At 37.6% G+C, this 131,233-nt stretch overlaps 3 protein-coding genes across 8 annotated transcripts in view; 2 read left to right on the top strand and 1 right to left on the bottom strand.

The window, feature by feature from the left end:
• Window positions 1-18,175, top strand: part of LOC125240203 (dynein regulatory complex protein 11-like) — a 39,013-nt gene extending 20,838 nt beyond the window's left edge. The window contains exons 12-18 of the mRNA XM_048148027.1: window positions 1,641-1,804; window positions 5,888-6,042; window positions 8,033-8,132; window positions 9,048-9,171; window positions 15,063-15,182; window positions 17,057-17,129; window positions 18,041-18,175. Coding sequence (XP_048003984.1) covers window positions 1,641-1,804; window positions 5,888-6,042; window positions 8,033-8,132; window positions 9,048-9,171; window positions 15,063-15,182; window positions 17,057-17,129; window positions 18,041-18,175 — 871 coding nt within the window. The remainder of the gene's footprint in view (window positions 1-1,640; window positions 1,805-5,887; window positions 6,043-8,032; window positions 8,133-9,047; window positions 9,172-15,062; window positions 15,183-17,056; window positions 17,130-18,040) is intronic.
• A 26,129-nt stretch (window positions 18,176-44,304) lies between these two features.
• On the top strand, window positions 44,305-127,700 carry LOC125240309 (P protein-like). Of its 6 annotated transcripts, XM_048148185.1 has the most exons (21): window positions 44,434-44,539; window positions 44,626-44,738; window positions 94,268-94,602; window positions 110,039-110,213; window positions 110,421-110,457; window positions 113,628-113,763; window positions 114,402-114,598; window positions 115,177-115,304; window positions 117,566-117,695; window positions 118,073-118,162; window positions 118,933-119,046; window positions 120,168-120,283; window positions 120,839-120,977; window positions 121,445-121,580; window positions 122,073-122,152; window positions 122,549-122,671; window positions 123,245-123,338; window positions 124,832-124,974; window positions 125,416-125,526; window positions 125,789-125,936; window positions 126,973-127,700. In XM_048148185.1, exons 3-21 carry the CDS (start codon window positions 94,413-94,415, stop codon window positions 127,149-127,151), a joined length of 2,466 nt encoding a protein of 821 aa, XP_048004142.1. In that variant the 5' UTR covers window positions 44,434-44,539; window positions 44,626-44,738; window positions 94,268-94,412; the 3' UTR covers window positions 127,152-127,700. The 6 variants fall into 6 exon arrangements, with proteins under 6 accessions (XP_048004144.1, XP_048004146.1, XP_048004143.1 ...); XM_048148187.1 differs by lacking the exons at window positions 44,434-44,539; window positions 44,626-44,738 and adding an exon at window positions 44,305-44,401 and having other exon boundaries at window positions 94,304-94,602; XM_048148189.1 differs by lacking the exons at window positions 44,434-44,539; window positions 44,626-44,738 and adding an exon at window positions 44,308-44,401 and having other exon boundaries at window positions 94,353-94,602.
• On the bottom strand, window positions 71,410-74,807 carry LOC125240202 (classical arabinogalactan protein 9-like). Its single transcript, XM_048148026.1, has 2 exons — window positions 74,456-74,807; window positions 71,410-71,429 (listed from the first exon to the last, which is right to left on the bottom strand). Exons 1-2 carry the CDS (start codon window positions 74,805-74,807, stop codon window positions 71,410-71,412), a joined length of 372 nt encoding a protein of 123 aa, XP_048003983.1.
• Window positions 127,701-131,233: the final 3,533 nt, after the last annotated feature.

Here is a 131,233-nt window from a genome sequence, read left to right as displayed (position 1 = left end):
TTTTAGTGGTTCCTATTGATATTATATGTATCAGTCCGAATATATGCACACTAGTGAAAGAATTATCCTTTAACTCCTAACCATTGAGGAGTTGACCTTCCATCATCATCTCAGCCACATAAAATTATTACCATCAGGCGTAAATACTGGTGTACCTTTGAAAAATACACTAAAAACATTACATGTGCCTATAACATTTGAAGAGTTCCCTCGATTTCTCCAGGATCCCATCATCAGACCCCGACTTGGTGCCAATGGGACCATCTCGGGGTTATACCCGTACGATCAAAAAAAATTTTGAAAATCGGTCCACAATTCTCGGAGATATCGAGTAACATACATACAAAAAAATAAAAAAAAAAACATTCAGTCGAATTGAGAACCTCCTCCTTTTTTGAAGTCGGTTAAAAACAGCATGCACTTACCTCTAGAACATCTTGAACGTAAAAAATGTAGGTAAGTACTTAACATACAATTCGGTACTTGAATTCCAAAACACAAGAAATATGACAAAAGAAAGAGCCCCCTATAAAAAGAAAGAAATAAAAACCTTAAATTATAAATTTAAAAAACCCCCGACACAAAAAAAAGGTGAATTAAATTAAAAATTAAATAAAAAAAGGGTGAAAAAAACTAAAAGTGCGAGCTTTTAAAAAGTAATAAAATAACTAAATAAGTAGCTCTAGGAATACCTACCTTCCTTCTTACGAAATACCTACCTTCTTCTTCTTAGGAATATCTACCTACCTTCTACCTTCTTACGAAATACGTAAGATGAAAACCTAACTACGAAATTCTTGAACGTAAAAATTTTGGTACTTAAACATAAAATTACTTGAATTCTTAAACACAAGAAATATGACAAAATAAATTATTAATTATTATTCTCTTTATTGATTTCCATTATTAATTAATGGTAAAGTGTTGTCGCGTCGGGGGACCGCTCTTTGCCTGTCTAACTTGAAACTTAAAAACTAAATATTTACACAGCTAAACTAACTTAATAAATGTTTAACAAAAAATTCACTAGGTACATATACATACATTAAACTAACTACCTGAACATGAACAATGTAACTATACAACCAAAATGTCAAAGGAAGTATTAGAATTACAAGTAACGTATATGTTTACAACCAAACAAACTAGATAAGTGCTGAGCAAAAATTTCAACACCCAATCTTAAAATAAGACTAAAGACTGCATCGGAAACACAACCGTCAACGACGTCTGCCCTCGCGCTAATATTGAGAGCGGTCCCCCGACGCGACAACACTTTACCATTAATTAATAATGGAAATCAATAAAGAGAATAATAATTAATAATTTATTTTGTCATATTTCTTGTGTTTAAGAATTCAAGTAATTTTATGTTTAAGTACCAAAATTTTTACGTTCAAGAATTTCGTAGTTAGGTTTTCATCTTACGTATTTCGTAAGAAGGTAGAAGGTAGGTAGATATTCCTAAGAAGAAGAAGGTAGGTATTTCGTAAGAAGGAAGGTAGGTATTCCTAGAGCTACTTATTTAGTTATTTTATTACTTTTTAAAAGCTCGCACTTTTAGTTTTTTTCACCCGTTTTTTATTTAATTTTTAATTTAATTCACCTTTTTAAATTTTGTGCTTATGATTTGTTAACAGTTTTCCGCCTCCCGGCTACGGGGACGTGCGCCAGCGACTCGTGCTGTCGTGCGTGCTCGCGAGCGGACTCGAACCCGGGACCCCGCGCAACCGCGCCGTCATGCTACTCGGGCAGCCTCGCAACGGCAAGAGCTTTCTTGTGGACTGTGTCGCGGGAGAAATGAGTTAGTTACAATACCCGGCGATAATGATTCCACATCGGTTTTTCGTCTAATTCGTCTTCGTAGAGCGCTGTCTCTTTCTTGCTTATGTGACGTTAATTTATCTCTTTCCAAAGATTGATGTGCGTTCTTTATCGCCGTTTACTGTACTAGACTAGTACTCTAAGTGACGTAGGGGGCTACCAGGATGTACTAACCAACACAGTTTAGGTGGAGAAAAAGGCACCGATATATACTTATACATACGAGTATGCAACGGCTATAGCTCTGTCCTTTTTACTCAACCTCAACTGAATGGCTTTAGTGTGTCATGGTCGCTCACTGTTAGCTTTAACCTGTATGAAAATTAGTTCTTCCTGTCGTTATCTCAGTCAAGTCGCGATGGTCGTAAGCACACGCTATAGGGGCTCAAGACATTAATGGCAATTTTCGTATTTCACAAAATAACCTAAAACTGAATCGACAAACTATAATCTGGTGAAAAATTTACGGGAATCGGTTGAGAATTGCGACTTGTAGAGGAGTCATCCGGGCCTATTCAAAGCATAGTCGGTTAAATCGTGGACCTACGCTATGTTTAGGGGAAACATATTTGTATTGTTTTTTTTTCGTTAGCCTTCTCTTTTGCTTCAAATATATTTATTGTTTAACTTTAAGTACATAATACAATGGAAGCTTAGTAATAAAAATTAACCTAAAACTATAACGAAGTACAAAACTAAAACTAATAGTTACCTAAAAAATTTAAAATTTTATGAAAATAAATTTAAAGTACCTATTAACTAGGCAAGGTCACCGAGGTCTGAACCCGCCGGTAAGGTTCCCATAAGGCTAGCTGCGTTCCCCCTTTGGATCGCAACGCCAATTGTATTGTATTTATTTATTGCAATTCACATGTACATTACAGATTTTACAAGTACTTAAAAGTATAGGTAGGTACACAAATGACACATGAAGCCCTGATGGGCGCAGCAATTAATGTACGTAGGAGGCATTTTGTAGGTATTCTACAATTTGGTAGGTACCATGTATTAAACGAATTCTTATAGGTAAATGTCGCTATATGCTACCATAAGGCATTTGGGCGTTGAGGGAAGGAATGAAAAATACTTGATTATTTAGTACAGCCATTCTCAAAGTATGCTCCGCGGACCCATAGGGCTTCGCAAAGCCTCTCTGGGGGCTCCGTGTGAATTTTGGGTACCTGATATGCAACTTCAACTCTCTTCCATAAAACCAAATATTCACCAATTGATAAAAAATAAAAAAACAGTTTCATGTAATACCTCACATTAGAATCTAGTGTAATGATTTTACTATCATGATTGCTTATTAAAATAAAGATTGCAATAAAAAAAATTAAGGGTTCCGTCAGATGTTTTACTTTCTAAAAGGGTTCCATGGGAAAATAAGTTTGAGAACCGCTGATTTAGTAGGGCTCCGTGGCTAACTTTTTTTTTTTAGTATGAATAGGTAGACGTTTGACCACGATCACACCTGATGGTAAGTGATGATGCGGTCTACGGTGGAGCACGCTTACCTATGAGATACCTATTTACTCTTGGTTCTATCGACAGCTCCAGCAAAGATCCTTAGGTCGCAGGGTCTAGTCCTGCCAGAGTTGTGCATTTTTCCATTTTTCCTTGAATTTAAAAACATGTTAAAAATGTTACATAAACAAAACTATAATTACATAATTTTTAAGAAAAAAACCGGCCAAGAGCGTGTCGGGCCACGCTCAGTGTAGGGTTCCGTAGTTTTCCGTATTTTTCTCAAAAACTACTGAACCTATCAAGTTCAAAACAATTTTCCTAGAAAGTCTTTATAAAGTTCTCCTTTTGTGATTTTTTTCATATTTTTTAAACATATGGTTCGAAAGTTAGAGGGGGGGGGGGGGGGGACGCACTTTTTTTCCCTTTAGGAGCGATTATTTCCGAAAATATTAATATTATCAAAAAAACATCTTAGTAAACCCTTATTCATTTTTAAATACCTATCCAACAATATATCACACGTTGGGGTTGGAATGAAAAAAAATATCAGCCCCCACTTTACATGTAGGGGGGGTACCCTAATAAAACATTTTTTTCCATTTTTTATTTTTGCACTTTGTTGGCGTGATTGATATACATATTGGTACCAAATTTCAGCTTTCTAGTGCTTACGGTTACTGAGATTATCCGCGGACGGACGGACGGACGGACGGACGGACGGACGGACAGACAGACATGGCGAAACTATAAGGGTTCCTAGTTGACTACGGAACCCTAAAAAACCGCCTTCCTTTGGGGTTCTGGTGATAAATACTTTCAAATGTTGGATTATGTTATCAATTCGTCTGTATATTTTTTAATGTTTGTTATTCGATATCTCCGTCATTTCTGAACCAATTTTGAAGTTTGGATGATTCTGAAGTACTCACAGATGAGAATGATTATCAGAACGGAACTCTAACCAGGGGCGGCTCACTCGTCATCAGCAGTTCCACTGCACCAAATGTCACTGTTCTGGACGTAAGTGCATGCTGTTCTTATAAAAATACCAAAGTCACTATAAGTGTGCCATTCAGATTTGAGGAGTTCCGTTCTGACCATCATCAGCAGTTCCACTGCACCAAATGTCACTGTTCTGGACGTAAGTGCATGCTGTTCTTATAAAAATACCAAAGTCACTATAAGTGTGCCGTTCAGATTTGAGGAGTTCCATTCTGACCATCATCAGGAGTTCCACTGCACCAAATGTCACTGTTCCGTACGTAAATGCATGCTGTTCCTTTAAAAACACAAAAATCACCATATGTATGCCTTTCAGATTTGAGGAGTTCCCTCGATTTCTCCAGGATCTCACCATCAGAACTGGGTTCTGAGAAAAATGGGACCAATCTGTACGCATATACATTCAATCAAAAAAAAATTTTCAAAATCGGTCTAGTAACGACGGAGATATCGAGGAACAAACATTAAAAAAAAACAGACAAATTGAGAACCCCTTCCCTTGAGATTTGGAAGGCGTCTCCGTCGTTACTGGACCAATTTTGAATTTTTTTTTTTTATTGAATGTATATATATATATATATATATATATATATATATATATATATATATATATATATATATATATATATATATATATATATATATATATATATATATATATATATACAGATTGGTCCCATTTTTCTCAGAACCCAGTTCTGATGATGGGATCCTGGAGAAATCGAGGGAACTCCTCAAATCTGAAAGGCATACATATGGTGATTTTTGTGTTTTTAAAGGAACAGCATGCATTTACGTACGGAACAGTGACATTTGGTGCAGTGGAACTCCTGATGATGGTCAGAATGGAACTCCTCAAATCTGAACGGCACACTTATAGTGACTTTGGTATTTTTATAAGAACAGCATGCACTTACGTCCAGAACAGTGACATTTGGTGCAGTGGTACTGCTGATGACGGTCAGAACGGAACTCCTCAAATCTGAACGGCACACTTATAGTGACTTTGGTATTTTTATTAGAACAGCATGCACTTACGTCCAGAACAGTGACATTTGGTGCAGTGGAACTGCTGATGAAGAGTGAGCTGCCCCTGGTTAGAGTTTCGTTCTAATAATCATTATTATTTGTAAGTACTTCAGAATCATCCAAATTTCAAAATTTGTTCAGAAATGACGGAGATATCTAATAACAAACATTAAAAAATATACAGACGAATTGATAACATAATCCAACATTTGAAAGTATTTATCACCAGAACCCCAAAGGAAGGCGGTTTTTTTTTCTTAAAAATTATTTTTAACCCCCGACGCAAAAACGACGGGGTGTTATAAGTTTGACGTGTCTGTCTGTCTGTCTGTCTGTCTGTCTGTCTGTCTGTCTGTCTGTTTGTCTGTCTGTGTGTGTGTCTGTCTGTGGCACCGTAGCTTCCGAACGGGTGAACCGATTTCGATTTAGTTTTTTTTGTTTGAAAGCTGAGTTAGTCGGGAGTGTTCTTAACCATGTTTCATGAAAATCGGTCCACTATGTCGCGGTCGGGGGTTTTTTCAAAATTTTAATTTTGTGGTTAGGTTATAGAAACTTATTCTAGATGCGGTGAAGATAGACATATCACCAGAAATGGTGAGCGCGGTGGTGGACCGGCCCGGGAAGACGGTGGAAGACGTGTTCCTCGCAGCCAGGGTGTTCCAGCCCTGCGTCGTCTACATGAGAGATGTGGAGAGGGTATTCCTCCCCCCTGCCAAGGTCTTTGTTTTACCATAGATTAAATATAAGATCATACCATCCCATACATTGAAATGCGACCGCCTAAGAACGCGCATACACTACACCACACATAGATGGCGCCACAAAAATATGTCTTGTAGCTTTCGATTTTCTTGTAGATGGCGTTAAGTGTCACTTTTGACGTAGATTTATGACTCGAAATTGACACTTAACGCCAATCTAAAATAATCGATGACAACAAGGCATTTTTTGTGCCGCCATCTATGTGTGTATTTTAACCCCCGACGCAAAAACGACGGGGTGTTATACGCTTGACGTGTCTGTTTGTCTGTCTGTCTGTCTGTGTGTGTGTCTGTCTGTGGCATCGTAGCTCCCGAACGGATGAACCGATCTAGATTTAGTTTTTTTGTCTGAAAGCTGAGTTATATGAGAGTGTTCTTAGCCATGTTTCATGAAAATCGGTGTACTATGTCGCGGTCGGGGGTTTTTTCAAAATTTTAATTTTGTGGTTAGGTTATACATAAACTCATCGACCCCCTCGACAGGGCGCTCATCCACACACCTTGCAACCTAAATGGTCGCGTACCGTGCGGTTTCAGAGGAATTTCCTCCCGCGGACGCTCCGGCTGTAGAATGAGCTCCCTGCCGAGGTGTTTCCGATGAACTACAGTATGGGGTTCTTCAAAAAAGGAGTGTACAAGTATCTTAAGGGTCGGCAACGCGATTGTGACACCCTTTGAGTCGCAGGCGTCCATAGGTTACGGTGACCGCTTTCCGTCAGGCGGACCGTACACCTGTTTGCCACTGACGTGGTATAAAAAAAAACTCACGCCCGCCGGCGTATCATGCTTCCAATTTTATCACTTATCCACGTGGATAAGACATCCGTCACGCTTTAGCAAGTATGTCAGTGTGAGAGTGACAGATATCTTATCCACGTGGATAAGTGATAAAATTGGCAGCATGATACGCCGGCTGCACGGAGGCACAGCACATGAAATTGCTCAAGTTTCAGTGCCGTATCCTAGTAATTCACGGATTAGAAGAAAACTAAATTGTGATATTAAAGTGACAAGTGGCTGAGTCAATCGCCCGTACCACAATTGAACCCATATACCACAGTCGACTTCTACTGCATCAGCGAGAGAATACGTGGTGGTTAAATGTTTAATCATCATCACCACACTAGGCTGGTAACTTTTAATCGAGAGGTCGTGGGTTAAATTGATAACTTTTTACAACTTTTATTGCCTCGTTAGTATGTTAGTTTGGGTCAAAACGTAGAAAAGCTAAATTTGACCCACTCCCGGTTTCTGATTGATCTGATATTTTGCACACATATGTAAATCACGTGACAATGCAATATTATGGTATCATGGAGCTGATCTGATGATGGAGCAGAAAGGTGATCATACGAACTCTATTGTGAAATGTCGTATCCCCATCGAGTAAGGGGTTTTTAGAAACGTCTCGGAAAGCAGCAGATGACTGTTGAAAGAAAGGTACAGTCGGCAATAAAAGCTTGTCCCCTAAATGAATTTCTTGAAAAAAAAAACTTATTCGAAAAAAAAATTATGTACCTACTAAATTACATTTGATATTGCCAGTCGCTTTTCCGAGAAGAAAAGCGTCGTGAAGGAGCCAGACTAATTTATATACGTCTTACGCTGTGGCTTGCGTGGGCGACGGTCGCGCGAAGGCGATGCGACGCATACGAAATCAAACCTTATCGATATGGAAGTAGACGATGCGATGAGACGCGACTGCGACGGTCGCGCGACCGTCGCCCACGCATGACACGGCATTAGTTTACTATATGGGATCGAGCGAGGTTCAGAAGACAGATGCTTTCGTAACCACACTCAGACAACACACACAGAAGACATGTTTTTACGTCAATTTCTGAGATTAGTTGTGAAGCGGACCTCAGACTGCCATGAGCCATCCATGGCAAATACGCGAAATAATATGATGACGGTGCATGATGATGATTATTATTTCCTTTTAGGTTCCACCAGAGCAGAGACATTTGAGAGCGAATGCTGTCAAGGCCGCACTAACCAAGTGTGTGAAAGGGATAGCTGCTGATGATAAAATCATTTTTATAGGTAAGTCATACGTCGTGTCATATAAATACATAAAATAACATACATACAACATACATACAATCACGCCTGTATCCCATAAAGGGGTAGGCAGAGCACATAAACTACTCAAGTTTCAGTGCCACTCTTGGCAAAAAGGGGTTGAAAGAAAACGAAAATTGTGACATTGCAGTGACAGGTTGCCAGCCTCTCGCCTACGCCACAATTTAACCCGTATCCCACAGTCGACTTCTACGACACCCACGGGAAGAAAGGGGGTGATGAAATTCTTAACCCGTCACCACACGGGCGAAAATAACATAAAATAAATAAATAATAAATTAATATTGGGGACACCTTACACCATAAAGGAATAAGCAAGGGAAGTGTAGTAACTCCATACATCAGTAAATGCGGTTATTTGTATAGACATAGTTAAGTGACATCTAGTGACAATCACGCGTCAATCATGCGTCAACTAGCAACTCTTCCACATAAAGCGTTTTTATAGCGTAGCGTTCGTCCGGCGCACCGCTATTACTTATTCGCTCTCCGCCTATGCTATCAAAACGTGCATGTGTGGCCGACACATATCAACTTAGCCCGAAACTAAGCAAAGCTTGTACTGTGGGTGCTAAGCGACGATATACATACTTAAATAGATAAATACATACTTATATACATAGAAAACATCCATGACTCAGGAACAAATATCTGTGCTTATCACACAAATAAATGCCCTTACCGGGATTCGAACCCAGGACCGCGGCATAGCAGCCATGGTCACTATCCGCTAGGGCAGACCGGTCGTCAAAACGTAAACGGTCGTAAATGGAGTCGAAGTATTGGAAAAATTGAGCAGTAGCTTGCCCTGTCAATTCCTAAAATAGTCTGAAATTCTCCTGAATAAGAACTCTGAAATCCAAAATAAAATTTCAGCAACCTGCACAACTCCATTCGGCTTTCCAGCCTCTCCTATGGTTGCCATATTCGATGAGATGATCCTGGTGCCGCGAACAGACTATAATACTCTACAGCTATTCTTCTACCACAAGCTGCAAAGGTATTTAAACTTTGTACTTATTATAAGTTTTACATTTAGCTAACACCCCTTAATCTAAGTCTTAAACTTAGAACATATCGCCAGAAACCAGACCAGGTCAACAGTACACCTATGTCACCTATAGTTACTCTTACTATCTTGCAAAGGAGTTGGTCATTACTTAGTCAGTTCTAAAGTTCTGTCACAAAGGTTTTAAGTGATAAAAACTTTATTGACAGATATTTCTTACTATGCATATGCATGGTTTGAAAGCTCGTTTCATACTGAATAAATTGCAATATTACTTAAAGTACTTTGCTGTCGCAGTTTCGCGTGGTTCCTTGTAACATCTGAAAATTTGGTAAAAAAACAAGTCAAGAAACACGCGACCTCTTCCGGACGTTTTTATTTTTTATTTATTTTTGGTTGTCTTAATATGCTTTAATGATACTTATTATAAACGCTGGGTCTTTTATCTTTAAGTTTGTATATGATTTTTGTGAATTAAATGGACAATATTGCTACTGTACAACGTTTTGTTGCACATTCCCGTTGATGATTGTGAAATCTAAGCGTTTTACTGAAAAGTACCCAAGTTCTAAAGGTTACTAGCAGACTTAAAGATTTCTAGGAAAATGAAATACCAGTAATTCAATATGCCCAAATTCAGAGAACTCATACTAAAAAAATAATTATTTTATTTGGCTAATGTAACAATGTTTTTTTCTTCCTTTTTAACCGACTTCAAAAAAGGAGGAGGTTCTCAATTAGACTGAATGTTTTTTTTTTATTTTATTTTTATTTTTTTTTTGTATGTATGTTACTCGATATCTCCGAGAATCGTGGACCGATTTTCAAATTTTTTTTTTGATCGAACGGGTATAACCCCGAGATGGTCCCATTGGCACCAAGTCGGGGTCTGATGATGGGATCTTGGAGAAATCGAGGGAACTCTTCAAATGTTATAGGCACATGTAATGTTCTTAGTGTATTTTTCAAAGGTACACCAGTATTTACGCCTGATGGTAATAATTTTATGTGGCTGAGCTGATGATGGAAGGTCAACTCCTCAACGGTTAGGAGTTAAAGGATAATTCTTTTACTACTGTACATATATTCGGACTGATACATATAATATCACTAGGAACCACTAAAAATCAACAAATAAATTAACTTTTTAACAAAAAATAAAACCGCCTTCAAAAAAAGCGTGTTACAAAACACGGAGAAACTAAAAAGCCAAAAATAATAAACCTTAAATCGAATTCAGATTTCTTATCGGATTGCAATAATCTAAACATCCAAATTATAAACAAATCAATTATTTTTGGAGTCGGGGCCAGCCTGCGTATGGTTGGGTGGGGCAAACAGGAAATAGCAAGGCGACGAACAGGTCTGGTACCGACTACAAAAATAATTGATTTGTTTATAATTTGGATGTTTAGATTATTGCAATCCGATAAGAAATCTGAATTCGAGGGTTTATTATTTTTGGCTTTTTAGTTTCTCCGTGTTTTGTAACACGCTTTTTTTGTGCGAAGTCTATTTTTCCGCGTGCTGACGTCTATCGACAAACTCAAAGTAATCAAGGATTCCTAAAAATCACGATCTACATTTTCGATCGTTTATATCACATTTTAATAAGTATAAAACAGGTTTTGATATCATGTATTTTTTATTGAATAAAAACCTTTATATCTTATACTTTTAAACGAGCAATTCTTGTATATTTATTTATTTATTTATACATACCGACGATCTCGGAAACCGCTCTAACGATTTCGCTGAAATTTGTTATGTGGGGGTTTTCGGAGGTGAAAAATCGATCTAACTTATCCTTAGGTCTCGGAAAACGCGAATTTTCGAGTTCGCGTTTTTCTTCGCGCGCCATCTCGTGTGCAGTAGATGTATTGTTAAGACAGAATTATTTCGGTCGATGTAAGTACTATTTATTATAAAGACTAGATGGCGACACAGATCAAGGCGTCGCATACGAAACAACAAACATTAGGTAACTTATAATTCGCGGGCGAGGTGTTATAATATTTTCAAGTCTTTTTATATTAATGAAAATAATACTTAACACGAATAGAAAAATTCACTATTTGAGCTTTTGTGGTGTAACGCGCTCCATCTCGTGTAGAGTAGTTGTATTGTTAAGACAGAATTCTTTCGGTCGATGTAAGTACTATTTATGAGAAAACTAGATGGCGACACAGGTCAAGGATACAAAATAACAAACATTGACTAACTTATGAATTTTATGATTCGCGGGTGAAAACACTTACGCATTCATTAAGTGTTTTAATTATTATTACGAATTTTAAGCTTCTTGTATTATCTCAGTACTATTTTAAAACTCAATACTTCAAACAGATGTGCTATTACATTCTAGAATTATCCGGAAATAATAGGCACATACCGCCATCTCTATTTGAGCTTTCGTGGCAAAACGCGCGCCATCTCGTGTGGAGTAGTTGAGTTGTTAAGACAGAATTCTTTCGCTCGATGTAAGTACTATTTATGATAAAACTAGATGGCGACACAGGTCAAGGATACGAAACAACAAACATTGACTAACTTATGAATCTTATGACACGGTGTTTTCAGTCAAAGGAAATAGTAAATCCGATGTACTTTGTATATGTTTAGGAAAATTAACGATAGAGGGCGTGAAAAACAATTTTATGCCGTAGTGCAAGTTGTTCGCTAGATGTCACTGTTACCCCCGCAAACTGGGTAATGATTGTTATCGTAAAATGTATAAGTATTTTTGATGTCCAAAATTTTCGCTAGATGTCGCTGTACCACCCGCAAACTAATGAACGGCATTCTATGGCCAATTACATGTATTAAATTGTAAATTTTGTTAATGTCCTGTTTTATTGGCAAATAAGTTAGCGTTCAAATATTTATTAATTAATGTGACTGGTAGATGAAGGACCCATTTAGAAATCTTGCCATAAATATGTGGCGTTCCACGTTTAAGAGGGTCCACATCAAAGAATATAATACTCACTAGGAGGTCCACATGCTTTATACTTTATGTTCTTAAATCCTTTAGGCATGGAAAGTCACATGAAAAGTTGTCGTAACTTAATAATAGATGGCGCTTCATTCGAAAATCTTGACTGATAACTCTATACCATACTATCACAGAATATATAATAGGACAAGTACAGAAGGCTCACTCCTTTGAAGTTCACAAAACGCCGCCATTCTAAATTATTACCTACATTAACAAACGGACCGCACGCGTGCAGACGACATTGAATTCTATTGCGCCGCGCGAAAGTCGTCGCCACTGAATGGGCCGCGAACTTGCGGCCGCCGGCATGTACTTGTAGCGCGGTGAAAGGATCGCGAAATGAGCCGCCCCTGATACTATTCAATATACTCTATGTCTTATGATTCTCGGGTGATAAAACTTACGTATTCATTAAGTGTTTTAATTTTTATTACGAATTTTAAGCTTCTTCCGTTATCTCAGTATTATTTATTTTAAAACTCAATACTTCAAACAGAAGTGCTATTATGCGTTATGTTGATTGTGTAAACTGTCAGATAATTATGTTTAAAGTAAAATAAAGTACCTATATAACTATAGTGTATCAATTATTTGTTTATTTAAGGCTGCTTTCAAAAAAAACGTCAAAATAATGTAAAATTGATAGTTTTAGTCGGTGAAATACTACACTTTCCGTTATCCAATAGATTTATTTAATTCAAGTTCCAGTTAGAGCATCTTATTATCTTGATTTTTATAAGACTGGATTTTTGGAAACTAACTCACTAAATTAATTATGATTTTTTCTCTAATGCACGTTTAGAAAAACGCACGTATAGAGCTGAATCAGTCGATCTTATTTGTAAAATTTGGACAATTTTGAATATTAAAACGGGTAAATTTATAATTCGTATATCCTGTACCACAATCATTTCAGACTAGATTTTTATTTTAAGTTTTTGAAAAAGAGTAAACTAGCCTAAGGCGAATTCAATTTTTTTCAGAAATTACCTAAAATTAAGTGACAATTTCTTTAAAAATCTACATCACAGCGAAGTAAGTTTTATACTAAATTAATCTGCAACGTTTACTTAAATTGCTGTTATGCCTTAGTGATTATAAATTGCTATTATTGATTTTTGCCAATTTTTTGAAAACGAGCCTTCACCGGTACAATTATTACCACTTTTGGACATTTTCTCATATTTTGTTAGACCAAGTAGAAAAAGTCCTATAATGTGATATATATTTATAAACTACTCGCAAAGCCCTTTAATTCGATACCACACACGGTATGATCGAGCGCTCGGTTGCGATTTCACTATTTTTAACACGAAAGCCCTCTTAAGTGATTTACTGTTGATTTTTTCATACAAATTTGTTTGGAAGTGGTAAGTCTGTCATGTAAAAAACACAAGAAGTATAATAAAATAGAACACCGAGCGAAGCTCGGTCGCCCAGGTACTAAAATTTTATCAGTTAAAACATTTGTGACAGAACTTTAGGACCGACTAAGTAGAATGACTTGTTAGTCCTCACAAGTAGAGTTTTGGTTATCATTCATCCATAACTCCTTAATCAATCCGGACTAAAGATGGGATATCTTCAAAAACATAAATGTGAAATGACAGCCAAGTTCAACAATATGATATACGCCTTGGTTGTTCGCTTCAACGAAGAAAGAAGTGATGTCAAACGGGTGCCAAGTTCAATGGTCAATAAAATACTTTTTCCCCTCACTAGCTCGGAAACACGTGTTTTGTCCTTTAATACCAGCGGGTAAAAACGCATTTTATCCACTAGTGGGTAAAGTAATTTGACCTTAAATAAAGTCAAATTAACTGCTTTAAAATTGATAAAAGTAGGTGAATCTAGTAATTGAAATGATTTACCACATGTGGAACTACTGAAAGCAGTGATAAACGCATTTTTTTGCGTTGTAGTTTCCTCGCTATAGTGAGGGAAAAGTTTTGTGTTACACTCGGGTGCAAATGTATTTTTCCCCTCACTAGCTCGGAAACACGTGTTTTGTCCTTTAATACCAGCGGGTAAAAACGCATTTTATCCACTAGTGGGTAAAGTAATTTGACCTTGAATAAAGTCAAATTAACTGCTTCAAAATTGATAAAAGTAGGTGAATCTAGTAATAAAGATGATTTACCACCTGTGGAACTACTGGAAGCAGTGATAAATGCATTTTTTGCGTTGTAGTTTCCTCGCTATAGTGAGGGGAAAAGTTTTGTGTTATACTCGGGTGCAAATGTATTTTACTTCTCGTGTGTTAAAAAACTCGCAAGTTCAGGATTCTATTCTCAAACCACTCGCTTCGCTCGTGGTTCAACTATAGAATCCTTTCACTTGCTCGTTTTTCAATTCCACACTCGGCGTTAAAATACAACTTTGCCCCCTTGTATAACAAATAACTATTGTTATGGGACCAATGCCGAAATCGCGAAAAAAATTTGGCTGTTCCATAGAAAGGAGCGGTATCATGACAGTCGAAATGTATGTAAACAGCCAAATTTTCTTTTGCTGCTCGCCAGTTCTTTTACTTGAACTTGGTTAACTTGGCTTGACACGCTACCGCGTGTCTAGATTCAAGGTAAATATAATGACCTTGACAAAACGCTTACCCAATATCATTGTTACAAGGTCTCCCAGAGTTCAGGTAAAAACCTCGAAATGCTTCCGGCATTCCTGTCCAGCTATGTGAAGTTGTATTGTATGTAATAACTTCGCTTCGTTCATATTTAAAGTCACTAAGTAAGTACCACGTCGAACGCGATTGAATAACATTATTTTACCTTTTTTCCGACGTTTCGTCCAGCACTGGCCATAGTGACGGAAGACTCTTTCAATTAAGAATAATTGCTTTAAATTCGACTTTCGTTTTGGAATGTTGCAGTATAAAAAGCGTGGAGCGAGACTTCTGCGTGCAGAGCCTGGCCAAGATGCTGCAGGGCTACGGTTTCGGCGTCATCGTGGAGGTGTTCCATCAAGTCATGTGTGCAGAGAGAATCGTCAGGTCGACGTTATTTCCTTTAAAAAAAACCGGCCAAGAGCGTGTCGGGCCACGCTCAGTGTAGGGTTCCGTAGTTTTCCGTATTTTTCTCAAAAACTACTGAACCTATCAAGTTCAAAACAATTTTCCTAGAAAGTATTCATAAAGTTCTACTTTTGTGATTTTTTTCATATTTTTTAAACATATGGTTCAAAAGTTAGAGGGGGGGACGCACTTTTTTTCCTTTAGGAGCGATTATTTCCGAAACTATTAATATTATCAAAAAACGATATTAGTAAACCCTTATTCATTTTTTAATACCTATCCAACGATATATCACACATTGGGGTTGGAATGAAAAAAAATATCAGCCCCCACTTTACATGTAGGGGGGTGTTATTTTTGCACTTTGTTGGCGTGATTGATATACATATTGGTACCAAATTTCAGCTTTCTAGTGCTAACGGTTACTGAGATTATCCGCGGACGGACGGACGGACGGACGGACGGACAGACAGACATGGCGAAACTATAAGGGTTCCTAGTTGACTACGGAACCCTAAAAACGGGCCTCGTCTAGGAGTCGCGCGCGTTTGACCGTTGAGAGGGGGGGGGGGGAATGGGATATGGATTAAATTGAGGTATATGTGTAGGTTTGTGATACTTCATTATGTAAGGTCAATACGGGTAAGTGCGTCATAAGGAGAAGTGTGTCTTCACATTTGGCCTATTTAGACAATGACCATTGCTTATTGAGAGTTAAGTACGTTTATCATAAATTGTGAGTAGCAAGTAGCAATAGTTGTTTGTTTTACAAGGGGGCAAAGTTGTTGTTTAACCGCACGTGCTAATATTGATACCCGAGCAAGCGAAAGATTCCAGTATTGAACCGCGAGCCTAGCGAGTGGTTCAAAAAGTGGAATCTTGAGCGTTGCGAGGGTTTCAAGGCACGAAGGTTAAACAAACTTTGCCGCCAAGTGAAACACAAAATTTTTCACCACACCAACACGAACAAAATATTGACTATAAAACATGAAACTAAATCAAATCTATCAATCTAATCAATATTTATGATTCAAAATCATCATCTACACGTAAATTATACCAGCCGGCTCAAGACATCAAGTTAAAATTTGTATGAAATTACTTTGCACTCTTGTGGATAAAATGCAGTTTTGCTATCTGTTTTCGAATAGCAAAGTAAGCCTTTACCAGTTGGTGTGGTGAAAAAGTATGAACTCGCAAAACCACATGTGTCAATGAGTAAAATGGCAAAACATTATTCTCCTTCAAACTTAAATTCAAGCAATATCTTTTTAACTTGCAACTGCCGTGTTCTTCGCGTTCCGTACATCACATTTAGATAATTTAATGCAAGTAGCCTTTAGCCGTAACACTGTGCGTACCTACCTAATACCTACATAAATGATTTTCTATATGTCAGAACGGCGTTACAACGATAATTATGAGTATTTAGTTGTTTAAAATATGATGTCTATTTATCAACTACGTAATATTTATATATTTCACTTTATATTATATTTAATACATTCACAGACCTGTTTATATATTATTCAAATAATTGCTATCCACTTCCTTATTTTAATCAAATTACTTTTTTTGTTCCTTATATTGACACTGCCTTTAGTTTTCTGAGCTATCTCCATACAACATTCCCCCCCCCCCCCATTTTAGGGAAGTGGGGTGTTAGAAAGAGACAATAAGTAGCCTATGTCATTCTCCATCCCTTAAACTATCTCTAATTAAAAAATCACGTCAATTCGTCGCTCTGTTTTGCCGTGAAAGACGGACAAACAAACAGACACACACACTTTCCCATTTATAATATTAGTATGGATTATGTAGGTACTTTTAGGTAAATTTTGGTATATTTTCAGATTGCACGTCACTCCGCTCACACCGATGGAGTTTATCGACGCCTTCGACAGCTACGAATCTCTCAGTTTAGAGGTATAGCAGCCGTTTGACCGCTTGTATTATTCTTAATCGACCTAGCATTTTCCTGAATTATTTATCCGGTGGTCATGTTTAACTAAGCTTACTGGGGCTGTTATAACTTAGTAACTTTAATTCTAATTTTTATTAAATTAGGACACTTTGTTCGGTTGTCGTTTGTTTCCTTTCTTTTAGTGAATATTTTAAATATATGATTTTGACTCTTGGAGACCATATACATCTCTAAGGAGAATTAGATTAAGTATATATTTTATCTTTAGTTGTGACATTTAGAGTCATTTGCACCTCTAAAGTAATTTTAGACTTTTTTTTGTATTTGTAATTTTTATATTTAGTGTAGTTCTTGGTTGTAATTCGACATTTAGAGACCTTCTACATCTCTAATTAATTGTATAGAGTTAACTTTAGTTAGAACTTAGAATTAGTATATAATAGTATCAATTGTAATTTCAATTCAATTTTAAATATTTTCTAAATATGTACATGTGACGTGTAAAAGTGCCCCTGTGGCATATTTGCTGAATAAATTATTTTGATTTGATTTTGATTTTGAACTTGGCAAACATACATATTTCAGTCACACCGTGCACTGGCCGATAAGAATAGAAATATCGCGCACCTATTTTTTAACCCCCGACGCAAAAACGACGGGGTTTTATAAGTTTGACGTATCTGTCTGTCTGTGTGTGTGTCTGTCTTTGGCATACTAGATCCGGCACGGATGAACCTATTTAGATTTTTTTTTGTTTGAAAGCTGATAGTCATGTCTGGTGGAAATCGGTCCACTATGTCGGGTTTTTTTCAAAATTTAAATTTTGTAGTCAGGTTATTTTCTCGTTGGCCAGTGCGCGCAGTGATTGCAACATGCAGATTTGCCATGTTACAATATGTCGGTGGTTTGACAGGATTACCAGCTGTACGAAGACTTCTATATCAACAACTCTCCTCTGAAGAAGCCGAGAGCCGACCTAATGGACATAAACATAAGGAGGGCAGACGCCTATGAGAAACTGAAAAAGAAGGCTGAGAAGGAGAAATAAGAAGATAATGTGTAGTAAGTTCAACGATATTTAATTTTTCTACTCCCGAACTGTTATTCGTCATTTACAGGGTCGTGCACAGATCTTTAAAACCCTACATAAAGGTCTATTCCCCAAAGCCAGCGTCCGCCGGCTTTCCGCGCATGCGCGCAGTATCGAAAAAACTGAAAACGCATTGTTTGGCTCTGTAACCATGGCAACGCCTTATAACGACACTGCGGGCGTGCGCGGAAAGGCTTTGCGCAGCCGAGCTGACAGTACAAACCTTTGAGTCAAAATACAGGAAACAGTGTGAATTTCACGAAATTTATTCAAGAAAACTATTAAAAACTAAGTGCATGGTCGTAGAAAAAGTATTGTATGCAACGGTGTTTAACTGAGTCAAAAAATACTCGTGGCGTCTCAATAACAATTTTCGGCTTCGCCTCAAATTGTTACTCACGCCACTCGTCTTTTTTGACCTCCTTTAAACGCCTGTTGCATAAAATACTATATTTACATTTCATGAAACATATTATCAAACCCATTTTACACTTGCGGCACACCTCGGACACTGGCGATCGAATATATGAAAGAGGACCGTTCCTAGCACACAGTCTAAGCTCGTGTAGGAGAACGCGTACTATGCTTATATGAGTCAAATATGACAGGTCGACTGTTCGCGATTTTGAAAAGCGGTAACTGTGAGGTAACCGAGAGGGGGTGGGCGGCACTTACAGCGGGGAGCGGGAGTGGCCATACTGTACGATAGTACTCTTTATTGTACTGTGCTTGCGGGTTCTTACAAAACGCAAAAGGAAAAAAAACTGAGTTCTTGAAACCACCATAACAGTTAAGATTAATCTTAGATCGCGGTAGCGTAGATATGGCGCTTTGCCTTTTTAACCCCCGACGCAAAAACGACGAGGTGTTATAAGTTTGACGTGTCTGTCTGTCTGTCTGTCTGTCTGTCTGTCTGTCTGTCTGTCTGTTTGTCTGTCTGTGTGTGTGTCTGTCTGTGGCATCGTAGCTCCCGAACGGATGAACCGATTTCGATTTAGTTTTTTTTATTTGAAAGCTGTGTTAGTCGGGAGTGTTCTTAGCCATGTTTCATGAAAATCGGTCCACTAGGTCGCGGTCGGGGGTTTTTTCAAAATTTAAATTTTTAATCTTTTTATCAATTTTAGCATTTAAAAAAAAATCTAAAAACTGGCGTCTTGAAATGTGACCAGGATCTACGCTGTTACAATTATGAATATGTAACGTGTAAAAATAAGCGCGTTACAAAACACGGCTAAACTAAAAACCCCAAAAATAATAAACCTTTCAATTCAGATTTCTTATCGTATTGCAATAAGCTAAACATCCAAATTATAAACAAATCAATTATTTTTGTAGTTGGTACCAGACCTGTTCGTCGCCTTGCTATTGCCTGTTTGCCCCACCCAACCATACACAGGCTGGTACCGACTCCAAAAATAATTGATTTGTTTATAATTTGGATGTTTAGCTTATTGCAATACGATAAGAAATCTGAATTGAAAGGTTTATTATTTTTGGCTTTTTAGTTTCTCCGTGTTTTGTAACGCGCTTATTTTTGAAGGCGGTTTTATTTTTTGTTAAAAAGTTTATTTATTTGTTGATTTTTAGTGGTTCCTAGTGATATTATATGTATCAGTCCAAATACATGTACAGTAGTGAAAGAATTATCCTTTAACTCCTAACCATTGAGGAGTTGACCTTCCATCATCAGCTCAGTTGATTTTTAGTGGTTCCTAGTGATATTATATGTATCAGTCCGAATACATGTACAGTAGTGAAAGAATTATCCTTTAACTCCTAACCATTGAGGAGTTGACCTTCCATCATCAGCTCAGCCACATAAAATTATTACCATCAGACGTAAATACTGGTGTACCTTTGAAAAATAGATTAAAAACATTACATGTGCCTATAACATTTGAAGAGTTCCCTCGATTTCTCCAGGATCCCATCATCAGACCCTGACTTGGTGCCAATGGGACCATCTCGGGGTTATACCGGTTCGATCAAAAAAAAAATTTTGAAAATCCGTCCACGATTCTCGGAGATATCGAGTAACATACATACAAAAAAAAAATAAAAATAAAAAAAAAAACATTCAATCGAATTGAGAACCTCCTCCTTTTTTGAAGTCGGTTAATAAAAATGATGTTTTGTAGCATATAAAATATGGTGGGTATGTATGGGACAGTAGCACAACGACCCTATAATATCGGCACTGCCACTGCAGCTGCACATAGTAGGCCAGCCTTTCTAGCACAACTTGCCTCGCGCGCGAGTCCATACTTGAAGTCGCGCTTGATGTATGGACTCTCGCGACAAGGCAAGTTGTGCAGGTACACTATTAGTTAGATTTTTAACCGCCTTCCAAATCTCAAAGGAAGGGGTTATCAAGTCGTCTGTATGTTTTTTTTTTTTTTTTTTTAATTTTTGTTCCTCGATATCTCCGTCGTTACTAGACCGATTTTGAAATATTTTTTTTGATTGAATGTATATGCATACAGTTTGGTCCCATTTTTCTCAGAACCCAGTTCTGATGATGGGATCCTGGAGAAATCGAGGGAACTCCTCAAATCTGAAAGGCATACATATGGTGATTTTCGTGTTTTTAAAGGAACAGCATGCATTTACGTACGGAACAGTGACATTTGGTGCAGTGGAACTCCTGATGATGGTCAGAATGGAACTCCTCAAATCTGAACGGCACACTTATAGTGACTTTGGTATTTTTATAAGAACAGCATGCACTTACGTCCAGAACAGTGATATTTGGTGCAGTGGAATTGCTGATGATGGTCAGAACAGAACTCCTCAAATCTGAACGGCACACTTATAGTGACTTTGGTATTTTTATAAGAACAGCATGCACTTACGTCCAGAACAGTGACATTTGGTGCAGTGGAACTGCTGATGAAGAGTGAGCCGCCCCTGGTTAGAGTTCCGTTCTGATAATCATTCTCATATGTAAGTACTTCAGAATCATCCAGATTTCAAAATTGGTTCAGAAATGACGGAGATATCGAATAACAAACATTAAAAAATATACAGTATATATTTGAAAGTATTTATCACCAGAACCCCAAAGGAAGGCGGTTCTTTTTTAACCGTCGCCTCATATCTCAAGAAGGACGGTTATCAAGTCGTCTGTAAGTATGTTTTTTTTTTTTATTTTTTATGTTTGTTCCTCGATATCTCCGTCGTTCCTGGACCGATTTTGAAAAATTTTTTTTTGATTGAATGTATATACATACAGATTGGTCCCATTTTTCTCAGAACCCAGTTCTGATGATGGGATCCTGGAGAAATCGAGGGAACTCCTCAAATCTGAAAGGCATACATATGGTGATTTTTGTGTTAATAAAGGAACAGCATGCATTTAGGTACGGAACAGTGACATTTGGTGCAGTGGAACTGCTGATGATGGCCAGAACGGAACTCTTCAAATCTGAACGGCACGCTTATAGTGACTTGGGTATTTTTATACGAACAGCATGCACTTTCGTACAGAACAGTGACATTTGGTGCAGTGGAATTTCTGATGATGGTCAGAACCGAACTCCTCAAATCTGAACGGCACGCTTATAGTGACTTTGGTATTTTTATAAGAACAGCATGCACTTTCGTCCAGAACAGTGACATTTGGTGCAGTGGAACTGCTGATGATGGCCAGAACCAAACTCCTCAAATCTGAACGGCACGCTTATAGTGACTTTGCCATTTTTATAAGAACAGCATGCACTTTCGTCCAGAACAGTGACATTTGGTGCAGTGGAATTTCTGATGATGGTCAGAACCGAACTCCTCAAATCTGAACGGCACGCTTATAGTGACTTTGGTATTTTTATAAGAACGATTTTTATCTCAAAAAAGCCGATGCGTTACCAATTATGGTTATCATTCGAAGGTTTACACTTGCAATGGTCGTGACCATTAACGACAATTTGAATAATGTTTTAATAACAAAATTCTCTGCCGCATTGTTTCCTCGAGTTGAGCACGTAGGTATATTTTATTACGTTCATACGTTTCAATGGTTGCACTACGGTCCCACGCTTCGCGAATTTGTAAAAAAAACAGTGCTATTTATAGTTTGTGACATTGTCAAAAAGTGCTTAAAAATTGTGTCTCAAATATCACACGTTTTGCAATATTGCATTTTATTCGAAGATTTTGACTAAACATTAATTAGGACGAGAGGTTGGTTTATTTTTCGGTTTATATTTTTACAGTAAGTTATATACTAAAATCGTAGCCATTCAAACTACGGTCGCCGATATCGATCGAAAGAGCAAAATGTCCATTTTAAGAAGGGTATAAGGTGATTAAAACTTCTGCGATCAACTGTAAACATAGAACATGTATTGTGAAAACATCCCATCCATCCTTGAAATGGTGGGGGTTAGATAGAAAACTCTTAACCGAATATTTCAATTAGAAAAACATTACAATGAAAATATTAAATAGAGTAAGGTCAACCGGGTAAGTGTGTCATAAGGTAAAGTGCGTCTGGCTATCACATTTGATCGTTTTACTCATGTACTGTTTTTGCGAGTTCATACTTTTGTTCCTTGCTACCCACTATTAGTTGTAAACATATGAATATATATGATGCTAATTACGGGCTGTTACCTTCACGTAAGAAACGATGCGAGCTACTATCCTGGGTAGTCTCTGTCGTAATTTAAGAAAGCTAACATTTGCGAAACCGGTGAAGACCAGTTCGATTTGGCGGCAATGGACCACGTGCTTGACGTCGAGCCTCATCGGGAAGATCGCAGCTGCCTGCTTCACCAGCGCCGGGGACACCGCACCAGGAGCTATCGACTCGATCCAGCCAAGAACGATCACGATCAGGCCAGTCGTCCGCAACAGATCATATGTAACCGCGGACCCTACTCAGGCCGCGCAGCGCAGCCCGCTGAGCTCACCCGGTCCACGGAACCCGTGGAGCCGTAACGTCCTAGCAGGGGGACATATTATTAGACGAGGATATCCTCGATTTATCTACTGGGCCAAGCCTAAAAATCGGACACGCCTTTAAAAGGACGTTCCTTGTTGAAGGATTATAAAACATTTTAGCAGAAGAATACCTAATAAACAAATCGCTTCAACTTTGTCAGCACTCTCAGAGGCTACGGATTCAGCAAAGGACATTCAAAAACCTATCAATGACACATTTCGCATTATATAAGCATGTGGTTATCATTTCGCAGAAAGAAAAAGGAGACAAATCGTTTGAGACTTTAACGTTTACTGATTTTAAGGATACTTTAAAATACAGAATCAGACAAATAATTATTGGCAGGAGGAAAATCAGGACAAATACTACGTTAAATGTTCACAAAACTCATTTAATCCAGTATCTCAAGAGAATCGCAACAGCAGGTCGGATACGGGGCAGCTTCGTGCAGCAGCGTGGCGCGGCGCGGCGGCGCCCTGCGGCGCCCGCCGCCAGGCGCGGGAGCGCTCGCGCACGCCTCCTCGGAGACACCAGCGGAGACGATACACCACGAGGAAGATACGCCGGTCGCTTGCAGCACTTCACTTCACTAAAAAATCCTGGTCAGATATCACCAATGATCCTGTTATTGTACCCACACGGGGTTGTAATATGCTATTTTTTAACTCATTGGCCACGATCCTCCTTCATCAGTGTATTTGAGATACAGAACAAGAAAAGCTTTTATTACAATATACCTATGTAATTATTTAATAACAAGCGTATACACAAACAAAAGCGCATTTTTAGGGTTCCGTACCTCAAAGAGGAAAAACGGAACCCTTATAGGATCACTCGCGTGTCTGTCTGTCCCTCTGTCACAGCCGATTTCTCCGAAACTACTGGACCGATTTACTTGAAATTTGGCACACGTATGTAAACCTGTGGCCCAAAGACGGACATGTAATTTAATTAAATGAAATTTAATCACAGGGGTCACTTTTGGGGGGTAAAATTGAAAATTAAAAATCAAAGTTATTAAAACTATATTGTGTTACATATCAAATGAAAAAGAATTTTATCAGCATTTGAAATATATTTTTTTTATATTTTTTGTTTTGGTAATTTAGAAGTAATTTAAGAAAATAAGCAAAAAATGACCATTCCCCCCCCCTTATCTCCGAAACTACTTAGCGTAAAATTTTCAAAAAAATACACGAGATAGCCCTCTCCCTGTAGATTACAGGAAAACCTATTAGAAATCTACAGTCAAGCGTAAGTCGGACTTAAGAGAAAAAAACTCAGATTACGAATTTCACTCACTGCCGCTGCAAGTAGTTACTAAACGTCTTAAAATTGTGTAAGCGAGTTGGACAGGTATAAAGAAATTCATTTCTGTCTTTTTCCTTTTAGAACTTGTTCAAATTTTTTTTCATTTGTACAAAATGACTTAAGTTCCTACTAAAAAGGAGGCGCTTAAGACCGTTTATAAATTGACTGAGCAAAATTTTATTCAAATCGGTCCAAAAAAGGTGTCTGTTGACGAAAACATAGAATTTGTGCCACCGAAAGCCCAAATCTGAAGTCCATTTTGCTCTATCTCTTATCGTTTCCGAGATATATACGTAAAGTCTTGAAAGTGCGAAACGTTAACTTTGCCATCATAGTCGTTCAGGCGCTCATGAGTTCTTTGTATGGAAAAGTCGAAAACCGACTCGCACTTGACCAATGTTCATAGAACGTTGTGGTTTTTTTTTATTAGCAAAAATGACTTAAGCGCCTTCAGAAATGCAGGTGCTTAAGACCGTTTGTAAGTTAAAGTTAGCTGTGATGGCTCAACGAAGAAAGAAGATTTCAATATCCTACTTATACATATTTCATTAATTTAACTATACAGTTTTTATTACTCAAGCCAAGCGTTACGTTAGCTATTGCTATTGAAAGGAAAACTTGTGTATAAAGCTTGAAACAAATTATGGAACGCGTCTGACGGACGCGGCTGACGACCGCGACTGATAAGCCGATGGCTTGCGTGGGCGACGGTCGCGCGATGGTCGCGCGACGGCGATGCGACGCATACGAAATCAAACCTTATCGATATGGAAGTAGACGATGCGATGAGACGTGAAGGCGACGGTCGCGCGACCGTCGCCCACGCAAGACACGGCGTAAGTGTGCACAGTCATTATGTTGGTTGCAATAAGACGTAGATTTGTTTAAAAATATGCACACTTGCCACCTGCGGTAATAAAATTTTATCGAGTAAATACTCAGTATTTACTCAAAATACCCGTATTTACTCGTTTTTACTCAAATTGGTGGGTATAAACTATTTAGCGTGCTGAAATGGAAATACAAATTAGAAATATTGGTGTATTTTGTTATCATCTTCTAAGTTAAGTAATCAAATTTATATTAATTTTATTTTAAAGACGTGCTCTCCATACATTTAACTATTTTTCTCAAAAATAAAATTAAAAAATTACCAGTATGTTATACATCATCTGATAGGTCTTTAAAAATTAATTGAATGTTTCTAAAAAAGTTTTTTAATAATATGAATAGTTTTGGAATAAAACGATAATTAAGGCCGAAATAATGTTTATACCTTTATACCTTTCGAATTCGTTATTGGAAAAATATCCAGAAAACGTCAAATTATTGCCCATAGAATACAAAACACAAAACTAGTACTTTGAACGTCATCAGCTGAGCCATTTTTGAGATTTCTTTAGAAAACCCTTAATAAAAGGTCGTAAGTGCCACATTAACAATCACTTCCGAACGTCATGCCATAGATAATGTATTTACTAAATAATATTTTTAAATTTAAAAGTGGAAAATGTCTGCCTTGGGTGAGACTTGAACTCACGGCCTCTGAATCGATACTCCAGCGCAGACGTTTCTGCTAATCAGAAGTTAAAATTTAAATAATATTTATTTAGTAATTTCCCGCCAGAAACTTGCGTTATACTATTCTGTATACTTTTTCAGCTATTACCATAACCAAATTTGGATTAGATTAAAAAAACCTTTAAGTAAAACTTAGAACCTTTCAGATTGTTTTACTCACCCTTTCTGATGTTTACCATACTTACTTACCCCGTTATTCATAAACGTACACTAAAGTTATCAAGCCGATAAATTTTGTTTGTCCCTTTCCGACGTATTGGTGTGATAGAAAGGGACAAACGAACTTTATCGGCTGGATACTTTAGTGTATGAATAAGGGTGTTAAAATTTATAGCTACGAAATTTTACATAAAACACCTACTTTAAAATAAAATAAAAAATGTTGAAATTGGTTAACATTAGAAAAGCCCTCACGCAAGCTGTGCTAATTAGTTCGCGAATTCGTCGAGAGGTGGCGCTAAACACAATTATGCTCATTAGAGAACCTATACTTCTAGCCTAGCCCAGTCTTTAGAATTATGTGAGTAACGTAAAAGTTTTGTAGGTACGGAACCCTCGGTGGGCGAGTCCGACTCGCACTTGGCCGGTTTTTTTATTTCACTATGCCTATATAGCATATTTTTAATACTCAAATCCGATGATAGTAGGATATTTATCCTGGATTGAAAATCTTCACTTTATATGTGAAAACAACCTGTTTTAAAAAAACCGGTCAAGAGCGTGTCGGGCCACGCTCAGTGTAGGGTTCCGTAGTTTTCCGTATTTTTCTCAAAAACGACTTAACCTATCAAGTTCAAAACAATTTTCCTAGAAAGTCTTTATAAAGTTCTACTTTTGTGATTTTTTTCATATTTTTTAAACATATGGTTCAAAAGTTAGAGGGGGGGGGACGCACTTTTTTTTCCTTTAGGAGCGATTATTTCCGAAAATATTAATATTATCAAAAAACCGGCCAAGAGCGTGTCGGGCCACGCTCAGTGTAGGGTTCCGTAGTTATCCGTATTTTTCTCAAAAACTACTGAACCTATCAAGTTCAAAACAATTTTCCTAGAAATTTTTTATAAAGTTCTACTTTTGTGATTTTTTTCATATTTTTTAAACATATGGTTCAAAAGTTAGAGGGGGGGGGACGCACTTTTTTTTCCTTTAGGAGCGATTATTTCCGAAAGTATTAATATTATCAAAAAATGATCTTAGTAAACCCTTATTCATTTTTAAATACCTATCTAACAATATATTACACGTTGGGGTTGGAATGAAAAAAAATATCAGCCCCTACTTTACATGTAGGGGGGGTACCCTAATAAAACATTTTTTTCCATTTTTTATTTTTGCACTTTGTTGGCGTGATTGATATACATATTGGTACCAAATTTCAGCTTTCTAGTGCTTACGGTTACTGAGATTATCCGCGGACGGACGGACGGACGGACGGACGGACGGACGGACAGACAGACATGGCGAAACTATAAGGGTTCCTAGTTGACTACGGAACCCTAAAAACGATATTAGTAAAACCTTATTCATTTTTAAATACCTATCCAACAATATATCACACGTTGGGGTTGGAATAAAAAAAAATATCAGCCCCCACTTTACATGTAGGGGGGGTACCCTAATAAAACATTTTTTTCCATTTTTTATTTTTGCACTTTGTTGGCGTGATTAATATACATGTTGGTACCAAATTTCAGCTTTCTAGTGCTTACGGCTACTGAGATTATCCGCGGACGGACGGACGGACGGACGGACGGACGGACGGACGGACAGACAGACATGGCGAAACTATAAGGGTTCCTAGTTGACTACGGAACCCTAAAAACGATGTTTATCGCACAATGTCCACAGTCTATATCTACGGTAATCTGAATGATGCAAAATTATTATCGGATTCCCATTTACAAAGTACCTACATAGAAAGTAAATTTGACTCATGATAGTGTGGTTCTCTTCAAGTGTGTCGACCCGACGACGACTTCAATTAAATTAGAATTATTAAATTAAAGTTAAAATTCGAACTACTAAAATTACGTATGCCACTTAATTGTTAATTGTTCTGGGTTGTTGTATTCCAATGATTCCGAAGTTCCAAACATAGCATACTAATCTCTCTTACTTACCTTTTAATACGAAAAGTGTGTCTTATTTTTATTTAAATAATACCCTCCGTTTAGAAAAAACATCGATAAAAGTTGACAACACGTCAACGAGAAATTTAAATGTATCTAAATTGGTAGTTTTAGTTAACTATTAAAGAGGGAACATATTCACCAGCATAGATTGCAAATTTCTAGAATTTGTATTTGATTCTATATGCATTTTTTTTTATAACTACCCTTACAAAGAATAAACAAAATTAGAGATAATATCAATCCTTTTTAAACGATGATAATGGCAAATAACGTAACCTTGAAAAATGTTAAATGGTTATCTTGCATTTTTTTTGTGGTTGCACGTACACTAAATTACTTCTTTTTTTTTAACACGCTTTTATTTTACTTGATCAATCTCAAATTACAATGCAGCTATGTATATTAATAATGTCTTAAGAGTATTATACCTCTTGACAATAGATCTATACTTTGTCTGGTTGTAGCGAAATTATCTGTTTCTTAATTTAAACCTTTTTTGAGTACTACAGGATAGAGGGCTTACAACACTGGTATGCCCAAGAGTATGAGAAGCAGTCAGAAATGCTATGCCATAGTAATGTATTGAAATTGAAAAGAGCATTTTTGGCTCAGAATATTAATCTGATAGTTTTTAAATAAATAAACTATAGTGGGTACACTCTCTACACCACTCCAGACATATATTTGCATGTAAAAGACCAAGTAGCATTTAAACTTGCACACTACCAGATAATTATCACAGTAGTACATGATTCATACAAAAGAAATATATATATAAATATAATTATCCCATAATAATAAAAATTTATCATTGAATGTAAATTTCCATACCGGAAAAATATCCTGACATTTAGAAAATAGATAAGATGCGCTTATTTTATTTCCTTCCACTCGGTTTACTTAATATTAAAAATGCAAGGTACTTAGTTGGTCTAAATTAACCAACACGACCTTGTTTCTCATTATTTCAACAATAAATAGGCATTAGAATCCAGAAACTTTGACATGAAGTCGACAAATATTTAACTTGTTGCAATCTGATTCAGAGCAATCCACGGTTTTCACAAGACTAGGTATCTAGATTCTACATAGTTGCTTCTAGATTATCAGGAAAGCACTATTGGAGAGGTTATTAACCTCGGGGACTGAAGAAGTAAAACGCATTTAACCTTAATAATTAGCAATATGTATTTTTTTTTCTACAAAAGCAAGGGATATGCTTACGAAAAGAAAAACAATAATACATACTTAGATCTGTCTTCGGTATGAGAAATTTGAATTAAGAACCAAGTATGGCATTATATAATAAATGTACACATTTGTGTATAAATACGCCATATAATGTTATCATGACTACAAGTAAGAGCCCTTCATGGCGGATAATATAAGCATTTTAAGAACATGTTTTAATTTGCGACTTAAGGTACATAAGTATAATTTGACCTGAGGCCTCAGCATTGTGTTTAACTATCTGGCTCATAATGAAATCTGAATCTAAAAACACTTCCCAAAAAGATACTTATCCTGTTAGCTTCGTGTACAGATTCTTACGTTGCATAAAACTAATATTGATTAGAATTGTGCTTTGGAAATATTTGCAAAAGCACAAATCGAAGACCTCTATCAAATATAGGTAAATAACAACTTCTTTTTAAAACAGAAATCCTGAAATGTATTTAGCTTGACGTATACAAACCATGTACTTATGTAAATAAAACTTCCTCGTTTAGAAAAAAATACTAATTTATTAATCAGCTATTAAGTATAATCATAAAGTTATCAATTTATCATCCTCCTTGCGTTATTCCGGCATTTGCCACGGTTCATGGGAGCCTGGGATTCGATTTGACAACAAATCCCAAGATCATCACAAACTGTCATTTGTTTAATGTGTCATAAACTTCATAATTATAGTCATCCTTGCCATGTGCAAGACTGGTGCTAGCCCTCATTTTGTGGGCTTTTCCATATCGTCGTTGTATGGTATCAAATTATCTCCAACGTCCGCCGACTCCGCCGATGTCATTAATATTATATATAAAAATCAGCACCACTAAGTCCTGGTCACACACACAACACACGTTGCCAAAATAGTAACATACAAAAATATTCACTGCCACTAGCACTATACTTCCGGCCACTTCGAAATACAACAAATAGGCTGTTAGCCTAGATGATAAACGAAAAATAGCAAGTGGGAGTGTATCTTCTTCTGTTTTTGCTGCTTTACAATAAAGAATTGTAATTGCTTAAATCAGTTTGCCCGAATGAAGAATCAAGAGAGAACTCTTATAATATTGTAAATAACCTGTAAAAATAAAATAAAAAAGTACATTACTTCATTATAAAAACATGGTGAAAAATAACTGAAAATGTGAAAATAATATCTGGATTGTTACATAACCATCACCTACCTTTTGAAAGGGGTAGGTCTATGGCTCCAATTTCAGTTATTTTATCTCCTTTGTGGGTTTGAGAATTATTTCACATTTTGTGCTCTGAACATCCTACAATATGTAAACAATAAATCGCAAAGAATGAAGTTGCGAAATATAATTGATGATCAAACGAACTTACCAAGTGAAGTTCGATCACAATTATGTGAGCAACTTCATTCGACGCGATTTATAACAACCCACCCTCAATATTAAAAAGATTGTTGACTGACGTCACCCTACCCTACTTTCTACTTCAAAATGGTGAAATAATTCCTCAATATTTATGCTGTAAACAAAATGATTGGAAAATGGCGGTTAGTGGACCTGCCATGACACCGAGGGAGTGGGAGCAAGTTTTTTTTTTTTTAGTGTTGCCAGTATAAAAGAAAAATAAACCTTTAAAAAACCGTGCAAGGCTGATGCGTGGGGGCGTAACTACAATATGTAAACAATAAATCGCGTCGAATGAAGTTGCTCACATAATTGTGATCGAACTTCACTTGGTAAGTTCGTTTGATCATCAATAATTAGTTTAAACAGGCCAAATGGGAAGGCCAGACAGACTTCCCCTTATGACACACTTAACCGTATTGACCTTACTAATTTTGATGTCTGTTATAGGTACATTCTAGTCAATAACCTGATACATGACAGTCAGAGCTTAAAACATTTTGGTCATTTATGATTCGGTTTATTGAGATTTATTGACTTATTTTAAGTTACAGCGGGGCAAATCTCGACTGGGGGCAATTGTAACCAATCCATTTTTTCCATTATTACACTACGATGTTGAGTTCTACATGTATCCACTGAACACGCCTACTATATATAAACGGTGGACACTCTATTTAATCATCATCATCCTCCTTGCGTTATCCTGGCGTTTGCCACGGCTCATGGGAGCCTGGGGTCCACTTTATGGACACTCTATTTAATACTGCAAACATTGTAAAACATGGAAAAAATGGACCGTATACATTTGCCCCCCAGTCGAGATTTGCCCAACTGTACCTTAATGTTTTTAACAGGTATCAAGGATGTCAAGCAAGAAGAATCGAACAGTAAATGAAGCATTTGATATCCAGCAAGAAAACAACATGAATAATAACAACACAAGCGATTGTCTGAATGAAAATAATACTGCAAAAGAGAATTCCAGAGACAATAGCAAATTAGATAATACTCTTGACGATAATAGAAAACTAAGAGTTGAAGTAAACATCATTGAAAAAGGAATTACTAGTAATAATAATCATAACGAAGAAAGTAGTCAAAATAATAGTATAAAAAGTGTTAATGACGGTGAAAGTGATAAGAATCATCAAGTAGATGGTTGTAACGTAAAAGGCCGATATAGGTTTTCTGGTGTCTTTATAAGTTTACGTAAGAAAACTAAGAAAAAAGTGTGGTACAGGCGTTCATTTCGTGAATACAAGCTGGAAAATAAAAGCATGTGAGTGTTTTGTTTTTAAATTTAAACATGACTATGTATTTAATTTGAACTGAAAAGTTATGACAAGATATTAAATAATACTGATTTCATTTTTATTTCAATATACATATTTGTGTAAGGTACATCGGTACAAATCTCGACTGGGGGGCAATTATAACTGATCCATTTTTTCCATTATTACACTGTGATGTTGAGTTCTACTATGTATCCACTGAACACGTCCACCATATATAACCGGTGGACACTCTATTTAATAATGCAAACATTGTAAAACATGGAAAAAATGGACCAGTTACATTTGTCCCCCAGTCGAGATTTGCCCCGCTGTACCTTATGCAAAGTAGAGGATGCATCATGCACGGTTACCTAATAGTTACCTGATTAATAGTACAATATCTGGGCAACCGAGCTTCGCTCGGTTCTGTTTCGTATCCTTGACATGTGTCGCCATCTAGTTCAAAAATGAATAGTACCTACATCGAGCGAAAGAATTCTCAGCCTTAACAACACAACTACTCCACACGAGATGGCGCGCATTTCGCCACAAAAACTCAAATAGTGTATTTTTCTATTCGTTTTAGCCTTGACCTGTGTCGCCATCTAGTGTTTGCAATAAATAGTACTTACATCGACCGAAAGAATTCTGTCTTAACAGTACAACTACTGCACACGAGATGGCGCGCGAAGAAAAACGCATGAAAACTCGAAAATTCGCGTTTTCCGGGACCTAAGGATAAGTTAGACCGAAGGCCGGGAAAAAGTTCAAACATTGTACCGCACGTGCCAATATTGATAGTCCCTAGCAAACGAAAGATTCGTAAAGACCATATTGAGAAATAGATCGCGAGTAGCGTGAGTACCCTAGCCGAAAGTGGATGCGAATGTCCCGTTGCCCGTCGTCCACGCAAGTCACAGCGTTACGAAGCATAGCAATTGAATTGTGACGTTGGCTAGGTACAGTCAAGCAATTGGAACCCTAGGCCACTGTAGAACTATGTCATATTGACGTTATAAATCAGATTGTAAGAAATCTCTTACTGCTTGTCATTTTGACATGGTTGTAGTGACGTAGGATTCCAATTGGTAGACTGTACGGCTTTGTTTGCTAAAATTTGCGCTTATCTCGCATATGTGTACGCAATTAAACCGTTTATGGCCTATAAACGATTTTATCCTAAGCAGCTACTTACGTCAGTGTTTAATAGAAACTACTATTGGTTTTACGACTGTTTACGGTACGACCTCGATAATATGTACTCCAAAATACGATACACATTACGATACAGGTGCGGAAAAAAGGAAGTTTGAAACTAGCGGCGATAAATTAAAGCACGACCGAAGGGAGTGTTTTATTTCGGACACTGCACCAATACTTAGTCTTTCTGGTTTAGCCCATTGGTTGACTCGTAGAGAATGCCTTTAGGCATTAAGTCCGCCATTTGTACCTTATGTTGTTGTGCAATAAAGATTAAATAAATAAAATAGCACATTACGATACACGTGCGGAAAAAAGGAAGTTTGAAACTAGTAGCGGTAAGTCCGCGGATAATCTCAGTAACCGTTAGCACTAGAAAGCTGAAATTTGGTACCAATATGTATATCAATCACGCCAACAAAGTGCAAAAATAAAAAATGGAAAAAAATGTTTTATTAGGGTACCCCCCTACATGTAAAGTGGGGGCTGATATTTTTTTTCATTCCAACCCCAACGTGTGATATATTGTTGGATAGGTATTAAAAAATGAATAAGGGTTTACTAAGATCGCTTTTTGATAATATTAATATTTTCGTAAATAACCGCTCCTAAAGGAAAAAAATGTGCGTCCCCCCCCCTTTAACTTTTGAACCATATGTTTAAAAAATATGAAAAAAATGACAAAAGTAGAACTTTATAAATACTTTCTAGGAAAATTGTTTTGAACTTGGTAGGTTCAGTAGTTTTTGAGAAAAATACAGAAAACTACGGAACCCTACACTGAGCGTGGCCCGACACGCTCTTGGCCGGTTTTTTAAGTAGTAACACTACTATATATAAATTATAAACTGAAATAGATACCATACACTAAAGAAAAAGCGATCAAACCCACTGGTGGCGAAGCCGGGAATCGAACCCGGGTCTCCAGCTAACGCGGCTGACGTGTTCGACCGCTACACCACCCCGACCGCCCACGCGGCGCTTGATCGCTTTTTCTTTAGTGTATGGTATCTATTTCAGTCTAGTAGCAGTAAATTAAAGCGCGACTCCCTTCGTTCGTGTTTTAGATCGACATGAGTTACAAATTTCCTTTTCGCACGTGTATCGTACGACGTTATTCAGTACAGATGGCCCTTTGAAGTTTCGCCCTGACAAGAAATGAAGCACTTTGCGCACTAGTGCGGGCAAAGAGCACCATGATGTGTATTGAAAACTAACACTTTGACCAGTAAAAACGTCTTCGATTGATGCCACTAGTGTCACCGTCACCTACGGATGCCTGGAACTCAAGGAGTGCGCATTGCCAACCCATTAGAAAGTTCCAAGGTGGGTTTGGGTTACCGACGACTCAAAGGAAGGCTTAGAATATAGTTATTTGTTATACAAGGGGGCAAAGTTGTATTTTAACGCCGAGTGTGAAATTGAAAAACGAGCAAGTGAATGGATTCTATAGTTGAACCACGAGCGAAGCGAGTGGTTCGAGAATAGAATCCTGAACTTGCGAGTATTTTAACACACGAGAAGTAAAATACATTTGCACCCGAGTGTAACACAAAACTTTTCCCCTCACTATAGCGAGGAAACTACAACGCAAAAAATGCGTTTATCACTGCTTCCAGTAGTTCCACAGGTGGTAAATCATCTTTATTACTAGATTCACCTACTTTTATCAATTTTAAAGCAGTTAATTTGACTTTATTCAAGGTCAAATTACTTTACCCACTAGTGGATAAAATGCGTTTTTACCCGCTGGTATTAAAGGACAAAACACGTGTTTCCGAGCTAGTGAGGGGAAAAATATTAAAGTGACCTTTTAGGGTTCCTCCTTTTAGGTAGGTAGGGCATCTCCTTTTAGGTTTCTTGAAAAAGCGGTTATTTAGGGTTCTCAGATGTCGGCCACGTCTAAATGGCTCCATAATATTGCTTAGCGTTAAATTATGGACAGATAAAAAAAAATACGTTTATTACCATAACACAAAAACCGGCCAAGAGCGTGTCGGGCCACGCTCAGTGTAGGGTTCCGTAGTTTTCCGTATTTTTCTCAAAAACTACTGAACCTATCAAGTTCAAAACAATTTTCCTAGAAAGTATTTATAAAGTTCTACTTTTGTGATGTTTTTCATATGTTTTAAACATGTGGTTCAAAAGTTAGAGGGGGGGGGACGCACTTTTTTTTTCCTTTAGGAACGATTATTTCCGAAAATATTAATATTATCAAAAAAAACCGGCCAAGAGCGTGTCGGGCCACGCTCAGTGTAGGGTTCCGTAGTTTTCCGTATTTTTCTCAAAAACTACTGAACCTATCAAGTTCAAAACAATTTTCCTAGAAAGTCTTTATAAAGTTCTACTTTTGTGATTTTTTTCATATTTTTTAAACATATGGTTCAAAAGTTAGAGGGGGGGGACGCACTTTTTTTCCTTTAGGAGCGATTATTTCCGAAAATATAAATATTATCTAAAAACGATCTTAGCAAACCCTTATTCATTTTTAAATACCTATCCAACAATATATAACACGTTAGGGTTGGAATGAAAAAAAAAAATCTGCCCCCACTTTACATGTAGGGGGGGTACCCTAATAAAACATTTTTTTCCATTTTTAGGGTTCCGTAGTCAACTAGGAACCCTTATAGTTTCGCCATGTCTGTCTGTCCGTCCGTCCGTCCGTCCGTCCGTCCGTCCGTCCGTCCGCGGATAATCTCAGTAACCGTAAGCACTAGAAAGCTGAAATTTGGTACAAGCATGCATATCAATCACGCCAACAAAGTGCAAGAATAAAAAATTGAAAAAAATGTTTTATTAGGGTACCCCCCTACATGTAAAGTGGGGAGCTGATTTTTTTTTCATTCCACCCCCAATGTGTGATATATTGTTGGACAGGTATTTAAAAATGAATAAGGGTTTACTGAGATTGTTTTTTGATAATATTAATATTTTCGGAAATAATCGCTCCTAAAGGAAAAAAAAGTGCGTCCCCCCCCCCTCTAACTTTTGAACCATATGTTTAAAAAATATGAAAAAAATCACAAAAGTAGAAGTTTATAAACACTTTCTAGGAAAATTGTTTTGAACTTGATAGGTTTAGTAGTTTTTGAGAAAAATACGGAAAACTACGGAACCCTACACTGAGCGTGGCCCGACACGCTCTTGGCCGGTTTTTTTTATTTTTGCACTTTGTCGGCGTGATTCATATACATATTGGTACCAAATTTCAGGTTTCTAGTGCTAACGGTTACTGAGATTATCCGCGGATGGACGGACGGACGGACGGACGGACGGACGGACGGACGGACGGACGGACAGACAGACATGGTGAAACTATAAGGGTTCCTAGTTGACTACGGAACCCTAAAAACGATCTTAGTATACCCTTATTCATTTTTAAATACCTATCCAACTATATATCACATGTTGGGGTTGGAATGAAAAAAAATATCAGCCCCCACTTAACATGTAGGGGGGGTACCCTAATAAAACATTTTTTTCCATTTTTTATTTTTGCACTTTGTTGGCGTGATTAATACGAGGGACGTTAAAAAAGTAATGATATGTTCCTGTATCTTGATTTAATTTTTCATAACTTGTCCATGTAGCAGTACTCATTAAAGTGAAATTGCATAATTCAAATGTTTACTACTTTCATTTGTTTTTCTTTGATATGTAAATAATTGACACAAGGTGGGGGATGAAAATTTTCAGTAAAATAAGAACATGTTTTCATGAATATTTGACATGTCGTGAGTTCATTTCTGACATGAATATCAAAATAGTATATTATATAACGGTAACGTTATGAAGGTTATAAAAGTTGAGTACCGCGGTTAGGTCACGAGGCTTGCCGAGTGGCCTAAGTAAGGTACGAGACTTTTATAGCCTTCATAATGTTACGATTGTATACTATACTTTTTCTACGACAGCCAAATACATACGTATTCGAGAATAATAAAATGGGTCACTTACGTACTTCATATCATGAATGGGAATTGTGCGGATCTTAGGTATTCTGTCCGCAATGTTGATGGCGAGAACTTGTTGCACAATTCTTCAAAATATGCCAACAACGCGGTTTCAGAGAAAGTTGAAACATTTTTTTGCAATTTCCATGTCAAAACAATCATAACATTTTTGGTGACTTTTCAGGTAACAAATTGTCAGTCACTTTGAGCGCCATAGCCTTGATTTCTTCGGAAGTACATTGTTCACCAGAATCACTCATAATCACTTAAGTTTTTGCACAATAACGTCGAATTAAAACAAACTACACAACACCGAAATATGTAGTTCAAATAGTTTCGTCAAAAGTTTACAAATGTCAAACATACCATAGACAAGAGAAATAGAAAATAAGCCGGTTTTCAATTACGAAAAATATGGTTGCGTTCAAGAATATTTAAATATCGAATGTAAAATTATTGGATAAACTTATGATTTTTACCTTTGTTTTGCAATATCTCATATTAAAAACGCATTTCAGTTTATTTTTTCATCTTGATTTAAATTATGAACCTAAATATTATATTATTTATTAAAGGTTACTTATTGCTGCAAATGAAAACATACCTGATAAATGGAAGTTGTGCTTTTAAAAAAAATAACAGAACTCCTATATTCATATGATTACTGCTAGCAGTCATCATATGAACCTATAGACAAATAGACTTTCTCATCGTTACTCAAATGAACTTAATTTGGATACCGCTGACAATAATCTAATTGACAGATTTAAGTGCTGGAGTAGAAAAATAATCATACTTTAAATTAAAGCTGGGTTTATCCTTTGTTAGTAACAGCAATAAAAAAAGTTCGTATAGATACATTTTCAAACGGTATGGTATCCAAAAAAATATAGGTGCTGTTTTGGGTCATGTTCACGATTTTTACAGATTATCACGAAAATTGAGAATATAGATTGGAAAAAAAATTACGTTAGTATTAAAGAAGAACATACAATCATTTTAATATTTAAAAAAAATATTAGTTACAATAAGAACATTTTAAACAAAAAAAAAATGTTTTTGGCCTTCAAAATGACAGTCGACAGGGCCGAACCCTCAAATTGCCGAGGGTGCTGCTCAAGTTAGTGTATTTAAAGCTACAAGTGACATACCTAATATTAAAGGCAATATAAGGATCATTAATATTTAAATAAAATTGTAATATAATCGCTACTCTGAAGTATAATGAAGTGAAGTGCTTACTGACATGGTATTTAGACTATCGTTAAGATTTTAATTTTTAAAGGGGGCAAAAAAATAATAATTGAAAAAATTCAATATGTAAATAAATCACAAAAGAGTTACTCGCATAAATCACAATAGTATATTATATAACGGTAACGTTATGAAGGCTATAAAAGTTGAGTACCGCGGTTAGGCCACGATGGCTTGCCGAGTGGCCTAAGTAAGGTACGAGACTTTTATAGCCTTCATAATGTTACGATTGTATACTATACTTTTTCTACGACAGCCAAATACATACCTATTTGAGAATAATAAAATGGGTTGCTTACCTACTTCATATAATGAATGGGAATATTTGTGTGGATCTTAACTATTATATTCTGTCCACAATGTTGATGGCGAGAACTTGTTGCACAATTCTTCAAAATATGCCAACAACAGAGAAAGTTGAAACATATTTTTGCAATTTCCATTGCAAAACAATCATAATTCATAACATTTTTGGTACGCTTTATCGACTTTTCAGGTAACAAATTGTCAGTCTCTTTGAGCGCCATAGCCTTGATTTCTTCGGAAGTATATTGTTCACCAGAATCACTCATAATTACTTAAGTTTTTGCACAATAACGTCGAATTAAAACAAACTACACAACACCGAAATAGTTAAAATACTTCCGTCAAAAGTTTACAAATGTCAAACATACCATAGACAAGAGAAATAGAAAATAAGCCGGTTTTCAATTACGAAAAATGTGGTTGCGTTCAAGAATATTTAAATGTGGAATGGAACATTATTGGATAAACTTATGATTTTAACCTTTGTTTTGCAATATCTAATATATAAAACGCATTTCAGTTTATTTTTTCATCTTGATTTAAATTATGAACCTAAATATTTTATTATTTATTAAAAGTTACTTATTACTGCAAATGAAAACATACCTGATAAATGGAAGTTGTGCTTTTAAAAAAAAATTAACAGAACTCCTATATTAATATGAATACTGCTCAGCAGTTATCATATGAACCTATAGACAAATAGACTTTCTTATCGTTACTCAAATGAACTTAATTTGGATACCGCTGACAATAATCTAATTGACAGATTTAAGTGCTGGAGTAGAAAAAGGAGGTAGGGCATAGCGAATGATATTCCGCTTTCTGTGGTAGGGCACAGCACAGCGGATATCGTCTCGCTCGAATCTAGAGCAGAGCCCAACTGGGGTAGTACCTCCGCCTTACAGAAGACCGCAGCCAAATAGCACTAGACCCTACTCATAGTGTTGTGTTCCTGTCGGTGAGTAAGGCTGCCAGAGCTCAACGAGGGTGCGGTGTGCTGATGACGGGAGGACTTACGGAACTAACTTGTTCCGTCTATTGTCCTTTGGAGTCGTCGGCAACCCCAACCCTCCTTGGAACTTGTACACTCCTTTTTGCTGTGTACTTAACACAGCAAAAGGGAATGTACAAGTTTCTAAAGGGGTGGCAACGCGCATGTGACACTGTTTGAGTTGCACGCGTCCGTAGGTTACGGTGACCGCTTTACATCAGGCGGGCCGTATGCTTGTTTGTCACCGACGTAGTATAAAAAAAAAAACTTACATTCTTATGTTTTAATAGAATAGAATAGAATACAATAAACATTTATTCGTGAACACAGACAAGACAAAGAACACATAATAACAATAATTTTTAAGAAAAAAAAACCGTCGCCTTTCGGGTTCTGGTGAAAGTTACTTGCGAATGTTGGATTATGTAGAAATGTGTAGGTATTTTTTAAAACTGCTTTTAATGCTTTAATTATTAGATGGCAACATAAATGAATATACGTATAACGTTAAGGTTTGAGGAGTTTCCTCAATTCCTCATGAATCCGATATTATATTATAAGAAATCGAAGCTTGACAAACTTTGACTTGAAAACTCAATATGCTTAACAAACATAACTAAATAAATAAATGTCACTGTTCTGAACTTAAATGCATGCTTTTCTTGCAAAAATACCAAAGTCACTTATGAAAGTGCCGTTCAGATTTGAGGAGTACGGTTCTGACTATCATCAGCAGTTCCACTGCACCAAATGTCACTGTTCTGGACGCAAGTGCATGCTGTTCTTATAAAAATACCAAAGTCACTATAAGCGTGCCGTTCAGATTTGAGGAGTTCGGTTCTGACCATCAGCAGTTCCACTGTACCAAATGTCACTGTTCTAGACGTAAGCGCATGCTGTTCTTATAAAAATGGCAAAGTCACTATAAGCGTGCCGTTCAGATTTGAGGAGTTCGGTTCTGACCATCATCAGCAATTCCGCTGCACCAAATGTCACTGTTCTGGATGAAAGTGCATGCTGTTCTTATAAAAATACCAAAGTCACTATAAGCGTGCCGTTCAGATTTGAAGAGTTCTATTCTGGCCATCATCAGCAGTTCCACTGCACCAAATGTCACTGTTCCGTACCTAAATGCATGCTGTTCCTTTAAAAACACAAAAATCACTATATGTATGCCTTTCAGATTCGAGGAGTTCCCTCGATTTCTCCAGGATCCCATCATCAGAACTGGGTTCTGAGAAAAATGGGACCAATCTGTATGCATATACATTCAATTAAAAAAAAAAATTTCAAAATCGGTCCAGTAACGACGGAGATATCGAGGAACAAACATAAAAAAAATAAAAAAAAAAAAACATACAGACGATTTGATAACCGTCCTTCTTGAGATATGAGGCGACGGTTAACAAGACAGACTCATTATCATTACTTATTGAACGCCCCTCGTATACATATTGATACCAAATTTCAGCTTTCTAGTGCTAACGGTTACTGAGATTATCCGCGGACGGACGGACGGACGGACGGACGGACGGATGGACGGACGGACAGACGGACGGACGGACGGACGGACGGACAGACAGACATAGCGAAACTATAAGGGTTCCTAGTTGACTAAGGATCCCTAAAAAGAGTACAGCAATGGAAAAAGAACAAAAATAAAAAGGTAATATGCAAATTCACTTATGCTAAGCATAGAATAAGAGCTAAGTACATTTTTAGGGTTCCGTAGTCAACTAGGAACCCTTATAGTTTCGCCATGTCTGTATGTCCGTCCGTCCGTCCGTCCGCGGATAATCTCAGTAACCGTTAGCACTAGAAAGCTGAAATTTGGTACCAATATGTATATCAATCACGCCAACAAAGTGCAAAAATAAAAAATGGAAAAGAATGTTTTATTAGGGTACCCCCCTACATGTAAAGTGGGGGTTGATTTTTTTTTTCATTCTAACCCCAACGTGTGATATATTGTTGGATAGGTATTTAAAAATAAATAAGGGTTTGCTAAGATCGTTTTTTGATAATATTAATATTTTCGGAAATAATCGCTCCTAAAGGAAAAAAAAGTGCGTCCCCCCCCCCTCTAACTTTTGAACCATAAGTTTAAAAAATATGAAAAAAATCACAAAAGTAGAACTTTATAAAGACTTTCTAGGAAAATTGTTTTGAACTTGATAGGTTCAGTAGTTTCTGAGAAAAATACGGAAAACTACGGAACCCTACACTGAGCGTGGCCCGACACGCTCTTGGCCGGTTTTTCGTACTTGGTAAAAGGATTCAAGTCTCAACATGTGCTAGGTTATAATACCCAGCGTTGATTTTCAGACTGATCCTTATTCCTTTTGCCAGGGTTAACATCACATTACTTATTACTTATGTCACACCTCGGACACTGGCGATCAAATACATGTATATGAAAGAGGCGCGTTCCTAGCACACAGTCTAAGCTCGTGTAAGTGAACGCGTACTATGCTTGTATGAGTAAAATATGACAGGTCGACTGTTCGCGTTTTTGACAGGCAGTAACTGTGAGGTAACGGAGAGGGGGCGGGCGGCACTTTCAGCGAGAGTGGCCATACTGTACGATAGGACTCTTTATCATACTGTGCTTATGTTATAATTTTAGCAAAACATTTTTCAAGTTAGTTTGCCCACAAGAAAGTCACAGGGTTATTTGAGTCACTTTATTGAAGTAGGTACTATTTAACCCCTAACGACGGGGTGTTATGTTAGTTTGACGTATCTGTATGTCTGTTTGTTTCTTTGTCTGTCTGTCTGTGGATCAATCGATTCTATCTATCTATAGCAGCTTCTAAAGCGCCCGTCTTCGGACATAGGCCTCCTCTCCATTCCTCGTTGTAATTTTGGTGTGTATTGTAGCAAACAAATAAATGATTATCTATCTATCTATCTGGGGGGCACGGGATCGATTAAGATTTTTTTTGTTTTAAAGCTGAATTAATCTGGAGTGTTCTTAACCATGTTTGATGAAATTCTGTCTTTTAAGTATGTCGTTTTTAGGGTTCCGTAGTCAACTAGGAACCCTTATAGTTTCGCCATGTCTGTCTGTCCGTCCGTCCGTCCGTCCGTCCGTCCGTCCGTCCGTCCGTCCGTCCGTCCGTCCGCGGATAATCTCAGTAACCGTAAGCACTAGAAAGCTGAAATTTGGTACCAATATGTATATCAATCACGTCAACAAAGTGCAAAAATAAAAAGTGGAAAAAAATGTTTTATTAGGGTACCCCCCCTACATGTAAACTGGGGGCAGATATTTTTTTTTATTCCAGCCCCAACGTGTGATATATTTTTGGATAGGTATTTAAAAATGAATAAGGGTTTACTAAGATCGTTTTTTGATAATATTAACATTTTCGGAAATAATTACTCCTAAAGGAAAAAGAAGTGCGTCCCCCCCCCCCTCTAACTTTTGAACCATATGTTTAAAAAATATGAAAAAAATCACAAAATAGAAATTTATAAAGACTTTCTAGGAAAATTGTTTTGAACTTGATAGGTTCAGTAGTTTTGAGAAAAATACGAAAAACTACGGAACCCTACACTGAGCGTGGCCCGACACGCTCTTGGCCGGTTTTTTTCTAATGGCTATAATTGAATGTCCTGTAGTGATATGGTGTGCTTAAAATCCTTACACTTGACAATGAGCCGTATAAATCGTTATCTATTATTGATTTATGGATTAAATGTTTATTTATTCTTCGAATTTGACCTACTTTAAACAGTAATGAGTCTCAAGTGTAGTTACGAGTAGACTAGCTAATTATAATACTAACTTTTGCTGGCGGCTTCGCTCGAGTTAAATTCGAAAATTGCGGAATGCTCCATATAAACTTCCACCCGTCATTTTAGGGAAGTAGGGGTTTATAAAAAGAGAAAAGTATACTATGTCACTCTCCATCTCTTCAACTATCTCCACTTAAAAACTCGTGTCAATTCTTCACTCCGTTTTGCCGTGAAAGACGGACAAACACACAGACACACACTTTCTTATTTATATTATAATGGATATACAATTATACATACGTATGTAACAAGTCTCATTTTGTATTGGTTTTGACAACGCCCCAAGCGGGGCGAACTGACAACACAGCTTATGATGAGGTTTTGACAATGCAATGTGGTACTTTTACTTGAGAAAATAGAGTTCACAAGTTGCATAAATGGCTTCCCGATTAGGTACTTATTATTTCAATACACTGTATTATAAATAAGATGTGCATAATCAGTGACGTAGATACAATTAAACTACATAAACGACAATAATATAAACTACTGTTACTAGAATTTTTCGTCATAGGAAGTAAATCGCTGCATATTTTATCTCACGACCTATTCTATTACAAAAATTGCAAAACGAAAGGCATATTCGCCATACAAATGTAAGAAAACATGTAACCTTACCGTTCTGTGTATAAACAGTCATTTTATGTTACACTTGATAACGTTGACGGCGATAAAAATCATAATAAAAACATGCAGTAACCCGCCGCGCGCCAAAGAGAACGCACGCGTTTTTAAAAAGAAAAATTAAAAATAAAATCAGTGACAGTTCGCGCCAAAAGTAAAAATAGAATAGTGTTGTGATTTCGGGCGTTTTATAATTGAATGTAATGGAAATGTTCACGGTTGCTAGATAATCCGACTTAATGAAATTATAAATGTTAATTATCATAATCTGAGCATTAGTACGAGTGATAATTATGCTTTTAGGGTTGATGGAATGTTACCAAATCTATTAGATTAGCGTGAGTTTATTTTGTTATGAGGAAATGGTTGTGTAATTACGGTGTAATTAAAATGTTTCTAGTTCAGATCTACATTTGACTTTCAGGAATGAAGTCGTTTATTTGCTATCTTAATTGATTACGATTAAGTAAGTATTTAATCAAGATTTTGCCTACATATGAGAGGAAGGTATTTGGTGTAAAGGAAAATTGGAAATTAGTAAGTAAACAAGTAGGTTATAACTACCTAATACCTAATCACTGTTTAAGAAGTAATTTGTGGATTAAAATGACAAGGTTAACTTACGTATGTGCTTAAATAAAAAACCGGCCAAGAGCGTGTCGGGCCACGCTCAGTGTAGGGTTCCGTAGTTTTCCGTATTTTTCTCAAAAAGTACTGAACCTATCAAGTTCAAAACAATTTTCCTAGAAAGTCTTTATAAAGTTCTACTTTTGTGATTTTTTTCATATTTTTTAAACATATGGTTCAAAAGTTAGAGGGGGGGGGACGCACTTTTTTTTCCTTTAGGAGCAATTATTTCCGAGAATATTAATATTATCAAAAAACGATCTTAGTAAACCCTTATTCATTTTTAAATACCTATCCAACAATATATTACACGTTGGGGTTGGCATGAAAAAAAATATTAGCCCCCACTTTACATGTAGGGGGGGCACCCTAATAAAACATTTTTTTCCATTTTTTATTTTTGCACTTTGTTGGCGTGATTGATATAGGTACATATTGGTACCAAATTTCAGCTTTCTAGTGCTAACGGTTACTGAGATTATCCGCGGACGGACGGACGGACGGACGGACGGACGGACGGACGGACGGACAGACGGACAGACAGACATGGCGAAACTATAAGGGTTCCTAGTTGACTACGGAACCCTAAAAATAGGTTAAATAACTTTCGAGAAATAAATAGATAATTAATAATGTCCAGTAAGGTTGGCTTCATTTTACTCGTGTTTATTAATATTTGTTTTTTGGGTCAAATCTTGGAATTGTACTTTGAACCATTTCTCGATATCCTATCTTCTGAATTTTAAACCAATGCAGAAAATAGAGTTCTAACCACACCAACTGAAGAATTGTACAATTGTTTTGTAGATGATAAATTAATAATCTAATTAAATAATTAATAATAATAATCTTCCTCGCAGCGCTCAAAATTCCAATTTTTAACCGCCGCCTCAAATCTCAAAAGAAGGGGTTCTCAATTCGTCTGTATTTTTTTTAATGTTTTTTTTCAATGTTGTTTAATTTTTTTTTGATTGATAGTATATGCATACAGATTGGTCCCATTTTTCTCAGAACCCAGTCCTGATGATGGGATCCTGGAGAAATCGAGGGAACTCCTCAAATCTGAAAAGCATACATATGGTGATTTTTGTATTTTTTAAAGGAACAGCATGCATTTACGTACGGAACAGTGACATTTGGTGCAGTGGAACTGCTGATAATGGTCAGAACGAACTCCTCAAATCTGAACGGCACGCTTATAGTGACTTAGGTATTTTTATAAGAACAGCATGCATTTACGTACGGAACAGTGACATTTGGTGCAGTGGAACTGCTGATGATGATCAGAACGGAACTCCTCAAATCTGAACGGCACGCTTATAGTGACTTTGGTATTTTTATAAGAACAGCATGCCCTTACGTCTAGAACAGTGACATTTGGTGCAGTGGAACTCCTGATGATGGTCAGAACGGAACTCTCAAATCTGAACGGCACACTTATAGTGACTTTGGTATTTTTATAAGAACAGAATGCATTTAAGTTCAGAACAGTAACATTTATTTAGTTATGTTTGTTAAGCATATTGAGTTTTCTAGTCAAATTTTGTCAAGCTTCGATTTTTTATAATCGGATTCATGAGGAATTCAGGAAACTCCTCAAACCTTAAATACGTATATTGATTTTTGTTGCCATCAAATAATTAAAGCATTAAAAGCAGTTTAAAAAAATACCTACACATTTCTACATAATCCAATTCGCAAGTAGCTTTCACCAGAACCCCAAAGGCGGCGGTTTTTTTTTCTTAAAAATTATCGAATAACTATTCAAAACTGGAATATTTCCCTTGCTCGGGTATCATCCATCCATAGAGAAACTCAAAAACACCTCTTCATTAATGAACACTAATTAATTCTATGCCTGGTTTAATTTATCGCCCGTATAAGGATTACACACTGTATGTTGTTGACATGATAAATATAGTTATGAATAATTTTTAAGAAAAAAAAACCGTCGCCTTTCGGGTTCTGGTGAAAGTTACTTGCGAATGTTGGATTATGTAGAAATGTGTAGGTATTTTTTAAAACTGCTTTTAATGCTTTAATTATTAGATGGCAACATAAATGAATATACGTATAACGAATTATATTATACGAGTAAGATTATATTATATTATAAGAAATCGAAGCTTGACAAACTTTGACTTGAAAACTCAATATGCTTAACAAACATAACTAAATAAATAAATGTCACTGTTCTGAACTTAAATGCATGCTTTTCTTGCAAAAATACCAAAGTCACTTATGAGTGTGCCGTTCAGATTTGAGGAGTACGGTTCTGACTATCATCAGCAGTTCCATTTGGAAAAAAATAAAAATAAAACTTTTTAGATTTTAACTTTCTATTTAATCACTCTTGCGGATTTATATCGTACTTATCGTAATTAAAACAAGAGCTTATGTAAAAAAAATCTCTTTCGAATAAAATTAACATCATAAAGAATTATCCCTGTAAAAACCGGCCAAGTGCGAGTCGGGCTCGCGCACAAAGGGTTCCGTAGCAGCAAATATAATTAAATCAACCTATCTCAAAAACTATAAGAGATACTTTGATCAAACCAAAAATCGTTGAAAGAGTTAATTAGCATGCATCACCTCTATTTTTTTTAGAATTTTATACCCCGTAGTTATAAAAATAGAGGGGGGGGGACATACTTTTTACGACTTTGAGAGCTGATATCTCAAAAACCGTTCACTTTAAGAAAAATGTTTTTTAGAAAACTTTATATCATTTTAAAAGACCTTTCCATTGATACCCCACACGGGTATGTACATCGAAAAAAAAATTTTCATCCCTCAGTTACATGTATGGGGGCCCCACCCCCAATTCTTTTTTTTTACTATTTAGTGTCATAATTTTGTAGCGGTTCATACAACACATATTCCCATCAAATTTCATCACTGTAGTACTTATAGTTTCCGAGTAAATCGGCTGTGACAGACGGACAGACGGACAGACGGACAGACGGACAGACGGACATGACGAAACTATAAGGGTTCCGTTTTTGCCATTTTGGCTACGGAACCCTAAAAACCATCATGTTCATACTACACAGGTTGCGCAAATTAGTTAGCGTATTCACCGAGAGATGGCGCTATATCTATACTTTTAGTCGTCTTTAAAGTTACATGAAAAACATGATTATTTTAACTATTAAAAGTTTGTAGGGATACGGAACCCTCGGTGGGTGAGTCCGACTCGCACTTGGCCGGTTTTTTTAAATTAATAAAATAATAGTTAATTATTTTAGCAAAATCTGGGTGGATGGGTTTCGAGTTTTTGAGTCAATAGCTCCTTGATTGAACAAATACAACATACTATGAAAGACTACCCGCGAAATTGCGAACAAAAACATCTGACGAAACTTTTGAACGCCAATTGAAAATCTTTTTATTGGAAAATCCATTATATTCTGTAAATGAGTATATGGAAATGACATGTACCTAATATAAATCCATTATTGTATTTATTCGTATTTTAATTTTAGTTTGACGATCATTATGAGATGAACCTTGTTTTTTCTTTTTTTTTACCGCCTTCCAAATCTCAACGGAAGGGGTTCTCAATTCGTCTGTATGTTTTTTTAACCGCCTTCCAAATCTCAAAGGAAGGGGTTCTCAATTCGTCTGTATTTTTAACCGCCTTCCAAATCTCAAGGGAAGGGGTTCTCAATTCGTCTGTATTTTTTTATTTTTTTTAATGTTTGTTCCTCGATATCTCCGTCGTTACTGAACCGATTTTGAAAATTTTTTTTTTGATTGAATGTATATGCATACAGATTGGTCCCATTTTTCTCAGAACCCAGTTCTTACCCAGGGCTTACGTTGTTACTTGCCATTGCTTGCCGTTGCTTGTTCGGGGGAAAGGCTGGCTTCTGCCCTATGAAGTGATCGCTGCCGACCTAGCCAAAATGACAATCGTTGACGCTATACGCCGATCGAAACGCAATCTGCCTCTGTCGTGCTTATACGCAAGAGCGATAAAGATAGCTGGCTACGATAACTGTTGCCTGTTGGCGGTGAAGCGGTCCCTCTTACGCCCCAAATTAAGTACTTGGGCTTAAATTTAAACCGAAATTGGGACTTCGAGGAACATTTTATCAAATTGGTTCCTAGCCTCGTCGGGGCTGCTGCGGCGCTGAGCAGACTATTGCCCAATATCGAAGGACTCAATGCCCCATGTCGGCGGTTATATGCGAACGTCATCCGCAGCGTGTATACGAAATTTCAGCTCAGTCGGTTGAAAATTTCTGCTTCAAATTTGGTTGCAAGATTTGACCTCAACATACATACAAACATACATACATACATATACATTGCAAGTTAGTAAAAACCATGTCAAAATAGCTTTTTTTTCCTTGTGTTTCTTTATCCTGTCAACAGTCACTTTACCCTGCATAGTGATGGCAGGATAAAGTTACACAGGGTGTAGTGAAAATCCGATTAACTAGATATTATCTCCGAAACTGTTGATAATACAACTGTCATAATTTTAGTATAAACAGTTATACTTCAATACAACATCAAAATGTTATTAGTAAAAAAACTGCCGTATTAATATTTTAAAATAATCATGCCAGAATAAAGAGTACATACCTGTTACAAACTCCGAACGTCACACTTTGAAAACTTGTAACCACAAGATCGCGGCACCTCAAGCACAAACCTTTACACCGACGGCTAGAACCATACTGGCTACGTGTTTTACGTATATTAGGGTCTCAATAAGACTTTCTGTGTGTGAGTGAGGTGCAATACCGCAGACGCACAGGATATAGAGAAAATATCGCTGGACAAACTTTGAACGTGAAAATTTGTGTTCAAAAGTAATAGAAACATCCCGTGCAACGTATATTTAAGAATGTAGTAGTCTATTCTCTACAAAAAACGATATTTTATTATCATACAACTGCAGTTCAATAATCTAAAGAGCGAAAACTTGAGCAATGTCGCGTTTGGACAAGGCAGGGTACAGTAGAAAACGGTCTTCTTTATTTATTTTTTTACAAAAGTATTATATTTATAGAAAAAATATGTTTTGGCCTCGATGTGTCACGTCAATGTCTACTTATGAAAATTTTAATTATATGTGAAAATTATATATTTCGCATACTTTCTATTCAAAAACGTGATGGCAGGGTACGATGCCACTATTTTGAGAATTACCCGTATAGATTAAGGTAGAATCATTTATAATGTAATTTTATATTATGAAATAAATAAATCTAAATCTAAATCATGGGTGTGATGATCAGATCATCACACAAAGTAATGTATAACCTAACCACAAAATTAAAATTTTGAAACAACCCCCGACCGCGACATAGTGGACCGATTTTCACGAAACATGGCTAAGAACACTACCGACTAACTCAGCTTTCAAACAAATAAAACTAAATCTAAATCGGTTCATCCGTTCGGGAGCTACGATGCCACAGACAGAAACGTTAAACTTATAACACCCCGTCGTTTTTACGTCGGGGGTTAAAAATTATGCATGAAATGAATGCGTCTGTTCTTATTCTCATATATATATTACTAGCTTTTGCCCGCAGCTTCGCTCGCGTTAGAAAGAGACAAAAAGTAGCCTATGTCACTCTCCATCGCTTCAACTATCTCCACTTAAAAAAACACGTCAATTCGTCGCTCTGTTTTGCCGTGAAAGACGGAGAAACAAACAGACACACACACTTTCCCATTTATAATATTAGTATGGATGAGTAGTATGGCAAAGTATATCTAGATTCGGATATGTAGTTAATATTATCCTATTGTCTCTGGTACGCTCACGGCACAAGAACACGGTACATTGACATCTCGCTCATCCAAGCGTTTCCTACCTAAATATAGCATCAGATTTATGAGCTGAGCCTAGATAGGTACTGGCAAGGTATTTGATTGGACATACCCGGGAGATCATCTCGAAAAATGTATATGAACTCAATAAGTTTTTTGCAAAAAATTCATTTTTGGCACAAGTTTTTATCGCCGACTGTACCTTTCTTTGAGCAGTCCCCTTACTCGATGGGAATACAACGTTTCATAACAAAGTTCCTATGACCACCTTTCTGCTCCATCATCAGATCAGCTCCATAACGCCATAATATTGCAATGTCACGTGATTTACATGTGTGTGCAAAATTTCAGCTCAATCGCGGAAACCAGGAAGTGGGTCAAACTTAGCTTCTACGTTTTGACCGAAACTAACATACTAACAAGGCAAGTAGAATAAAGCTTGTAATAACCTAACCACAAAATTCAAATTTTGAAAAAACCCCCGACCGCGACATAGTAGACCGAGTTTATCAAGGTGTCTCGCCTATCTCGGTATTCTTGGTTAAGCTCTGATTTCCTATGATAGCAGTTCCGTCAGATAGAGGCCGTCTCCATACTTTTAGCACACCTCGGACACTGGCGATCAAATATATGAAAGAGGCGTTCCTAGCACACAGTCTAAGCTCGTGTACGTGAACGCGTAATATGCTTGTATGAGTGAAATATGACAGGTTGACTGTTCGCGTTTTTGACAGGAGGTAACTGTGAGGTAACCGAGAGGGGGTGGGCGGCACTTTCAGTGGGGAGCGGGGGTGGCCATACTGTACGATAGTACTTTTCATCTTCTTCTGTGCTTTTAGGGAGACCGAGGTAAGCTATGATAGACTCTTTTGCTAGCCCGAGACTTGAACTAATAACCACAGAATTTAAATTTAAAAAAACCCCCTACTACAGAATATATAATAGTACAAGTACAGAAGGCTCACTCCTTTGATGTTCACAAAATGCCGCCATTCTAAATTCTTACCTACATTAACAAACGGACCGCACATGCGAGCAGCCAACATTGAATTTTATTGCGCCGCGCGAAGGTCGTCGCCAATGAATGGGCCGCGAACTCGCGGCCGCTGACATGTACTTGTAGCGCGGCGATAGAATCGCGGAGTGAGCCGCCCCTGCCCCTACATACATACATACAATCATACAATCACGCCTGTATCCCATAAAGGAGTAGGCAGAACACATGAAACTAATACTAAAGCTTCAGTGCCACTCTTGGCAAATTAAGGGGTTGAAAGAAAACGAAACTGTGACATTGCAGTGACAGGTTGCCAGCCTCTCGCCTACGTCATAATTTAAGCCACATCCCATAGTCGCCTTCTACGACACCCACGGGAAGAAAGGGGGTGGTGAAATTCTTAACCCGTCACCACACAGGCTACACCCCTACATAGTGGATCTATTTCCACGAAACATGGCGAAGAACACTCCCGACTAACTCAGCTTTCAAACAAAAAAAATCTAAATCTAAATCGGTTCATCCGTTCGGGAGCGACTGTACGTTAGTACCTACTATTTTTTATCCTGTGACCTGACACTTGATAATTATCATGAAAATGGTCTCTCTTCACGCATTTTATTGTTTTACCGTGCAACCATGTGGTACTTTGTCGCAGTAAAGCGTTATAGGGCATCCGGTTCAAGTGAGTATTTTCGAAAAGCGACAAGGTACTAAAAGTGACTGTGAAGCAAGCACCACATGATTTTTGCTTGTTGATTTTAATCTTAGTACATTGACATAATGTTTATAATAGCTTGGATCTTTAGATATTTAATAGGTTGGTATTTCTATGCAAATTTAAAGTCAGTTTTAAAACTAACTGGAAACACTCGCAGGTACTATTATGTATGAGGTAATACGTATTATGATAGGTATTTCTTTTAATGCTAGTAAATGAAATATTTGCCTATATTTAATTATGGATCTTACGACTGCCTTCAAGAAAAACGTCATAATAATGTAAAATTGATAGTTTTAGTCTGTGAAATAGTACACTTTCCGTTGTTTAATTCAAGTTTCAATTAGAACATCTTATTATCTTGATTCTTATCAGACGGGATTTTTGAAAACTAACTCACTAAATTATTTATGAATATTTCTCTGATGCACGTTTAGGAAAACCCGCGTATAGCGCTGAATTAAATAGTCGATCGTATTAGTAAAATTTGGACAATTCTGAATACTGAAACTGGTTAATTATTATCTCCGAAGTTTACCAACGAACATTTATTAATTTTTTACCAAATATGGCTGTTATAATAAATATTACAGGAAAAATAAAATCGTTCACGTATTTTTTTTCATTTATAAAAAACATTTTCAATTTCACCACCCCTGCAGGTGTTTATTGTACCTGTATTTATTACAGAATAACAATAAAAGTATCTCCTTTCAAATAGAGGAAAAATGGTTAAAATCGGTTCACGCAATAAATAATTATTCCATAATAGTACATTTCGTTATAAGTGCGAGAAGAATGACATTCTCGCACGTGTGACGAACGACGTTTTTTAATACAGTTGCGAAAAAACACTACTACTTACTTACAACGAAATAAAACAATCCGAACTATCAATTTTCCCATGGACATTGACGGATTATTTGACAATTCAAAGGCGTATTTTTGAAGCTTTTAAACTTGCGTGCATATTTTCGAGTTTGCTATTCATCTAACATAATTTATTTCATTGGGTGCCATAAAAACATAAACATTTACGATTTGGGACGATTGTTTAATGTACAACTACATTTTAATTTAATCGATCCATTTATTCCCCGACGTATTGCAAATAACGTAAAATAATTATGACAAATCGCGTAACATATTGAGGTTTTTTGAACGTGCATTAAGTTAAAACATGGTAGACGCCTCTACTTTGACAGTAGAAGACGCGTTTCGTTCCAATCATGTTCTGTTTACACGACTCATTATGACCGATTTTTCAATGTATAAACCATTTTATAAATTATGTTTAGTATGACTAAAAGTAAACAATTACATATGAAATATTAACGTTTTAAATATTAATCACTTAATAGTATGTTTATAGTTTTATTCTGTCTTAGTAAACTAGACTAAAATGAAAACAGCTCGGTAAGTAGTCGTAAAATGGAACGTATATACTTTTTACGCACTAGTTCGTAAAATACAACTTCTCGCACGCTAAACAGCCAAAAAACGGGCACTTTTTGAGCAACTGTATTAAAAAAATCATTTCCCATACTTTAAGCTCGCGCACATTAGTTTACTTAATTTTCGAATAGATGTCGCTGTACGTGGAACGCTCATTTCCTACATCCCGTTTTTCCTGATATAATGGGATCGAGTCAGGATTAGGAGCGTCCTGACGACAATGTTCGTAAACTATTAAAGTCGAATTTCCTTGATTTTCTTTGGACGTTGTTGAATAATAAAATTGTATATACAAGTAATATTTAATACTTGTTATGTGGGAAATTGAGTCTTGAGGGATTTAGTCGTCTGTACTGTAGAATTATATGAATAACATTTGATGATTCAACTATTGAATGATTGTACGGAACCCTCGGTGGGCGAGTCTGACTCGCACTTGGCCGGTTTTTTTGTATATTCTGTCGCTGCTTCTCTCTGTGATTTCACAACGTAGTAAGGTACAGCGGGGCAAATATCGACTGGGGGGCAATTATATTCTTTTCATTATTACACTATTGAGTTCCACATGTATATAATCAGTGGACACTCAATTTGATAATGCAAACATTGTAAAACATGTAATAACCTAACCACAAAATTAAAATTTTGAAAAACCCCCGACCGCGACCTAGTGGACCGATTTTCATGAAACATGGCTAAGAACACTCCCGACTAACACAGCTTTCAATTAAAAAAAACTAAATCGAAATCGGTTCATCCGTTCGGGAGTTACGATGCCACAGACAGACACACACACAGACAGACAAACAGACAGACAGACAGACAGACAGACACGTCAAACAGACAGACAGACACGTCAAACTTATAACACTCCGTAGTTTTTGCGTCGGGGGTTAAAAAAAATGGATCAGTGGCATTTGTCCCCCCCCCAGTCTAAATTACCCCGCTTTGCCTCATATAATATTATATTCTTCTGAATCACATGGGCTGCAACATTGTAGTGATCAGATAAGAGCAAGTGGTTTCTACAATGATGACTCTCAGTTAAATGTTATAATTATACTGCCTTGTCGTTATGTAGAAAATTCATATTTGAAGTGTCTCAGAGGAGTTACTGTTACGATTTAGGGCCGGTTGCATCAAACCGTCTGTCGTCGTTAAAGCGTTCGTTAATAGTTATTTGTTATACAAGGGGGCAAAGTTGTATTTTTGACGAATATTTTAATTATAAGTTTTAGTTGATAACATTTGAAATTTACATCCTTTGACATTCAATACTAAGTATAAATTTATGATTTAAATATAATTGTAACGATAACATGCATGCCTTTCAACATTTATTATATAGCACTAAGCATTCGGTGTTTTTAGTCTAATATTCTTAGTTTGTAAGGAAGACATTGCATGTACGCAATTCATATTCACATACATAGCTTTGACATGTAGTGAACATGGAAATTTTCACATGCCCTGTGGCAGAGCATATTAAGGATCTCCAATGTAAACACTTTATAACATCTACTGTAACGCACCATATGTTCTTGTGAATAAACTTTCATTCATTCATTCATTCATTCATTCATTCATTCAACGCCGAGTGTGGAATTTAAAAACGAGCAAGTGAAAGGATTCTATAGTTGAACCACGAGCGAAGCGAGTGGTTCAAGAATAGAATCCTGAACTTATATTGACCGGGATATAGACCGTGATTACCTTTTTGATTTGTGATCATGATGCATGCAACTGCGTCGAAATATCGGGAGCTCGACAAAAATCAAAAAGGTAATCACGGTCTATATCCTGGTCAATATAAGTCTAATGAAAATAACCGTGAATCATTCAAAACTCTTAGAATCCTGAACTTGCGAGTTTTTTAACACACGAGAAGTAAAATACATTTGCACCCGTGTGTAACACAAAACTTTTCCCCTCACTATAGCGAGGAAACTACAACGCAAAAAATGCGTTTATCACTGCTTCCAGTAGTTCCACAGGTGGTAAATCATCTTTATTACTAGATTCACCTACTTTTATCAATTTTAAAGCAGTTAATTCAACTTTATTCAAGGTCAAATTACTTTACCCACTAGTGGATAAAATGCGTTTTTACCCGCTGGTATTAAAGGACAAAACACGTGTTTCCGAGCTAGTGAGGGGAAATAGTTATTTGTTATACAAGGGGGCAAAGTTATATTTTAACGCCGAGTGTGGAATTGAAAAACGAGCAAGTGAAAGGATTCTATATTTGGTTCGAGAATAGAATCCTGAACTTGCGAGTTTTTTAACACACGAGGAGTTAAAATACATTTGCACCCGAGTGTAACACAAAACTTTTCCCCTCACTATAGCGAGGAAACTACAATGCAAAAAATGCGTTTATCACTGCTTCCAGTAGTTCCACAGGTGGTAAATCATCTTTATTACTAGATTCACCTACTTTTATCAATTTTAAAGCAGTTAATGTGACTTTATTGAAGGTCAAATTACTTTACTCACTAGTGGATATAATGCGTTTTTACCCGCTGGTATTAAAAGACAAAACACGTGTTTCCGAGCTAGTGAGGGGAAAAATTTATTGTATGGGAAGTTCCATAGACATCTGCTGCGTGACGATGATGAGTCTCTCAAATGTGGCTGATGCAACTGGCCCTTAATCCCCGTAGTTTGACACTGAACTGAAGTGACTATCAAGCGTGTTAAAGTACTTAGAGTACTAGGTATTGCAATGGGTAATACCTACTTACCTAGTATATCCATACTACTACCTATTATAAATGGGAAAGTGTGTATGTCTGTTTGTTTGTCCGTCTTTCACGGCAAAACCGAGCAATAAATTGACGTGATATTTTAAGTGGAGGTAGTTAAAGAGATGGAGAGTGACATAGGCTACCTTTGTCTTTTTCTAAAAAAAAAATAAATCTAAATCGGTTCATCCGACAGACAGACAAACAGACAGGCAGACACGTCAAACTTATAACACCCCGTCGAGTATGCATCGGGGGATTCGGGGGTTAAAAACTTTTTAACAATAATTTTTAAGAAAAAAAAACCGTCGCCTTTCGGGTTCTGGTGAAAGCTTCTTGCGAATGTTGGATTATGTAGAAATGTGTAAGTATTTTTTAAAACTGCTTTTAATGCTTTAATTATTAGATGGCAACACAATTGGATATACGTATAACGTTAAGGTTTGAGGAGTTTCCTCAATTCCTCATGAATCCGATTATATTATAAGAAATCGAAGCTTGACAAACTTTGACTTGAAAACTCAATATGCTTAACAAACATAACTAAATAAATGTCACTGTTCTGAACTTAAATGCATGATTTTCTTACAAAAATACCAAAGTCACTATGAGTGTGCCGTTCAGATTTGAGGAGTTCGGTTCTGACTATCATCAGCAGTTCCACTGCACCAAATGTCACTGTTCTGGACGTAAGTGCATGCTGTTCTTATAAAAATACCAAAGTCACTATAAGCGTGCCGTTCAGATTTGAGGAGTTCGGTTCTGACCATCATTAGCAGTTCCACTGTACCAAATGTCACTGCTCTAGACGTAAGCGCATGCTGTTCTTATAAAAATGGCAAAGTCACTATAAGCGTGCCGTTCAGATTTGAGGAGTTTGTTTCTGGCCATCATCAGCAGTTCCACTGCATCAAATGTCACTGTTCTGGACGAAATACAAATACAAAATACAAAAAGTTTATTTCATTACCAGACATAGATAAAATATAGGAATTAAACAGTAGGTATAGTTACATTCAGAGATAAAATACAGTATGGTTAGCAATAGCCCTCACACTAGGTCAAGCCTGTGACGTGGGGGCTCAGTGAAGTACCAGAAGATTAATCAAAATGGCGATGCGAAGAATACAGATATAGCGAGAGTTTACATGAATCTTACCTAAACTAAAACTAATTATTAAGCTAATGATCAATTTCTGCAACTACTTTAGGAATGATATAAACTGTGCCAAGTGTCGGAGTGAGTCTGATAGTGTGTATGTGTGTGTGTGTGTGTGTGTGTGTGTGTGTGTGTGTGTGTGTGTGTGTGTGTGTGTGTGTGTGTGTGTGTGTGTGTGTGTGTGTGAGAGAGAGAGAGTTGTGCTTACTGCAAAGGTTTCAGTATGTCTTCTGTTGCCTGGTATGAGAGAGAGATTAGCCAATTGCGAGTTTTATTTTGAAATTCTTTGACTGTCAAATCTTTTACATTGAAGAGTTTACATATATGGTTGTATATAAAGGGGTGTAGGAATTGTGGAAAACGTCTGCCATATGGCGTTCTCGTCTTGTTTTGTGGGACGCGGAAGATCCTTTTACTAAGTAACGATGTGAAACTTGAAGAATTTTATGTATTCCGATGCATCGTCGTGGCTGCCCTGAGAATAAACAACTGGCGGACCGAGAGAGTGTTGGATTCGGTCAACAGTTGTCTTGTTGGGAACTGGTGTGGCTTCTTGTACATTACTTTCAATACTGACCTCTGCGCCCTTTCTACGTTAAGCATCGTTGCAATGCCTGCCCCGCCCCAGACTGAAATACAGTATCCTAATAGTATTGACTGACATAAACTCACATACACTAGTGTTAGGATCCGCGGATCAGCACAGTTGCGGAGCAAGCGCATTACATGCGGAGAAAGTGCATGCTGTTCTTATAAAAATACCAAAGTCACTATAAGCGTGCCGTTCAGATTTGAGGAGTTCGGTTCTGACCATCATCAGCAATTCCACTGCACCAAATGTCACTGTTCTGGACGAAAGTGCATGCTGTTCTTATAAAAATACCAAAGTCACTATAAGCGTGCCGTTCAGATTTGAAGAGTTCCGTTCTGGCCATCATCAGCAGTTCCACTGCACCAAATGTCACTGTTCCGTACCTAAATGCATGCTATTCCTTTAAAAACATAAAAATCACCATATGTATGCCTTTCAGATTCGAGGAGTTCCCTCGATTTCTCCAGGATCCCATCATCAGAACTGGGTTCTGAGAAAAATGGGACCAATCTGTATGCATATAAATTCAAACAAAAAAAATTTTTTGAAAATCGGTCCAGTAACGACGGAGATATCGAGGAACAAACATAAAAAAAAAATAAAAAAAACATACAGACGACTTGATAACCGTCCTTCTTGAGAGATATGAGGCGACGGTTAAATAACCTAACCTAACCACAAAATTAAAATTTTGAAAAAACCCCCGACCGCGACCTTGTGGACCGATTTTCATGAAACATGGCTAAGAACACTCCCGACTAACTCAGCTTTCAAATAAAAAAAACTAAATCGAAATCGGTTCATCCATTCAGGAGCTACGATGCCACAGACAGACACACACACAGACAGACAAACAGACAGACAGACAGACAGACAGACGGACAGACAGACAGACAGACAGACAGACAGACAGACAGACACGTCAAACTTATAACACCCCTTCGTTTTTGCGTCGGGGGTTAAAAATAAGCGCATTACCTACCTTAACCTTAAGAACCTTTGAATTCAGATTTATTATCGGATTGCAATAATCTAAACATCCAAATTATAAACAAATCAATTGTTTTTGTAGGCGGTACCAGACCTGTTCGTCGCCTTGTTATTTCCTGTTTGCTCCACCCAGGCTGGCCCCGACTCCAAAAATAATTGATTTGTTTATAATTTGGATGTTTAGATTATTGCAATCCGATAAGAAATCTGAATTCAAAGATTCATTATTTTTTGCTTTTTAGTTTCTCCGAGTTTTGTAATGCGCTTATTTTTGAAGGCGGTTTTATTTTTTGTTAAAAAGTTTATTTATTTGTTGATTTTTAGTGGTTCCTAGTGATATTATATGTATCAGTCCGAATATATGTACAGTAGTGAAAGAATTATCCTTTAACTCCTAACCATTGAGGAGTTGACCTTCCATCATCAGCTCAGCCACATAAAATTATTACTATCAGGCGTAAATACTGGTGTACCTTTGAAAAATACACTAAAAACACGACTGAAAAACATTACATGTGCCTATAACATTTGAAGAGTTCCCTCGATTTCTCCAAGATCCATCATCAGACCCCGACTTGGTGTCAATGGGACCATCTCGGGGTTATACACGTTCGACTTATAGTTTCGCCATGTCTGTCTGTCCGTCCGTGACCGTTAGCACTAGAAAGCTGAAATTTGGTACCAATATGTATATCAATCACGCCAACAAAGTGGAAAAATAAAAAGTGGAAAAAAATGTTTTGTTAGGGTACCCCCCCTACATGTAAAGTGGGGACTGATTTTTTTTTTTTCATTCCAACCCCAACGTGTGATATACTGGGTGAAATCGGGGGTCATGATCCAAACTGTGAAAAACGTGTTAATATGGTGTTTCTGAACAAGGTTTTCCATGGAACAAATATCGCGACAAAAAATTAACAGATTTCATACCGACCGGTGCAGGAGTGCTCATGATTTCCAATAGAGTTTCATTAATATGTAAACGCTTTTACAAGGGATCAGTATGGAAAAATGTATACATATTAACGAACTTGAACACGAACTAGTCTAAAAAACCGGCCAAGAGCGTGTCGGGCCACGCTCAGTGTAGGGTTCCGTAGTTTTCCGTATTTTTCTCAAAAACTACTGAACCTATCAAGTTCAAAACAATTTTCCTAGAAAGTTTTTATAAAGATCTACTATTGTGATTTTTTTCATATTTTTTGAACACAGGGTTCAAAAGTTAGAGGGGGGGGGACGCACTTTTTTTTCCTTTAGAAGCGATTATTTCCGAAAATATTTATATTATCAAAAAACGATCTTAGTAAACCCTTCTTCATTTTTAAATACCTATCCAACAATATATCACACGTTGGGGTTGGAATGAAAAAAAATATCCGCCCCCACTTTACATGTAGGGGGGGTACCCTAATAAAACATTTTTTTCCATTTTTTATTTTTGCACTTTGTTGGCGTAATTTATATACATATTGGTACCAAATTTCAGCTTTCTAGTGCTTACGGTTACTGAGATTATCCGCGGACGGACGGACGGACGGACGGACGGACGGACGGACGGACGGACGGACGGACGGACGGACGGACGGACGGACAGACAGACATGGCGAAACTATAAGGGTTCCTAGTTGACTACGGAACCCTAAAAAGAGGAAAAATATTCGGGTTTTTTTTTGGGAAACCTTGTTGAGAAAGACCATCTTAACACGTTTTTCAACGTGATCCCGATTTCACCCTGTATTGTTGGAAAGGTATTTAATAATTTTTAAGAAAAAAAAAACCGTCGCCTTTCGGGTTCTGGTGAAAGCTACTTGCGAATGTTGGATTATGTAGAAATGTGTAAGTATTTTTTAAAACTGCTTTTAATGCTTTAATTATTAGATGGAAACACAAATGAATATACGTATAACGTTAAGGTTTGAGGAGTTTCCTCAATTCCTCATGAATCCGATTATATTATAAAAATACCAAAGTCACTATAAGCGTGCCGTTCAGATTTGAGGAGTTCGGTTCTGACCATCATCAGAAATTCCACTGCACCAAATGTCACTGTTCTGGACGAAAGTGCATGCTGTTCTTATAAAAATGGCAAAGTCACTATAAGCGTGCCGTTCAGATTTGAGGAGTTTGGTTCTGGCCATCATCAGCAGTTCCACTGCACCAAATGTCACTGTTCTGGACGAAAGTGCATGCTGTTCTTATAAAAATACCAAAGTCACTATAAGCGTGCCGTTCAGATTTGAGGAGTTCGGTTCTGACCATCATCAGAAATTCCACTGCACCAAATGTCACTGTTCTGTATGAAAGTGCATGCTGTTCGTATAAAAATACCCAAGTCACTATAAGCGTGCCGTTCAGATTTGAAGAGTTCCGTTCTGGCCATCATCAGCAGTTCCACTGCACCAAATGTCACTGTTCCGTACCTAAATGCATGCTGTTCCTTTATTAACACAAAAATCACCATATGTATGCCTTTCAGATTTGAGGAGTTCCCTCGATTTCTCCAGGATCCCATCATCAGAACTGGGTTCTGAGAAAAATGGGACCAATCTGTATGTATGTCGCAGTAAGATAGATAAAGCCGTTATATAGTTATAACCCTAGGAATAAAATTATACGTCGTAACATAGTTAAACGAAAGCGATTAATTGCTATCTTACTAGGAATATAACTATAATACTAAACTAGTTTAGTCATATAGTTATATGACTGGATCCAGTTTAGTGAAATGATTGTAGGCAGGAGTGCGGCGGTGCGGCGGAGGTATAGTTATAACCCTAGGGATATAATTATATGCCGTAACATAGCTAAACGAAAGCGATTCCTTACCATCTTACTAGGAATATAATTATAATACGTTACTAGTTTAGTTATATAATTATATCACTGGATTAAACTTAGTCTAGGGATATAATTATAATACGTCTCTAGTTAAGTAATATAGTTATACACCGTGTTTCACTTAACACTAAAAACCTGAAATCAGTTGTTCAGAATCGAGAGTAGAATCGATTGAGCTATATCTTGATGGGGGTAATATTTTTTGTTCAATTTGTATTATTAGTTATTTTTTACGTGCCCATTCTATTGTATTCGTAATGCGACATTGTGTATATCGCATTGCTAGAGGTTGCTTACCTTTTTCAGTATTTAGGGGTATTAATACTGGCTGGTTACTTGGACGATACTTTTTCCGTTATACGAGTTTGACGTTGTTTGTCAGTTTAATCTTAATGTTTATCATAAGTCATAACAAATTGAACTCGTACCTAATTACAACCTTGTCATTTTTAATGTTGGGTTTAAATTTGCTTACCGCGATTAAATTACCGGGATTTCCCGGGAAATCAAGAACCGGGAAATACCGGGAGCATGCCCTAACTGTTACGTTTTAACTAATATAGCTTGGATTCGTTTGTTTAGTAACCAAACCTTGTGTACTATGTTCGGATCGATACAAAATAAACTTTGTTCTAACGTCAGTGACGATGTTGTTATTCCAAATCGTCCCGCTATACGTATTATAAAACACTGATTTAAACTTTCACGATTTTTACACATATTTAAAATTGCAAACGGGACTTAATACATAGTAATACGCGATTAAGTCCCGTTTGAAATTTTAAATACCGTATTATAATTATATTCCTAGTAAGATGGTTCTGAATCGCTCCCTTATATCCCTAGGGTTATAACTATTCCTCCGCCGCACCGCTGCACTCCTGTCTACAATCATTTCACTAAACTGAATCCAGTCATATAACTATATGACTAAACTAGTTTAGTATTATAGTTATATTCCTAGTAAGATAGCAATTAATCGCTTTCGTTTAACTATGTTACGACGTATAATTATATTCCTAGGGTTATAACTATATAACGGCTTTATCTATCTTACTGCGACATGTATATACATTCAATCAAAAAAAAATTTTCAAAATCGGTCCAGGAACGACGGAGATATCGAGGAACAAACATAAAAAATAAAAAAATAAAAACATACAGACGACTTGATAACCGTCCTTCTTGAGATATGAGGCGACGGTTAATAATTTTTAACCCCCGACGCAAAAACGACGGGGTGTTATAAGTTTGACGTGTCTGTCTGTCTGTCTGTCTGTCTGTCTGTCTGTCTGTCTGTCTGTCTGTCTGTTTGTCTGTGTGTGTGTCTGTCTGTGGCACCGTAGCTCCCGAACGGGTGAACCGATTTCGATTTAGTTTTTTTTGTTTGAAAGCTGAGTTAGTCGGGAGTGTTCTTAGCCATGTTTCATGAAAATCGGTCTACTATGTCGCGGTCGGGGGTTTTTTCAAAATTTTAATTTTTTTAAGAAAAAAAACCGTCGCCTTTCGGGTTCTGGTGAAAGTTACTTGCGAATGTTGGATTATGTAGAAATGTGTAGGTATTTTTTAAAACTGCTTTTAATGCTTTAATTATTAGATGGCAACATAAATGAATATACGTATAACGTTAAGGTTTGAGGAGTTTCCTCAATTCCTCATGAATCCGATATTATATTATAAGAAATCGAAGCTTGACAAACTTTGACTTGAAAACTCAATATGCTTAACAAACATAACTAAATAAATAAATGTCACTGTTCTGAACTTAAATGCATGCTTTTCTTGCAAAAATACCAAAGTCACTTATGAGTGTGCCGTTCAGATTTGAGGAGTACGGTTCTGACTATCATCAGCAGTTCCACTGCACCAAATGTCACTGTTCTGGACGCAAGTGCATGCTGTTCTTATAAAAATACCAAAGTCACTATAAGCGTGCCGTTCAGATTTGAGGAGTTCGGTTCTGACCATCAGCAGTTCCACTGTACCAAATGTCACTGTTCTAGACGTAAGCGCATGCTGTTCTTATAAAAATGGCAAAGTCACTATAAGCGTGCCGTTCAGATTTGAGGAGTTCGGTTCTGACCATCATCAGCAATTCCGCTGCACCAAATGTCACTGTTCTGGATGAAAGTGCATGCTGTTCTTAAAAAAATACCAAAGTCACTATAAGCGTGCCGTTCAGATTTGAAGAGTTCTATTCTGGCCATCATCAGCAGTTCCACTGCACCAAATGTCACTGTTCCGTACCTAAATGCATGCTGTTCCTTTAAAAACACAAAAATCACTATATGTATGCCTTTCAGATTCGAGGAGTTCCCTCGATTTCTCCAGGATCCCATCATCAGAACTGGGTTCTGAGAAAAATGGGACCAATCTGTATGCATATACATTCAATTAAAAAAAAAATCAAAATCGGTCCAGTAACGACGGAGATATCGAGGAACAAACATTAAAAAAAAAAAAAAAACATACAGACGACTTGATAACCGTCCTTCTTGAGATATGAGGCGACGGTTAAAAATGAATAAGGGTTTACTAAAATCGTTTTTTGAAAATATAAATATTTTCGGAAATAATCGCTCCTAAAGGAAAAAAAGTGCCCCCCCCCCCTCTAACTTTTGAACCATATATGTAAAAAAATATGAAAAAAATCACAAAAGTAGAACTATATAAAGACTTTCTAGGAAAATTGTTTTGAACTTGATAGGTTCAGTAGTTTTTGAGAAAAATACGAAAAACTACGGAAACCTACACTGAGCGTGGCCCGACACGCTCTTGGCCGGTTTTTTACAAGCTTATAAACTTGCCTTGTTAGTATGTTAGTTTGGATCAAAACGTACAAGCTAAATTTGACCCACTTCCTGGTTTCTGATAGGGGTTTTTAGAAATATCTCGGAGAGCAGTAGATGACTGTTGAAAGAAAGGTACGAGTACAGTCGGCGATAAAAGCTTTTGCCAAAAATGAATTGTTTGCAAAATACTTATGTGAGTTTGAGTAACTGAAATGAATTGCTCAACATGAAGTATTAAGTGGGGTAACATACTAGCATCGTGTGAAGTAATAATTAAGTTAATACAGAGGTGTGTATACAGGGGTGTGTAGTCTAGTCTCGAGTCAAGGTTGACATGAACCAGTTTTAAATGGCTGTTTGGCTTTTTGTATCTTTTAATAAAGATAACGAGCTTTATAATAAGTAGTTAGAGTTCGCGTCAAAAGTAGCGGAACAAACAACGCTTCAGTGTTGATACGTTTGACGTGTCTGTCTGTCTGTCTGTGTGTGTGTCTGTCTGTGGCATCGTAACTCCCGAATGGATGAACCGATTTAGATTTAGTTTTTTGTCTGAAATCTGAGTTAGTCGGGAGTGTTCTTAGCCATGTGTCATGAAAATCGGTCTGCTAAGTCGTGGTAGGGGTTTTTTCAAAATTTTAATTTAGTGGTTGAGTTATTAGGGTTCCGTACCAAAAAGGTACAACAGGAACCCTTATGGTGCGACTCTGTCCGTCTGTCTGTCCGTCTGTCACATTCCTAAATATCTCGAGAACTACTAATGCTATCAACTTGAAATTTTGAATAGTTGTGAACATTGTGAACCTCTACAAAAAGAAAGTTTTTTTTTTTTTTAATTTATTTATTTTAATTGTAGAAAATGGCCAAAACGAAAGGGGGGCAAACTGTAAATTTCAAGTTACTAGGTCAAGTGGGGTATCGTTAGAAAGAGCTCAAATTGAACATTGTGGAAAAAAAAGAATTTTGAAGGAAAATGTAATAAATAATTTTTAAAAAAAAAAACCGCCTTCCTTTGGGGTTCTGGTGATAAATACTTTCAAATGTTGGATTATGTTATCAATTCGTCTGTATATTTTTTAATGTTTGTTATTCGATATCTCCGTCATTTCTGAACCAATTTTGATATCTGGATGATTCTGAAGTACTTACAGATGAGAATGATTATCAGAACGGAACTCTAACCAGGGGCGGCTCACTCTTCATCAGCAGTTCCACTGCACCAAATGTCACTGTTCTGGACGTAAGTGCATGCTGTTCTTATAAAAATACCAAAGTCACTATAAGTGTGCCGTTCAGATTTGAGAAGTTCCGTTCTGACCATCATCAGCAATTCCACTGCACCAAATATCACTGTTCTGGACGTAAGTGCATGCTGTTCTTATAAAAATACCAAAGTCACTATAAGTGTGCCGTTCAGATTTGAGGAGTTCCATTCTGACCATCTTCAGGAGTTCCAATGCACCAAATGTCACTGTTCCGTACGTAAATGCATGCTGTTCCTTTAAAAACACAAAAATTACCATATGTATGCCTTTCAGATTTGAGGAGTTCCCTCGATTTCTCCAGGATCCCATCATCAGAACTGGGTTCTGAGAAAAATGGGACCAATCTGTATGCATATACATTCAATCAAAAAAAAAATTTTCAAAATCGGTCTAGTAACGACGGAGATATCGAGGAACAAACATTAAAAAAAAAAAAAAAAATAAAAAACATACAGACGACTTGATAACCCCTTCCTTTGAGATTTGGAAGGCGGTTAAAAATACCGTTCCCCCCCCTTATCTCCGAAGTTTACCAACGAAAAATTATGAAAATTTTACGAAACATTGGTTTTATGCTAAATATTACAGGAAAAATATAATCGTGTTTGTATCTTAAAAACTTTTTTTAGGGTTCCGTAGTCAACTAGGAACCCTTATAGTTTCGCCATGTCTGTCTGTCCGTCCGTCCGTCCGTCCGTCCGTCCGTCCGTCCGTCCGTCCGTCCGTCCGTCCGCGGATAATCTCAGTAACCGTAAGCACTAGAAAGCTGAAATTTGATACAAATATGTATATCAATCACGCGAACAAAGTGCAAAAATAAAATATGGAAAAAAATGTTTTATTAGGGTACCCCCCCTACATGTAAAGTGGGAGCAGATATTTTTTTTCATTCCAACCCCGACGTGTGATATATTGTTGGATAGGTATTTAAAAATGAATAAGGGTTTACTAAGATTGTTTTTTGATAATATTAATATTTTCGGAAATAACTGCTCCTAAAGGAAAAAAAAGTGCGTCCCCCCCCCCTCTAACTTTTGAACCATATGTTTAAAAAATATGAAAAAAATCACAAAAGTAGAACTTTATAAAGACTTTCTAGGAAAATTGTTTTGAACTTGATAGGTTTAGTAGTTTTTGAGAAAAATACGAAAAACTACGGAACCCTACACTGAGCGTGGCCCGACACGCTCTTGGCCGGTTTTTTAATTCACAAAAAACTTTTCAGATTTTTACTTTTAATTTACCCACCTTTGCGGATGTATATAGTACTTCAAATTAATACGAGATGTTACGTAAATCATCTTCTTTCCAATAAAGTAAAAATTGTTTAAATCGGTTAACATTATAAAGAATAATCCCTGAAAAACCAATATACTATGGTCGCGCAAATTAGTTAGCGAATTCACCGAGAGATGGCGCTATACACAATAATGCTCATTAGTACCTATACTTTTGTCTTCTAGTCAAGTCGTTAGAGTTATGTGAAAACATGAGATTATTTTAACTGGGGAGTTTGAAAGTTTGTACGGAACCCTTGGTGGGCGAGTCCGACTCGCACTTGACCGGTTTTATTTTAATCGGTGCAGCAATTTATCTGGGGGCACGGCAGTGCCCCCGCCAAGTCGAGCAAAAAGAGGCACGGCCGTACCATCCTTTTCTCGAAGCATTTCAGACCATTTTCAACCCCCTGTTACTCCGTTCTGGATAAAACTAGAAGCCTCAATTTTCAGCACCCAAGTAGTCATTGTATAAACACGGTATATTCCAAATTTTATTAAATTTAAACCAATAGTTTAGGAATAATTACTAGCCAAAGTTTCTTAGTTTTGTCACTCACTGACTGACTGACATACGATCATCAATGATAATAAGACACTTCTAGTACACTTGGAAGCTTCAAATTTAGAATGCAGTAAGTGTTTAGTGTATAGATCACACAAAAATTAAGAAATGTTGCAATTTCATTCCAGGTTTTTAGATACATCAACTGCATAAATAACTTTGTATCTCATATCAATATTGCCAAGTCAGTCCATTTTCTTTAAAACATGAAATATTTTTCATATTAATATGATAGCTATGAGTAAAATGTTAATTAGGTTAGCTATAGGTAAACTACGTGTGGCAGAAGGTCCTTTGAGTAGGGACTGAATAAATTAACCGACTTGGTATTACAGGGATCTCAACTCTTTTTACGCCAGAAGAACTGAGTTGCGAAGACTTGGTGTTTTTACAAGTTTTGTTTTTGATGGGATATGATAATATATGAGGTAACAGACAGGTGACAGACAAATGACCTGATTCAAATTATAATATACACTTCAAAAGTAAATTCTAAATACCGGTCAAACTCAAAATCAGAACCATCCTGTTGCCGTATTCGAGTAAAAATATGATATGGATCGGATCTGTCAGTATCATAACCTAACCACAAAATGAAATATTTGAAAAAACCCCAGACCGCGACATAGTGGACCGATTTTCATGAAACATGGCTAAGAACACTCCCGACTAACTCAGCTTTCAGACAAAAAAATCGTATTTTTCTCAAAAACTACTGAACCTATCAAGTTCAAAACAATTTTCCTAGGAAGTCTTTACAAAGTTGTACTTTGGTGATTTTTTTCATATTTTTTAAACATATGGTTCAAAAGTTAGAGGGGGGGGGACGCACTTTTTTTTCCTTTAAGAGCGATTATTTCCGAAACTATTAATATTATCAAAAAATGATTTTAGTAAACCCTTATTCATTTTTAAATACCTATCCAACAATATATCACACGTTGGGGTTGGAATGAAAAAAAATATCAGCCCCCACTTTGCATGTAGGGGGGGTACCCTAATAAAACATTTTTTCCCATTTTTAGGGTTCCGTAGTCAACTAGGAACCCTTATTTATTTTTGCACTTTGTTGGCGTGATTGATATACATATTGGTACCAAATTTCAGCTTTCTAGTGCTTACGGTTACTGAGATTATCCGCGGACGGACGGACGGACGGACAGACGGACGGACGGACGGACGGACGGACGGACGGACAGACAGACATGGCGAAACTATAAGGGTTCCTAGTTGACTACGGAACCCTAAAAATGAAATCTAAATCAGTTCATTCGTTCGGTAGCTTCGATGCCACAGACATACACACACACAGATTGGATTGGACGCATACAGATTGGTCCCATTTTTATGAGAACCCAGTTCTGATGATGGGATCCTGAAGAAATCGAGGGAACTCCTCAAATCTGAAAGGCATACATATGGTGATTCTTGTGTTTTTAAAGGAACAGTATGCATTTACGTACGGAACAGTGATATTTGGTGCAGTGGAACTGCCGATGATGGTCAGAACGGAACTCCTCAAATCTGAACGGCACACTTATAGTGACTTTGGTATTTTTATAAGAACAGCATGCACTTACGTCCAGAACAGTGACATTTGGTGCAGTGGAACTGCTGATGAAGATCAGAACGGAACTCCTCAAATCTGAACGGCACACTTATAGTGACTTTAAAATTTTTATAAGAACAGCATGCAGTTCAGAACAGTGACATTTATTTGTTATGAGATTTGTTATGTTTGTTACTATACTGAGTTTTCAAGTCATATTTTGTCAAGCTTCGATTTCTTATAATCGGATTCATGAGGAATTGAGGAAACTCCTCAAACCTTAACGGTATACGTATATTCATTTGTGTTGCCATCAAATAAAGCATCAAAGGCAGCTTTAAAAAATACCTACACATTTCTACATAATCCAACATTGGCAAGTAGCTTCACCAGAACCCCAAAGGCGGCGGTTTTTTTCTTAAAAATAATTGTTTTAATAGACTTATGGTAAATTCAGACAGGAGGTTATTTTAGTGTTTACAATACTAGTAAGGATCATAGAAACAGACAAGAATCTTTGTCACTTTATAAAGGCATTCTCCTCGAAGTATCACATAAACTTATGAATTTAAATGCACCATTGTGTTTAATGCAGAATTGCATCGTAAGGAGACACGTTTTGAATTATTTAACGTGTTTTAGAAAACACTCAATGTTCTCATGTACAATCAAGTTTACAAACATATTTACAAACATTTAGTTACCTACAAACGATTACGTATTTGTTAACCCCGTAATCGCTAGACTGGCGCTAGAACTTAGTAGATTCATGTGCTCTGCCTCCCCTTTTGGGTATACAGGCGTGGGGTTATGTATGTAAATAGGAATTATTTTTTTTTGATTTGGCTGAAGCCAAAATGTCAAATAGATATCTTTAAAACAGGGCTTGTATTAAAAAGTCATTATTTTCGGATTTACGACGATGTTTATACTGTACGATTACTTGTATTTTATTAACCCCCGACGCAAAAACGACGGGGTGTTATAAGTTTGACGTGTCTGTCTGTCTGTCTGGCTGTTTGTCTCTCTGTGTGTGAAAAACTAAAGTTCCCGAACGGATAAACCGATTTCGATTTAGTTTTTTTAACCCCCGACACAAAAACGACGGGGTGTTATAAGTTTGACGTGTCTGTCTGTGTTAGTCACTCATGAGCATTTAGTCATTTTATTTCATGAACAATTTTTACATTGTGTTTGAAAATCTTATTATATAAAGGTACTTAAAAATACTTAAGACTACACTACAATAACAAAACACTTAACATGCAAATTAAATTAAATTAAAATTGAATTACAAAAAAAAAAAAAAAACTAAATACAATAAAATAAAAATGTCACAGTTGCTTAACCTACATTGATACTTAAAAAATCCTCTACAGAGTAATAACATTTTTCCAACAAGAAAGCATTTAACTGTTTTTTGAAAATATAATAATTATAAATAGATTTCATGTCAATGGGTAAATTATTGAACAGCTTTATCGCTTGATAATTTGCGGATTGTTTGACCACTGTCAGTTTGGTCATAATAGGTTGTGGCAAGTCTTTCCTCCTGGTTGCAAGACGCCTCTCTTTCTGTTCCTGTGTTTCAATATCCTTAATGTTTTTAACTAAATCTGTCAGAACTACTGATATATACAGACAAGGAATGGTTAAAATTTTGTATTTGATGAAGTAGGGTTTACAAGATGTTAGTTGCGGAATTCTGGCAATAATGCGGATTGCTCTTTTTTGGACCACAAATGCAGCCTGGATATTATACTTGTAACTGTTGCCCCAAAACTTGACGCTATAACGATATTTAGATTCAACCAATGCATAATATACCATTTTTAACTCTATCAAGCTTAATTCATCCCGAAGACTTCTGAGAGCATAACACGATGAGTTTATTGAATTTACAATTGCCGCAACTTCAGCTTTCCAGTTGAGCAGACAATCGATGTGTACCCCCAGAAACCTTCCCGTCTCGACTTGTTTTACTGGTTCGCCTTCAATATTGAGCTGCAGGAGGTCACGGACTCTTGTTGTAGGCTTGAAGAGAAGTGCATTAGTTTTACTGCAGTTCAATTTGAGGTTATTTAATGTTAGCCAGGTCTGGAAAGTCTCTAGGGCATGATTCACTTTAGCATTCAGGTCAAACATATTATCCGCTGATATGACAGCGTTTGTGTCATCAGCAAAAACTACTAATTTACTGTCAGCTACATTGTCGTGCAAGAATGGAATCATGTCGTTTATAAACAGGACAAAGAAAATTGGACCTAATATTGAACCTTGTGGGACACCTTTGCTCATGCTGGCTACGCTCGATCTGTAAGCTTTTTCGTAGTTATCTTGCGTCCAGCTTATCTCTACAAATTGCTTTCTGTTCATGAGGTATGACTGAAAAAGAGCTAATGGTTTCCCTCTAACTCCATAATGTTCCAATTTTCCTAATAGTGTGGTGTGGTTTACACTATCGAAAGCTGAGCTTAAATCCAGTAGAACTCCTGCTACTCTTTTCTTGGCATTCATTCGATCAACTACGTCTTTGATAAACGTACCAATAGCATCGCCAGTGCCTATACCTTTTTGATAGCCAAACTGTCTTTCACAGACTATTTTATTCTTATGCAGATGCTTTACAAGCCTGTCTTTCATAAACCTCTCGAGTAGCTTAGATAGCGTCGGTAACAGCGAGATAGGTCTATAGTTTTTAGGATCGAACTTAGAACCTTTTTTATGCAAAGGTAAAAGCTTAGCCACCTTAAGTTGATCCGGAAAAACGCACTTCTCGAAGCACTGGTTAAAAAAGTTGACAAGTGGTTCCGCAAGTACATCGATGTTATCTTTTATAACAGTGATTGGAATGCCATCGTACCCACATGATCTTTTTGGTTTGAGCTTTCTCACTAGAGAAATAACCTCAGACCTAGTTATCGGTTCCAGCAACATATCATCTTTTGTACGTTCCACATGTGCTCTTAGGAGCGCAAGAGATTGTTCAGAAAAATTGTTTACGTCCTTCTTGTGATTAAATTGTTCTAACAGAGCAGTACAAATGTCAATAGGATCGTTAAGCATTTTGGAATTCCCCTTCTCTGTGTCTATTTTCAACAACAAATTTTCTCTCATTTTAGTTGCCGTCTTATTACGATGTTTGTGAACAACCTTCCAAATCTCCTTAGTAGAGTCCTTGGCTTTTGAAATTTGTGCTCGAACTGCTAACTTTTTGGCGTCTTTGACAACTCGTCTAAATATATTTGCGTATTTTTTGCCATAGTCTAAAATTGATCCATGGATAAAGTTTTTATTCGTCATTAAAATACGTTTCATATTACTAGACACCCTAATGCCTTTCGTGATCCACTGAATGTTAGTGAGTTTGTTCTTGCTAACTCTTTTTTTATGATTCTTAAAACATTCATCGAAAACTCCATTGAACTTATTGATGAACGTGTTGACCCCCATGTTAGACCAATCTCCCGTTACTAATTTATTTCTGAACAGATCTTGTTCTCTATCACTAAATTTCTTAATATTTTTCCAAATGTGTTCATCATGGTTCTTATTCGTCCGTCCATCGTCAATAGATATTGCACTAACAAGTGCTGCGTGCCCATCGGCCAGACCATTGTGATCCACTACGGATTTCCCCACATACTCTTCAGGCAAGTTAGTTAGAATATTGTCTAGACATGATTCTGAATTGTTTCGTACGAAAGTTGGGCAATTAATTAAACTTTTGAAATTATAACAAGTAAGTAGTGATAAAAATTCCTCAGTATTTTTATCCTGTTTGAGTAAGTTGATATTGAAATCACCATAAATGATACATTTCTTGTCGAAAAAATGCTCTAACAGCTGCTCTAGGCGTTCAGTAAAATTAGCTAAGTTTACATCATTTGGGCTGCGATAGCAACAAATTATATTTAAACTAGTTTTACAGTCTCTAACACCACATATTTCGAAACATTCATCTTTATATAATTTTTTACAAAATAGAAGTTCCTTGCATTGTCTATTTCTGTGACTTAAAATGAGTGAACCTCCTCTTTTCTTTTTACTTCTGGTATTATATGCCACTAGTTGATAGTCGGACATATTAAATAGTGGTGCAGAAATCGCATTTAGGAAATGTTCACATATACAGACATAGTCTTGCACAGTAGTCAGATTGTGTAAGTATAACTCTAGCTCGTTTTTTTTATTTGTTATACCACAAACGTTTTGATAGAAAATGTGCAATTTACCATCCAAAGTATGTTGAGAAATATTTTTGTCGGGCTTTTTCAATGGATTTAAAATACTTAGAGGATTATTACAATTATGTGTATTGGTATTAGGTACGAAAAAAAATATTGTTTGTAATTTCCGGATCACACTCATTATTATTCACTATATGTCCAATTTTCTGTGAAAGCTGACTAAAAATTTCTCTCATACCTGTATTGTTTATTTCACCTCGTGATTTTGAAAACATGCTATGGTCATATGTCAAATAACAATTTGTGTCCAGTAAATACGCATATTGATACGTTTCATTATTCGTGTAAAGCAAGTTATTAAAGTTTTCTATACGCCAATTATACAACATACTCGTGTTGCAATACTTATATGTAGGCAGACATATTATAAAATTTGTGTGATTTAAGGGTTGTAATACTTCCCTGATATGCGCAACGAGGTCAAAATAATTTTTAGTTGTTGTGAAATCTTCATTTCCAATGCATATAATACAAAAATCGTTAAGCGTGAAATTATCGATTTTTTTATGTATATCTTTTATCAACTCTTTTATTCCTCGATGTGGAAGTAAAAAGTGGCATAAAGTAAAGTCAGGTGACAAAATCGACTGAGCAGTTCTACGAATCTTATTTATAGAATTACTGCTAACAATACAAAGTCTACTTGTCTGCGTTGTGGGAGCTGGAGATATATCATTCGACGGGGGGAGCGTCAACTCTGGCGTCCATTGGGGCTCGGGTGAAGGCGTCGTCGTCGGTAGAGGCGTTACCGCAGGTAGATACTCGTCAGTGAACACCGGCAGGGGCGGCGCGGCCATCGGCGGCGTGGGCACCGGCAAAGGCGGCGCGGCCATCGGCGGCGTGGGCACCGACAGGGGCGGCGCGGCCATCGGCGGCGTGGGCACCGACAGGGGCGGCGCGGCCATCGGCGGCGTGGGCACCGGCAAGGGCGGCGCGGCCATCGGCGGCGTGGGCACCGACAGGGGCGGCGCGGCCATCGGCGGCGTGGAGCTCATGACATTGGCGTTCTCCGTAGTCAGTGTTTACATAGATATAAAATAACAATGTATACTTAGATAATGTTTACCGCGAAGATAAGATATTTTCCCCTCACTAGCTCGGAAACACGTGTTTTGTCCTTTAATACCAGCGGGTAAAAATGCATTTTATCCACTAGTGGGTAAAGTAATTTGACCTTGAATAGAGTCAAATAAACTGCTTTAAAATTGATAAAAGTAGGTGAATCTAGAAATAAAGATGATTTACCAGCTATGGAACTACTGGAAGCAGTGATAAACGCATTTTTTGCGTTGTAGTTTCCTCGCTATAGTGAGGGGAAAAGTTTTGTGTTACACTCGGGTGCAAATGTATTTTACTTCTCGTGTGTTAAAAAACTCGCAAGTTCAGGATTCTATTCTCGAACCACTCGCTTCGCTCGTGGTTCAACTATAGAATCCTTTCACTTGCTCGTTTTTCAATTCCACACTCGGCGTTAAAATACAACTTTGCCCCCTTGTATAACAAATAACTATTATATGTATGAATAGATACTTCTATCCATTCTTGTAAGTCCATTAGAGAAACACCTAAAAAGTAGGTACTTAGCTTATAATGAATCTGTCCCTGATGTAGTGATGTATTTGCCTTCCGTAAGGAAATAGTATAAGTGCGTAAATTAAAAATTAAAATTTTGAAAAAACCCCCGACCGCGACATAGTGGACCGATTTTCATGAAACATGGCTAAGAACACTCCCGACTAACTCAGCCTTCATACAAAAAAAACTAAATCTAAATCGTTTCATCCGTTCGGGAGCTACGATGCCACAGAGAGACACACACAGAGACAGACAGACAAACAGACAGACAGACAGACCGACAGACGGACAGACGGACAGACGGACAGACGGACAGACGGACAGACGGACAGACGGACAGACGGACAGACGGACAGACGGACAGACGGACAGACGGACAGACGGACAGACGGACAGACGGACAGACGGACAGACGGACAGACGGACAGACGGACAGACGGACAGACGGACAGACGGACAGACGGACAGACGGACAGACGGACAGACGGACAGACGGACAGACGGACAGACGGACAGACGGACAGACGGACAGACAGATAGACACGTTAAACTTATACCACCCCGTCGTTTTTGCATCGGGGGTTAAAAACTAAATCTAAATCCGTTCATCCGTTCCGTAACTACGATGCCACAGACAGACACACACACAGACAGACAAACAGACAGACAGACAGACGCACAAACGACGCTAAAACGACGGGGTGTTATAAGTTTGACGTGTAACTTATAACACCCCGTCGTTTTTGCGTCGGGGGTTAAAAAGCGTTATTTTAAACTACAAATGTTGTTGTTTAACCGCACGTGCCAATATTTGATGCCCGAGCAAACAGTGACATATTCAGTGACAGTGACAGGTTCAGAATATGGAATCTTGAGCGTTGCAAGGGTTTCAAGGCACGTAGGTAAAACGACGCAAAAACGACGGGGTGTTATATGTAGAGGTAAGTTTGACGTGTCTGTCTGTGTGTATGTCTGTCTGTCTGTCTGTCTGTCTGTCTGTCTGTCTGTCTGTCTGTCTGTCTGTCTGTCTGTCTGTCTGTCTGTCTGTCTGTCTGTCTGTCTGTCTGTCTGTCTGTCTGTCTGTCTGTCTGTCTGTGTGTGTGTCTGTCTGTGGCATCGTAGCTCCCGAACAGATTGAACCGATTTGATTTAGTTTTTTTGTCTGAAAATGTTGAGTTAGTCGGGGGAGTGTTTTAGCCATGTTTCATGAAAATCGTCCACTATGTCGCGGTCGGGGGTTTTTTTTTAAAAATTTTAATTTTGTGGTTAGGTTATACAGTCAACCAATTGGAACCCTAGGCCACTGTAGAACCATGTCATAGTGACGTTATAAATCAGATTGTTAGAAATCTCTTATTACTTGTCATTTTGACATGGTTGTAGAGTGGCCTAGGGTTCCAATTGGTTGACTGTGCATTGCATAACAATACTCCTTAAAATCTGGTACAAATTTGCGTGAGGAATAATATGTTTGGCATTATCGATCAAAATTTTCCTCATGCCAACGCCTATAAGAATCCACACAAAACGTAGAAAATCGTTTCGTGATCGCCCCCGTGTCGTGCCGTATAAGCGTGACCTTGAAACCTGTGAACTCGTTAAGCTCATATTTGGGCGCCGGTGTTTCGCCGCCTCTGTTATTATTTGTGTGTGTTACCCTTATCGGATCTTGGAGAGTGGAGTTCTGTGTTTTGGGGTACAGTCAGTGAGAAGATAATATATGTGTACCTATTTTTAATCCCCGAAGCAACAAAATTAAAATTTTGAAAAAACCCCCGACTGCGACATAGTAGACCGATTTTCATGAAATATGTATAGCTAAGAACACTCCCGACTAACTCAGCTTTCAAGCTTTGATCAAACCAAAAATCGTTGAAAGACTATTTTTTTAGAATTTTATACCCCGTAGTTATAAAAATAGAAAACATACTTTTTACGACTTTGAGAGCTGATATCTCAAAAACCGTTCACTTTAAGAAAAAAATCATTTTAAATTGATACCCCACACGGGGTTCATCCGTTATGGGGGAGCTACGATGACAGACGGACAGACGGACAGACGGACAGACGGACATGAGACGTTTTTGCCACACACCGTTCGGGAGCTACATGCCACAGACAGACACACACACAGACAGACAGACAAACAGACAGACAGACAGACAGACAGACAGACAGACAGACGGACAGACAGACAGACAGACAGACACGTCTAACTTATAACACCCCTCCGTTTTTGCGTCGGGGATTAAAAACGACTCGGTGTTATAAATTTGACGTGTCTGTCTGTCTGTCTGTCTGTGTGTGGCATGTGTAGCTCCCGAACGGATGAACCGATTTAGATTTAGTTATTTTTGTTTGAAAGCTGAGTTAGTCGGGAGTGTTCTTAGCCATGTTTTATGAAAATCGGTCCACTATGTCGGGGTTTTTCTTTAAATTTTAATTTTGTGGTTATTATAACTAGGTAGTTCAAAAGTTTGTACAGAGCCGTCGCTGGGCGAGTCCGACTCGCACTTGGCCGGTTTTTTATTTAGAATTAAATTGACAAATTGTTCCAAAATTAAATGTTCTCTTCAAATGTCTGTAACTTTCGTGGTTTTCCTTTCCAACTGTATTTGTGAAATTCAGTGCCAACTGCCGTGGCTACGGGACGGCCGCGACCGTCTACATTGGTCTACTTCTATTTTGTGGTTAGCCTGTGGTTTCACTAAAACATTTACCCTCATTTATCTTATACTTTTAAATGAGCAATTCTTGTATATTTATTTATTTATTTATTTACCTCACGACGATCTCAGAAACCGCTGTAACGATTTCGCCGAAATTTATTATGTGGGGGTATTTCGGGGGTGAAAAATTGATCTAGCGTAGCCTTAGATCCCGGAAAACGCGAATTTTCGAGTTTTCATGAGTTTTTCTTTCGCGTTAGTAAACGTAAAATATGGTCGTTAATTTCGCCGCGCGCGCATCGATTCCGCTTAGCTCAGTCGTACGAGGTCGGTCTAATGTACGCAGATAGATCGTAGGGTCAGGATTTCGAATCCCGGCCAGAAATTAAGTTTTGTTTTTTGTCTTTTTTATTTTTTTTGTTTTTGTATTTATAAGAGTTTTTTTTTATCTAAAGACGTGATATATTAAAATAGAACCGAGCGAAGCTCGGTCGCCCAGATATTTTTATTTAAATGAGAGAAAATAAATTGCGTAAAGTTCGTTTTTATGATCTGGCAAAACCGGACCTGTTGTTCTTGACCACATCTGAATCGCGGTAGCTTCTCATAATGTCGTAAATACTAATCTTGATTCAAATTGGCAAATCTTTCCATTGATCCTTTAATTTATCCATACTAATATTATAAATGGGAAAGTGTGTGTGTCTGATGTTTGTTCGTCTTTCACGGCAAAACGGAGCAACGAATTAACATGACTTTTTAAGTGGAGATAGTTGAAGGGATGGAGAGTGATATAGTCTACTTTTTAACCCCCGACGCAAAAACGACGGGGTGTTATAAGTTTGACGTGTCTGTCTGCGTGTGTGTCTGTCTTTTGCATCGTAGCTCCCGAACAGATGAACCGATTTCGATTTAGTTTTTTTTATTTAAAAGCTGAGTTAATCGGGAGTGTTCTCAGCCATGTTTTATGAAAATCGGTCCACTATACCGCGGTCGGGGGTTTTTTCAAAATTTTAATTTTGTGGTTAGGTTATTGTCTCTTTCCAGCTAAAGCTAGTAAACTATAAATTGTTACGGCCCAGCTACGACATTGGTTTAAGCGCGTCAGCGGTTAGCGGCAGCCATACGTGCGAATGAAAAGTCCCATCGCTGTGTCTCGCTCCAATGTATGGCCGCCGCTCACCGCTGTCGCGCTTAGCCCAATGTCGTGGCTGAGCCGTTAGGCGTATCCAACACCTGTCTACACTAAAACACACGTGTTTGTTTATTTGTTTGTCTCATTCCATGTGACTCATGTGGAATGCGTCTGATTATGCACATTACATACAGATTACGTCTCAAAGCGTTAAGTCGTCGGTATAAAAGGCAAAGTTGCCTGTCTTTGTGTGCGTGTTTGTTGACAGAACAGGTGTCCATTTCACTCGATACTCGACACATGGCTATTCACAAGTTTTGAAATATTTATTTATCTATATTTTTAATCCCCGACGCAAAAACGACGGGGTGTTATAAGTTTAACGTGTCTGTCTGTCAGTCAGTTAATCTGTCTGTTTGTGTGTGTCTGTCTGTGGCATCGTAGCCCCCGAACGGATGAACCGATTTAGATTTTTTTATGTGTAAAAGCTGAATTAGTCGGGAGTGTTCTTAGCCATGTTTCATGAAAATCGGACCACTATGTCGCGGTTGGGGTTTTTTTCAAAATTTTAATTTTGTGGTTAGGTTAATCTTTAATATCGTTATATGAATACTCAGAAAGCAAGTTCTCTTAATCTTACCGTAGAGCTTAGTCAATATTTGTAATAAAGTTCTATAATGTTGGTCTAAAGACTCTAAAATGGTAGTCGAGCGAATCAACTGCTGACTTCTATGGCAAATAAAGCGGTGTTAGTATGACAAGGTTTAAATTTGGTAGACGTACGTTCTGCCGTCGACATCCATACCTAATCAACGTGTATCAAAGCGTGAAGAATTATTTCTGAATTCATAATTATTAGTAAACATTCAATCATAAATTAGAATATTTAGAATCCCATGAAGGTCAAATAATACTAGTAACAAGAACACAGAAGAGACCAATGTTTTCGAATGAAACAGGAAGCAAGGAAGTTTTGCGTTACAGCGTGCGACTTTGGCAACGTAAGGCGAGACCCGTGGTCCGTTTCTCGAAAGATACAAAAGCCTTGTATTACAAGTGCGCGAACTGTCAAATCGTATGGGTTGTCATGGAAACACGCTTGTAATACAAGGCTTGTACCTTTCGAGAAACGGGCCCCTGGCCTGGGGGCCGGTTCTTCCCTCACATTCTGTTATCACTTTGATATGCCAATGTAAGTACAGACCAAGAATTATTTATATAGGACTAGCTTTTCCCCGCGGCTTCGCTCACGTTAGAAAGAGACAAATAGTAGCTTAGTCACTCTCCATCCCTGTAACTGTCTTCACTTAAAAAATCACGTCAATTCGTCGCTCCGTTTAGTCGGGAAAGACGGACAAACAAACAGACACACACACTTTCCCATTTATAATATTAGTATGGATTTACATACTTCATACTAAGAATCGTACCACGATTTTTAGCGCCACCTACTAAATACTATCATAACTACACTAATGAAGGCTACATTTTTTTAACCGACTTCAAAAAAGGAGGAGGTTCTCAATTCGACTGAATGTTTTTTTTTTTTTTTTTTTTTTTTTTTTTTTTTTTGTATGTATGTTATTCGATATCTCCGAGAATCGTGGACCGATTTTCAAAATTTTTTTTGATCGAACCGGTATAACCCCGAGATGGTCCCATTGGCACCAAGTCAGGGTCTGATGATGGGATCCTGGAGAAATCGAGGGAACTCTTCAAATGTTATAGGCACATGTAATGTTTTTAGTCTATTTTTCAAAGGTACACCAGTATTTACGTCTGATGGTAATAATTTTATGTCGCTGAGCTGATGATGGAAGGTCAACTCCTCAATGGTTAGGAGTTAAAGGATAATTCTTTCACTACTGTACATGTATTCGGACTGATACATATAATATCACTAGGAACCACTAAAAATCAACAAATAAATAAACTTTTTAACAAAAAATAAAACCGCCTTCAAAAATAAGCGCGTTACAAAACACGGAGAAACTAAAAAGCCAAAAATAATAAACCTTTCAATTCAGATTTCTTATCGTATTGCAATAAGCTAAACATCCAAATTATAAACAAATCAATTATTTTTGGAGTCGGTACCAGCCTGTGTATGGTTGGGTGGGGCAAACAGGCAATAGCAAGGCGACGAACAGGTCTGGTACCGACTACAAAAATAATTGATTTGTTTATAATTTGGATGTTTAGCTTATTGCAATACGATAAGAAATCTGAATTGAAAGGTTTATTATTTTTGGCTTTTTAGTTTCTCCGTGTTTTGTAACGCGCTTATTTTTGAAGGCGGTTTTATTTTTTGTTATTTTAATATGTATTAACGTGATATCAATATTATGATTTTAAAATAAAGAAATACCTATGTCATTTGTTTCAAGAAATATGTCATTTTCTCAAACATGGTATGAAATATTGATGTTATGTGCCTTATAATTGGCAGCGAAGTATGACGTTGCAGGTGCGGCTAGGACGATTGATAGATAATGGAATTTCATACAAACCTTGCAGGCCAAGGCCGGCAAAGTCCTCTTTTTAACCGACTTCAAAAAAGGAGGAGGTTCTCAATTCGACTGAATGTTTTTTTTTTTTTTTTTTTGTATGTATGTTACTCGATATCTCCGAGGATCGTGGACCGATTTTCAAATTTTTTTTTTAATCGAACGGGTATAACCCCGAGATGGTCCCATTGGCACCAAGTCGGGATCTGATGATGGGATCTTGGAGAAATCGAGGGAACTCTTCAAATGTTATAGGCACATGTAATGTTCTTAGTGTATTTTTCAAAGGTACACCAGTATTTACGCCTGATGGTAATAATTTTATGTGGCTGAGCTGATGATGGAAGGTCAACTCCTCAACGGTTAGGAGTTAAAGGATAATTCTTTCACTACTGTACATATATTCGGACTGATACATATAATATCACTAGGAACCACTAAAAATCAACAAATAAATTAACTTTTTAACAAAAAATAAAACCGCCTACAAAAAAAGCGTGTTACATTTGACACGGAGAAACTAAAAAGCCAAAAATAATAAACCTTCGAATTCAGATTTCTTATCGGATTGCAATAATCTAAACATCCAAATTATAAACAAATCAATTATTTTTGGAGTCGGGGCCAGCCTGCGTATGGTTGGGTGGGGCAAACAGGAAATAGCAAGGCGACGAACAGGTCTGGTACCGACTACAAAAATAATTGATTTGTTTATAATTTGGATGTTTAGATTATTGCAATCCGATAAGAAATCTGAATTCGAAGGTTTATTATTTTTGGCTTTTTAGTTTCTCCGTGTTTTGTAACACGCTTTTTTTGAAGGCGGTTTTATTTTTTGTTAAAAAGTTATTTAATTTCCAAACACAGAAAATTGTGACATAACATCCAGGTATTTAGCCAATTAAAAAAAAAAAACTATAAGGGGCTTTATAGACGTGCCGACTGCAACTGGTACGGGCCCTAGACAATATTTGATTTTGGGTGCGTTTTCATACAAAAAAAAAATTTGTCTATATGTCTTCGGCCGGCAACCCCCTTTGTCCCGGCCTCTGTAGTAATGTACTATTCCAGGCCATCTAGTTTTAAGCCTTAAAGGCCTAGGCTTTAAATCGTTCTTGGTAAAGACCCAGTACTATGCGAAAAGATTTTGACTATTTTTGTGACGCCCTCCCCCCTCCCCTTTCCACCTCTAATGAAATATTGAGGTTTTTCTGACTGATACAACATCATTTCTCATCATATCGTCAACATTACTAGATACAGCGAGTGCCAATATTGTACGCCAACAAAAAAACCGGCCAAGAGCGTGTCGGGCCACGCTCAGTGTAGGGTTCCGTAGTTTTCCGTATTTTTCTCAAAAACTACTGAACCTATCAAGTTCAAAACAATTTTCCTAGAAAGTCTTTATAAAGTTCTACTTTTGTGATTTTTTTCATATTTTTTAAACATATGGTTCAAAAGTTAGAGGGGGGGGGGACGCACTTTTTTTTCCTTTAGGAGCGATTATTTCCGAAAATATTAATATTATCAAAAAACCGGCCAAGAGCGTGTCGGGCCAGGCTCAGTGTAGGGTTCCGTAGTTTTCCGTATTTTTCTCAAAAACTACTGAACCTATCAAGTTCAAAACAATTTTCCTAAAAAGTCTTTATAAAGTTCTACTTTTGTGGTTTTTTTTTATATTTTTTAAACATATGGTTCAAAAGTTAGAGGAGGGGGACGCACTTTTTTTTCCTTTAGGAGCGATTATTTCCAAAAATATTGATATTATCAAAAAACGATCTTGGTAAACCCTTATTCATTTTTGAATACCTATCCAACAATATATCACACGTTGGGCTTGGAATGAAAAAAATAATCAGCCCCCACTTTACATGTAGGGGGGATACCCTAATAAAACATTTTTTTCCATTTTTAGGGTTCCGTACCTCAAAGAGGAAAAACGGAACCCTTATAGGATCACTCGCGTGTCTGTCTGTCCCTCTGTCACAGCCGATTTCTCCGAAAGTACTGGACCGATTTACTTGAAATTTGGCACACATATGTAAACCTGTGGCCCAAAGACGGACATGTAATTTAATTAAATGAAATTTAATCACAGGGGCCACTTTTGGGGGGTAACATTGAAAATTAAAAATCAAAGTTATTAAAACTATATTGTGTTACATATCAAATGAAAGAACATTTTATAAGCATTTGAAGTATATTTTTTTTATTTTGGTAATTTAGAAGTAATTTAAGAAAATACGCAAAAAATGACCATTCCCCCCCTTATCTCCGAAATTACTTAGCGTAAAATTTTCAAAAAAATACACAGGATAGCCCTCTACCTGTAGATTACAGGAAAACCTATTAGAAATCTACAGTCAAGCGTAAGTCGGACTTAAGAGAAAAAACTCAGATTACGAATTTCGCTCACTGCCGCTGCAAGTAGTTACTAAACGTCTTAAAATGTTGTAATCGCGTTGGACAGTTATAAAGAAATTAATTTCGGTTTCGTTTGTTATAGAAATTGTTAAAAAGAAAAAATCATTTTCCAAAATGACTTAAGTTCCTACTAAAAAAGAGGCGCTTAAGACCGTTTAGAACTTCACTGACCATAATATTGCCCACATAGGTCCAAAAAAGGTGTATATATACGAAAACAAAAAAATTGTGCCATCGACAACCAAAATCAGAAGTCCATTTTGCTCTATCTCTTATCGTTTCCGAAATATACGCGAAATCTAAGTACGAAATTTAATGTACGTTGCCATTACATTTCGTCAGGCGCTCATGACCTGTTTGTATGGAAATGTCGAAATCCGACTCGCACTTGACCAATTTTCATAGAAAGTTGTGTTTTATTATAGTTTTGAAGGAAGTTTCTTGTTTTTAACCACCAACGCAAAAACGACGGAGTGTTTTATAATAATTTAAGGTTTGACGCTTGACATGTCTGTCTGTGGCATCATAGCTCCCGAACGAATCAATCGATTTTGACTTAGTTTTTAATGTTTAAGGTGAATTCGACGACAGTTTTTTTGTACCACGTAGGTGGGAAACAGGCATACGGTCTGCCTGATGGAAAGCGGTCACTGTAACCTATGGACGCCTGCCACTCAAGGAGTGGCACATGTGCGTTGCCGACTCATTAGAAACTTGTACAAACCTGTAGGTACTTAGAAGGGGCCTGGGTGCCGACGACTCAAAGGACAATCTATTCTCCTAATTAGTTCCGTAGGTCCTCCTTCGTTGAGCTCTGGCTGCCTTACTCACCGGCAGGAACAATGAGTTTACGCTCTGTCTTGCGTGAGCGACGGGCGACACGACGCGATGCGACGGCGATGGCTCAAGGTCATCGCGTATCCATCGCGCGAAACTTCGGCACTAGCATTTGGTGATTAGAATCAGAAGATTCGCCGTCTTTCACAATGTGCAAATGGTCTAGCGGGTTTGACTTCTAGGTGGAATCGTTTGCGCCATGAGTGTCGTGAGTTCGAATCTCGGCTCACGCAATCTTTTTGCATTTTTATTTACTTTTTTTCTTTTATGTTCTACTAGCTTTTGCCCGCGGCTTCTCTTGAAAGACGGACAAACAAACAGACACACACACACTTTCCAGTTTAATCAGTATGGATTATTTGATTTTATTTACCTGCTTATTTCTTTCTCTAAGATTCTACTTTCTTATTTTTTTTAAGAACTCCGGGTTTTATACTAACAAGGAAAGTTTTAAGTAGCACACAATAATACTGCATTTTGTTTTTATTAACTTAATGTTTATTTTAATCCATACTAATATTATAAACGGGAAAGTGTGTGTGTGTCTATTTATTTGTCCGTCCTTCACGGCAAAACTGAGCGACGAATTAACGTATACTATTTACTTATAACGAATGCTATTTACTTAATGATGAAATGAAAAAATGTCATACAGTGTAACCCAGTGTTTTTTAATGCTGCCATCTAGTGTCGACTGGCATTACCACTACACTAAGAGCCCTTATTCCTTAGAGCGTTCATCAATTTCGTGAAATAGATGGCGTTGGCGCTCGGTACGCGAGCCACCGGTAACGCAACACACAGGCAAGAATGATCTTGATAGTTTTGAATTTAATTGCTAGTAACAATTCTTTTGGTTTCATGTGTTAACTTTTTTGTAAAGTTTACAAGAGATAAGAATATATTATTATTATATGGTACCTACTAATTGTAAGTAACTTAAAATAAACAGTTTCAAAGAGCTGAGCTGTGTGCAAAAAATTACATGTGTTATTGGCCCGGCTAATGAGATCAAACATGGTCGAGTTACGATAAGTAGAATAGCAGTTCTGTTATTCATTTCCTGACTCGATCATGTGACCTTGGACATCATCGAGATCGACGCTGCTCATCAGCCCAAATGTAATAAGCCCAAACATAGTGGAGTTATAATGAGTAAAATAGCAGTTTTGTTGACCATATCCTGACTCCACCATGAAAACCAGAACCTCATCCTGGGGGCCGGTTTTTGAATCTCACATATGGGATTTGTCACTAAAATACCGGTTGAAAACAGTGAATTGCTTAGTATTTTCAGTGACAATTTTCTGAATTCGAACGCGTGAGACTCAAAAATCGGTCCCCTGGTCCCGAAATATAATAATAATTCAAACTCTCATCAGATTTCAAGTAAAATTTCTTGGATAAAATTGCATGTGTAAAAATCAGGCGGACCGTATGCCTGTTTGCCACCAACAGGATCAAAATTGTTTAGTCGCAGTACCTATACAGCACTTCTCAGAACTATCTAGCTGCTTACGCTTACGAGAGCACGGTGCGCCGGACTATCGAACGTAGGTCCACTGTCTATGAGCGCTGGGCGCAGACTGAACTGAGCAGTGAGCGGGCCCGTGTCAGCAGTGTATTTTATTCGAATTTTATGTGCTTTAAAATAATAGTACATTACGATACAAGTACGTAAAAAGGAAGTTCGAAACGAGTGGCGATAAATTAAAACACGACCGAAGGGAGTGTTTTAAATCGACACGAGTTACGAATTTCCTTTTCGCACGTGTATCGTACGACGTTTTTCAGTACAGATGAGCCTCCGAAGTTTCGACCTGGCATATAATGAACCACTTCTCGCACTAGTGCGTAAAAAAAACACCATCTGTACTGAAAAATATCTATCGACACAAAGGTATGTCTTATGTGTATGTTTTTTTTATATGGCAACAAGAAGTTCTGGTTTAGGATAATATTATTATTTAAGAGTTACAATAAATGCAGGAATCGCAGGAATTACAATGAACGCCCCTTAAAGAGTAGTCTAATTATATTTTTTTTGTATGGGTACCTTTCCTTGTTAGTATATAACCTAACCACAAAATTAAAATTTTGAAAAAACCCCCGACCGCGACATAGTAGACCGATTTTCATGAAACATGGCTAAGAACACTCCCGACTAACTCAGCTTTCAGACAAAAAAACTAAATCAAAATCGGTTCATCCGTTCGGGAGCTACGATGCCACAGACAGACACACACACAGACAGACAAACAGACAGACAGACAGACGGACAGACAGACAGACAGACAGACAGACAGACAGACAGACAGACAGACAGACGGACAGACAGACAGACACGTCAAACTTATAACACCCCTTCGTTTTTGCGTCGGGGGTTAAAAAAAGTAAACAATCAAAAAAAAAGTAAACAATCAAATAATAGAAAATAAAAGAAACAAAAATAAAACTGCAAAAGCACGCCTCAGCCGAGGTTCGAACTCACACCGCTGGCGCGGCGTCCAGACGTCGAAACCGCTAGGCTACGAGCCCGTTGTAATAACTAGTTAATTTTGTGATCCTATTCACCAAAGTCAAGTGCTAGTAGGTACATATATCGTAAGGTCATCGCACTAGTGTTTCATATTTTTAGTTCACACTTAAATTTTAATATTTTACGCAGACAATCTCGTATCACCGTGCACATAATCAAAGGCTGTCAATACAAGTTACAAAAGTTGTAATTTCCTTACTTTTTAGGCACATTACTTAGATTATTTTGACCATTAAAAGTTTGTACGGAACCCTCGGTGGGCGAGTCCGACTCGCACTTGGCCGGTTTTTTTATTTTTGCACTTTGTTGGCATGATTGACATACATATTGGTACCAAATTTTAGCTTTCTAGTGCTTACGGTTACTGAGATTATCCGCGGACGGACGGACGGACGGACGGACGGACGGACGGACGGACGGACGGACGGACAGACAGACATGGCGAAATTATAAGGGTTCCTAGTTGACTACGGAACCCTAAAAACGATCTTAGTAAACCCTTATTCATTTTAAATACCTATCCAACAATATATCACACGTTGGGGTTGGAATAAAAAAAAAATCAGCCCCCACTTTACATGTGGGGGGGGGTACCCCAATAAAACATTTTTTTCCATTTTTTATTTTTGCACTTTGTTGGCGTGATTGATATACATATTGGTACCAAATTTCAGCTGTCTAGTGCTAACGGTTACTGAGATTATCCGCGGACGGACGGACGGACGGACGGACGGACGGACGGACGGACGGACGGACGGACGGACGGACGGACGGACAGACGGACGGACGGACAGACAGACAGACATGGCGAAACTATAAGGGTTCCTAGTTGACTACGGAACCCTAAAAATGGCATTTAAGTCTTTTTGTCACAGAGAAAAAGTGTCTGCACATGCCAAGACGAAATTGCACCATCATATATTTACATACATATGTTTATATTTCTAATATATCTTGACCTCTTATTCCGTAAGAGTTGTATGTAGTGATAGTTCAAGTTTATACTAGCCAACAAGACAAAAATAACTCTGCGCATTCGGTTTTAGAGTGAACGACCTTCTTAAAGAATCCGGAATATTGTTACATCACGATGTTTGTAAACAAATTATTTATGAGGGTATTCTACAGAAAGTTCTATTGAGTGACGAATTAGCAAAAAATTTTTTTCTTGATTTTTTTTTTCAAAGCCTCGGCTGGCTCGGCCACCTGGAAAGGATGGGAGAGGATCGTGGTGTGAGAAGAGCATATGTGGGCCACCCGGGTGGAAAACGTCCGCGTGGGCGTCCCAGATATCGCTGGTGCGAGGAAGCCCTGAAAGACCTGTCCGCACTCGGTGTACCCAACTGGCGTGAAGTGGCGCAGGATACGGCAGAGTGGCGATCTCTCGTGTCGGAGGCCAAGATCCTTTTTAGGTCGCTGAGCCAGTGAAGTAGTAGTAATAGTTCTTGATATTTTTAAGTAATTCGTACTTCAATTCTCAATCTAGCAATTTACTTCGGCCTGAACTGAGTGTCTAAAATGCCAATCATTTGCCAATATGTCTGGTTTTAAATGGTTTGATACGTTTGTAATCGTTTTGGTAAATAGCGCATAGTCTCATGCTTTTCATATTATTTCATATTGCACCGGTAGTCTCTCACGAGCAGTCTACACAAGGTCGTGAGATAAGATCATAACAGTGTCATTTTATTTAATCAACATCGGCATCCAGTAAAGCTGAGCCTCGGTATATGCATTTTCCCTAACATTAAAAGAACGAGATAAACGGCTGTCTGTCATTTGTCTCATATCCGATCTGATAATCCAACAGTTAGTCACACCTCGAACACTGGCGATCAAATATATGAAAGAGGACCGTTCCTAGCACACAGTCTAAGCTCGTGTAGGTGAACGCGTACTATGCTTGTATGAGTGACATATGACAGGTCGACTGTTCGCGTTTTTGACAGGCGGTAACTGTGAGGTAACCGAGAGGGGGTTCCAATTCCTTCTGCTTGTAATATAAGTGTTAAACTGTTCTAATATTAAATTTTTGGCAGACGAGACACTGTCGACACCTAGTATCGAGTAATGGTACTGATAATTCACGCTATTTGACGCGTGATTGATGCTGATTGATGCGTGATTATGCCTATACAAATAACTCGCATTTACTGATGTATGGAGTTACAACCCAGTTACAACTCTATCCTTACTTATTCCTCTATGGTCATAATTAACAACTTTTATTATGGTAGCAATGCTGAAATCGAGAAAAACAATTGGTTTTATTGATTCACATTAATTATCTTCATAAAGAAACCACAGGCTAATTATTTAATAAGGAAAACGTTTAGAATCTGCAAATGTACCAAATATTTTAATGTAAAATGGGTGAAGACATAGAACTGGACAGCATTGGCACCGTCGCTAGCATATCGTCGTACGTATTATTTTAGAATAGGGTAGATAAGAGATAATCTCTGTCAAACAAGTCTGTCAGTAAATAAGAACAAAGAAAACTATAGGTATCCTTTTCTCTAGCACCCTAAAGAAAAGGATGCATATAGTTTTTAGGGTTCCGTAGTGTTCACACAACACAACATATATGCGTTTACCCAAGTACTCGTACAAAGACCGGTTGACGACACATGACGTCACACACATACGTCACGGCTCCCCGCGCCGCGTACCTACATTAGACTGCACCTTACAGCCGAAGCGGCTACACATATATCTCTATAGATTCATTAAAATACCTAAACTACTTGTACCTAGTTATTAAGTTAATTAAAAGAAAAATAGTACTATCCTGGAGTTCTTCATTCTTCATAAGAAGACCTTATATTGAGGAGTACATCGAACACGTAGTCAACTAGGAACCCTTATAGTTTCGCCATGTCTGTCTGTCCGTCCGTCCGTCCGTCCGTCCGTCCGTCCGCGGATAATCTCAGTAACCGTTAGCACTAGAAAGCTGAAATTTGGTACCAATATGTAAATCAATCACGCCAACAAAGTGCAAAAATAAAAAATTGAAAAAAATGTTTTATTAGGGTACCTCCCCTACATGTAAAGTGGGGGCTGATATTTTTTTTTCATTCCAACCCCAACGTGTGATATATTGTTGGATAGGTATTTAAAAATGAATAAGGGTTTACTAAGATCGTTTTTTGATAATATTAATATTTTTGGAAATAATCGCTCCTAAAGGAAAAAAAAGTGCGTCCCCCCCCCTCTAACTTTTGAACCATATGTTTAAAAAATATGAAAAAAATCACAAAAGTAGAACTTTATAAGGACTTTCTAGGAAAATTGTTTTGAACTTGATAGGTTCAGTAGTTTTTGAGAAAAATACGAAAAACTACGGAACCCTACACTGAGCGTGACCCGACACGCTCTTGGCCGGTTTTCTTGTTCTTATTTACTGACAGACTTGTTTGACAGAGTATAAATAATAAATTAATAATAGTTTCGAAAAGAAAGAAATATTTATATAAACACTATTCAATCAATCTAATGTCGGTGTCTCATCATTAAATGTTACAGTAACATAAAATTTAATTGGAACGATATACATTTAATTTAAGTCACAGAAGAGCTGGTGTCATTCTCGGACAACGTATCGGCAGTATCGGCATTGCGAGCGACGAAATACCGCCAATCAATAAATATAAATAAATAAATATTATAGGACATTCTTACACAGATTGACTGAGGCCTACGGTAAGTTCAAGAAGGCTTGTGTTGTGGGTACTCAGGCAACGATATATATAATATATAAATACTTATATACATAGAAAACATCCATGACTCAGGAACAAATATCAGTGCTCATCACACAAATAAATGCCCTTACCGGGATTCGAACCCGGGACCGCGGCGAAGCAGGCAGGGTCACTACCGACTGCGCCAGACCGGTCGTCAAAATCAATGAAGCTGGACTTCGAAGTTTTCTTCGACAAAACTCCTGTATATCAATGAGGAGGCACACTCAATGATGGCGCCACCCTATTAGTCCACTGCACTTGCATTGCACTGATATAGAATTTCATACGTGAGAGCGAGAAGATGATATGTTTTTTCTCTCTCTCACATATGAATGATAGATACTTGCACAGGCGCCGCCTGGCGGGATAAAATGTCAGTGTGCCTCCTCATTCTCTTTGATGTTACTAAGGAGGATAGAATATGAATGTCTGTGATTACGTTGTAAAAATAAGTGGACTAGTCCAAAAAGATTATGATATATTTCCATAGATTCAACTTTGACATTTTTATGACTTTTACTGTCATATTTGTGTCAAAACATGTTAAATTTATACATTGGTTTCTTTTGATAAGATTTTAATTTAAATTTGATATGATATTATATTTTAGAATAATTATATAATTATACAATTACCAGTATAACTCGTAGATATGCATCAGTGATATGATAACATATATAGAAAAGCTACGAATAAATTCAAATACGAAGTAACAAGATAACACCATATATTTTTTTACTGTTTAATAAAATAATACTAAATTCTAGTACAAGAAAGACATATTATAAGCTACCTACTGGAATTCTAAAATATCAATCCGTGACCACCAAAAATACAATGCAAGTACGGAAAAGCTTCGACAAACATGAACAGTTCCGAATCCCGATACATAGTGTTTTGCTGTCTGAAAATAATGAAAGTTAAGCATTAGAAAATAAGTGCTACGAGTGAAGTTGAGCAGTTACATGTGCTCTGCCTACCCCTTTCGGTATTACTGGCGTCAACGACTAAATGTACAGAATGCCAGTGCTATGTCGTTCGTAATGATAGTAGAAGAATCGGGTTCCGTTGACCTAGAACTAGAACCCAAACCGGGGAGCAGCCAGTAGGTACTCGCTTTACTCTTTAGTTTTATTACTTACTAGCTTTTTCCCGCGGCTTCGCTCGCGTTAGAAAGATACAAAACCGGCCAAGAGCGTGTCGGGCCACGCTCAGTGTAGGGTTCCGTAGTTTTCCGTATTTTTCTCAAAAACTACTGAACCTATCAAGTTCAAAACAATTTTCCTAGAAAGTATTCATAAAGTTCTACTTTTGTGATTTTTTTCATATTTTTTAAACATATGGTTCAAAAGTTAGAGGGGGGGGGGGACGCACTTTTTTTTCCTTTAGGAGCGATTATTTCCGAAACTATTAATATTATCAAAAAACGATATTAGTAAACCCTTATTCATTTTTAGGGTTCCGTACCTCAAAAGGAAAAAACGGAACCCTTATAGGATCACTTTGTTGTCCGTCTGTCCGTCCGTCCGTCTGTCAAGACCCTTTTTCTCAGGAACGCGTGGAGGTATGAAGCTGAAATTTATATCAATTACTCAGGTCTACTGTCCCTTGAAGCTGTGAAAAAATCAAACTTCTAAGCCAACGCAATCAAAAGATACAGCCGTTTATGCCGCAAATTTTCGACACTTGCAAGGGAATCAAAACCTACAGGGTGCTTCCCGTGAACTCAGAATCTTGAAATTTGGTACGAAGCAACGTCTTATAGCATAGATAAAGGAAAAATTACGAAAACCATAAATTTTTAGTTACATCACATAATATATTTTTTTTTAATAATTTTAACCTTACTACCCATTTCCTCATAAACGCGTAGAGGTATTAAATTGAAATTCATACCAAATACTCAGGTCTATAATACCTTTAAGCTGTAACAAAATCAAACTTCTATGTCAACGCAATCAAAAGAAACAGCAATTTAAGCTGCATATTTTGAAACTCGCAAGTACTCGCAAGGGAATCAAAACCTAAAGGGTACTTCCAGTCGACCTAGAATCTTGAAATTTGGCATGAAGCAACGTTTTATAGCACACATAAAGGAAAAATTCCGAAAACCTTAGGTTTGTACGGAACCCTCGGTGCGCGAGTCCGACTCGCACTTGGCCGGTTTTTTAATACCTATCCAACGATATATCACATGTTGGGGTTGGAATGAAAAAAAATATCAGCCCCCACTTTACATGTAGGGGGGGTGCCCTAACGAAACATTTTTTTCCACTTTTTATTTTTGCACTTTGTTGGCGTGATTGATATACATATTGGTACCAAATTTCAGCTTTCTAGTGCTAACGGTTACTGAGATTATCCGCGGACGGACGGACGGACGGACGGACGGACGGACGGACGGACGGACGGACGGACAGACAGACATGGCGAAACTATAAGGGTTCCTAGTTGACTACGGAACCCTAAAAAGTAGCCTATGTCACTCTCCATCCCTTCAACTATCTCCACTTAAAAAATCACGTCAATTCGCCGCTCCGTTTTGCCGTGAAAAATTGACATACAAACAGACACACACACTTTCCCATTTATAAGATTAAGTATGGATAGTATAATTCTAATTTTACATTTTAAATGATATATGTTCCCTATGGCATCGTTTGGTCCAATAGTGTTTCACCGGTGTATAAGTACATACAGCTATGCTTTAATTTAGACGAAAGAGTAGAACCCAGCTATATTTTTTAAGCAAATTTTCTTTTCTCTCTAGTTATTAATATTATTGAAAATGTTTTGATATGTATATAAAATAAAAGGAAATTTCAAGAAAGTATAATGAGCTACCAGTTTTTAAAATAATCAAAAATAAATATGTTCCATAATTTCAATATCAAGGACTAGAGACTGCGTTAGTAGGAGAATCAATCATCTCCTGTTTCTTAAGAGTTGTACTTACCTACCTAATTATTCCTAGGTAGCATTGATTATCTAGCAAACCGTAGACATTCAGTCATTAATTTTAGGATTTTTATAATAAATACTTGGACATAATGATTTAGTTACTAGTGTTACAATGTAAAACCGAAATAAAAATGTCTTAAATTCTAGTGCCAAAAACACTTCAAAAGTGAACGTTCCCGACAATAATATAAAATATTATGTGCAACAATGTCGTTCATGAAGCGAGTAAAAGTATGGGGTTCCAGAGATCGTGAGCCGGAGTTGACGCGAAGCCAGTATTCCCTGGTGTCTCAAGACTTGACTGCGGGAGCGCTGCAGCTGTGGCTTGGACTACCTGAAGAAGTCAAATACGACCCTGCACTTGCGGCCTTTAGGCAGTTCTATGAGAAGGAAGCTGGTGAGTTACAAACAGACGGACAGACAGACAGATGAGGAGCCAGTATTCCCTGGTGTCTCAAGACTTGACGGCGGGAGCGCTGCAGCTGTGGCTAGGACTACCTGAAGAAGTCAAATACGACCCTGCACTTGCGGCCTTCAGGCAGTTCTATGAGAAGGAGGCTGGTGAGTTACAAACAGACGGACAGACAGACAGATGAGTAGCCAGTATTCCCAGGTGTCTCAAGACTAAAGGACGGGTGCGCTGCAAATGCGCTGGAACCAATGCTGAAATCGCAAGAAATAAATGTGCCAATAATTAAAATTTTGAAAAAACCCCCAACCGCGACATAGTAGACCGATATTCATGAAACATGGCTAAAAACACTCCCCACTAACTCACCTTTCAAACAAAAACAACTAAATCAAAATCGGTTCATCCGTTCGGGAGCTACGATGCCACAGACAGACACACACACAGACAGACAGACACACACACACGTCAAACTTATAACACACCGTCGTTATTGCGTCGGGGGCTAAAAATCAGCCTGTATATTATTTTGCATCCCAGAATTGAACGAGACTGTCTAGAAACTCGAAAGCAATAACCTCTTTATAACTCTCAGCTTTTAAAAGGTAATAAATCCGGCCGGTTTGAAGCTTTACCACAGACTATATACACCAAGCAGATATGCCATCATATATACCTAAAGAACCTCCTAGAACGAACGTTAATGAATTTACAAAGTAACCTAACCACAACAGCCTGCCCACTGACACCAGACAGGAAGCCAACAAAGTTAAATTTGGTAAAAAGCTGCGTAGTTACCTCATAAAATTGTGTATAGAAATAGTTTATAATAAGTATTTAATGATATAGATTATTTTATAATTAACCGACTTCAAAAAAGGAGGATATCTCCGAGAATTGTAGACCGATTTTCAAAATTTTTTTTTGATCGAACGGGTATGACCCCGAGATGGTCCCATTGGCACCAAGTCGGGGTCTGATGATGGGATCCTGGAGAAATCGAGGGAACTCTTCAAATGTTATAGGCACATGTAATGTTTTTAGTGTATTTTTCAAAGGTACACCAGTATTTACGCCTGATGGTAATAATGTTATGTGGCTGACCTGATGATGGAAGGTCAACTCCTCAATGGTTAGGAGTTAAAGGATAATTCTTTAACTAGTGTACATATATTCGCACTGATACATATAATATCAATAGGAACCACTAATAAATAAACTTTTTAACAAAAAATAAAACCGCCTTCAAAAATAAGCGCGTTACAAAACACGGAGAAACTAAAAAGCCAAAAATAATAAACCTTTCAATTCAGATTTCTTATCGTATTGCAATAAGCTAAACATCCAAATTATAAACAAATCAATTATTTTTATAGTCGGTACCAGACCTATTCGTCGCCTTGCTATTGCCTGTTTGCCCCACCCAACCATACACAGGCTGGTACCGACTCCAAAAATAATTGATTTGTTTATAATTTGGATGTTTAGATTATTGCAATACGATAAGAAATCTGAATTGAAAAGTTTATTATTTTTGGCTTTTTAGTTTCTCCGTGTTTTGTAACGTGCTTATTTTTGAAGGCGGTTTTATTTTTTGTTAAAAAGTTTATTTATTTGTTGATTTTTAGTGGTTCCTAGTGATATTATATGTATCAGTCCGAATACATGTACAGTAGTGAAAGAATTATCCTTTAACTCCTAACCATTGAGGAGTTGACCTTCCATCATCAGCTCAGCCACATAAAATTATTACCATCAGACGTAAATACTGGTGTACCTTTGAAAAATAGACTAAAAACATTACATGTGCCTATAACATTTGAAGAGTTCCCTCGATTTCTCCAGGATCCCATCATCAGACCCTGACTTGGTGCCAATGGGACCATCTCGGGGTTATACCGGTTCGATCAAAAAAAAATTTTGAAAATCGGTCCACGATTCTCGGAGATATCGAGTAACATACATACAAAAAAAAAATAAAAAAAAATAAAAAAAAAAAACATTCAGTCGAATTGAGAACCTCCTCCTTTTTTGAAGTCGGTTAAAAATCGACAAATAAATAAACTTTTAACAAAAAATAAAACCGCCTTCAAAAATAAGCGCGTTACAAAACCCGGAGAAACTAAAAAGCAAAAAATAATAAACCTTTGAATTCAGATTTCTTATCGTATTGCAATAATCTAAACATCCAAATTATAAACAAATCAATTATTTTTGGAGTCGGTGCCAGCCTGCGTATGGTTGGGTGGGGCAAACAGGCAATAGCAAGGCGACGAACAGGTCTGTACCGACTACAAAAATAATTGATTTGTTTATAATTTGGATGTTTAGATTATTGCAATACGATAAGAAATCTGAATTCAAAGGTTTATTATTTTTTGCTTTTTAGTTTCTCCGTGTTTTGTAACGCGCTTATTTTTGAAGGCGGTTTTATTTTTTGTTATATAAGAGAGTAGAGACTGCACGATCCCACAGTCAAACCGTGGAAACTGTTTTGTGGGACACTGTACTTGTATAAGCTGTATACACAAGTATGTTAATAAATTAAAAAAAAAATTAAATACTGGAAAACCCCCCGACATAGTGGACCGATTTTCATGAAACATGGCTAAGAACACTCCCGACGAATTCAACTTTCAAGCAAAAAAAACTAAATCTAAATCGGTTCATCCCTTCGGGAGCTACGATGCCACAGACAGACACACACATAGACAGACAGACAGACAGACAGACACGTCAAACTTATAACACCCCGTCGTTTTTGCTTTGGGGGTTAAAAACTTTATTCTACAACCCGACCATCGGAGAGAGTACGCAATTCAAGCCGATCGACGCTTAGGGACAGTGATGTATCTGCTTATTTAGTATCTAGCCCTGTCTGTATGTATGTATGTTTGTACATATCTCGAACCAGATTTAACCGGTTTAAAATAGCTCGCCCGCAGACTTGGCGCAATGACAAAAAGAATGCGTCTTTATATTGCGATTAATTATATATTTGAGATGATGAAATGCACTGTTAAGGTTTTTTACGGGTTCTATGTATTAACAAAGACATATATAACTCGGTATATACAGATTTTTGCAAAAATTTCATTTTTGGCACCAGCTTTTTTTACCGACTGTACCTTTCTTTCAACTGTCATCTACTGCTCTCCGAGACGTTTCTAAAAACCCCTTACTCGATGGGGTACGACGTTTCATGACAGAGTTCCTATGACCATCTTTCTGCTCCATCATCAGATCAGCTCCATGATACCATAATATCGCATTGTCACGTGATTTACTTATGTGTGCAAAATTTCAGCTCAATCGGAAACCGGGAAGTGGGTCAAATTTAGCTTCTACGTTTTGACGCACACTAACATACTAACAAGGCAAGTTGAATATTATAAAAGCTTGTAAAAAATGTACCTCGAAGCGATCAAGATAAATGTATGGTCATCTAGATTGCAGTACTTACAGTGCCTTTGGTTGATTCTTGGTTATATGGCGCTAATATAAATATTACACAATTTTAACTCAAGACACACCTCGGACACTGGCGATCAAATATATGAAAGAGGCGCGTTCCTAGCACACATTCTAAGCTCGTGTAGGTGAACGCGTACCATGCTTGTATGAGTGAGATATGACAAGTCGACTGTTCGCGTTTTTGACAGGCGGTAACTGTGAGGTAACCGAGAGCGGGTGGGCGGCACTTTCAGCGTCGAGTGAGTGTGGCCATACTGTACGATAGTACTCTTTATTATACTTTGCTTAAGTTATGAATGAATATGGGCAAATTATTATTGTCAAACCAGATTCAAAAGTTTTAATCCTGTGTCGAGAGATGGCAGTATAGGTAGGTATGCACTGTGGCTACACATTTTACTTTGACAGTAACTCTCTATATACTCGATTCCCTTTACCTATACTGATTCACCATTAGAAAATAGTTGCCACTACCTACTGGAACTATTTTGTAGCGGTCAAACAGTGTATTAAATATTTACCTTATATTGTTCTAAGTAATAGTCACCAAGCTAACCACAATTATGTCATGCTAATGTCATCATACTCAGTAACAATTGCTTAAATAAACAGACCTTGAAAAGCCCACGAACTCTCTTTGTTTATGATGTATAAGTACACATCTAATCGCTACTTTCGGCCCTATTTGAACTTTAAGATACGTCAAATATTAGCTCTAGATAGTAGGTACAATCGCGTTCAGTTCCATCTACGACTACGTGCAGAAAATCATGTTCATATTACTTGGATCTGATATGACAGGGTCATTAACAAAAAATAAAACCGCCTTCAAAAATAAGCGCGTTACAAAACACGGAGAAACTAAAAAGCCAAAAATAATAAACCTTTCAATTCAGATTTCTTATCCTATTGCAATAAGCTAAACATCCAAATTATAAACAAATCAATAATTTTTTCTACTCCAGCACTAAAATCTGTCAATTAGATTATTGTTAGCGGTATCCAAATTAAGTTCATTTGAGTAACGATGAGAAAGTCTATTTGTCTATAGGTTCATAGGATTACTGCTAGCAGTAATCATATGAATATAGGAGTTCTGTTAATTCTTTTTTAAAAGCACAACTTCCATTTATCAGGTATGTTTTCATTTACAGTAATAAGTAACTTTTAATCAATAATATAATATTTAGGTTCATAATTTAAATCAAGATGAAAAAATAAACTTAAATGCGTTTTACATATTAGATATTGCAAAACAAAGGTAAAAATCATAAGTTTATCCAATAATTTTACATTCGACATTTAAATATTCTTGAACGCAACCACATTTTTCGTAATTGAAAACCGGCTTATTTTCTATTTCTCTTGTCTATGGTATGTTTGACATTTGTAAACTTATCACGAAACTATTTGAACTATTTCGGTGGTGTGTAGTTTGTTTTAATTCGACGTTATTGTGCAAAAACATAAGTAATTATGAGTGATTCTGGTGAAAAATGCACTTCCGAAGAAATCAAGGCTATGGGCGCTCAAAGTGACTGACAATTTGTTACATGAAAAGTCAGATAAAGCGTACCAAAAATGTTATGATTGTTTTGACATGGAAATTGCAAAAAAATGTTTCAACTTTCTCTGAAACGGCGTTGTTGGCATATTTTGAAGAATTGTGCAACAAGTTCTCGCCATCAACATTGTGGACAGAATACTCAATGCTACGACGATCCACACAAATATTCCCATTCATTACATGAAGTAAGTAACTAACCCATTTTATTATTCTCGAATAGGTATGTATGTGGCTGTCGTAGAAAAAGTATAGTATACAATCGTAACATTATGAAGGCTATAAAAGTCTCGTACCTTACTTAGGCCACTCGGCAAGCCTTCGTGGCCTAACCGCGGTACTTAACTTTTATAGCCTTCATAACGTTACCGTTATATAATATACTATTGTAGTCGGTACCAGACCTGTTCGTCGCCTTGCTATTGCCTGTTTGCCCCACCAAACCATACACAGGCTGGTACCGACTCCAAAAATAATTGATTTGTTTATAATTTGGATGTTTAGCTTATTGCAATAGGATAAGAAATCTGAATTGAAAGGTTTATTATTTTTGGCTTTTTAGTTTCTCCGTGTTTTGTAACGCGCTTATTTTTGAAGGCGGTTTTATTTTTTGTTAAAAAGTTTATTTATTTGTTGATTTTTAGTGGTTCCTAGTGATATTATATGTATCAGTCCGAATACATGTACAGTAGTGAAAGAATTATCCTTTAACTCCTAACCATTGAGGAGTTGACCTTCCATCATCAGCTCAGTTGATTTTTAGTGGTTCCTAGTGATATTATATGTATCAGTCCGAATACATGTACAGTAGTGAAAGAATTATCCTTAAACTCCTAACCATTGAGGAGTTGACCTTCCATCATCAGCTCAGCCACATAAAATTATTACCATCAGACGTAAATACTGGTGTACCTTTGAAAAATAGACTAAAAACATTACATGTGCCTATAACATTTGAAGAGTTCCCTCGATTTCTCCAGGATCCCATCATCAGACCCTGACTTGGTGCCAATGGGACCATCTCGGGGTTATACCGGTTCGATCAAAAAAAAATTTTGAAAATCGGTCCACGATTCTCGGAGATATCGAGTAACATACATACAAAAAATAAATAAAAAACATTCAGTCGAATTGAGAACCTCCTCCTTTTTTGAAGTCGGTTAAAAAAAAAAACATTCAGCCATTTGAAAAATTTCAAAATTTTGAAGAAACCCTCGACATAGTGGACCGTTTTAGGGTTTTTAATGAAACATGGCTCATACTCCCGATTAAAACAGTTTTCAAACAATAAAACTAAATCAAAATCGGTTCATCCATTCGGGAGCTACGATGCCACAGACAGACACACACAGACAGACAGACACGTCAAACTTATAACACCCCGTCGTTTTTGCGTCGGGGGTTAAAAATAAAGGTTACATGCTCGTAGTTAAGTTGTTAACTAATACTATGTAAACTTTAATGAAAGGAAAAACAACTAGGTACCTATGGTCAGTTATGGTTGTAGTATGTTGTGTTGTATATTATGTTGCTGAGTAGGTGGAAATATAATGAGCATAGCAAATAGGTCACTTTTATGGTTATGGAAAAATAGGGTTCAAGGAATTAGTACTAGGGATGTCACGAATGTCGCATGTGTCACATTCGCGAACGCGAATGCGAATGCGAATATTCAGAATGCGAATGTGCGAATGCGAATGCGAATGCGAATATCGCTGAATTTCATAAAAAACCAAAATAAAAACTAAGCAATCACCAACAACCCGCTAGGTAAAAAAATTAAAATGCTTACTATTGGTCAAAATGCCGAGTACGAACTTCACGCCGTACGAATTTGACCTATCGGCACATGCGCGAGTCGACAGTCGACAAGTAGCAATTGGAGCGGCCGGCGCGGGCGAGGAACAAGCTGCGACTTGCACACATTCGCATTCGCAAAACATTCGCATCGTTTGAAGCGAATGCGAATGTCAATGCAAATGTTTAAAAGAATGCGAATCATTCGCATATGCGAATGCGAATGCAAATATTCGTAACATCCCTAATTAGTACATTGTGCAACAAGGGGGGGAAGTTGAATATTACTAACGAGAGTAAGTTAAATCGCGACGGCTTGCCGGAGCGATTTAATTTTAAAGACTCGAGTTAGTAATATTCATACTCCCCGAGTTACACACAATGTTTTTCATCACACTCGCAATGTAAAAAATATGTAAATAGATGTAAAAAAAGTTAAGTACGGTACAAGAAATTTCATTATTCCCTTGGGAGAACGATTTTTCTATAACTCACGCTCCGCCTGCGTGCAATAGCATATTTAAAGTGCGGGTGTCATGAAAATCAATTCTACTAGACATCTTAAGATTACGAGTCAAAAAGATGAAGTTACTTTACACATGTGGATAAAATGCCACTTTTTCATCAGTGTGCGTAGCCGAATGCACAAACGCTCACGATTATATCTCTTTCGTAGCTATCTATCTCTATCGCTCTTGCGTGTTGGCGCGACAGAGCCGGAATACATTTCTGCGGCGTTTCGGTGGCATTTAGCGTCGCAGAAATGGCATTCGGCTACGGGGCCTGGATTTGAAGTATAGGAGGCCTTTACGATTCGGGAAGGTGAAAAACGAATCACAGTGCACCTCTGGTGGAAACGTAACCTATATGAACCCGTAATAATTTGTGTTCTATATTATCCTCGTCCTGCCCACTATATAAAGTTTGAGCCACTGAAATTTAAACCAAATTTTTGAAAAAAATAGGGTAAATTTTCCTTTGTATCACGACTTAGATAAAACATAAAAAATTAAGGTATTTTTTGCCCATCCAACCTTTTAATTGATAATTTCTAAAAATTGGAATATGTCCTTTATAAATCATATAATTACAGTCAACAACACAGCTGTGAATACAAGTGCCAAAAATATGTAACTATACAGAACTTTATTGCCTATAAGGTGTGTATACATATTTTAGGCACTTTGAATTCACAGCTGTGTTGTTGACTGTACATTTTCCTGGTATACATTTCCGTCTTGTATAAAAACAGTAAAACTTAAAAATTGACAAAAAATATTGTATTACGTTGATGACTCTAGTTACTTACTAAACACCTAACGATTTATATACTTATATAAATCGTCAGAAATACTACGTGTGAAGTCAAGTCAGGAAAACAAAGTTTTCGGTGTCCTCATGTTACACTATGTATGAGTACGAAGGTTACGGATAACTAAGACGGACGGGTACGAAGGTAACTAAGACGGTTTCTCTAATTGTCATGCCCTTTTATGCTTGCTGGTTAGTTTGCTTATTTGATTCTCGTGCCGTTCACAAAAAAAATCGACAAAAAATGATCTATTGAGATGTTTTTAAGCTTAACGTAAGTTTTTGTGATAGATAAAAACAATAAACTACTAAGACTTAAGTATATAGACCGGGATAAAGACCGTGATTTTCTCCTTGATTTTTGTCGAGCTCCCGATATTCAGAATCTGCCATCATCAGTTCAGTTACCTACATGTGATCAGGATGTAGGTAGTAGGTACATACATAGGTGTTTAAATATCTCGAACTTGACAAAAATCTAATCAGCGTCTATATGCCGATCAACATAATAAATAAATTAGCAATTACGAACGAGAGTTTATTTACAAGCTTGACAACTCCAATTTGTAGTCATAATTGTTTTCACCACACAGGCGAAGTAAAAACTATATAAAAAAAAAAACCGGCCAAGAGCGTGTCGGGCCACGCTCAGTGTAGGGTTCCGTAGTTTTCCGTATTTTTCTCAAAAACTACTGAACCTATCAAGTTCAAAACAATTTTCCTAGAAAGTCTTTATAAAGTTCTACTTTTGTGATTTTTTTCATATTTTTAGGGTTCCGTAGTCAACTAGGAACCCTTATAGTTTCGCCATGTCTGTCTGTCCGTCCGTCCGTCCGTCCGTCCGTCCGTCCGTCCGTCCGTCCGTCCGTCCGTCCGCGGATAATCTCAGTAACCGTAAGCACTAGAAAGCTGAAATTTGGTACCAATATGTATATCAATCACGCCAACAAAGTGCAAAAATAAAAAATGGGAAAAAATGTTTTATTAGGGTACCCCCCCTACATGCAAAGTGGGGGCTGATATTTTTTTCATTCCAACCCCAACGTGTGATATATTGTTGGATAGGTATTTAAAAACGAATAAGGGTTTACTAAAATAATTTTTTGATAATATTAATAGTTTCGGAAATAATCGCTCTTAAAGGAAAAAAAGTGCGTCCCCCCCCCTCTAACTTTTGAACCATATGTTTAAAAAATATGAAAAAAATCACCAAAGTAGAACTTTGTAAAGACTTTCTAGGAAAATTGTTTTGAACTTGATAGGTTCAGTAGTTTTTGAGAAAAATACGAAAAACTACGGAACCCTACACTGAGCGTGGCCCGACACGCTCTTGGCCGGTTTTTAGGGTTCCGTAGCCAAAATGGCAAAAACGGAACCCTTATAGTTTCGTCATGTCCGTCTGTCCGTCTGTCCGTCTGTCCGTCTGTCACAGCCGATTTACTCGGAAACTATAAGTACTACAGTGATGAAATTTGATGGGAATATGTGTTGTATGAACCGCTACAAAATTATGACACTAAATAGTAAAAAAAAGAATTGGGGGTGGGGCCCCCATACATGTAACTGAGGGATGAAAATTTTTTTTTCGATGTACATACCCGTGTGGGGTATCAATGGAAAGGTCTTTTAAAATGATATAAAGTTTTCTAAAAAACATTTTTCTTAAAGTGAACGGTTTTTGAGATATCAGCTCTCAAAGTCGTAAAAAGTATGTCCCCCCCCCTCTATTTTTATAACTACGGGGTATAAAATTCTAAAAAAAATAGAGGTGATGCATGCTAATTAACTCTTTCAACGATTTTTGGTTTGATCAAAGTATCTCTTATAGTTTTTGAGATAGGTTGATTTAACTGTAATTTTGGCAGGTGTATAAATTGACATAATAAGTTTATTAAATTTGCTGCTACGGAACCCTTTGTGCGCGAGCCCGACTCGCACTTGGCCGGTTTTTTAAACTTATGGTTCAAAAGTTAGAGGAGGGGGGGACGCAGTTTTTTTTCCTTTAGGAGCGATTATTTCCGAAAATATTAATATTATCAAAAAACGATTTTAGTAAACCCTAATTCATTTTTAAATTCCTATCCAACAATATATCACACGTTGGGGTTGGAATGAAAAAAAAATATCAGCCCCCACTTTACATGTAGGGGGGGTACCCTAATAAAACATTTTTTTCCATTTTTTATTTCTGCACTTTGTTGGCGTGATTGATATACATATTGGTACCAAATTTCAGCTTTCTAGTGCTAACGGTTACTGAGATTATCCGCGGACGGACGGACGGACGGACAGACAGACATGGCGAAACTATAAGGGTTCCTAGTTGACTACGGAACCCTAAAAAAACGAAATATTTATATCTAGTTCACTAAATAAATAGTTTCTATTTACATAGGTACCTAAAAGTCAGTGTACATGCTGATTCTATAAGGGCCTCTTGCACCAAGGAAAATGGAGGGTTAACCCGAGGGTTAACCCTCCATTTTGTATGTAATTTGACAGATGACAGCCTACTAACCCTGAGTTAAGTGGTTGGTGCAAGTGGGCCTAAGACAGTTTTATAACCCTCCTGCATAGACCTTCTAAACTTTAAATTTTCCGAGTCAGCTCTTGGCCTATATGACCTTGAGCGTGACACTGAGATATGTGTTAGCTCTGTCGTAAAAGGAAAAGTGTTAAACCCATAATAAACAGTCATAAAATATAGTATTTTATGCAACTGGTGGTTAAAAGAGGTCAAAAACCGGCCAAGAGCGTGTCGGGCCACGCTCAGTGTAGGGTTCCGTACTTTTCCGTATTTTTCTAAAAAACTACTGAACCTATCAAGTTCAAAACAATTTTCCTAGAAAGTCTTTATAAAGTTCTACTTTTGTGATTTTTTTCACATTTTTTGAACATATGGTTCAAAAGTTAGAGGGGGGGGGGACGCACTTTTTTTTCCTTTAGGAGCGATTATTTCCGAAAATATTAATATTATCAAAAAACGATTTTAGTAAACCCTTATTCATTTTTAAATACCTATCCAACAATATATCACACGTTGGGGTTGGAATGAAAAAAAATATCAGCCCCCACTTTACATGTAGGGGGGGTACCCTAATAAAACATTTTTTTCCATTTTTTATTTTTGCACTTTGTTGGCGTGATTGATATACATATTGTTACCAAATTTCAGCTTTCTAGTGCTTACGGTTACTGAGATTATCCGCGGACGGACGGACGGACGGACAGACAGACATGGCGAAACTATAAGGGTTCCTAGTTGACTACAGAACCCTAAAAAGGTGAGTGGCGTGGGTAACAATTTGAGGCGAAGCCGAAAATTGTTAATAAAGACGCCACGAGCATTTTTTGACTCAGTTAAACACCGTTGCATACAATACTTTTTCTACGACCAAGCACTTATTTTGAAAGAAAATTATAAATCAACAAATACCTACTTTCAGTCATCTTAGTTATCTAGTGGACCGCCTACCATTTTGAATATGCAGTTTGAGTGCAAACATGAAAATAAAACTGTCTATGGTATGGTTCTTTGAAGCCTGGCCACTAAGACGAATCGAGCCGAGTTGAATCGAGTTCTCATACATTTGAATGCGATTCGACGCGTCGCCAATGAACGCAGCAGAAAACGAAGGAGTCTCGACTCTGCGAATTGGTTTGTTAAGTTGGTAACAATGTATTTACTGAACTGTAACAGCTATATCGTGCTACTTGTACTAAATGTTTTCAGGGTATAGACTATATAGACTTGTCCTGACATCTTTTATGTAGGGTTTTTAAGTTCTATGCACGACCTTGTAACTCACGAATAACAGTACGGGAGTAGAAAAAATAATTTAAAACAAAGCTCCAAGCGGTCAAGGTTTTGCCAAGGACCTTGAAAAAAAAAGATTTGATACAACCACATAACGTGTTACTGGCAAAGACTATAGATTTTGCAAAAACATAATAAAGTTGCGCTGAAGCCATTCAGCGAATATTATTGTGTTAGCGGGTTGACAGGTGATTTTGGATTGAATTAATTTTTTGACACTTTTAGGCTTTTGGGCTAGTACGGTAAAAAGTACACGAAAACAATATTTGTTTGCTTTGATATCTTCGCAGTTCGCACTGCTAAATCTCCTACTTTAAGAACCACTCGCTACACTCATGGTTCAATTTTTAACCCCCGACGCAAAAACGACGGGGTGTTATAAGTTTGACGTGTCTGTCTGTCTGTCTGTCTGTCTGTCTGTCTGTCTGTTTGTATCTGTCTGTAGCATCGTAACTCCCGAACGGATGAACCGATTTAGATTTAGTTTTTTTTTGTCTGAAATCTGAGTTAGTCGGGAGTGTTCTTAGCCATGTTTCATGAAAATCGGTCTACTATGTCGCGGTCGGGGGTTTTTTCAAAAATTTTACTTTGCGGTTATTAAAAAGTCTAAACAAAGTTAAAGGCTTTTCAGGACCAATTTTTAAACCAATAAATTGCTTTATTTGTATGTACACAGTGTATAATTGCATAGTAACATCTTATTCAATCCAGTGTAATCCAGATCTGTTACATTCCTAAGGATTCTAAGACAGCCCTCAGCCAAGTATAATGCCTATAATAGCTATTATTATAGAAACGCTAGTGTTACCACACAGCCTAGACATAGATGTGTAATAGTTATGCCACTTATAGGTTATTGCACCTTGTGCAGTCGCCATCTAATAAATCTATACACACAATGTGCTCACATATATCGGAACAGACTTTAAGAGTGGTTTTAACCCCCGACACAAAAATTAAAATTTTGAAAACCCCGACCGCGACATAGTGGACCGATTTTCATGAAACATGGCTAAGAACACTCCCGACTAACTCAGCTTTCAGAATAAAAAACTAAATCTAAATCGGTTTATCCGTTCGGGAGCTACGATGCCACAGACGGACAGACAGACAAACAGATAACGTTTTTGCGTCGGGGGTTAAAATCGACGGGTATTATAAGTATTACGTGTCTGTGCGTGTCTGTCTATGGCATCGTAGTTTCTGAACGGTTTAACCGATTTAGATTTAGTTTTTTTTTTTATTTGAAAGCTGAATTACTCGGTTTAAAAGTTTAGTGTCCAGTTTTTAACAAAAACCTTCCGTACTTTGTTTTAGCAATCATTATTATCATTTTACATCTCGTCGCTCTGACATTGATCCTAACGACATTGTAATTGCCATAATATTGACATTCGGTGTCGTTTACGAAATGATTATGATGATTATCCCAATTTTATGTGTATTTTTGGAATATTGTAAAAAATATACGACGTAGGTTTTTTTCACATTTTGATACCACTATGTATGTATGTATGTACTTTCTACTAGAAGGCATGCTTTTGTAACTTAGTGGAGTATTAAATTTTTCTAAGATAGCAAGCACGGTAGAAAACGTAGGGCAAAAATGTGCTTATTAGGAAAATAATAGAAATTTTCAACAATTTCCATCGAATTTCATTTAAAACTGGCGAAACAAATATGCACCCATTTAATACAAATAATCCATACTAATATTATAAATGGAAAAGTGTCTGTGTCTGTTTGTTTGTCCGTCTTTCACGGCAATACGGAGCGACGAATTGACGTGATTTTTTAAGTGAAGATAGTTGAAGGGATGGAGAGTGTCATAGGCTACTTTTTGTCTTTGTATAACCCCCCACTTCTCTAAAATGGGGGAAAGGGGGGGGTTGTATGGAGCATTTCGCAATTTTCGAACTTAACGCAAGCGAAGCCGCTTGCGAAAGCTAGTAGTTTATATTCACGTAAGAAACATTGCAGCGATACTTTTGACAGGCGTTAATTAACCCCCGACGCAAAAACGAAGGGGTGTTATAAGTTTGACGTGTCTGTCTGTCTGTCTGTCCGTCTGTCTGTCTGTCTGTCTGTCTGTCTGTCTGTCTGTCTGTCTGTCTGTCTGTCTGTCTGTCTGTCTGTCTGTCTGTCTGTCTGTTTGTCTGTCTGTGTGTGTGTCTGTCTGTGGCATCGTAGCTCCCGAACGGATGAACCGATTTTGATTAAGTTTTTTTTGTCTGAAAGCTGAGTTAGTCGGGAGTGTTCTTAGCCATGTTTCATGAAAATCGGTCAACTATGTCGCGGTCGGGGTTTTTACAAAAATTTAATTTTGTGGTTAGGTTATTTTAAATAAGCATGATGGGATGGGACATAGCCGACTGAAAGATGTATATAAAATGTGTGTAAATGTCACATTACATTACATCTGACATCCGCGGATGTCAGCCCTTAATATATCAGCATCCGCATCCGCGGATTTCAAAATATCGGCATCCGCTACTTCCCTGTTATAAGCTTAATAGTATAAAGTGTGTGCGTGTGTGCGCTTTCGGTTAGTATAGTAGTAAAGACGGTAGAGGAGTCTGAACCCGGTTCGATTTTCGGCTCAGCCGGTAGATTTGATCACCTTTTCTTTACTATATCACCCGCCTTGACAGAGGTCGCATGTAGGTGGGACGGCGCGAGCGTGTCAACACAGGTGGCGTTCCACACAAGCGTCCTCCCTTGCGTTCATGGAATGAGTGTCATCCCGTCGGGCCGCTTGCCATCTTTGCGTGCAATACCGTTCGGCTCAAGTATGGAGGCAAGCACCCTCTTGACGACATCATTCAAGGACGCATGGCGGGAGATGCGACCTGCGCTTCTTTGGCAGGATAAGCCGTGGTGGCCCAGTTCTGTCACTTTACTATATTATATCTTTTTACAAGCTTTTATTTAACTTGCCTTGTTGGTATGTTAGTGTGCGTCAAAACGTAGAAGCTATATTTGACGCACTTCCCGGTTTCCGATTGAGCTGAAATTTTGCACACATGTAAATCACGTGACAATGCAATATTATGGTATCATGGAGCTGATCTGATCTGATCTGATGATGGAGCAGAAAGGTGGTCATAGAAACTCTGTTATGAAACGTCGTATCCCCATCGAGTAAGGGGTTTTTAGAAACGTCTCGGAGAGCAGTAGATGACTGTTGAACAGTACAGTCGGCGATAAAAGCTTGTGCCAATCAGCTTTCAGACAAAAAAAACTAAATCAAAATCGGTTCATCCGTTCGGGAGCTACGATGCCACAGACAGACACACACACAGACAGACAAACAGACAGACAGACAGACAGACAGACAGACAGACGGACAGACAGACAGACACGTCAAACTTATAACACCCCTTCGTTTTTGCGTCGGGGGTTAAAAATGAACTTTTTGCAAAAAACTTATTCACTTTATTAATATAACATTTCTGTTTCAGCACAAGAGTCCCTCCCCCTCCGACCGCGGAGGTCATCAGCGCCGAAGGTCAAACGCCTGCCGGCCGTCAACTCGGCCCCCCACCTTAACAACAACGATAGGATCCTAGAGGACCCGCAGGGCCAAAATGGATCCGTGTACTTCACACAAGACAAGCCTGTTGAGAACGGAGATAGGTATGATTTATGTCTACGGGGTGTAATTTTTATAACTGGTAATATTTTCCGGATACTTAGGGTTGGATATGTAAAAAATAATAAACCATAAAGTATCATATTTGGTTGATTTGTAACTTTCATTGCGACGCATAAAGTTTTCAAAGTTAATCTATTCTCAAATGTTGTTAATAACTAATAATTGTGTTGTTTTTTTTGGTTTTTCAGCGACCACACTCAACAAGGCGAAAAGAAACCTTCAAAAGTAAGTTTGTATAAAATCTACAAATAAAATATTTATTTATTGTATCTACAATAAATGGTATCTAAATTATCAGATTTATCTACATATCTATTATAGTATTTTTAACCGACTTCAAAAAAGGAGGAGGTTCTCAATTCGACTGAATGTTTTTTTTTTTTTTTTATTTTTTTTTTGTTTTTTTTTTGTATGTATGTTACTCGATATCTCCGAGAATCGTGGACCGATTTTCAAAATTTTTTTTTTGATCGAACCGGTATAACCCCGAGATGGTCCCATTGGCACCAAGTCAGGGTCTGATGATGGGATCCTGGAGAAATCGAGGGAACTCTTCAAATGTTATAGGCACATGTAATGTTTTTAGTCTATTTTTCAAAGGTACACCAGTATTTACGTCTGATGGTAATAATTTTATGTGGCTGAGCTGATGATGAAAGGTCAACTCCTCAATGGTTAGGAGTTTAAGGATAATTCTTTCACTACTGTACATGTATTCGGACTGATACATATAATATCACTAGGAACCACTAAAAATCAACAAATAAATAAACTTTTTAACAAAAAATAAAACCGCCTTCAAAAATAAGCGCGTTACAAAACACGGAGAAACTAAAAAGCCAAAAATAATAAACCTTTCAATTCAGATTTCTTATCGTATTGCAATAAGCTAAACATCCAAATTATAAACAAATCAATTATTTTTGGAGTCGGTACCAGCCTGTGTATGGTTGGGTGGGGCAAACAGGCAATAGCAAGGCGACGAACAGGTCTGGTACCGACTACAAAAATAATTGATTTGTTTATAATTTGGATGTTTAGCTTATTGCAATACGATAAGAAATCTGAATTGAAAGGTTTATTATTTTTGGCTTTTTAGTTTCTCCGTGTTTTGTAACGCGCTTATTTTTGAAGGCGGTTTTATTTTTTGTTAAAAAGTTTATTTATTTCTACTCCCGTGTTGTTATTCGTCATTTACCGTGTCGTGCATAGATCGTTAAAACCCTACATAAAAGATGCCCGCCCCCGGCCGGCGCCCCGCGCACCCACGCATACGATATAGCTCTTACAGCATAGTGAGGTAGCCTTTAAGGGATATAGCGGGCCGCGGGGCGCCGGCCGGGGTCGGGCGGCGGCGCGGGGGAGTGCGAGCGACAGGGTGAGTGCACAAACATTGCAGAAGACAAGTCAAAATACTTATAGGAAACAGTGCGAATTTCACGAAAGTTATTCTAGAAAACTATTCAAAAGTAAGTGCATGGTCGTAGAAAAAGTATTGTATGCAACGGTGTTTAACTGAGTCAAAAAATACTCGTGGCGTCTTAATAACAATTTTCGGCTTCGCCTCAAATTGTTACCCACGCCACTCGTCTTTTTTGACCTCCTTTAAACGCCTGTTGCATAAAATACTATTATGCAACAGGCGTTTAAAGGAGGTCAAAAAAGAAGAGTGGCGTGGGTAACAATTTGAGGCGACGCCGTAATTTTTTTTTTTTTTTTATAAATGGACTTACTCTTGACCACATACTAGCCAAAGGCAAAGACGTGGCCTACCATGGAGTGAGCTCGCCCAGAAGATGCCTGTTCACTCTTGATTTGAAGGTTGTTAATAAAGACGCCACGAGTATTGTTTGACTAAACACCGTTGCATACAATACTTTTTCCCCTCACTAGCTCGGAAACACGTGTTTTGTCCTTTAATATCAGCGGGTAAAAACGCATTTTATCCACTAGTGGGTAAAGTAAATTGACCTTGAATAAACTCAAATTAACTGCCTTAAAATTGATAAAAGTAGGTTAATCTAGTAATAAAGATGATTTACCACCTGTGGAACTTCTGGAAGCAGTGATAAACGCATTTTTTGCGTTGTAGTTTCCTCGCTATTGTGAGGCGAAAAGTTTTGTGTTACACTCGGGTGCAAATGTATTTTACTTCTCGTGTGTTAAAAAACTCGCAAGTTCAGGATTCTATTCTCGAACCACTCGCTTCGCTCGTGGTTCAACTATAGAATCCTTTCACTTGCTCGTTTTTCAATTCCACACTCGGCGTTAAAATACAACTTTGCCCCCTTGTATAACAAATAACTATTTCTTCGACCATGCACTTAGTTTTTATTAGTTTTCTAGAATAACTTTCGTGAAATTGTACTGTTTCCTGTATTTTGACGCAAAGGTTTGCACTGCCAGCGCTCGAGCCAGCTGCCCAAACCCAAACCCCCTGCCGGCTTCCCGCGCACGCGTGCAGTAACGTTATAACAATGCGTTGCCATGGTTACAGAGCCAAACAATGCGTTTTAATTTTTTTCGTTACCGCGCGCATGCGCGGGAAGCTGGCGGGGGCTGGCCTTGGGGAATAGACTTTTATGTAGGGTTTTAAAGACATATGCACGACCCTGTAAATGACGAATTGAACGACGACTGTTCGGGAGTAAAAAAAAATCGGTTACCACCATGACTACGCATAACTACGCATAAAAGAGACTTGTACATCTCTTGAAATGTGTAATTTAGCTGTTCATTTCCTGTATTTTTTTTTTGTATTATTTGACAAAGGTTTTTACTTTTAAATATTTTAATTTTATAAAATTTGACTCTTGGAGACGCTATACATCTCCATGGATTATTTGATTAAGTATAATATTTTTACTTGTAATATTCAGTCTTTTACAACTATTGAAGTATTATAGATTTCTTTTATCTTTGTATCTGTTTGCACTTTCTTTATGTATTGATTATAGTTAGTAATAATATGACATTTAGAGACTTTATACATCTCTAATTCTATATCAGTGTATAGCTACTTTGCTTATGATTAATATTTTTAGTTAATATTTCTATTGATTTCATTTGTTTAACTTTAATGAATACTCTGTAATGTTGACATGTAAAAGTGCCCCCGTGGCCTATTTGCTGAATAAATGATTTTGTATTTTGTATTTTGTAACGTAAACTAGGGGGTGACTGGTAATTTGATTTGGCCATTCGAATTTGTAATATTCTTACGCCCCGACAATGTTTTTCAAAGGTAAAACAAAAAAAAATATAAGAAAAGTAAATTTTGATATTTTAAATTTCATAACTCCCTCGGGGTAACGGTTTTTCTATAACTCCCGCTCCACCTGCGAGCAATCACATTTATTGTGAGAATGTCCTGAGAAAATGCTTTATTGTTTCAGTGGGACAAAGCGCGGAGCTACACGAAGCTATCAGTGCTGGTGGGTTGCTGGATATTCTTTACCGTCGTCTTCTGCCTCTTCAATGAGAAGGAGGTTGTCGTGAGGAACTGTGTGCTTACTCCTGGAGAAATCAAAGGTGAGGATTACTCCTGGACAGATCAAAGGTTATGAGATGTGGCTCCTATTCTAGTGGGACATAGAAGCTACACGAAGCTCTCATCCGTCCTTGTGGGTTGTTGGATATTCTTCGGTTTTCTGTCTCTTCAATGAGAAGGAGGTTGTCGTGAGGAACTGTGTGCTTACACCTGGACATATCATAGGACATATGAGATGACCTAGATTTTACTCTGACAACCGAGCGCTCGGCGTCCACAATTTATGAAATCAGGAAAATTATGGGTATTAAGGTACGCTATTCCTTATTGTTTTGGGTTCTGTATTAAGTATCTGATGACATTCTGCTTCATCTGACATTGATGACCTTAAATATTTCCGGTTATATAAATTACACCCTGTATTTTTGTGAAATATCGTCTGTCTCCCTTCCTCTGAACTTACTCGTCATAATCCATACTAATATTATAAATGGGAAAGTGTGTGTGCCTGTTTGTTTGTCCGTCTTTCACGGCAAAACGGAGCGACGAATTGACGTGATTTTTTAAGTGGAGATAGTTGAAGGGATGGAGAGTGACATAGGCTGCTTTTTGTCTCTTTCTAACGCGAGCGAAGCCGCGGGATAAAGCTAGTAATATATATTGTATATATTATTTTCAGATTACATACTCGACATCCCCAAGAGCCATCTAACACTATTGGTGGACGTCTCCGGCCCATTCCTGACCGAGCAGGTTGAGCAGAATATGAACCTTACGGAAAAGAACTCAAGGTCTAAGGTCGACGTGTGGGTGGAGCGGTGGGCTGTGGGAGGAAAAATAAAGGATGTCAAAGAATCGGATATTGTTGAAAGAGAGGTACGTTGAATAACATTCATTGGCTAATGAAATGAGTAGAAGCGCTGGTGGCCTAGCGGTAAGAGCGTGCGACTTACGATCCGGAGGTAGCGGGTTGGAACCCCGGCTCGTACCAATCAGTTTTTCGAAACTTATGTGCGAAATTTCATTTGATATTTGCCAGTCGCTTTTCGGTGAAGGAAAACATCGTGAGGAAACTGGACTAATTGCACAACCTCTGAAATGTACATAGGAACACACACATTACAATAAATTTTATTACAGAGGTAAACGACAGTGCGGCCTTATCCCTAAAGAGCGATCTCTTCCAGGCAACCTTTGGGTAGTGGAAAAATGGTATATTCATAACTTTAATTAGGAGGTGCAAAGAAACTAAATTAAAACTAATTAATAGTAGCTAAAAATTTAACCGATTTAGATTTCGTTTTTTTTTGTCTGAAAACTGAGTTATTCGGGAGTGTTCTTAGCCATGTTTCATGATAATCGGTCTACTATGTTATTATAAATCCCCACTCGTATCGCATGTCCTCTTTTCCGCACCTGTATCGTATTTTAATGTATAATTATTCTCCCGACAGAACTTCACCGGGCCCCGCTCGTTCTTATTTCTGGAGCCGAGTGCGTTGGAATTCAGTGAGGCGACGCGGCGATCGGCCAAGTTCGAACATCGGTCGAGTTTGAATTCAACGGCCGTTTATGTCATAAGGTAAGTTTTGTGTTGCATCTGTGGGCTATTTCACCACAGTGACACTTGACACTGACAACTCTGTGCCTACTTCCTAGGGTGTTATAAGTTTGACGTGTCTGTCTGTCTGTCTGTCTGTTTCCTGTCTCCCGAACGGGTGAACCGATTTCGATTTAGTTTTTTTTGTTTGAAAGCTGAGTTAGTCGGGAGTGTTCTTAGCCATGTTTCATGAAAATCGGTCCACTATGTCGCGGTCGGGGGTTTTTTCAAAATTTTAATTTTGTGGTTAGGTTATTACTCAGAGTCAATATTTGTTGAACAGGCAACAAAAGAACGTGTCGCGTGTCACTGACAGGCGGCAATTGTCACTTGTGAAATAGGCCACAGTCTTCTAACAACGACTCACTTACTTGGCTGACTCGATAACCCAAAATATAACCACAAAATTAAAATTTTGAAAAAACCCCCGACCGCGACATAGTGGCCGCGACAGACAAACAGATAGACAGACAGACAGACAGACAGACAGACACGTCAAACTTATAACACCCCGTCGTTTTTGCGTCGGGGGTTAAAAATGAGTTTTGGCCTCCAACACAAGAGCACGCCATTTGACACGGTCTTGATCGGTATCGCGCCAGCTTTTGCCGACGCCGAGCTCACGGAGGTCTACCTCCAATCTGTCAGCCCAAAGATATTTTGGGTGACCAGCAGGACGGCGTCCATTCGGTCTTCCCAAGTAGGCTCTTTTGACTGCCCGATCTTCACTCATCCTTTCAAGGTGACCTAGCCAACGGAGACGATGCGCTTTAGTTTCACCTATTATATTTGGCACGGCTACTAGTTCTTCAATTTCGGCATTCTTTCGGATCCAACTGCCACCGTCTAACAACGACCAGTATATTTTAACGTCAGGACCAAGAAAAATTTAACCTCAACGTGCATTTTTCATAACGTTGCCTCCCAAAATTTACTTTGGTACAATCAGACACACATTTTTTCCCTTTTACTTTTCTCTACTTTCGTAATTATGACTTTAGGTACACCTCGGACAATGGCGATCAAATATATGAAAGAGGTGCATCCCTACGCACACAGTCTAAGCTCGTGTAGGTGAACTCGTACCATGCTTGTATGAGTGAGATATGACAGGTCGACTGGTCGCGTTTTTCACAGGCGGTATGAGGTAACCGAGCAGTGTGTGTTTGTCCGTCTTTCACGGCAAAACAGAGCGACGACTTGACGTGATTTTTAGGGTTCCGTACCAAAAAGGTACAACAGGAACCCTTATGGTGCGACTCTGTCCGTCTGTCTGTCCGTCTGTCACATTCCTAAATATCTCGAGAACTACTAATGCTATCAACTTGAAATTTGGAATACTTGTGAACATTGTAAACCTCTACAAATAGAAAGTATAATTTTTTTAAATATATTAATTTTAATTGTAGAAAATGGCCAAAATGAAAGGGGGGCAAACTGTAAATTTCAAGTTACTAGGTCAAGTGGGGTATCGTTGGAAAGAGCTCAAATTGAACGTAAATAAGCTATTTTTTATAATTTTTTTGTTGTGGAAAAAAAAAAGAATTTTGAAGGAAAATGTAAAAAAAAATACCGTCCCCCCCCCCCCCCCCTTATCTCCGAAGTTTACCAACGAAAAATTATGAAAATTTAAGTGAACATTGGTTTTATGCTATATATTACAGGAAAAATATAATCGTGTTTGTATTTTGAATACTTTTTTTCAATTCACAAAAAACTTTTCAGATTTTTACTTTCAATTTACCCACCCTTGCGGATGTATATCGTACTTCAAATTAATACGAGATGTTACGTAAACCATCTTCTGTCCAATAAAGTAAAAACTGTTTAAATCGGTTAACATTATAAAGAATTATCCCTGAAAAACCAGGTCGCGCAAATTAGTTAGCAAATTGACCGGGAGATGGCGCTATACACTATAATACTCATTAGTGCCTATACTTTTGTCTTCTAGTCAAGTCATTAGAGTTATATGAAAATATGAGATTATTTTTACTAGGTAGTTTGAAAGAAAGTTTGTACGGAACCCTCGGTGGGCGAGTCCGACTCGCACTTGGCCGGTTTTTTTGAAGTGAAGATAGTTGAAGGGGTGGAAGTGACATAGGCTACTTTTTGTCTCTCTAACTCCCCACTTCCGTAAAATAGGGGTGGAAGTTTGTATGGAAGTAGCATTCCGCAATTTTCGAATATAACGCGAGCGAAGCCGCGGACAAAAGCTAGTAGATAATAATTGTATGTTTCAGAATGTTGTCAGACTCGGCTGTCGCGACGCCATTGTCGCTGAGTTACCAGGACGGCCCGATAGATGTCGCCGTCGGCGTCACTTACGCCTGTCTGCTTCTGGTCATGCTGTATGCGTTAATCATTTTCGAGGTAAGATAATAATTTACTAATAGGGTAATTCACTAGGGCAATAACATAAATGGTATATTCATACAGGTTGTACTTTTTATGACCGGCAATATTTAATGAGGTAATCATAATACTTAGTTGATAATAAAGAGTTTTGAATCAGAATTCCCAAATCCCGATATGCCAGAATATTTACAAAAACGTTTTTATTTCGTTTTATGACAGATTCAAAGATTCAAAGATTCAAAGATTTATTTGTTCAACATAGGTAAGAAATTACGAAATATAATGAAAACCGTTATATGTTCAAAAATAATGTGAAAAGGTGAAGTGTAATCCAGTTTTTTTACTCGTAAAAGTGTAAAATCTTAAATAAGATTTTTTTATATCCTTCCCAGATAATAAACCGCACACTGGCAGCAATATTAGTCTCCACTCTGTCATTGGCAGTTCTCTCGTTGGCCGGTGAGCGGCCATCAGTGGAGGAGGTACCTAAGATATCCGACTTTTTCTACGCTTAGAATCAATTTAAAATTGATAAAAAATATTGGTGAGACTTGACCCAAAAGCAAATGCATTCATATAGGAGGTGCAATCACAAATTGCTCGCCCTTAGAGTTGGTCAAAGGCGCCTAGCCTTCAGAGATAACATAGAATAGAGAAATTTCGACGGGTACCTCGGCGGTCGGGGTGGTGTAGCGGTCGAACACGTCAGCCGCGATAGCTGGAGACTCGGGTTCGATTCCCGGCTTCGCCACCAGTGGGCTTGGTCGCTTTTTCTTTAGTGTATCGTATCTATTTCAGTTTATAACTTGACTCATAAATTAAATATAAGAAGATTATACTACTAAAGTAGATGGCGTCACTAAAAAATGCCTTGTTGCCATCGATTATACTTGTAGATGGCGTTAAGTGTCACTTCCAACATAGATTTATGGCTCGAAAGTGACACTTAACGCCAATCTACAAGTAATCGATGGCAACAAGGCATTTTTAGTGGCGCAATCTACTTTTTGCACGTCTTTAGGCAGTCGCATTTTAATGCATGGGATGGTATAATCTTCTTATACTTAATCTAGGCTTGAACTAAAGGACTGTGGGCTTAGTCCTGCTTACGTATCATGAATTATGCTAAGGATCCCATTGATTTGTATGCTGAAAAGATTCGATGACTATGAATAGGGGTGTTGGTGGCTTATTTAGTTGGCAGAGCGCTGGAGTACCGCTTCAAAATTACTCAACTTTTAATATATTGTAGGTGATGTCATGGGTGGACGTGGAAACACTGTTGCTGCTGCTGAGCATGATGCTGCTGGTGGCTATAATGGCAGAGACTGGGATGTTTGACTTCTTAGCTGTCTACACTTTCCAGGTATTTCCCCAATTATACATATTAAGGGGCCTATAGGGGACGGAACCACCAACCACTCTAACAGTCTGGAATGAGACGCCTCTGCCAGCGCGCGTCTTTTGTTTATACATATTATGTATAGTACAGTCACCGGCATAAATATGTAATGATTTCTATACCTTGTCACATTAACGTCTTGTTTGAAATGTCATACGAAATTTTCAAACGATTAAAAGCGACAAGGTACAGATTATCATCATCATCATCCTCCTTGTGTTATACCGGCATGTGCCAAGGCTCATGGGAGCCTGGGGTCCCCTTTGACAACTAATCCCAAGATTTGGCGTAGGCACTAGTTTTTACGAATGCGACCATCTGACCTTCCAACCTGAAGGGTAAACTAGACCTTATTGGAATTAGTCCGGTTTTCTCACGATGTTTTCCTTCACCGAAAAACGACTGGCAAATATCAAATGACATTTCACACATAAATTCCGAAAAACTCATTGGTGCGAGCCGAGGTCCGAACCCGCGACCTCCGAAACGAAAGTCACACATACTTACCGCTAGACTAGCAGCGCTTATAGCTTCTGTACAGATATCATCACATATTTAGGCCGGTGACTGTACAAACATGTCCTATCTTATACTTTTAAACGAGCTCTTATACTTTTAAACGAGCAATTCTTGTATATTTATTTATTTATTTATTTATTTATTTATATATACCGACGATCTCGGAAATCGCTCTAACGATTTCGCTGAAATTTGTTATGTGGGGGTTTTCGGGGGTGAAAAATCGACCTAGCGTAGCCTTAGATCCCGGAAAACGCGAATTTTCCAGTTTTCATGAGTTTTTCTTTCGCGTTAGTAAACATAAAATATGGTCGTTAATTTCGCCGCGCGCGCATCGATTCCGCTTAGCTCAGTCGTACGAGGTCGGTCTAATGTACGCAGATAGATCGTAGGTGTCAGGGTTTCGAATCCCGGCCAGAAATTAAGTTTTTGTTTTTTGTCTTTTTTTTTGTTTTTGTATTTATAAGAGTTTTTTTTTTATCTAAAGACGAGATATATTAAAATAGAACCGAGCGAAGCTCGTTCGCCCAGATATTTGATAATTAATGTAAATAAACTTTCCGCAGGTAACAAAAGGCAAGATGTGGCCGCTAATCAACGTCTTATGCGCCATCACGGCAGTGCTGTCAACCTTCCTGGACAACGTCACCACCGTGTTGCTCATAACTCCTGTCACCATCAAGTGAGACTTCTTACTACTTTTTAACCCCCGACGCAAAAATAACGGGGTGTTGTAAGTTTGACGTGTCTGTTTGTGTGTGTTTATGAAATCGTAGCTCCCAAACGGATGAACCGATTAACATTTGTTTGTTTGAAAGCTGAATTATTTGGTATTGTTCTTAGCAATGTTTGATGGAAATCCGTCTGCTATGTCGGGGGTTTTTCAAAATTTTAAATTTGTGGTTTTTAGGTTAATGTCTAATTCTTTGATCACTAAGGTCGCTTAGGGGAGAATTGTTCAGGAGCCTATTATGACCCACTAAGTCGCGCCTTTGGCATCTCATGGATACACTTTATTTCTTCCCTGATTCTTACTATAAGCCTCTTTTAACCCTTTGACTCAGACATCAACTGACGCATACCTACATTTATCAGTTATTAACAGCCTAATTTCAACATTTGGGTATTTTGATCAAAATCACAACGCGTCGCGCACGTACATTCAACAAGTGGTTAGAAAAATGCCAAGGAGATGCATGTCGTTGTCTAGAATTTAAATAAAATGTTTCATTTTCAGGCTTTGCGAGGTTATGGAGATGCATCCCATCCCTGTGCTAACAGCAATGGTGCTGTACAGCAATATTGGAGGAACTGCTACGCCCGTCGGCGACCCGCCCAACGTGATCATAGCTTCCAACCAGGTCGTCATACAGTCAGTAAGTGCCTGGAGCCAAGAGTAACATCGGTGGGACAGCTATCCGGTCGGAGACCCGCCTAACGTGATCATAGCTTCCAACCGGTACGGTAAGGGCCTGGAGCCAAGAATAACATTGGTGGAACAGCTTCAGCGGTCGGCGACCAAACGTGATCATAACTTCCAACTAAATCGTCATGATGTCGGCAAAGGCCTGGAGTCAAGAGATTCAAACCAGGTCGTCCTACAGTCGGTAAGTGAGGGAGTGTTGGCGCCAGCCAAGAGCAATATCCGTGGAATACCCTAACACTTCCCTGATAATCTTACTCACTGGCAGGAAAACAACACTATGAGTAGGCTAGGGCTGCAGTAAAGTGGAGGTGCTTTTCCAATTAGGCTGTGCCCGTACTTCTTGTTTGGATATAGCGTAGATTAAGGATGTCCAAGAAACAGTCCAGATTATTCATCTAAATAATTATTCTTTTCCAGGGCATTAACTTCGCGAACTTCACGCTACATATGACATTGGGCATCCTACTGGTGTGTCTCCAAACCTATTTTCAATTGCGGTTCATGTATCGAGATGTGAGCAAGCTTCGACCGAGCGAGCCACGGGAGATACAAGGTGAGTGGGAACAACTGTGCGAACTTCACAGGGTATCATACTGATGTGTGTATAGAAGTTCCCTCGATTCACTAAAGCAGGCTAAGATAAATTTTAATAAAAAAAAACCGCCGCTTTTGGGGTTCTGGTGAAAGGTACTTGCGAATGTTGTATTATGTAGAAATGTGTAGGTATTGTTTAATGTAAATCTTTGAATTTGATGGAAATACAAATTAATATTGTACTGTTATTTTAATTGGACCATATGTTGTCTGCAATAAACGGATTTATTATTATTATTAATATGCGTATACCGTTAAGGTTTGAGGAGTTTCCTCAATTCCTCATGAATCCAATATCCGATTATAAGAAATCCAGCTTGACAAAATTTGACTATTTAAAAAAAAATACAGACAAATTGAGAATGAGAACCCCTTCCTTGAGATTTGGGGCGGTGGTTAAAAATTAGGCATTTGTTTTACTCTGTGAGGTTTATCCTTGCTCGTGTTTCAGATCTGAAGAGACAACTGAACGTTTGGCGACGAGCAGCGGACTCGCTTCCACACATGAGCAAGGATGAATTAGTCGTTAAGGTATGTTAATATTATAATATTTTATCATTATTATATCTGAGACATATTATACAGTACATTTTCCCCTTTCTCTACAAGTACCCACAGTAAAATACGTGAGTCTAAAATAACCTATTCAGCCACCTGTAAAATTGTATGAGATGAATGTACCTTATTTTATACATTATTATAATGTCATTATACTTTAACTATGGGATCAAAACAAAATTCTCAAACAGCCAAAATGTATGAGACGGCCAGAAACTTTGCGATGCAATTTCGAATTCCATCATAGAAGTGGCTCAGACTGACTAATATATTGACCCTTCAAAGCAGATTGCAGATAACTAAATTAACACCTTGGATGTAGGTGTTTCAAGTGTTGGTTGACAGGTATCAATGCTCATTTTGTTTCAGGAGCGGCTGGAGCGTAAGGTGACAAAGATCAGCTCTCAACTGGCTATCGCGCAGAAGGAGAGCAACAAGCGGGCTTGTCCCAAGGACACCTTTCAGAGGACCCTCTCTGAACTCAAGGACAAGGTACAGATTAGTCGGAAAATTCCAAAATTCCGGTTTTTACAAAGTTTTTTTTTGGGCTTTATGAATGACCACAGACTAGCCAAAGGCAAAGACGTGGCCTTTATAATACCTCTCGAACTATAAACAGGTGTACATACCGCAACTTTCATGTACTTATGGGATTTATGGGGGGAATTTACCTACTATTTAATTTTTAGAAGAGCTACCTACTCTTATTCTACTTATCAACATACATCGGGGTTTTGGGAGCGGGAATGAATTCGTGTATTTATCTCTGTTTATAGTAACTTGAATTACTGAAATATAGATTAAACTATGTATCTGGCTCCAAATGTACCTAGAAATGTTATAGTAATGTCTGTTGATCATCGTTTTCACCCTTTTTGGCCTAGTGTAAATCATTCCCGCTCCCAAAACCCCGATGTATGCTTATCAACATCAGTCCGATACTAAAAACTGCAACTTGATTGTCGACGTACAGTTCTCATAGAAGTGGCAAATAGGTTGCTACTGCCCATAGATTCTGCTTAAACCACTAAAAAGCTGATAATACTAATTTGTTAATATTTTCAGTACAAGATACGGGACAAGAAGCTGCTGATAAAGTCCTGCGTCGCCGTCGGATTTGTGGTCATCATGTTCTTCCTCCACGCTTTCCCTGAATTCAGTGAGTCATTATTAAATAGTTTTCCCCTCACTAGCTCGGAAACACGTGTTTTGTCCTTCAATACCAGCGGGTAAAAACGCATTTTATCTACTAGTGGGTAAAGTAATTTGACCTTGAATAAAGTCAGATTAACTGCTTTAAAATTGATAAAAGCAGGTGAATCTAGTAATAAAGATGATTTACCACCTGTGAAACTACTGGAAGCAGTGATAAACGAATTTTCCCCTCACTAGCTCGGAAACACGTGTTTTGTCCTTTAATACCAGCGGGTAAAAACGCATTTTATCCACTAGTGGGTAAAGTAATTTGACCTTGAATAAAGTCAAATTAACTGCTTTAAAATTGATAAAAGTAGGTGAATCTAGTAATAAAGATGATTTACCACCTGTGGAACTACTGGAAGCAGTGATAAACGCATTTTTTGCGTTGTAGTTTCCTCGCTGTAGTGAGGGGAAAAGTTTTGTGTTACACTCGGGGGCAAATGTATTTTACTTCTCGTGTGTTAAAAAACTCGCAAGTTCAGGATTCTATTCTCGAACCACTCGCTTCGCTCGTGGTTCAACTATAGAATCCTTTCACTTGCTCGTTTTTCAATTCCACACTCGGCGTTAAAATACAACTTTGCCCCCTTGTATAACAAATAACTATTTTTGCGTTGTAGTTTCCTCGCTATAGTGAGGGGAAAAGTTTTGTGTTACACTCGGGTGCAAATGTATTTTACTTCTCGTGTGTTAAAAAACTCGCAAGTTCAGGATTCTATTCTCGAACCACTCGCTTCGCTCGTGGTTCAACTATAGAACCCTTTCTCTTGCTCGTTTTTCAATTCCACACTCGGCGTTAAAATACAACTTTGCTCCCTTGTATAACAAATAACTATAGTTCCTAGTGTTCGTAATTATGGAGAACTTGTGATATGTCGCTCAAGCTTGCATTAATACATAATTGATTTTCGTGATATGGAACTGTCAGTTGATAGTTGCCACTGCCAAGTGCTTTTCGGTGAAGGAAAACATCGCCCTAGAACCGGACTAATACCAACAGAGTCTAGTTTGCCCTCTGTGTTGAAAGATCCTTTGAAGAAGAAGAAGTGCCTTTTTAACCCCCGACGCAAAAACGAAGGGGTGTTAAAAGTTTGACGTGTCTGTCTGTCTGTCTGTCTGTCTGTCTGTCTGTCTGTCCGTCTGTCTGTCTGTTTGTCTGTCTGTCTGTGGCATCGTAGCTCCCGAACGGATGAACCGATTTTGCTTTAGTTTTTTTTGTCTGAAAGCTGAGTTAGTCGGGAGTGTTCTTAGCCATGTTTCATAAAAATCGGTCCACTATGTCGCGGTCGGGGGTTTTTTCAAAATGTTAATTTTGTGGTTAGGTTATAAAACTAGTGTCTACGAAAAATCCTGCCTATTTTAATGTTCTTTCCTAATCTTTATTTTACTAACTATAAGAAGAACCATAGTGGTAAGAAGTTACGTAATTGATGGATTGATTGATGTTCTCAGATCGCGTGTCACTCGGCTGGACAGCGTTACTTGGTGCCATCTTGCTCCTGATCCTGGCTGACAGGGAAGACATAGAGTCTATCCTGCACAGGGTGGAATGGTCAACTCTGCTGTTCTTCGCGGCTCTCTTCGTACTTATGGAGGTATTTAATAATTCTAGTAAACGTTTAGGTGTATTCTACGAGAATGTCTCTTGCGAAATGCTGTTCCTTATATGGCAACTGCTACAGGCAGTGATCGCTTACCATTAGGCGACATCTCCGCCACACCTCGGACACTGGCGATTAAATATATGAAAGATCTAGCACACAGTCTAAGCTCGTGTAGGTGAACGCGTACTATGCTTGTATGAGTGACATATGACAGGTCGACTGTTCGCGTTTGTGACAGACGGTAACTGTGAGGTAACCGAGAGGGGGTGGGTGGCACTTTCAGCGGGGAGCGGGAGTGGCCATACTGTATGATAATACTCTTTATTATACTGTGTCTCCGCCCTACTATCTCATAAAGAAATGGAGCTATGTTTTTCCGAAGCGGACTGTTTCTAATCACTGTTATTAGTTAGTAAAGATTTTTTTCCACAGGCGTTGACCAAACTTGGCCTCATCGACTATATCGGCGGCCTGACTGAAGCTCTCATCATGAGGGTCACCGAAAAGCATCGGTTGGCGGTGGCTTTGCTTCTCATACTCTGGGTAAGGACTAAGGGGTCATGGTAAGTTGGGGCTGATCCATAGGCTAATGAGGAATCACACTGATAAGTTAAGACAACTGACTGGCTGTATGTATGTCATCACGAACGTCCACGAAACTGGCTGTCATCAAACAATCCAGGCTGGAGTTAGACCTGCTAATACTCCGAGTAAGTATAGATGAGAAATCAGCCAACCTTTTTTCGAAAGTTCAAACATAGGTCCACTATGGAATACTCTGAATATAAACTGTTTTTTTCTTCAGATATCAGGCGTGACGTCAGCGTTCGTGGACAACATCCCGCTCACAACGATGATGGTGCGAGTGGTGACGTCACTGGGAACCAATCCCGCTCTGGGACTACCGTTGCCGCCGCTTATCTGGGCGCTTTCGTTCGGGGCCTGCTTGGGAGGTAAGTCTTCTTTCTTGTTGTTCCCTCATATCTAAGAGATCATGAAAGACGCTTGACATCCTTGGCAGATCTTCTTTACTATACCTGCACCTGTAACTGTATAGATCCTTGGCAGATCTTAACTTTACCTGTCCAAACATCATAAGAAGCTTTTTCAAAGTACCAAGGGAGCTACTACAAGTAGAACGTTGCTGATCAGATGCAGATTGAAGACCCTGGATTTTATGGAGACACATTGTTTTATCAAGGCGCTAGAGGCCTTGTGGCAAAAGTAGATTCACACCCTGGGTCGGGTCAATGAGTTTCTCAGAATTTACAGAATTTACATTGAGCTCTAGGTTAGACAGTCAGATAGCAATAGTTTTCGTAAATCCGGTATTATTTCGTAAATGACGACCGGTCTGGCTCAGTCGGTAGTGACTCTGCCTGCTGAGCCGCGGTCCTGGGTTCGAATCCCGGTAAGAGCATTTATTTGTGTGATGAGCACAGATATTTGTTCCTGAGTCATGGATGTTTTCTATGTATGTATTTATCTATTTAAGTATGTATATCGACGCTTTGCACCCTTAGTACAAGCTTTGCTTAGTTTGGGGCTAAGTTAATCTGCGTAAGGTGTCAAAAAAAAAAACGATGCGAAATCTTGGGATAGAAGTGAACCCTAGTCTCTCGTGAGCGGTGGCCAAGGAAGAAGAAGGAAAACTTTGTTATCTCAAAATTAGTGCACACAGATTACTTTTTGAACTCTCATTATCTACCTTGCGTTATCCCGGACTCTGCGGCTTATGGGAGACTAGGGTACTTTTTTTTTTTTTAATTCAGACATCAAATGGTCCAAGAAATGTGTTAGTTAAGTCGCTTATTATCTATGTTAGTAACAAAATTAAACAAGTAATATTTAATAATTAATAATTAGAAGTGACTTCGTCCTCTGACTCATTGCCGATAACAGCGGACAATCTTAGCTTATTTGCTAACATGTTGAACGCAATGTGCTAATAATAAAATTTTGCAGAAAAACGAATCTTTCTGTCCATAGGTAACGGCACATTGATCGGCGCAAGCGCAAACGTGGTGTGCGCGGGAGTGGCCGAGCAGCACGGCTACAAGTTCACCTTCGTGCAGTTCTTCAAGGTCGGCTTTCCCATCATGATTGGCCACTTGGTCGTCGCCAGCGGGTATTTGATCGTGTGCCACTGTTTGCTGACTTGGCACTGATCTGCTAAACTCAACATCTCATTGTCTATCAGCAGTGGCTGGTCCATACAAGCCAATTCCCACCGGCTTGCCTAAAAACTAGTAAAGTACCTAATGTTAAGGTAGGTTTCTTTTTGCTCAGTGTTGCCTAGCAGAATTTTTCACCAGCCGCCTCTGTTGTCTATTAACCCTTTTCCGGGCCCCGCCATTCTAGAAAGTTTTATACACAAAGTTGTGATGTTTTGACGATAGATTTTAAGGCGAGTTTTTTTTTTAATTTCAATCTAATTTGTACGATGAATTGTAGTCCTTAGAGTGTAAATCGCGTTGAGACGTATGTGATGTAACGTACTATGCCTGGAAAATTGTAAACGTTAACTTTAAACGGTTAACTTAAAGGGTTGCGTCAAATACAGGGTGGCCCATTTAGATCGGTCTGTATTGGAAAATCTGAAATTATAAGTCAAGGCATGCGAAAATATTATGTCGTTATGAACTATGTAATCGATAAGAAAAAATTGCATCCCTACTTACCTGTATATCAACTAGATTTTTTAAATTACAATGAGATTTAGGAAGTTTTATTTCAGAATATATGAAGTGTGATCAATTTTACCCACCTTACATCATTTGTACCTTTAACACGTTCTTAGTTATAATTTTTTTTTATCAATAATATATGTGTCTTTGTTGTAATTCAGAGAAAATATCCTTTAAGCATACAAATGTGGCAGAGGCGAAAAAATTACAAAAAGTACGAGAATTTTTTTAGTAGTTTATTTTTTTTTGTTTTATTGTGGAAATCGGTCATTAGAATCCCATACGAGATATGTAATATTTCCAAAAGGTTGGTACGTGATTGTTTTTCGCAAAATTTTGATATTTGATACCGTCTAACTTTAGCTTATGTGGTAACATTACGTTGAGGTACTTAATCTTATTTTTTTATACGATATTTAAAATACGAAGCGAGTGGTACGCCAACTGAAGGTACTTTTCATTATTATACATAATAATACTTTAAAATTTTAGGTTTTATTAATTAATAAATATATAATGAAACATTAAGATCACAAAGTTCGTTATTTTTATGAGGTAGTTGTTTTCACATTTAGTCTAGTGTCGTATGTTCCGTCCTTTAGAAATTATTAACATTATAACCTAACCACAAAATTAAAATTTTGAAAAACCCCCGACCGCGACATAGTGGACCGATTTTCATGAAACATGCTAAGAACACTCCCGACTAACACAGCTTTCAAATAAAAAAAAACCGGCCAAGTGCGAGTCGGGCTCGCGCACAAAGGGTTCCGTAGCAGCAAATATAATAAACTTATTATGTCAATTTATACACCTGCCAAAATTACAGTTAAATCAACCTATCTCAAAAACTATAAGAGATACTTTGATCAAACCAAAAATCGTTGAAAGAGTTAATTAGCATGCATCACCTCTATTTTTTTTAGAATTTTATACCCCGTAGTTATAAAAATAGAGGGGGGGGGGACATACTTTTTACGACTTTGAGAGCTGATATCTCAAAAACCGTTCACTTTAAGAAAAATGTTTTTTAGAAAACTTTATATCATTTTAAAAGACCTTTCCATTGATACCCCACACGGGTATGTACATCGAAAAAAAAATTTTCATCCCTCAGTTACATGTATGGGGGCCCCACCCCCAATTCTTTTTTTTACTATTTAGTGTCATAATTTTGTAGCGGTTCATACAACACATATTCCCATCAAATTTCATCACTGTAGTACTTATAGTTTCCGAGTAAATCGGCTGTGACAGACGGACAGACGGACAGACGGACAGACGGACAGACGGACATGACGAAACTATAAGGGTTCCGTTTTTGCCATTTTGGCTACGGAACCCTAAAAACCGGCCAAGTGCGAGTCGGACTCGCCCACCGAGGGTCCCGTACAAACTTTCTTTCAAACTACCTAGTTAAAATAATCTCATGTTTTCATATAACTCTAATGACTTGACTAGAAGACAAAAGTATAGGTACTAATGAGCATTATTGTGTATAGCGCCATCTCTTGGTGAATTCGCTAACTAATTTGCGCGACCTGTATACTATGTTGGTTTTTCAGGGATAATTCTTTATAATGTTAACCGATTTAAACAGTTTTTACTTTATTGGAAAGAAGACGGTTTACGTAACATCTCGTATTAATTTGAAGGACGATATACATTCGCAAGGGTGGGTAACTTGAAAGCAAAAATATGAAAAGTTTTTTGTGAATTAAAAAAAAAGTTTTCAAGATACAAACACGATTATATTTTTCCTGTAATATTTAGCATAAAATCAATGTTTCCTTAATTTTCATAATTTTTAGTTGGTAAACTTCGGAGATAAGGGGGGGGAACGGTATTTTTTTTTTACATTTTCCTTCAAAATTATTTTTTTTTCCACAACAAAAAAATTATAAAAAATAGTTTATTTACGTTCAATTTGTGCTCTTTCTAACGATATCCCACTTGACCTAGTAACTTGAAATTTACAGTTTGCCCCCTTTCATTTTGGCCATTTTCTACAATTAAAATTCATAAATTAAAAAAAATATACTTTCTATTTGTAGAGGTTTACAATGTTCATAACTATTCCAAATTTCAAGTTGATAGCATTAGTAGTTCTCGAGATATTTAGGAATGTGACAGACGGACAGACAGACGGACAGAGTCGCACCATAAGGGTTCCTGTTTGTACCTTTTTGGTACGGAACCCTAAAAACTAAATCGAAATCGGTTTATCCGTTCGGGAGCTACGATGCCACAGACAGACACACACACAGACAAACAGACAGACAGACAGACAGACAGACGGACAGACAGACAGACAGACACGTCAAACTTATAACACCCCGTCGTTTTTGCGTCGAGGGTTAAAAATTAGTAGTATTATGTTATTAAGAACTAAATTATAAAATCAATATTATTCACAGATTTTTAAAGCAATAAATCATAAACATTAAAATTAGTAGTATTATGTTATTAAGAACTAAATTATATAATAAATATTATTCGCAGATTTTTTTAAAGCAATAAATCATAAATACATGTTACGATATTATATTGCAACATATTTATGATAAATTTACCTCTTGGTAATTTGTTATATTATGAACCTAGTAATTAAGTATTTAAAATAAAGATATGTATATGTATATTTTGAAATAAAAACCACTATTAACTATTCATTGTTGGTTGTCAACATTCCATTTATTACATATATGTATGTACCTAGATAGACATATACATCATCATTTATTGGTAATAACCTATTACAGGTCGCCATGGACAGATTTTAAAGTTGAGATGAGCAAAATTATCATTTGTTATTTATTTCATATAAATACTAAGTACTATATCATATTATTATGATCACATTAATAAATATTAAATAGTTTATTAGCAATAATTAAATTATTGGAGTTTACCACTTAAGATTTTTTTTATTACTATGCTCCGACGAAAAAGGTTATTTTAATTATATGATATTACAAAATAGCAATTTTTTTAAGAAATCTAATGTTTTATTAAAATACTAAATTAGAAATTCTGTCATAAATAATTCTAAATTACAAAATAATAAACATAATTTTTAAAGTGTAAACTCCAGTTGTGTGTTGGACTTATAATACACACTCTTATGTAAGAATAGATTATAAGTAAGAGTATTTTATAATTATGTGATTGAAAGTATTGTCCCTTCCTAGTTATGTAATAAATAGCGTAATGCATAAATTGTTATTTAAAATTATGACGTAAATCACAAATGACGTAATTATATTAAGATATTAAATAAATTATTATTGCAATAATTTTCCGTTTTGTTATTTAATCTTCAGAATCCTATTATATGTATAATCGGAAGATGTGGCTCAAGCTACAATATTCTGCTCAAGCTTTAATATTTGAATCTTTCGCTTGTACGAGTATTAATATTGTCACGTGCGGTTAAACAACAACTTTGACCCTTGTTAAACAAATAACTATATAACCTAATAAATTTAAAGTTTTGAAAAACCCCAGACCGTGACGTAGTAGACCGATTTTCATGAAACATGGCTAAGAACATTCCCGACTAA

The sequence above is a fragment of the Leguminivora glycinivorella genome, chromosome 27 (genome assembly GCF_023078275.1).
Source record: "Leguminivora glycinivorella isolate SPB_JAAS2020 chromosome 27, LegGlyc_1.1, whole genome shotgun sequence".
In the NCBI taxonomy this organism is placed as follows: domain Eukaryota; kingdom Metazoa; phylum Arthropoda; class Insecta; order Lepidoptera; family Tortricidae; genus Leguminivora; species Leguminivora glycinivorella.
This window is presented reverse-complemented; position numbering and strand designations above follow the sequence as displayed.

Coding starts and splice junctions, on each gene's coding strand:
- LOC125240202 (XM_048148026.1), bottom strand. CDS start 74,807: ATGAGCTCCACGCCGCCGATGGCCGCGCCGCCCCTGTCGGTGCCCACG. Junction 71,430..74,455: donor AGCTCCCACAACGCAGACAA/GTAGACTTTGTA, acceptor TTATGCTCTCAG/AAGTCTTCGGGATGAATTAA.
- LOC125240309 (XM_048148187.1), top strand. CDS start 94,413: ATGTCGTTCATGAAGCGAGTAAAAGTATGGGGTTCCAGAGATCGTGAG. Junction 120,284..120,838: donor ATAACTCCTGTCACCATCAA/GTGAGACTTCTT, acceptor TTTCATTTTCAG/GCTTTGCGAGGTTATGGAGA. Junction 122,672..123,244: donor TCTCTGAACTCAAGGACAAG/GTACAGATTAGT, acceptor TAATATTTTCAG/TACAAGATACGGGACAAGAA.